This window comes from Gymnoscopelus microlampas (assembly GCF_963454915.1).
Source record: "Gymnoscopelus microlampas genome assembly, chromosome: 14".
NCBI lineage: Eukaryota > Metazoa > Chordata > Actinopteri > Myctophiformes > Myctophidae > Gymnoscopelus > Gymnoscopelus microlampas.
This window is the reverse complement of record NC_139951.1, coordinates 30,045,546-30,164,263: the sequence shown is the minus strand read 5'-3', so window position 1 is coordinate 30,164,263 and position 118,718 is coordinate 30,045,546. Positions and strand designations below refer to the sequence as shown.

General features: G+C 42.0%; 1 protein-coding gene across 3 annotated transcripts; it reads right to left on the bottom strand.

The window, feature by feature from the left end:
• Window positions 1-42,710: 42,710 nt before the first annotated feature.
• etv4 (ETS variant transcription factor 4) lies at window positions 42,711-83,500 on the bottom strand. Of its 3 annotated transcripts, none has more exons than XM_084077791.1 (13): window positions 83,441-83,500; window positions 82,298-82,397; window positions 81,567-81,657; window positions 81,254-81,301; window positions 75,092-75,145; window positions 58,373-58,502; window positions 57,268-57,450; window positions 56,521-56,957; window positions 51,602-51,670; window positions 50,337-50,384; window positions 47,579-47,751; window positions 44,719-44,820; window positions 42,711-43,234 (listed from the first exon to the last, which is right to left on the bottom strand). In XM_084077791.1, the coding sequence occupies exons 2-13, from the start codon at window positions 82,352-82,354 to the stop codon at window positions 43,007-43,009; spliced, it is 1,620 nt and encodes a 539-aa protein (XP_083933917.1). In that variant the 5' UTR covers window positions 82,355-82,397; window positions 83,441-83,500; the 3' UTR covers window positions 42,711-43,006. The 3 variants fall into 3 exon arrangements, with proteins under 3 accessions (XP_083933917.1, XP_083933918.1, XP_083933919.1); XM_084077792.1 differs by lacking the exon at window positions 83,441-83,500 and adding an exon at window positions 82,519-82,625; XM_084077793.1 differs by lacking the exons at window positions 82,298-82,397; window positions 83,441-83,500 and adding an exon at window positions 82,097-82,281.
• Window positions 83,501-118,718: the final 35,218 nt, after the last annotated feature.

Sequence of the window (118,718 nt, the reverse complement as noted above, 5' to 3'; positions counted from 1 at the left end):
CAAATGAACAACTCGAAAGCACTAAAAGACAAATCTGGGGTAGAACAGTAAAGTTACATGATGCAGCTTTAAATGCTGACATTTCTACTTAACTAACTGAAGGCTAACATACTAAAGAATGCTTCAACAGCACTAAGAGACATCTGTTGAGAGTGACTAAGTGATGGTGTAGTGGTCTAATGATCAGACTCAACACAGACATGCATGTTCAATTCAGTCCTCCTATGGTTCAATGCTTGAGTATTTCAACTTAACTTTATTAACTGATGGATAACATACGAAATAACTCTTCAACAATACAAGAGACATCTGCCTTGAGTGATTGAGAGATGGTGTAGTGGTCTGATAAGGCTCTCAGCACAGAGATCCCATGTTCAAATCCCAGGTCTCCTAGTTTAATGCTGGAGTACTAAAACATTTCTAAAAATTATGTTTTAGTAATGTGTTGTATGTATGTATTGTAATATGTCAAGTTCCTTTAATTCCTTTAAAAAAATACAAAACATTTTAAAGTAAAAAGCATTTGTGTCCACAGTAAGATGACTTATAAAAAGTGTGAATGGAGTTTCTAGGTGAAAGTGTTTTTTTGAGGTGCCAAAACCTGTCATCGACCTCCATTATACATTTCTGAACTTTTAAAGGAGTATATTTCTAAAACTATGAAACATTTCAAATATTCATGTTCAGGCCAACATATCCACAGTACGATGAACATTTTAATAATCTTTTTTGTAGTTTTTGAAATATTTAACTTTAAGCGCCCAATGCATTGTCAATGGCAATGGACATTTAAACAGATATTTTCCAGTAGGTGGTGGTAATGCAACAATTACGGATGCTAACTGCCATAAAACACCAAAGTAGAAGAAGAAGAAGAAGAAGAAGAAGAAGAAGAAGAATCTGGTTTATGTTGTACTTGTTCCCAAATTAGAGCCAGGGTGAGGATACTGTATATCAGCATGTAACCCTGTCAAAAACAAGAAAGTTAATGTGTTTGGGGCTGGGTTTTCACTCACAGTATTTGTACCATAACCAGCTGACCTGAATAACTTATACAGCCTACTGTGGTGGGTTGTGGTGAGTACTAGGCCTGTCACAATTATTACATAATCGTCGATTTCTTAAATATTTAACCAAAGAAAAGTATACTATATAGGCGTCAATACTGATGCGCGTAGATCTGATATTTTCGACAAGTGACACCGTTGTATGACAAAGTATGAATCAAGCTTCAACAAGTGGCGTCGTTAGGCGGGGGCTTCGGTGGCTATAGCCACCAATGTTTTATCCAAAGCCACCAATAAAAAAAAAATATATATATAATTATATATCTATAACCCTAACCTAACCCTACCCCTAACCCTAAAACCGAAATAAAGTAACAAAAAATGGGGAATAAAGTACCCGAATCCGCCGAAATCCGCGGAAAAAAAACGCAATCTGGTTTATATTGTTCCCAAATTAGAGCCAGGGTGAGGATAATGTATATCAGCATGTAACCCTGTTAAAAACAAGAAAGTTAATGTGTTTGGAGCTGGGTTTTCACTCAGTATTTGGCTAAAGTATGAAAGAACAGCAAGGTTCACCTTTAAATGTCCATTGCCATCGACAATGCATTGGGCGCTTAAAGTTAAATATCTCAAAAACTACAAAACATTTTAAAGTAAAAAGTTCAAGCATTTGTGTCCAAAGTAAGATGAATTATAAAAAGTGTGAATGGAGTTTCTAGGTGAAAGCGTTTTTTGTGTGTTTTTTTAGGAGCAAAACCTGTCATCCACCTCCATTATAAATTTCTGAACTTTTAAAGGAGTACATCTCTAAAACTATAAAACATTTCAAATATTCATGTTCAGGCAAACATGTCCACAGTAAGATGAACATTTTAAAGTATGAATGACGTTAATAGGCGTAAGTATGTAGTTGTAAGCCTGCCTTTAAATGTCCATTTGACGCATTAACAATGCATGGGACGCTTAAAGTTAAATATCTCCAAAACTACAAATCATTTCAAAGTAAAACATCGCAAGGATGCATGTCCACAGTAAGGTGGAATTTTTGAACTGTGAATGGAGTTTTTAGGTGAAAGTGTTTTTTTGAGGTCCCAAAATCGTCCATCCGCCTCCATTATAAATCTCTGAAGTTTTAAAGGAGTACAATTCTAAAACTATTAAACATTTCAAAGATTCCTTTTCAGGCAAACATGTCCACAGTAGGATGAACATTTTAAAGTATGAATGAGGTTACTAGGCGTAAGTATGTAGTTGTAAGCCTGCCTTTAAATGTCCATTTGACGCATTGACAATGCATGGGGCGCTTAAAGTTAAATATCTCCCAAACTATAAATGATAAAAAAAAAAAAAACTCAAGCATGCATGTCATGTCCACAGTAAGGTGGAATTTTTGAACTGTGAATGGAGTTTCTAGGTGAACGTGTTTTTTTGAGGTCCCTATAGCCTAACCCTAACCTTCCATCCGCCTCCATTCTAAATCTCTGAACTTTTAAAGGAGTACAATTCTAAAACTATGCAACATTTCAAAGATTCCTTTTCAGGCAAACATGTCCAGAGTAAGACGAACATTTTAAAGTATGAATGAGGTTACTAGGCGTAAGTATGTAGTTGTAAGCCTGCCTTTAAATGTCCATTGCCGCATCGACAATGAATGGGGCGCTTAAAGTTAAATATCTCCAAAACTACAAATGATTTCAAAAGAAAAAATCTCAAGCATGCATGTCCACAGTAAGGTGGAATTTTTGAACTGTGAATGGAGTTTCTAGGTGAAAGTGTTTTTTTGAGGTCCCAAATTCGTCCATCGACCTCCATTCTAAATCTCTGAACTTTTAAAGGAGTACAATTCTAAAACTATTAAACATTTCAAAGATTCCCTTTCAGGCAAACATGTCCACAGTAAGATGAACATTTTAAAGTTTGAATGGGGTTTCTATTCTATATATGACATTTTGAATCATTACAGTCAGTTCACCTTCTTTTGGGTCTTGAGTCGAACCAATTACTCCCGCGGAGACATCAAATTTCTCTTTTGGGCCTTGAGTCTTGGGACTCATGGCCCAAAAGAGAAATTTGATGTCTCCGCGGGAGTAATTGGTTCGACTCAAGACTCTTTTGGGTCTTGAGTCTTGGGAAAGAAAAAAAAGTGTGCCAGTTGGATTTGAACCAGGAATCTTCTGGTTGCAAGTCCTGTATCTAAACCACTGCACCACAGAGGTCCTTACATGTTCTGTTGACTTGCGTGGAATTTGTCTGAAAGATTATATAAAGGTAAAAGCCCCAGGTAAAAGTTAGAAAGATGTCCTTGCGAGATTTGAACTCAGGACCTTCAGTGTGTAAGGCCTGAATCTTAACCACTGCTCCATCATGGTACATACTTTCTATGGTGTCTTACACGCTGTTCAGTGAAAGATCAGATAAAGGTGCAAGAGTCAGGTATTTGTTGGAGACCTGTCCTGGTTGGATTTGAACCGGTAACCTTCTGGTTGCAGGTCCTGTATCTAAACCACTGCACCACAGAGGTTGTGACTTATTCTGTTAGCTTAGCCTTGAAAACTTTGTACCCTTTTCCCTTTAAATATCCATTGCCATTGACAATGCATTAGGCGCTTAAAGTTAAATATTTCAAAAACTACAAATCATTTCAAAGTAAAACATCTCAAGGATGCATGTCCACAGAAGGGGGAATTTTTGAACTGTGAATGGAGTTTCTAGGTGAAAGTGTTTTTTTGAGGTCCCAAAACCTTCCATCCGCCAACATTCAAAAACTCTGAACTTTTAAAGGAGTACAATTCTAAAAATATGCAACATTTCAAAGATTCCTTTTCAGGCAAACATGTCCAGAGTAAGATGAACATTTTAAAGTATGAATGAGGTTACTAGGCGTAAGTATGTAGTTGTAAGCCTGCCTTTAAATGTCCATTGCCGCATCGACAATGAATGAAACCAGGTTTCCTGGTGGAACTTTTAAAGGAGTACAATTCTAAAACTATGCAACATTTCAAAGATTCCTTTTCAGGCAAACATGTCCAGAGTAAGATGAACATTTTAAAGTATGAATGAGGTTACTAGGCGTAAGTAAGTACTTGGGGCAACGGATAAATTGACTGATATCCGTAGAATAACTTGTAGGAGTGTCCTGGTTCAAATCCAGTCACCACCTTAGTAACTGAAACCGAATCTGGCCAATTCGGTCTCTTCGGACAGACGCTCTACCAGTTTAGCTATGCTGTTGGCTGAGAGTTACAGGTTTCCTGGTGGAACTTTTAAAGGAGTACAATTCTAAAACTATGCAACATTTCAAAGATTCCTTTTCAGGCAAACATGTCCAGAGTAAGACGAACATTTTAAAGTATGAATGAGGTTACTAGGCGTAAGTATGTAGTTGTAAGCCTGCCTTTAAATGTCCATTGCCGCATCGACAATGAATGGGGCGCTTAAAGTTAAATATCTCCAAAACTACAAATGATTTCAAAAGAAAAAATCTCAAGCATGCATGTCCACAGTAAGGTGGAATTTTTGAACTGTGAATGGAGTTTCTAGGTGAACGTGTTTTTTTGAGGTCCCTATAGCCTAACCCTAACCTTCCATCCGCCTCCATTCTAAATCTCTGAACTTTTAAAGGAGTACAATTCTAAAACTATGCAACATTTCAAAGATTCCTTTTCAGGCAAACATGTCCAGAGTAAGACGAACATTTTAAAGTATGAATGAGGTTACTAGGCGTAAGTATGTAGTTGTAAGCCTGCCTTTAAATGTCCATTGCCGCATCGACAATGAATGGGGCGCTTAAAGTTAAATATCTCCAAAACTACAAATGATTTCAAAAGAAAAAATCTCAAGCATGCATGTCCAAAGTAAGGTGGAATTTTTTAACTGTGAATGGAGTTTCTAGGTGAACGTGTTTTTTTGAGGTCCCTATAGCCTAACCCTAACCTTCCATCCGCCTCCATTCTAAATCTCTGAACTTTTAAAGGAGTACAATTCTAAAACTATGCAACATTTCAAAGATTCCTTTTCAGGCAAACATGTCCAGAGTAAGACGAACATTTTAAAGTATGAATGAGGTTACTAGGCGTAAGTATGTAGTTGTAAGCCTGCCTTTAAATGTCCATTGCCGCATCGACAATGAATGGGGCGCTTAAAGTTAAATATCTCCAAAACTACAAATGATTTCAAAAGAAAAAATCTCAAGCATGCATGTCCACAGTAAGGTGGAATTTTTGAACTGTGAATGGAGTTTCTAGGTGAACGTGTTTTTTTGAGGTCCCTATACCCTAACCCTAACCTTCCATCCGCCTCCATTCTAAATCTCTGAACTTTTAAAGGAGTACAATTCTAAAACTATGCAACATTTCAAAGATTCCTTTTCAGGCAAACATGTCCAGAGTAAGACGAACATTTTAAAGTATGAATGAGGTTACTAGGCGTAAGTATGTAGTTGTAAGCCTGCCTTTAAATGTCCATTGCCGCATCGACAATGAATGGGGCGCTTAAAGTTAAATATCTCCAAAACTACAAATGATTTCAAAAGAAAAAATCTCAAGCATGCATGTCCACAGTAAGGTGGAATTTTTGAACTGTGAATGGAGTTTCTAGGTGAAAGTGTTTTTCTGAGGTCCCAAATTCGTCCATCGACCTCCATTCTAAATCTCTGAACTTTTAAAGGAGTACAATTCTAAAACTATGCAACATTTCAAAGATTCCTTTTCAGGCAAACATGTCCAGAGTAAGACGAACATTTTAAAGTATGAATGAGGTTACTAGGCGTAAGTATGTAGTTGTAAGCCTGCCTTTAAATGTCCATTGCCGCATCGACAATGAATGGGGCGCTTAAAGTTAAATATCTCCAAAACTACAAATGATTTCAAAAGAAAAAATCTCAAGCATGCATGTCCACAGTAAGGTGGAATTTTTGAACTGTGAATGGAGTTTCTAGGTGAACGTGTTTTTTTGAGGTCCCTATAGCCTAACCCTAACCTTCCATCCGCCTCCATTCTAAATCTCTGAACTTTTAAAGGAGTACAATTCTAAAACTATGCAACATTTCAAAGATTCCTTTTCAGGCAAACATGTCCAGAGTAAGACGAACATTTTAAAGTATGAATGAGGTTACTAGGCGTAAGTATGTAGTTGTAAGCCTGCCTTTAAATGTCCATTGCCGCATCGACAATGAATGGGGCGCTTAAAGTTAAATATCTCCAAAACTACAAATGATTTCAAAAGAAAAAATCTTAAGCATGCATGTCCACAGTAAGGTGGAATTTTTGAACTGTGAATGGAGTTTCTAGGTGAACGTGTTTTTTTGAGGTCCCAAATTCGTCCATCGACCTCCATTCTAAATCTCTGAACTTTTAAAGGAGTACAATTCTAAAACTATGCAACATTTCAAAGATTCCTTTTCAGGCAAACATGTCCAGAGTAAGACGAACATTTTAAAGTATGAATGAGGTTACTAGGCGTAAGTATGTAGTTGTAAGCCTGCCTTTAAATGTCCATTGCCGCATCGACAATGAATGGGGCGCTTAAAGTTAAATATCTCCAAAACTACAAATGATTTCAAAAGAAAAAATCTCAAGCATGCATGTCCACAGTAAGGTGGAATTTTTGAACTGTGAATGGAGTTTCTAGGTGAAAGTGTTTTTTTGAGGTCCCAAATTCGTCCATCGACCTCCATTCTAAATCTCTGAACTTTTAAAGGAGTACAATTCTAAAACTATGCAACATTTCAAAGATTCCTTTTCAGGCAAACATGTCCAGAGTAAGACGAACATTTTAAAGTATGAATGAGGTTACTAGGCGTAAGTATGTAGTTGTAAGCCTGCCTTTAAATGTCCATTGCCGCATCGACAATGAATGGGGCGCTTAAAGTTAAATATCTCCAAAACTACAAATGATTTCAAAAGAAAAAATCTCAAGCATGCATGTCCACAGTAAGGTGGAATTTTTGAACTGTGAATGGAGTTTCTAGGTGAACGTGTTTTTTTGAGGTCCCTATAGCCTAACCCTAACCTTCCATCCGCCTCCATTCTAAATCTCTGAACTTTTAAAGGAGTACAATTCTAAAACTATGCAACATTTCAAAGATTCCTTTTCAGGCAAACATGTCCAGAGTAAGACGAACATTTTAAAGTATGAATGAGGTTACTAGGCGTAAGTATGTAGTTGTAAGCCTGCCTTTAAATGTCCATTGCCTCATCGACAATGAATGGGGCGCTTAAAGTTAAATATCTCCAAAACTACAAATGATTTCAAAAGAAAAAATCTCAAGCATGCATGTCCACAGTAAGGTGGAATTTTTGAACTGTGAATGGAGTTTCTAGGTGAACGTGTTTTTTTGAGGTCCCTATAGCCTAACCCTAACCTTCCATCCGCCTCCATTCTAAATCTCTGAACTTTTAAAGGAGTACAATTCTAAAACTATGCAACATTTCAAAGATTCCTTTTCAGGCAAACATGTCCAGAGTAAGACGAACATTTTAAAGTATGAATGAGGTTACTAGGCGTAAGTATGTAGTTGTAAGCCTGCCTTTAAATGTCCATTGCCTCATCGACAATGAATGGGGCGCTTAAAGTTAAATATCTCCAAAACTACAAATGATTTCAAAAGAAAAAATCTCAAGCATGCATGTCCACAGTAAGGTGGAATTTTTGAACTGTGAATGGAGTTTCTAGGTGAACGTGTTTTTTTGAGGTCCCTATAGCCTAACCCTAACCTTCCATCCGCCTCCATTCTAAATCTCTGAACTTTTAAAGGAGTACAATTCTAAAACTATGCAACATTTCAAAGATTCCTTTTCAGGCAAACATGTCCAGAGTAAGACGAACATTTTAAAGTATGAATGAGGTTACTAGGCGTAAGTATGTAGTTGTAAGCCTGCCTTTAAATGTCCATTGCCGCATCGACAATGAATGGGGCGCTTAAAGTTAAATATCTCCAAAACTACAAATGATTTCAAAAGAAAAAATCTCAAGCATGCATGTCCACAGTAAGGTGGAATTTTTGAACTGTGAATGGAGTTTCTAGGTGAACGTGTTTTTTTGAGGTCCCTATAGCCTAACCCTAACCTTCCATCCGCCTCCATTCTAAATCTCTGAACTTTTAAAGGAGTACAATTCTAAAACTATGCAACATTTCAAAGATTCCTTTTCAGGCAAACATGTCCAGAGTAAGACGAACATTTTAAAGTATGAATGAGGTTACTAGGCGTAAGTATGTAGTTGTAAGCCTGCCTTTAAATGTCCATTGCCGCATCGACAATGAATGGGGCGCTTAAAGTTAAATATCTCCAAAACTACAAATGATTTCAAAAGAAAAAATCTTAAGCATGCATGTCCACAGTAAGGTGGAATTTTTGAACTGTGAATGGAGTTTCTAGGTGAACGTGTTTTTTTGAGGTCCCAAATTCGTCCATCGACCTCCATTCTAAATCTCTGAACTTTTAAAGGAGTACAATTCTAAAACTATGCAACATTTCAAAGATTCCTTTTCAGGCAAACATGTCCAGAGTAAGACGAACATTTTAAAGTATGAATGAGGTTACTAGGCGTAAGTATGTAGTTGTAAGCCTGCCTTTAAATGTCCATTGCCGCATCGACAATGAATGGGGCGCTTAAAGTTAAATATCTCCAAAACTACAAATGATTTCAAAAGAAAAAATCTCAAGCATGCATGTCCACAGTAAGGTGGAATTTTTGAACTGTGAATGGAGTTTCTAGGTGAAAGTGTTTTTTTGAGGTCCCAAATTCGTCCATCGACCTCCATTCTAAATCTCTGAACTTTTAAAGGAGTACAATTCTAAAACTATGCAACATTTCAAAGATTCCTTTTCAGGCAAACATGTCCAGAGTAAGACGAACATTTTAAAGTATGAATGAGGTTACTAGGCGTAAGTATGTAGTTGTAAGCCTGCCTTTAAATGTCCATTGCCGCATCGACAATGAATGGGGCGCTTAAAGTTAAATATCTCCAAAACTACAAATGATTTCAAAAGAAAAAATCTCAAGCATGCATGTCCACAGTAAGGTGGATTTTTTGAACTGTGAATGGAGTTTCTAGGTGAACGTGTTTTTTTGAGGTCCCTATAGCCTAACCCTAACCTTCCATCCGCCTCCATTCTAAATCTCTGAACTTTTAAAGGAGTACAATTCTAAAACTATGCAACATTTCAAAGATTCCTTTTCAGGCAAACATGTCCAGAGTAAGACGAACATTTTAAAGTATGAATGAGGTTACTAGGCGTAAGTATGTAGTTGTAAGCCTGCCTTTAAATGTCCATTGCCGCATCGACAATGAATGGGGCGCTTAAAGTTAAATATCTCCAAAACTACAAATGATTTCAAAAGAAAAAATCTCAAGCATGCATGTCCACAGTAAGGTGGAATTTTTGAACTGTGAATGGAGTTTCTAGGTGAACGTGTTTTTTTGAGGTCCCTATAGCCTAACCCTAACCTTCCATCCGCCTCCATTCTAAATCTCTGAACTTTTAAAGGAGTACAATTCTAAAACTATGCAACATTTCAAAGATTCCTTTTCAGGCAAACATGTCCAGAGTAAGACGAACATTTTAAAGTATGAATGAGGTTACTAGGCGTAAGTATGTAGTTGTAAGCCTGCCTTTAAATGTCCATTGCCGCATCGACAATGAATGGGGCGCTTAAAGTTAAATATCTCCAAAACTACAAATGATTTCAAAAGAAAAAATCTTAAGCATGCATGTCCACAGTAAGGTGGAATTTTTGAACTGTGAATGGAGTTTCTAGGTGAACGTGTTTTTTTGAGGTCCCAAATTCGTCCATCGACCTCCATTCTAAATCTCTGAACTTTTAAAGGAGTACAATTCTAAAACTATGCAACATTTCAAAGATTCCTTTTCAGGCAAACATGTCCAGAGTAAGACGAACATTTTAAAGTATGAATGAGGTTACTAGGCGTAAGTATGTAGTTGTAAGCCTGCCTTTAAATGTCCATTGCCGCATCGACAATGAATGGGGCGCTTAAAGTTAAATATCTCCAAAACTACAAATGATTTCAAAAGAAAAAATCTCAAGCATGCATGTCCACAGTAAGGTGGAATTTTTGAACTGTGAATGGAGTTTCTAGGTGAAAGTGTTTTTTTGAGGTCCCAAATTCGTCCATCGACCTCCATTCTAAATCTCTGAACTTTTAAAGGAGTACAATTCTAAAACTATGCAACATTTCAAAGATTCCTTTTCAGGCAAACATGTCCAGAGTAAGACGAACATTTTAAAGTATGAATGAGGTTACTAGGCGTAAGTATGTAGTTGTAAGCCTGCCTTTAAATGTCCATTGCCTCATCGACAATGAATGGGGCGCTTAAAGTTAAATATCTCCAAAACTACAAATGATTTCAAAAGAAAAAATCTCAAGCATGCATGTCCACAGTAAGGTGGAATTTTTGAACTGTGAATGGAGTTTCTAGGTGAACGTGTTTTTTTGAGGTCCCTATAGCCTAACCCTAACCTTCCATCCGCCTCCATTCTAAATCTCTGAACTTTTAAAGGAGTACAATTCTAAAACTATGCAACATTTCAAAGATTCCTTTTCAGGCAAACATGTCCAGAGTAAGACGAACATTTTAAAGTATGAATGAGGTTACTAGGCGTAAGTATGTAGTTGTAAGCCTGCCTTTAAATGTCCATTGCCGCATCGACAATGAATGGGGCGCTTAAAGTTAAATATCTCCAAAACTACAAATGATTTCAAAAGAAAACATCTCAAGCATGCATGTCCACAGTAAGGTGGAATTTTTGAACTGTGAATGGAGTTTCTAGGTGAACGTGTTTTTTTGAGGTCCCTATAGCCTAACCCTAACCTTCCATCCGCCTCCATTCTAAATCTCTGAACTTTTAAAGGAGTACAATTCTAAAACTATGCAACATTTCAAAGATTCCTTTTCAGGCAAACATGTCCAGAGTAAGACGAACATTTTAAAGTATGAATGAGGTTACTAGGCGTAAGTATGTAGTTGTAAGCCTGCCTTTAAATGTCCATTGCCGCATCGACAATGAATGGGGCGCTTAAAGTTAAATATCTCCAAAACTACAAATGATTTCAAAAGAAAAAATCTCAAGCATGCATGTCCACAGTAAGGTGGAATTTTTGAACTGTGAATGGAGTTTCTAGGTGAACGTGTTTTTTTGAGGTCCCTATAGCCTAACCCTAACCTTCCATCCGCCTCCATTCTAAATCTCTGAACTTTTAAAGGAGTACAATTCTAAAACTATGCAACATTTCAAAGATTCCTTTTCAGGCAAACATGTCCAGAGTAAGACGAACATTTTAAAGTATGAATGAGGTTACTAGGCGTAAGTATGTAGTTGTAAGCCTGCCTTTAAATGTCCATTGCCGCATCGACAATGAATGGGGCGCTTAAAGTTAAATATCTCCAAAACTACAAATGATTTCAAAAGAAAAAATCTCAAGCATGCATGTCCACAGTAAGGTGGAATTTTTGAACTGTGAATGGAGTTTCTAGGTGAAAGTGTTTTTTTGAGGTCCCAAATTCGTCCATCGACCTCCATTCTAAATCTCTGAACTTTTAAAGGAGTACAATTCTAAAACTATTAAACATTTCAAAGATTCCCTTTCAGGCAAACATGTTCACAGTAAGATGAACATTTTAAAGTTTGAATGGGGTTTCTATTCTATATATGACATTTTGAATCATTACAGTCAGTTCACCTTCTTTTGTTTTGGGTCTTGAGTCGAACCAATTACTCCCGCGGAGACATCAAATTTCTCTTTTGGGCCTTGAGTCTTGGGACTCATGGCCCAAAAGAGAAATTTGATGTCTCCGCGGGAGTAATTGGTTCGACTCAAGACTCTTTTGGGTCTTGAGTCTTGGGAAAGAAAAAAAAGTGTGCCAGTTGGATTTGAACCAGGAATCTTCTGGTTGCAAGTCCTGTATCTAAACCACTGCACCACAGAGGTCCTTACATGTTCTGTTGACTTGCGTGGAATTTGTCTGAAAGATTATATAAAGGTAAAAGCCCCAGGTAAAAGTTAGAAAGATGTCCTTGCGAGATTTGAACTCAGGACCTTCAGTGTGTAAGGCCTGAATCTTAACCACTGCTCCATCATGGTACATACTTTCTATGGTGTCTTACACGCTGTTCAGTGAAAGATCAGATAAAGGTGCAAGAGTCAGGTATTTGTTGGAGACCTGTCCTGGTTGGATTTGAACCGGTAACCTTCTGGTTGCAGGTCCTGTATCTAAACCACTGCACCACAGAGGTTCTGACTTATTCTGTTATCTTAGCCTTGAAAACTTTGTACCCTTTTCCCTTTAAATATCCATTGCCATTGACAATGCATTAGGCGCTTAAAGTTAAATATTTCAAAAACTACAAATCATTTCAAAGTAAAACATCTCAAGGATGCATGTCCACAGAAGGGGGAATTTTTGAACTGTGAATGGAGTTTCTAGGTGAAAGTGTTTTTTTGAGATCCCAAAACCTTCCATCCGCCAACATTCAAAAACTCTGAACTTTTAAAGGAGTACAATTCAAAAAATATGCAACATTTCAAAGATTCCTTTTCAGGCAAACATGTCCAGAGTAAGATGAACATTTTAAAGTATGAATGAGGTTACTAGGCGTAAGTATGTAGTTGTAAGCCTGCCTTAAATGTCCATTGCCGCATCGACAATGAATGAAACCAGGTTTCCTGGTGGAACTTTTAAAGGAGTACAATTCTAAAACTATGCAACATTTCAAAGATTCCTTTTCAGGCAAACATGTCCAGAGTAAGATGAACATTTTAAAGTATGAATGAGGTTACTAGGCGTAAGTATGTACTTGGAGCAACGGATAAATTGACTGATATCCGTAGAATAACTTGTAGGAGTGTCCTGGTTCAAATCCAGTCACCACCTTAGTAACTGAAACCGAATCTGGCCAATTCGGTCTCTTCGGACAGACGCTCTACCAGTTTAGCTATGCTGTTGGCTGAGAGTTACAGGTTTCCTGGTGGAACTTTTAAAGGAGTACAATTCTAAAACTATGCAACATTTCAAAGATTCCTTTTCAGGCAAACATGTCCAGAGTAAGACGAACATTTTAAAGTATGAATGAGGTTACTAGGCGTAAGTATGTAGTTGTAAGCCTGCCTTTAAATGTCCATTGCCGCATCGACAATGAATGGGGCGCTTAAAGTTAAATATCTCCAAAACTACAAATGATTTCAAAAGAAAAAATCTCAAGCATGCATGTCCACAGTAAGGTGGAATTTTTGAACTGTGAATGGAGTTTCTAGGTGAACGTGTTTTTTTGAGGTCCCAAATTCGTCCATCGACCTCCATTCTAAATCTCTGAACTTTTAAAGGAGTACAATTCTAAAACTATGCAACATTTCAAAGATTCCTTTTCAGGCAAACATGTCCAGAGTAAGACGAACATTTTAAAGTATGAATGAGGTTACTAGGCGTAAGTATGTAGTTGTAAGCCTGCCTTTAAATGTCCATTGCCGCATCGACAATGAATGGGGCGCTTAAAGTTAAATATCTCCAAAACTACAAATGATTTCAAAAGAAAAAATCTCAAGCATGCATGTCCACAGTAAGGTGGATTTTTTGAACTGTGAATGGAGTTTCTAGGTGAACGTGTTTTTTTGAGGTCCCTATAGCCTAACCCTAACCTTCCATCCGCCTCCATTCTAAATCTCTGAACTTTTAAAGGAGTACAATTCTAAAACTATGCAACATTTCAAAGATTCCTTTTCAGGCAAACATGTCCAGAGTAAGACGAACATTTTAAAGTATGAATGAGGTTACTAGGCGTAAGTATGTAGTTGTAAGCCTGCCTTTAAATGTCCATTGCCGCATCGACAATGAATGGGGCGCTTAAAGTTAAATATCTCCAAAACTACAAATGATTTCAAAAGAAAAAATCTCAAGCATGCATGTCCACAGTAAGGTGGAATTTTTGAACTGTGAATGGAGTTTCTAGGTGAAAGTGTTTTTTTGAGGTCCCAAATTCGTCCATCGACCTCCATTCTAAATCTCTGAACTTTTAAAGGAGTACAATTCTAAAACTATGCAACATTTCAAAGATTCCTTTTCAGGCAAACATGTCCAGAGTAAGACGAACATTTTAAAGTATGAATGAGGTTACTAGGCGTAAGTATGTAGTTGTAAGCCTGCCTTTAAATGTCCATTGCCGCATCGACAATGAATGGGGCGCTTAAAGTTAAATATCTCCAAAACTACAAATGATTTCAAAAGAAAAAATCTCAAGCATGCATGTCCACAGTAAGGTGGAATTTTTGAACTGTGAATGGAGTTTCTAGGTGAACGTGTTTTTTTGAGGTCCCTATACCCTAACCCTAACCTTCCATCCGCCTCCATTCTAAATCTCTGAACTTTTAAAGGAGTACAATTCTAAAACTATGCAACATTTCAAAGATTCCTTTTCAGGCAAACATGTCCAGAGTAAGACGAACATTTTAAAGTATGAATGAGGTTACTAGGCGTAAGTATGTAGTTGTAAGCCTGCCTTTAAATGTCCATTGCCGCATCGACAATGAATGGGGCGCTTAAAGTTAAATATCTCCAAAACTACAAATGATTTCAAAAGAAAAAATCTCAAGCATGCATGTCCACAGTAAGGTGGAATTTTTGAACTGTGAATGGAGTTTCTAGGTGAAAGTGTTTTTTTGAGGTCCCAAATTCGTCCATCGACCTCCATTCTAAATCTCTGAACTTTTAAAGGAGTACAATTCTAAAACTATGCAACATTTCAAAGATTCCTTTTCAGGCAAACATGTCCAGAGTAAGACGAACATTTTAAAGTATGAATGAGGTTACTAGGCGTAAGTATGTAGTTGTAAGCCTGCCTTTAAATGTCCATTGCCTCATCGACAATGAATGGGGCGCTTAAAGTTAAATATCTCCAAAACTACAAATGATTTCAAAAGAAAAAATCTCAAGCATGCATGTCCACAGTAAGGTGGAATTTTTGAACTGTGAATGGAGTTTCTAGGTGAACGTGTTTTTTTGAGGTCCCTATAGCCTAACCCTAACCTTCCATCCGCCTCCATTCTAAATCTCTGAACTTTTAAAGGAGTACAATTCTAAAACTATGCAACATTTCAAAGATTCCTTTTCAGGCAAACATGTCCAGAGTAAGACGAACATTTTAAAGTATGAATGAGGTTACTAGGCGTAAGTATGTAGTTGTAAGCCTGCCTTTAAATGTCCATTGCCTCATCGACAATGAATGGGGCGCTTAAAGTTAAATATCTCCAAAACTACAAATGATTTCAAAAGAAAAAATCTCAAGCATGCATGTCCACAGTAAGGTGGAATTTTTGAACTGTGAATGGAGTTTCTAGGTGAACGTGTTTTTTTGAGGTCCCTATAGCCTAACCCTAACCTTCCATCCGCCTCCATTCTAAATCTCTGAACTTTTAAAGGAGTACAATTCTAAAACTATGCAACATTTCAAAGATTCCTTTTCAGGCAAACATGTCCAGAGTAAGACGAACATTTTAAAGTATGAATGAGGTTACTAGGCGTAAGTATGTAGTTGTAAGCCTGCCTTTAAATGTCCATTGCCGCATCGACAATGAATGGGGCGCTTAAAGTTAAATATCTCCAAAACTACAAATGATTTCAAAAGAAAAAATCTCAAGCATGCATGTCCACAGTAAGGTGGAATTTTTGAACTGTGAATGGAGTTTCTAGGTGAACGTGTTTTTTTGAGGTCCCTATAGCCTAACCCTAACCTTCCATCCGCCTCCATTCTAAATCTCTGAACTTTTAAAGGAGTACAATTCTAAAACTATGCAACATTTCAAAGATTCCTTTTCAGGCAAACATGTCCAGAGTAAGACGAACATTTTAAAGTATGAATGAGGTTACTAGGCGTAAGTATGTAGTTGTAAGCCTGCCTTTAAATGTCCATTGCCGCATCGACAATGAATGGGGCGCTTAAAGTTAAATATCTCCAAAACTACAAATGATTTCAAAAGAAAAAATCTTAAGCATGCATGTCCACAGTAAGGTGGAATTTTTGAACTGTGAATGGAGTTTCTAGGTGAACGTGTTTTTTTGAGGTCCCAAATTCGTCCATCGACCTCCATTCTAAATCTCTGAACTTTTAAAGGAGTACAATTCTAAAACTATGCAACATTTCAAAGATTCCTTTTCAGGCAAACATGTCCAGAGTAAGACGAACATTTTAAAGTATGAATGAGGTTACTAGGCGTAAGTATGTAGTTGTAAGCCTGCCTTTAAATGTCCATTGCCGCATCGACAATGAATGGGGCGCTTAAAGTTAAATATCTCCAAAACTACAAATGATTTCAAAAGAAAAAATCTCAAGCATGCATGTCCACAGTAAGGTGGAATTTTTGAACTGTGAATGGAGTTTCTAGGTGAAAGTGTTTTTTTGAGGTCCCAAATTCGTCCATCGACCTCCATTCTAAATCTCTGAACTTTTAAAGGAGTACAATTCTAAAACTATGCAACATTTCAAAGATTCCTTTTCAGGCAAACATGTCCAGAGTAAGACGAACATTTTAAAGTATGAATGAGGTTACTAGGCGTAAGTATGTAGTTGTAAGCCTGCCTTTAAATGTCCATTGCCGCATCGACAATGAATGGGGCGCTTAAAGTTAAATATCTCCAAAACTACAAATGATTTCAAAAGAAAAAATCTCAAGCATGCATGTCCACAGTAAGGTGGATTTTTTGAACTGTGAATGGAGTTTCTAGGTGAACGTGTTTTTTTGAGGTCCCTATAGCCTAACCCTAACCTTCCATCCGCCTCCATTCTAAATCTCTGAACTTTTAAAGGAGTACAATTCTAAAACTATGCAACATTTCAAAGATTCCTTTTCAGGCAAACATGTCCAGAGTAAGACGAACATTTTAAAGTATGAATGAGGTTACTAGGCGTAAGTATGTAGTTGTAAGCCTGCCTTTAAATGTCCATTGCCGCATCGACAATGAATGGGGCGCTTAAAGTTAAATATCTCCAAAACTACAAATGATTTCAAAAGAAAAAATCTCAAGCATGCATGTCCACAGTAAGGTGGAATTTTTGAACTGTGAATGGAGTTTCTAGGTGAACGTGTTTTTTTGAGGTCCCTATAGCCTAACCCTAACCTTCCATCCGCCTCCATTCTAAATCTCTGAACTTTTAAAGGAGTACAATTCTAAAACTATGCAACATTTCAAAGATTCCTTTTCAGGCAAACATGTCCAGAGTAAGACGAACATTTTAAAGTATGAATGAGGTTACTAGGCGTAAGTATGTAGTTGTAAGCCTGCCTTTAAATGTCCATTGCCGCATCGACAATGAATGGGGCGCTTAAAGTTAAATATCTCCAAAACTACAAATGATTTCAAAAGAAAAAATCTCAAGCATGCATGTCCACAGTAAGGTGGAATTTTTGAACTGTGAATGGAGTTTCTAGGTGAACGTGTTTTTTTGAGGTCCCTATAGCCTAACCCTAACCTTCCATCCGCCTCCATTCTAAATCTCTGAACTTTTAAAGGAGTACAATTCTAAAACTATGCAACATTTCAAAGATTCCTTTTCAGGCAAACATGTCCAGAGTAAGACGAACATTTTAAAGTATGAATGAGGTTACTAGGCGTAAGTATGTAGTTGTAAGCCTGCCTTTAAATGTCCATTGCCGCATCGACAATGAATGGGGCGCTTAAAGTTAAATATCTCCAAAACTACAAATGATTTCAAAAGAAAAAATCTCAAGCATGCATGTCCACAGTAAGGTGGAATTTTTGAACTGTGAATGGAGTTTCTAGGTGAACGTGTTTTTTTGAGGTCCCTATAGCCTAACCCTAACCTTCCATCCGCCTCCATTCTAAATCTCTGAACTTTTAAAGGAGTACAATTCTAAAACTATGCAACATTTCAAAGATTCCTTTTCAGGCAAACATGTCCAGAGTAAGACGAACATTTTAAAGTATGAATGAGGTTACTAGGCGTAAGTATGTAGTTGTAAGCCTGCCTTTAAATGTCCATTGCCGCATCGACAATGAATGGGGCGCTTAAAGTTAAATATCTCCAAAACTACAAATGATTTCAAAAGAAAAAATCTCAAGCATGCATGTCCACAGTAAGGTGGAATTTTTGAACTGTGAATGGAGTTTCTAGGTGAACGTGTTTTTTTGAGGTCCCTATAGCCTAACCCTAACCTTCCATCCGCCTCCATTCTAAATCTCTGAACTTTTAAAGGAGTACAATTCTAAAACTATGCAACATTTCAAAGATTCCTTTTCAGGCAAACATGTCCAGAGTAAGACGAACATTTTAAAGTATGAATGAGGTTACTAGGCGTAAGTATGTAGTTGTAAGCCTGCCTTTAAATGTCCATTGCCGCATCGACAATGAATGGGGCGCTTAAAGTTAAATATCTCCAAAACTACAAATGATTTCAAAAGAAAAAATCTCAAGCATGCATGTCCACAGTAAGGTGGAATTTTTGAACTGTGAATGGAGTTTCTAGGTGAAAGTGTTTTTTTGAGGTCCGAAATTCGTCCATCGACCTCCATTCTAAATCTCTGAACTTTTAAAGGAGTACAATTCTAAAACTATGCAACATTTCAAAGATTCCTTTTCAGGCAAACATGTCCAGAGTAAGACGAACATTTTAAAGTATGAATGAGGTTACTAGGCGTAAGTATGTAGTTGTAAGCCTGCCTTTAAATGTCCATTGCCGCATCGACAATGAATGGGGCGCTTAAAGTTAAATATCTCCAAAACTACAAATGATTTCAAAAGAAAAAATCTCAAGCATGCATGTCCACAGTAAGGTGGATTTTTTGAACTGTGAATGGAGTTTCTAGGTGAACGTGTTTTTTTGAGGTCCCTATAGCCTAACCCTAACCTTCCATCCGCCTCCATTCTAAATCTCTGAACTTTTAAAGGAGTACAATTCTAAAACTATGCAACATTTCAAAGATTCCTTTTCAGGCAAACATGTCCAGAGTAAGACGAACATTTTAAAGTATGAATGAGGTTACTAGGCGTAAGTATGTAGTTGTAAGCCTGCCTTTAAATGTCCATTGCCGCATCGACAATGAATGGGGCGCTTAAAGTTAAATATCTCCAAAACTACAAATGATTTCAAAAGAAAAAATCTCAAGCATGCATGTCCACAGTAAGGTGGAATTTTTGAACTGTGAATGGAGTTTCTAGGTGAACGTGTTTTTTTGAGGTCCCTATAGCCTAACCCTAACCTTCCATCCGCCTCCATTCTAAATCTCTGAACTTTTAAAGGAGTACAATTCTAAAACTATGCAACATTTCAAAGATTCCTTTTCAGGCAAACATGTCCAGAGTAAGACGAACATTTTAAAGTATGAATGAGGTTACTAGGCGTAAGTATGTAGTTGTAAGCCTGCCTTTAAATGTCCATTGCCGCATCGACAATGAATGGGGCGCTTAAAGTTAAATATCTCCAAAACTACAAATGATTTCAAAAGAAAAAATCTCAAGCATGCATGTCCACAGTAAGGTGGAATTTTTGAACTGTGAATGGAGTTTCTAGGTGAACGTGTTTTTTTTAGGTCCCTATACCCTAACCCTAACCTTCCATCCGCCTCCATTCTAAATCTCTGAACTTTTAAAGGAGTACAATTCTAAAACTATGCAACATTTCAAAGATTCCTTTTCAGGCAAACATGTCCAGAGTAAGACGAACATTTTAAAGTATGAATGAGGTTACTAGGCGTAAGTATGTAGTTGTAAGCCTGCCTTTAAATGTCCATTGCCGCATCGACAATGAATGGGGCGCTTAAAGTTAAATATCTCCAAAACTACAAATGATTTCAAAAGAAAAAATCTCAAGCATGCATGTCCACAGTAAGGTGGAATTTTTGAACTGTGAATGGAGTTTCTAGGTGAAAGTGTTTTTTTGAGGTCCCAAATTCGTCCATCGACCTCCATTCTAAATCTCTGAACTTTTAAAGGAGTACAATTCTAAAACTATTAAACATTTCAAAGATTCCCTTTCAGGCAAACATGTTCACAGTAAGATGAACATTTTAAAGTTTGAATGGGGTTTCTATTCTATATATGACATTTTTAATCATTACAGTCAGTTCACCTTCTTTTGGGTCTTGAGTCGAACCAATTACTCCCGCGGAGACATCAAATTTCTCTTTTGGGCCTTGAGTCTTGGGACTCATGGCCCAAAAGAGAAATTTGATGTCTCCGCGGGAGTAATTGGTTCGACTCAAGACTCTTTTGGGTCTTGAGTCTTGGGAAAGAAAAAAAAGTGTGCCAGTTGGATTTGAACCAGGAATCTTCTGGTTGCAAGTCCTGTATCTAAACCACTGCACCACAGAGGTCCTTACATGTTCTGTTGACTTGCGTGGAATTTGTCTGAAAGATTATATAAAGGTAAAAGCCCCAGGTAAAAGTTAGAAAGATGTCCTTGCGAGATTTGAACTCAGGACCTTCAGTGTGTAAGGCCTGAATCTTAACCACTGCTCCATCATGGTACATACTTTCTATGGTGTCTTAGACGCTGTTCAGTGAAAGATCAGAAAAAGGTGCAAGAGTCAGGTATTTGTTGGAGACCTGTCCTGGTTGGATTTGAACCGGTAACCTTCTGGTTGCAGGTCCTGTATCTAAACCACTGCACCACAGAGGTTCTGACTTATTCTGTTATCTTAGCCTTGAAAACTTTGTACCCTTTTCCCTTTAAATATCCATTGCCATTGACAATGCATTAGGCGCTTAAAGTTAAATATTTCAAAAACTACAAATCATTTCAAAGTAAAACATCTCAAGGATGCAAGTCCACAGAAGGGGGAATTTTTGAACTGTGAATGGAGTTTCTAGGTGAAAGTGTTTTTTTGAGGTCCCAAAACCTTCCATCCGCCAACATTCAAAAACTCTGAACTTTTAAAGGAGTACAATTCTAAAAATATGCAACATTTCAAAGATTCCTTTTCAGGCAAACATGTCCAGAGTAAGATGAACATTTTAAAGTATGAATGAGGTTACTAGGCGTAAGTATGTAGTTGTAAGCCTGCCTTTAAATGTCCATTGCCGCATCGACAATGAATGAAACCAGGTTTCCTGGTGGAACTTTTAAAGGAGTACAATTCTAAAACTATGCAACATTTCAAAGATTCCTTTTCAGGCAAACATGTCCAGAGTAAGACGAACATTTTAAAGTATGAATGAGGTTACTAGGCGTAAGTATGTAGTTGTAAGCCTGCCTTTAAATGTCCATTGCCGCATCGACAATGAATGGGGCGCTTAAAGTTAAATATCTCCAAAACTACAAATGATTTCAAAAGAAAAAATCTCAAGCATGCATGTCCACAGTAAGGTGGAATTTTTGAACTGTGAATGGAGTTTCTAGGTGAAAGTGTTTTTTTGAGGTCCCAAATTCGTCCATCGACCTCCATTCTAAATCTCTGAACTTTTAAAGGAGTACAATTCTAAAACTATGCAACATTTCAAAGATTCCTTTTCAGGCAAACATGTCCAGAGTAAGACGAACATTTTAAAGTATGAATGAGGTTACTAGGCGTAAGTATGTAGTTGTAAGCCTGCCTTTAAATGTCCATTGCCGCATCGACAATGAATGGGGCGCTTAAAGTTAAATATCTCCAAAACTACAAATGATTTCAAAAGAAAACATCTCAAGCATGCATGTCCACAGTAAGGTGGAATTTTTGAACTGTGAATGGAGTTTCTAGGTGAACGTGTTTTTTTGAGGTCCCTATAGCCTAACCCTAACCTTCCATCCGCCTCCATTCTAAATCTCTGAACTTTTAAAGGAGTACAATTCTAAAACTATGCAACATTTCAAAGATTCCTTTTCAGGCAAACATGTCCAGAGTAAGACGAACATTTTAAAGTATGAATGAGGTTACTAGGCGTAAGTATGTAGTTGTAAGCCTGCCTTTAAATGTCCATTGCCGCATCGACAATGAATGGGGCGCTTAAAGTTAAATATCTCCAAAACTACAAATGATTTCAAAAGAAAAAATCTCAAGCATGCATGTCCACAGTAAGGTGGAATTTTTGAACTGTGAATGGAGTTTCTAGGTGAACGTGTTTTTTTGAGGTCCCTATACCCTAACCCTAACCTTCCATCCGCCTCCATTCTAAATCTCTGAACTTTTAAAGGAGTACAATTCTAAAACTATGCAACATTTCAAAGATTCCTTTTCAGGCAAACATGTCCAGAGTAAGACGAACATTTTAAAGTATGAATGAGGTTACTAGGCGTAAGTATGTAGTTGTAAGCCTGCCTTTAAATGTCCATTGCCGCATCGACAATGAATGGGGCGCTTAAAGTTAAATATCTCCAAAACTACAAATGATTTCAAAAGAAAAAATCTCAAGCATGCATGTCCACAGTAAGGTGGAATTTTTTAACTGTGAATGGAGTTTCTAGGTGAAAGTGTTTTTTTGAGGTCCCAAATTCGTCCATCGACCTCCATTCTAAATCTCTGAACTTTTAAAGGAGTACAATTCTAAAACTATTAAACATTTCAAAGATTCCCTTTCAGGCAAACATGTTCACAGTAAGATGAACATTTTAAAGTTTGAATGGGGTTTCTATTCTATATATGACATTTTTAATCATTACAGTCAGTTCACCTTCTTTTGGGTCTTGAGTCGAACCAATTACTCCCGCGGAGACATCAAATTTCTCTTTTGGGCCTTGAGTCTTGGGACTCATGGCCCAAAAGAGAAATTTGATGTCTCCGCGGGAGTAATTGGTTCGACTCAAGACTCTTTTGGGTCTTGAGTCTTGGGAAAGAAAAAAAAGTGTGCCAGTTGGATTTGAACCAGGAATCTTCTGGTTGCAAGTCCTGTATCTAAACCACTGCACCACAGAGGTCCTTACATGTTCTGTTGACTTGCGTGGAATTTGTCTGAAAGATTATATAAAGGTAAAAGCCCCAGGTAAAAGTTAGAAAGATGTCCTTGCGAGATTTGAACTCAGGACCTTCAGTGTGTAAGGCCTGAATCTTAACCACTGCTCCATCATGGTACATACTTTCTATGGTGTCTTAGACGCTGTTCAGTGAAAGATCAGATAAAGGTGCAAGAGTCAGGTATTTGTTGGAGACCTGTCCTGGTTGGATTTGAACCGGTAACCTTCTGGTTGCAGGTCCTGTATCTAAACCACTGCACCACAGAGGTTCTGACTTATTCTGTTATCTTAGCCTTGAAAACTTTGTACCCTTTTCCCTTTAAATATCCATTGCCATTGACAATGCATTAGGCGCTTAAAGTTAAATATTTCAAAAACTACAAATCATTTCAAAGTAAAACATCTCAAGGATGCATGTCCACAGAAGGGGGAATTTTTGAACTGTGAATGGAGTTTCTAGGTGAAAGTGTTTTTTTGAGGTCCCAAAACCTTCCATCCGCCAACATTCAAAAACTCTGAACTTTTAAAGGAGTACAATTCTAAAAATATGCAACATTTCAAAGATTCCTTTTCAGGCAAACATGTCCAGAGTAAGATGAACATTTTAAAGTATGAATGAGGTTACTAGGCGTAAGTATGTAGTTGTAAGCCTGCCTTTAAATGTCCATTGCCGCATCGACAATGAATGAAACCAGGTTTCCTGGTGGAACTTTTAAAGGAGTACAATTCTAAAACTATGCAACATTTCAAAGATTCCTTTTCAGGCAAACATGTCCAGAGTAAGATGAACATTTTAAAGTATGAATGAGGTTACTAGGCGTAAGTATGTACTTGGGGCAACGGATAAATTGACTGATATCCGTAGAATAACTTGTAGGAGTGTCCTGGTTCAAATCCAGTCACCACCTTAGTAACTGAAACCGAATCTGGCCAATTCGGTCTCTTCGGACAGACGCTCTACCAGTTTAGCTATGCTGTTGGCTGAGAGTTACAGGTTTCCTGGTGGAACTTTTAAAGCAGTACAATTCTAAAACTATGCAACATTTCAAAGATTCCTTTTCAGGCAAACATGTCCAGAGTAAGACGAACATTTTAAAGTATGAATGAGGTTACTAGGCGTAAGTATGTAGTTGTAAGCCTGCCTTTAAATGTCCATTGCCGCATCGACAATGAATGGGGCGCTTAAAGTTAAATATCTCCAAAACTACAAATGATTTCAAAAGAAAAAATCTCAAGCATGCATGTCCACAGTAAGGTGGAATTTTTGAACTGTGAATGGAGTTTCTAGGTGAACGTGTTTTTTTGAGGTCCCTATAGCCTAACCCTAACCTTCCATCCGCCTCCATTCTAAATCTCTGAACTTTTAAAGGAGTACAATTCTAAAACTATGCAACATTTCAAAGATTCCTTTTCAGGCAAACATGTCCAGAGTAAGACGAACATTTTAAAGTATGAATGAGGTTACTAGGCGTAAGTATGTAGTTGTAAGCCTGCCTTTAAATGTCCATTGCCGCATCGACAATGAATGGGGCGCTTAAAGTTAAATATCTCCAAAACTACAAATGATTTCAAAAGAAAAAATCTCAAGCATGCATGTCCACAGTAAGGTGGAATTTTTGAACTGTGAATGGAGTTTCTAGGTGAACGTGTTTTTTTGAGGTCCCTATACCCTAACCCTAACCTTCCATCCGCCTCCATTCTAAATCTCTGAACTTTTAAAGGAGTACAATTCTAAAACTATGCAACATTTCAAAGATTCCTTTTCAGGCAAACATGTCCAGAGTAAGACGAACATTTTAAAGTATGAATGAGGTTACTAGGCGTAAGTATGTAGTTGTAAGCCTGCCTTTAAATGTCCATTGCCGCATCGACAATGAATGGGGCGCTTAAAGTTAAATATCTCCAAAACTACAAATGATTTCAAAAGAAAAAATCTCAAGCATGCATGTCCACAGTAAGGTGGAATTTTTGAACTGTGAATGGAGTTTCTAGGTGAACGTGTTTTTTTGAGGTCCCTATACCCTAACCCTAACCTTCCATCCGCCTCCATTCTAAATCTCTGAACTTTTAAAGGAGTACAATTCTAAAACTATGCAACATTTCAAAGATTCCTTTTCAGGCAAACATGTCCAGAGTAAGACGAACATTTTAAAGTATGAATGAGGTTACTAGGCGTAAGTATGTAGTTGTAAGCCTGCCTTTAAATGTCCATTGCCGCATCGACAATGAATGGGGCGCTTAAAGTTAAATATCTCCAAAACTACAAATGATTTCAAAAGAAAAAATCTCAAGCATGTGTGACGGTGGCCAGGTTGTCACATGTAACTTGCCACTTCTTTTTAGAATGCTGACACTCTTTACTTTGTCTCAATAATAAATAAATAACAATACACATTAAACTCACAACAATAAAATATCAGTTGCACGGTAAAGTGCGGGGTGCGTAATTACTGTGAGAATAATACTGTTTGTTAGGTACTGCAAGACTACGCCACCTTTTTATTTAAGAGGTAGGGTCCTCTGTAACACTCTTTCTTAGGCTATTCACAGGTTCGAGTTTACCCAGGTAAGTACAATACTTTTAAATGAGAACAACACTTCAACACATATCCCTTGGAGAAAGCTGGACGGAAACAGGTTTGTATAAAAAGGTAATCTATTTTATTAAGCTAATACAGTGGCGTCTATAAGCCATAAAATATTGAAAAGCATAAACAAAATATAACACTAATTCTAAAACCTCAACCTCCTAATGCGCCCACTAACTAACTAAAATACAGGAATACAGACAATCACCAAACACTAAAAACAGACAGGGCTTGTGCAAACTATAGCAAATAAATAATGAATTTAGCGTTAAAGTGCCAACTATTACTGAAGCAGTAAAGTGCCAAGTGCCAATTCAATTGCTATATGTCATATACTCATCACGGTTCAATGCAAAAGGTGGGAATGTCCTTATATGGGGTTTAACTGGAGCGGGGGTTTAGGCCAGGAATCACTGTCTCTTCTTGTCTTCGTGCGTATTGCCTGCAATCATAGAAACTAGAACCAGTTCATCTGTTCAGGTATATTTCACATATGAGGTTTAGGACCGTGGGTTTATAAAGGTAACGTTGCATAGAAGGACACTTACTCGCCCGCCAGACTGTACGTCTGGCTTTGAGGGTGTGAAGCGCGCAACGTTATCGCCACTGGACCTCTCCTCCGTTCCTTGGTTCGTCTGTCTGTCCTCCCCGTCTCTGCTGCTACTGCGCCGTCTGCTCACCGTCCGCTGCTGGTGGCTTGGTACGTGCCGCGATCACTGTATTCCCCACCTCTGCTCCGTGGTATGTCTGCTCCTCCTGTGCACAACCGTCCCTTCTGGCTGTCACTTCCACACTGCCCTGTATGCCTGTCTCTCTGCTGTCCAAGTGGCTCGCGCTCACTTTTGAATAAGGTGGGCCACACCCTACTCCGCCCTCATTCGCTCTGCCACCAGCGTGACCTGGGGACATTGGCCGTCCGCTGTCACAAGGCCAATGTCACACAGCCTATAGGGGAGTCCAATGTCAAGTGGCTCGGGGACCGGGGGGAAATACATTGTCAACCATAAAACATGCAGTGCAGAAATATAGTTAAGAGAATGATGTTTTTAAGTGCGTAATACAGGTTTTTCATCATCAATAAAAAATGTTACAATTTGGTTTCACCCCCCTGCTTTGACCCTGTCACATCCCCCCCCACTTTTCCGTTGCCAGTCCCTGCAACTGTCCCTAATCATGTCCATACCTCTGGGGTGGCTGGCCTATATTTGCTCTTCCCGAGCGCCGTGGCTCATCTGGTGCTCTCGGGACGGAGAGAAACCCATAATACTGCGGCGTTGTTGCTTCTACCTGCTCGGGCTGCACTACAGCTGGGGGGTCCTCGTGGGGCGACCTGGGGGCTACACACACTTTCAACGCATTTCTATGTATGGTCTTTTCTCGCCCCCCCTTCTCGGGTCTGACTCGGTACACCAACCCCGTAGCTCCCACCTGTTCCATCACTGCGTAAGGCTCGGGGTCCCACCACGTACTCAATTTCCCCTGGCCATCTCTCTTCCTATTTCGAATCCACACTCTCTCTCCTGGTAATAGGGGTGTAATACCGGCCCTACGGTCATAAACCTGCTTTCTCCTCTTGGCCGTTTCTCCCATCCTCTCCCCTGCGGTCCTATAAGCTGTCGCCATTCTCTGTTGGTGGTCCTGTACCCAGCCACCCACTCCCATGCGCTCTTGCGCTGACTGCACTCCTAACTGGACATCTATAGGGCGCCTCAAATGTCGGCCAAACATTAAGTAGGCGGGGGCATAACCCGTAGCACTATGGATCGTGTTGTTATAAGCATGAACTAACTCGGGTAAGTGCTCATTCCATCTTCCTTGTTTATCAGTGTCTAGTGATCGCAACATGTTCAGTAATGTCTGATTAAATCGTTCCACTCCACCGTTCCCAGCCGGGTGGTACGGAGTGGTGCGACTTTTTGCAATACCATAAGTCTGACATAAATGGTGCATTAACTCGGACTCGAAGTTGGGGCCTCGATCTGAGTGGAACCGGGCCGGACAGCCGAACGGCTGGATAATATGCGTCCATAACGCACGGACAGTGGTGTGCGCAGTCTGGTCTCGGGTGGCAATAGCCCAACTATAACGGGTGAATAAGTCAGTAGCTACCAGAATGTTTTGCCACGCATCAGCAGGCCTACCTAATGTGAGGAAATCAATGGCTATTACTTCTAGTGGATATGAGACTTCAAAGGGTTGTAAGGGGGCCCGAGGCTCTGACCTGTTCCTCTGCAGGCTGCAGGCGACACAACCCTGTTGTAACTGACGCACCGCTCCCTCCATGCCTGGCCAATAGAACCGACGTCGCAGCTGGGCCAAGGTCCTCTCCAACCCAGCATGCGCCGCGGCCGTGTGGATTCCTCTCCATACCTCCTCTCTGCGTGAACCTGGACAAATGATCTGTGAGTATTGTTCTTTGGTATAAGGATCGGTCACCTTCCTATATAACACATGATTTCGTATAATCAGTTTGTTCCACTGGCGTAACAGTTGCCGCGCTCCCCGAGTCCAATTCTTCCTCTCCACCATATTAGGGGCTCTCCCCCGTTCCACGCACCTCTTCACCACCTGCACATCTGGATCCCGATCCTGCGTCTCTCTCCACTCATCCTCCCGGGCTGCTGGCGTCGATTGTACAGCCGCCACATCTACAGGCTGCACTGGGAACCGCGATAGGGCATCAGCGTTGGCGTTGTTTTTGCCCGGTCGATACTTGATGTCGAAAGTAAACGACGCAAGTTGAGCAGCCCACCGTTGTTCCACAGCTCCCAATCTAGCCGTTTGGAGATGCGCAACAGGGTTATTGTCCGTGAATATTGTGAATCGAGCGCCAGTGAGATAATCTTTAAACTTCTCGGTCACGGCCCATTTAAGGGCCAAAAGCTCCAATTTGAACGAGCTATAATTTGCGTCATTCTGCTCGGTCGGGTGGAGACTGCGGCTTGCATAAGCTATTACACGTTCGTGACCGTCTTGGACCTGGGCTAGAACCGCTCCCAACCCACGGCCACTCGCATCAGTGTAAACCACAAAAGGCTGTGTATAATCCGCATACGCTAACACCGGGGCTTGTGTGAGGGCACTCTTTAACGCATCAAACGCCCGCTGGCACTCCGAAGTCCACTCGACTTTACACTGGTGGGATTTTACGTCATTTGGGATTCCTATCAATAAGTTGTTTAAGGGTCGTGCTATAGCAGCAAAAGAGGACACGAAACGCCTATAGTAACCCGCTAGACCTAGAAACGCGCGGACCTCGCGGACCGTTGAGGGTGGTGTCCAGTCCCGCACTGCCACCACTTTCTCCGGATCGGGCCGCACTCCCTCTTTGTCCACGACATGGCCCAGAAATTGCACTTCCCTCCGCAGAAGTTTGCATTTGTCTAACCGCAGCTTCAGTCCATGTCTCCACAGGCGTTGGAAGACGAGCTCGAGGTGCTGTAGATGAGAGGAGAAGTCAGGTGAATATACTATAATGTCATCAAGATATACCAGCAAGGATTCTGTCACCTGACCACTCAGACACTGCTGCATCAGCCTCTGGAACGTCGCGGGCGCATTACAAAGCCCGAACGGCATGCGTTGAAACTCGAACAGGCCCAGCGGGGTCGTAAAGGCGGTCTTCTCCCGGTCCCGGGGATCCATTCCTACTTGCCAATACCCGCTGGCCAGGTCTAACGTGGAGAACCATTGCGCCTTCGTCAGGCTGGTGAGCGTCTCTTCTATCCTGGGTAGGGGGAAGGCGTCCTTGTGCGTCACGGCGTTAAGTTTCCTGTAGTCGACGCAGAACCTCCAGCTGCCATCTTTCTTCTTGACCAGTACGATAGGTGCCGCCCACGGACTGCAACTCTCCTTGATGACTCCCTTCTCCAGCATCTCATTCAGGAGGGTCTTCATCTCCCGGTACATGGAGGGCGGCAACGGCCGGTGTCGCTCTCGTATGGGTGCCGCGTCTCCGGTCGGTATCTGGTGTTGCACGACGTCCGTCCGTCCGAAATCCTCGTCATGGATGGCGAACACCTTCTTCCACCGACACAACATCTCGTGTAACTCTCTCTTCTGCGCCTCCGGCAGGTCATCACGCTCCGTCAACACTTCCATCTCTTCGGGCAGGGTCTTCAGTGGTCCATCATCTTCCACACTGATTACGGCCACTTCCACCTCTCCGTCGGTCCCCAGGGACAGGCTCAGGTCCCTGCCGCCTCGGACATCCGCTTCTTCCACCGGGTACAGCCTCCCCAGCTTCTGGTGGCGGTCCAGGACCAGACTATATGCGTGTGGGTTGCACACTCGTATGGGAACACGTCCGTGGCGCACCGTGACGAGGGCACGGGCCACTCCCAAATCTTTTCCATCCGGCAAGGCTTCCATCAAGGCCTCGTAGTCCGCTCCATTTGGTCCTCTCCAAGCGTGGCCCCAGATCATCACTTCACTCTGCGCGGGGATTCGAATCTTCCGCCGGCCGACCGGCCACACATAACCGATGGACCCATCTTCGTTCGTCACTGCCTCCACCCTCCTACAGGTGGCGAATGCGTCCTTCCACAGCGTCCTTCCCTGCTGACATGGAAACACAGGCCTCCCAGGCCATTTAAAGAGGGCATGCCATACAGCGTTCACGACATTCATCCCAATAATCAGCGGTTGAGTACAATGTTCATCTTTCACGATTACAACTCCTCTCCCTGGGATCTTCATTCCCTCCAGCTCTAGGTCCAATATGGCATAGCCAGTGTACGGTAAGTCAAGACCATTAGCGGCGCGTAATTTAAAAACAAGGGGCCCATTTCCCAACGTTAGGTGTGAGAATTTTTCCTCAAATAAGCTTTGCTGCATTAATGTGACTTGTGACCCAGTATCCAGTAACCCCCTTAAGTGGACTCCTCCCATAGTGATCCCAATAGTCGGACAGTCCCCAATAAACACTTCATTAGCCCTTGATCTGGCGAGTGCGCGCTGCACCCCTGTCTCCCGGACCTCGGCGACAGGGCGTACTAGTTTAAATGATTGGGGTCAGATTTACAAAAGCGAGCAATGTGCCCAGACTGCCTACAGCTCCTACAGATCGGCCTACCTCCCTCATCCCACTCGTTGCGTTGGTACGGCTCCCGGCGTCGTTCAGATGGAGGCGAACCGCGAGGTCGTGTATCGGTGGTGTTGGGTCGAAGGAGCGGTCTGATCTCTTTCATGAGCTCCTGCGTAAACCCCTGCATTTGCGATTTGACGTCTTCCATAATCTCCTGTTTCAGTTTCTCTCTCCATTCAGATTCCTGTGAGGGTGTTGGGATAGAGACAGGTTTAACAGCATGGCACAAGATTTCAGCAGTCCCTTCTCTTCTATGTTCAGTGTCTAGTAGGAAGGCCTCATTTTTTAGGGCGGCGAAGTCTTCTGTGGGGTTTCGACGGGCATATATTCTTAAGGCTTGACCCAGAGGGCCTTCAGACAGTCCTACAAGTAACTGCTCTCGCAGAATGGCATCGGAGGGAGCGGTGTCTGGGTCGAGCCGCCGCAGCCCGCAGAACAACTCTCTAAGCCTCAAAATATAAGCCTGCACACTTTCGCCTGCGCGTTGCGCACAGCCATAGAACAAGGCACGAGCTTGGGAAGCAGAAACAGATGTTTTATACAACGTGTCTAAACATTTAAAGACTTTGGCCACTGTATTGCGATCTTCCTTGTCAATTACACTAATTTGTCGCTTAGCTTCCTCAGTAAGGGTCTGTACTACAAAAGCAACTTTTTTCTCCTCTGTTAAATCCTGAGTGCCCAATAATCCTTTAATCTGTTCTCTCCATTCCCTGTATTTCTCCTCACCTTCTATGCCCGAAAACTTAGGTAGCCACGGTGCCCCTGGATACACTGGCATCATCATCATTACTTTCTTGATTCAACCAAACAAAACAAAACAAAAAGCAGCAAAACAGCAAAATTTCAATACAGTTTCTCTTAGGGATTTTGTGTTGTTCTCTACCCAGTCCTGCCGCGCTACGCCAAATATGTGACGGTGGCCAGGTTGTCACATGTAACTTGCCACTTCTTTTTAGAATGCTGACACTCTTTACTTTGTCTCAATAATAAATAAATAACAATACACATTAAACTCACAACAATAAAATATCAGTTGCACGGTAAAGTGCGGGGTGCGTAATTACTGTGAGAATAATACTGTTTGTTAGGTACTGCAAGACTACGCCACCTTTTTATTTAAGAGGTAGGGTCCTCTGTAACACTCTTTCTTAGGCTATTCACAGGTTCGAGTTTACCCAGGTAAGTACAATACTTTTAAATGAGAACAACACTTCAACACATATCCCTTGGAGAAAGCTGGACGGAAACAGGTTTGTATAAAAAGGTAATCTATTTTATTAAGCTAATACAGTGGCGTCTATAAGCCATAAAATATTGAAAAGCATAAACAAAATATAACACTAATTCTAAAACCTCAACCTCCTAATGCGCCCACTAACTAACTAAAATACAGGAATACAGACAATCACCAAACACTAAAAACAGACAGGGCTTGTGCAAACTATAGCAAATAAATAATGAATTTAGCGTTAAAGTGCCAACTATTACTGAAGCAGTAAAGTGCCAAGTGCCAATTCAATTGCTATATGTCATATACTCATCACGGTTCAATGCAAAAGGTGGGAATGTCCTTATATGGGGTTTAACTGGAGCGGGGGTTTAGGCCAGGAATCACTGTCTCTTCTTGTCTTCGTGCGTATTGCCTGCAATCATAGAAACTAGAACCAGTTCATCTGTTCAGGTATATTTCACATATGAGGTTTAGGACCGTGGGTTTATAAAGGTAACGTTGCATAGAAGGACACTTACTCGCCCGCCAGACTGTACGTCTGGCTTTGAGGGTGTGAAGCGCGCAACGTTATCGCCACTGGACCTCTCCTCCGTTCCTTGGTTCGTCTGTCTGTCCTCCCCGTCTCTGCTGCTACTGCGCCGTCTGCTCACCGTCCGCTGCTGGTGGCTTGGTACGTGCCGCGATCACTGTATTCCCCACCTCTGCTCCGTGGTATGTCTGCTCCTCCTGTGCACAACCGTCCCTTCTGGCTGTCACTTCCACACTGCCCTGTATGCCTGTCTCTCTGCTGTCCAAGTGGCTCGCGCTCACTTTTGAATAAGGTGGGCCACACCCTACTCCGCCCTCATTCGCTCTGCCACCAGCGTGACCTGGGGACATTGGCCGTCCGCTGTCACAAGGCCAATGTCACACAGCCTATAGGGGAGTCCAATGTCAAGTGGCTCGGGGACCGGGGGGAAATACATTGTCAACCATAAAACATGCAGTGCAGAAATATAGTTAAGAGAATGATGTTTTTAAGTGCGTAATACAGGTTTTTCATCATCAATAAAAAATGTTACAATTTGGTTTCACCCCCCTGCTTTGACCCTGTCACACATGCATGTCCACAGTAAGGTGGAATATTTGAACTGTGAATGGAGTTTCTAGGTGAACGTGTTTTTTTGAGGTCCCTATAGCCTAACCCTAACCTTCCATCCGCCTCCATTCTAAATCTCTGAACTTTTAAAGGAGTACAATTCTAAAACTATGCAACATTTCAAAGATTCCTTTTCAGGCAAACATGTCCAGAGTAAGACGAACATTTTAAAGTATGAATGAGGTTACTAGGCGTAAGTATGTAGTTGTAAGCCTGCCTTTAAATGTCCATTGCCGCATCGACAATGAATGGGGCGCTTAAAGTTAAATATCTCCAAAACTACAAATGATTTCAAAAGAAAAAATCTCAAGCATGCATGTCCACAGTAAGGTGGAATTTTTGAACTGTGAATGGAGTTTCTAGGTGAAAGTGTTTTTTTGAGGTCCCAAATTCGTCCATCGACCTCCATTCTAAATCTCTGAACTTTTAAAGGAGTACAATTCTAAAACTATTAAACATTTCAAAGATTCCCTTTCAGGCAAACATGTTCACAGTAAGATGAACATTTTAAAGTTTGAATGGGGTTTCTATTCTATATATGACATTTTGAATCATTACAGTCAGTTCACCTTCTTTTGGGTCTTGAGTCGAACCAATTACTCCCGCGGAGACATCAAATTTCTCTTTTGGGCCTTGAGTCTTGGGACTCAAGGCCCAAAAGAGAAATTTGATGTCTCCGCGGGAGTAATTGGTTCGACTCAAGACTCTTTTGGGTCTTGAGTCTTGGGAAAGAAAAAAAAGTGTGCCAGTTGGATTTGAACCAGGAATCTTCTGGTTGCAAGTCCTGTATCTAAACCACTGCACCACAGAGGTCCTTACATGTTCTGTTGACTTGCGTGGAATTTGTCTGAAAGATTATATAAAGGTAAAAGCCCCAGGTAAAAGTTAGAAAGATGTCCTTGCGAGATTTGAACTCAGGACCTTCAGTTTGTAAGGCCTGAATCTTAACCACTGCTCCATCATGGTACATACTTTCTATGGTGTCTTACACGCTGTTCAGTGAAAGATCAGATAAAGGTGCAAGAGTCAGGTATTTGTTGGAGACCTGTCCTGGTTGAATTTGAACCGGTAACCTTCTGGTTGCAGGTCCTGTATCTAAACCACTGCACCACAGAGGTTCTGACTTGTTCTGTTAACTTAGCCTTGAAAACTTTGTACCCTTTTCCCTTTAAATATCCATTGCCATTGACAATGCATTAGGCGCTTAAAGTTAAATATTTCAAAAACTACAAATCATTTCAAAGTAAAACATCTCAAGGATGCATGTCCACAGAAGGGGGAATTTTTGAACTGTGAATGGAGTTTCTAGGTGAAAGTGTTTTTTTGAGGTCCCAAAACCTTCCATCCGCCAACATTCAAAAACTCTGAACTTTTAAAGGAGTACAATTCTAAAAATATGCAACATTTCAAAGATTCCTTTTCAGGCAAACATGTCCAGAGTAAGATGAACATTTTAAAGTATGAATGAGGTTACTAGGCGTAAGTATGTACTTGGGGAAACGGATAAATTGACTGATATCCGTAGAATAACTTGTAGGAGTGTCCTGGTTCAAATCCAGTCACCACCTTAGTAACTGAAACCGAATCTGGCCAATTCGGTCTCTTCGGACAGACGCTCTACCAGTTTAGCTATGCTGTTGGCTGAGAGTTACAGGTTTCCTGGTGGAACTTTTAAAGGAGTACAATTCTAAAACTATGCAACATTTCAAAGATTCCTTTTCAGGCAAACATGTCCAGAGTAAGATGAACATTTTAAAGTATGAATGAGGTTACTAGGCGTAAGTATGTAGTTGTAAGCCTGTCTTTAAATGTCCATTGCCGCATCGACAATGAATGGGGCGCTTAAAGTTAAATATCTCCAAAACTACAAATGATTTCAAAAGAAAAAATCTCAAGCATGCATGGTCAGGGGATCTTAGAATAATCTCACATTCTATTCCAATTCACTTTTTAAACAATTATTTTACTGATTTTCCTTTCAGACCCCAAATTAGATATTGCTCAATTTTTTAAATATTCACTTCGAATTTGAAGCTCAGATTATACTAAGATCCCCCGGGCCCTGTGAAGGTATCTTAGTATAATCTGAGATTCAATTCGAATTCACTTCTCAAGTCTATCTTACTGATTTTCATTTCAGAACCTAAATAAAACATTGCTTGTTTCTGTCTGCTTCTGTGATGTATGTCCTGTAATGTACTTTGTGTAATGTATTGTGTATGTCCTGCCTGTATCTTGAACATTGACGTCATGGACACAAAGCAAATTTTGGTGAAAGCTGACAATAAAGTTGTATCGTATCGTATCGTATCGTATCGTATTGCTTCATTTTTTCAATTTTCTATCCCACCAAAAAATCAGGAAAATGCTCAATTTTTCTGATATTCTGCTTAGTATTTTGGCTTCTTTTGATTTGGGACTGACACTGAGAAAAGCTCAAAATAGTTTTTTTTCCAAATCTTTCATCCCAGAATAAAAATCAAAGAATGTCTTTGCCATTTTTCCAATTTTCTAGCCTACCCAAAAAAATCAGGAAAATGTTTCGTTTCGGTAAAATGTATTTTACCGAAACGAAAGTTAAATCCAAAAGAATCACTAAGTGTGGAGGCCAAAATCGTCCCCCCAAAAACCTGTTAGGAGTACGTTTCAGGCAATTTAGAATTGATTGGTAATTTTCGTTTCGGTAAAATTTATTTTACCGAAACAATTTAGAGTTGATTGGTAATTTTCGTTTCGGTAAAATTTATTTTACCGAAACGAAAGTTAAATCCGAAAAAATCACTAAGTGTGGAGGCCAAAATCGTCCCCCCAAAAACCTGTAAGGAGTACGTTTCAGGCAATTTAGAGTTGATTGGTAAATTTATTTTACCAAAACGAAAGTTAAATCCGAAAAAATCACTAAGTGTGGAGGCCAAAATCGTCGCCCCAAAAACCTGTTAGGAGTACGTTTCAGGCAATTTAGAGTTGATTGGTAATTTTCGTTTCGGTAAAATTTATTTTACCGAAACGAAAGTTAAATCCGCAAAAATCACTAAGTGAGGAGGCCAAAAAAAAAATCGTACCCCCAAAAACCTGTTAGGAGTACGTTTCAGGCAATTTAGAGTTGATTGGTAGTACTTTGTAGTGACTTTTTTTTTCACCATTGGGTCACTACCGAAACGAAAGTTTGTCACTACCGAAACGAAAGTTAAATCCGAAAAAATCACTAAGTGTGGAGGCCAAAATCGTCCCCCCAAAAACCTGTTAGGAGTACGTTTCAGGCAATTTAGAGTTAGGTAGTACTTTGTAGTGATGATTTTTTTGGTCCCTAACATTCATCGAGCTCTGGCTATAAACACATTATAAACACATATCGATGACATAATGTATCAAAGGCGCCGCTACCTTCACACAGGGTGTGATTTTTTTTTCTACTTTTGAATTGGGATCCTGAAAAGTAACATTCGTATTTAATTTGAAATGCATTTAGTTATACTTATATTAACCTTATGAATTTAATTACAAATACATTGGACATAAAAAGACAATAGAATTGTAATACTAGTCATCAAGCTACTAATATAGACTGAAAAAAACTTTTATTACATTTTTATTAACTTAACCCCATATGGGTAACCGGTGAGCCTCAGGGCTCAATACTAGTGTATTTTCTGTTTTGTGTTGTGTTATTATGAGGAAAGTTTTGACTGAAAATAGCCGATCGAAAAGCTCACAACGTGTCGCAGTGAGCTTGTCGATCGGCTATTTTCTGCTAAAGCTATACCCACAATACGGATACTGGGGTGGTTAACAGAGCTTAAAGGGCACGACCACTTTGGTAGAGGTTTGGGTTGTGTAGTTACCTTGCCATGATGCATCTCCAAAAGGTGGGCAAGAAATCTAAAATAATTGCTCCATTGATAATAAAAAAATATGCTCCTCAATGAATTACATTGTAGGCTGAAACAGCTCTCAAAGTCACTCTTTTAGCACAAACGAACACAAATAAAGTTGATTCAGACTATATAGAACATCACCAAACCCAGTACCGTTTGTTTTTTAAATAAAAATGCTAACATCCTGTTGATTTTGCTATTTTTATTAAAAAGAACTCGGACTGGATCCGCGGATCTGGATCTTCAAATAGTAAAATCAACAGGAAGTTGACATTTTTATAAAAAAAAAAAAAAACAGTACTGGGTTTGGTGATGTTCTATATTGACTGAATCAGCTTTGTTTGTGTTCGTTTACGTGCTAAAAGAGTGACTTTGAGAGCCGTTTCACCGTACAATGTCAATGAGGAGCATATTTTGAATGATCAATTTCTATTCAATTATTATACAGCAATTATTTTAGATTTCTTGTTCACCTTTGGAGTTACATCATGACAAGGTAACTACCCAAACCTCTACCACAGTGATCTTGTTCTTTAACAAGCAAAATCCAAAAGGCTGGAGTGCTCCCAGTGAGCTTCACGGTGAGAGAGAGAACAAGAATGAAGTCCAACCACCTCTTTTATAGAGGACAATCCAGATGGGCCAGATCTCCACTGATGACACACTCCGCCCTCCAATCATTCTGACAAACATGACACATGGTTAGTAACCATGACAACCACACCAGTCACAAGAATTAAATATAAAAATAGATAGCTGTGCTGTGAACAATTTAGGCTGACAAGAACAAAGTATTTTTTTAACGACAGGACAGTATGGCATTTTGTTTATATAGTATTGTATGACTTCATTTTTTATGACACAGAACGAGTTTAGTATGACTTTTCTCATATACTATTGTGTCAATGTAGGAACTGAATTAATAACAAGCTAAAGTCCTTTTTGCATTAACTCCTCCAAGGAACAGGCCATATGGTGTAGTTGGCAGGGCTTTATTGAAGAAAAGGTGAAATTAAAAACAAACAATTAGACAAATAATCATACATTGATGATGACAATGAAGTGCACATTAGCATTCACACTGATTTACATGTCAACCTTAAAGTCACATCAGACAATGAGCATGAAACTGTCACTTTTACAAACTGTAATAAAAGTTATCCTTGCCTGAGCGTACATCTGTGCTGTGTACTCCTTTAAAAGTTCCGAGATTTATAATGGAGGTCGATGGAAGAATTTGGGACATCAAAAAAACACTTTCACCTAGAAACTTCATTCACAGTTCAAAAATTCCAACTTACTGTGGACATGCATGCTTGAGATTTTTTCTTTGAAATCATTTGTAGTTTGGGAGATATTTAACTTTAAGCACCCCATGCATTGTGGATGCGGCAAAGGGAAACGAGTACAGGCTACTAATCCTACATACTTACTGCTAGTAACCCCATTCATACTTTAAAATGTTCATCTTACTGTGGACATGTTTGCCTGAAAAGGAATCTTTGAAATGTTTAATAGTTTTAGAATTGTACTCCTTTAAAAGTTCAGAGATTTATAATGGAGGTCGATGGAAGAATTTGGGACCTCAAAAAAACACAAAAAAACACTTTCACCTAGAAACTCCATTCACAGTTCAAAAATTTCACCTTACTGTGGACACGCATGCTTGAGATTTTTTCTTTGAAATCATTTGTAGTTTGGGAGATATTTAACTTTAAGCGCCCCATGCATTGTGGATGCGGCAAAGGGAAACGAGTACAGGCTACTAATCCTACATACTTACTGCTAGTAACCCCATTCATACTTTAAAATGTTCATCTTACTGTGGACATGTTTGCCTGAAATGGAATCTTTGAAATGTTTAATAGTTTTAGAATTGTACTCCTTTAAAAGTTCAGAGATTTATAATGGAGGTCGATGGAAGAATTTGGGACATCAAAAAAACACAAAAAACGCTTTCACCTAGAAACTCCATTCACAGTTCAAAAATTCCACCTTACTGTGGACATGCATGCTTGAGATTTTTTCTTTGAAATCATTTGTAGTTTGGGAGATATTTAACTTTATGCGCCCCATGCATTGTGGATGTGGCAAAGGGAAACGAGTACAGGCTACTAATCCGACATACTTACTGCTAGTAACCCCATTCATACTTTAAAATGTTCATCTTACTGTGGACATGTTTGCCTGAAAAGGAATCTTTGAAATGTTTAATAATTTTAGAATTGTACTCCTTTAAAAGTTCAGAGATTTATAATGGAGGTCGATGGAAGAATTTGGGACCTCAAAAAAACACTTTCACCTAGAAACTCCATTCACCGTTCAAAAATTCCACCTTACTGTGGACATGCATCCTTGAGATGTTTTACTTTGAAATGATTTGTAGTTTTGGAGATATTTAACTTTAAGCGTCCCATGCATTGTTAATGCGTCAAATGGACATTTAAAGGCAGGCTTACAACTACATACTTACGCCTATTAACCTCATTCATACTTTAAAATGTTCATCTTACTGTGGACATGTTTGCCTGAACATGAATATTTGAAATGTTTTATAGTTTTAGAGATGTACTCCTTTAAAAGTTCAGAAATGTATGTTTATCTTTCAAATGATTTATGTTACAGCACTAGACCCCAGGGAGACAGATTGCTCACATGCTGATTTTCCATTCCCAGGATTCGATCACATGACCTTGTTGTTCCGAGTCAAGAGCTCTTCCGACGGAGCTATTCAGACATAAGAAACGTTGTACATTGACATTCCATGAACGTGACGGTCATTCCCCCCAAATAATTAAAGGCACTTGGAAGTGGTTTGAAATGAGTTGAAATTCTAATCAGATTTCTGAACACTCGTACGCTGAAGCTTGATTCATACTTTGTCATACAACGGTGTGACTTGTCGAAAATATCAGATCTACACACATCAGTATTGACGCGTATATAGTATACTTTTATTTGGTTAAATATTTAACATATTGTGACAGGGCTAGTACTCACCACAACCCACCACAGTAGGCTGTATAAGTTATTCAGGTCAGCTGGTTATGGTACAAATACTGAGTGAAAACCCAGCTCCAAACACATTAACTTTCTTGTTTTTAACAGGGTTACATGCTGATATACATTATCCTCACCTTGGCTCTAATTTGGGGACAACATAAACCAGATTCTTTTTCTTCTTCTTCTACTTTGGTGTTTTATGGCAGTTAGCATCCGTAGTTGTTGCATTACCACCACCTACTGGAATATATCTGTTTGTACGTTTTCCTAGCCTGGTTCCTGACCATAGACCCCGCCCACTCTCTGAGTGAGCTCCTCTTGGTCTGGCATTATAATGTCAGCCTATGGCTTTTCGCGATCGAAGAGATACCTGACAAATCAGAGTCGGAGGTGGGAGTGGTCTAACGACAAGCAAATCAGTGAATATCTGCTAAAACAAGCTGTACGATAACGTCAGATGTAGGCGGATCCGTGAATCTCTTGTGATTGGTTTAGGGAAATTCGAATCCCCTCCCTCTGGTAATCGCGGACCCTGCAGCCAATGTCAGACTGAAGCTCCACGCAGCTTCTGTCTGATAATCAGGCTAACGTTTTCCCCATTAAATATCCATTGCCATCGACAATGTATTGGGCGCTTAGAGTTAAAAAAAACTACAAATTATTGAAACCCCATTCAAACTTTAAAATGTTCATCTTACTGTGGACATGTTTGCCTGAACATGAATATTTGAAATGTTTTATAGTTTTAGAAATATACTCCTTTAAAAGTTCAGAAATGTATAATGGAGGTCGATGACCGGTTTTGGCACCTCAAAAAAGCATTTTTCATACGTTAACCTATAAACTTGATTCACAATTTAAAAATAAAGAGATTTTTACTCTGAAATAATTTGTAGTTTTTTAAATATTTAACTTTAAGCACCCAATGCATTGTCAATGGCAATGGACATTTAAAGGGAATGTTTTGACGCATTCACTTTTTATATTTCAAATATATATATAGGCAAGTTAATAGTTAATACCAATGGTAGTTAATAGCAATCATATTCATATCTTTTCATTATTGATTACCATTTCTTAATTCATTTTCAGTAATCCCATCAGCGTCTTTTTGTGACCTGTAGGTCTGACTTGGATGTCGTATCGATGTTGTGGGTGCATTTCGCCTTTCCGACATGTTGCCTTTCCGACGTTGACGAACCCTATACCTAACCCTAACCCTAACCGCACGCGGAAGCCACTAGTCGGAGTGGCGAGATGTCGGAATGGAAGGAGAACCCCCGATGTTGTATGTCTTTTTGACTGTCTGTATCCGTAATGACATTGCATGGACGTCTTTTTGAAGGTCTGTATCGATGCTGTATGGACGTCTTTTTCCGGCGTTGGTTGGTGGTTACAGAGGTCGACTTTGACGTTGTATTGACGTTGTATGGAGAGATTTTTGATTGGAAATTTTTGTTTCTAGATTACTTTTCCCAACCTGTAGCCCAAGTAACTCAAACTCATGAACACAAATGATATCGTCTTCTTTATGTGATTCCAAAAATAAGTTGGGCATATAGGCTACAGGTGGTGACAAACCAGCCCTGAATAATTAAATCAACACCAACGCAACAACAGTTATACAACAAATTATAAAGAACACTTATTAGTTGATTATTTATCTTATCTGTTGACATTGAATAATCATACACTGATTGAGCTGGCAGTGTGCCCAGTATTAACAGAAATAAGTATGATTCAAAAGGTGAACGCTTTGCTAACTGAGCTACCCAGGCACAATATACTGGTTGCTGGTTTAGAAAGCTACATGGATTCAGTGACATCTTTTATAAGACCACCTTGAACTGAGCAAGTGGTGTCAGTCATAGTCATATGCTAGCCATAGCTTTGTGCAGCTAGTCATAGCTAAATGCACTGTGCATGTTTTTTAAATAAAATCAGTTCTACTGGTTGCTGTGGAATCAGAGAATGGTAATTGCCTGATTTTACCTCAGTTCATCTTTTAGTTTGGCTTCAGTTCAGTTCAAACGTGGTTCCTAATGTAAGATCATGCCCAACTAGTTGATAGGGTGTTTTTTTTTTGGTTACACCAATTGATATTTTTGCTATCATTCCTCCAAATATTCTATCAATATTGAATAAAACCATAACTAGATCCTCAAAAGAATAAAGTATGCAAGTAACTTGTATGCTTATTTTCAAATGTTGATACCATGATATATCATGGTCGGTATCATGGTCAGTATCATGTCAGTACTGCATCACATCTGTCCCAATATGCACAGGGACACAGTGTTGCCAAGATCCGCTTATAAGCAACTTTGGGCTTGTTTTTCAACTACCAAAAATTGGTTGCGTTTTGGGCTGTTTCTGGAGTGTAGTTGCTTATTTGGGCTTCCTTCCTGATTTTGTATAAACATGGTATGCATAGCAAATGCCCCCCCCCCCCCCCCCCCAAGCGTGTCTATTTTCGAATAGGCTATGTAGATAGGGTTCAAGTGGTAAAACAGATTTTTATGCTATATTAACTCTGTGTTGTGTGTTGCTGGGGATCATGTGTGTGATCATGCAGCCTAGTCGCTTCTTTTGGGCTTGTTTTTGTAGACCTGGCCGCTTGTTTCTCTTGAAAAAACACTGGACACACATGCATCTCACATACATGGGGAGCACTTAAAATTGCGATTTACTCACACACGTTGCAATAGTATTTTCAGATTTCAATGTATGACACATCATTTGAAAGATTATATTCTGTACCTTCATAATATGTAAAAAACTGAAAAATTAACAGGGCCTACAAGGCCTACATGCACCTGCACCAAGCACTGTGTTCGGTCACATGTAACAGAAGAAAGAGCAGCTTGGAGTCTTCTTAGAGTAGTAATATGGGTCTTTATTAAGCAATCTCTTTAACCACAATCATGTTTATGGATTGAATAGGCCTCAGAAGTGAGAGGAATGCAGCTCTTACAAACTCAAAAAAAAAAAAAAAAAAAAAAAAGAAGATCCCTATCGAGATTAATTTAAACAAAAAACAAAACAAAAAAGAAAACACCGTAGCCTTATATACACGTGGATGGGGTGGGCATGTGCAAGAGATGGGGGATTGGGGCATGTATGATGATGGGTAGGGACAAGAGTAAGGTTTCTGAAGGCAGGAGGGTGGGGTTGCCATTAGTACATGTATCCTTTGGAGTAGGGCTGGGGCCCCATGTTTTGGGAGCCTTGCTCCGGGGGATAGGAGACAGCCTCATCCAGGTGTGACAGAGGCACTGTGTCCTCCTCGTTGACGTAGCGCTCAAACTCAGCCTTCAGGCTGGGCCGTTGATTGTCAGGGAAGGCCAGGGAAATGAGGGCCTCAGGCTCGCACACAAACTTGTAAACGTAGCGCTCCCCTGCCACCTGGGGACACAGACAAAGGGTTGAGTTAATAAAAAAAAGGTTAAACACAGTGGTAGTGGCAGACCATTCTGCTCCGTTCTATTTTGTATTTAGTTGTTTAGTTGTGAGAGTTGAGTGTAGCTAAGGGAAAGGTTAGGAATCTGCCCAATACTTGAACAAGGGACAACTGGCAATCACAGCGACTATTGGCCGATCACAGCCCGTCTTTTCTGATGTGGTGTAGGCTATCTATGACGTATGACTTCAAATTTGGGCAAGGTTTCAGCCCGATCCGACCCCATTGACTTCTATTCATATAAAACATGCGGAAAAAGGCCCGGACCCCACCTACGCTCAATGTAGCCTGACACGTCGTGATCCCGACGGCCTTTGCTGAAGATTAGATATTAAAATTGGCTTACGGGAGGACCGGCCAGCGGGCGGGGGGGACCTCTGACATCACACTCATGTCACCATGATATAACCATATAAGGAGTACCCAATGTAACTATGCCTAAATATGCCCGAACACCCGAACGTCTAGTATATCTCTGCTGTCGGGCAGAAACCACGTCCACTTTTCAGGAAATTAAAAACAAAAACATGTTTTTAGAACAACACAATACTGCCTCATCAAAGTTGGTTATGGTGACTTTATACATTGTCAGATACTTGAATGTGTCATTATATCATCATCACTTTACCCAAATACAGCTCAAGTGGAGTTAGGAGGTTTTTGACCATTAATGTGGAGATTAACTTACCGTAGTCATTCTAATCAATGGTGGACAAAACAACTATCTCCACAAGTTTGAACGACAGTTTGAGGATCCAATGGAGTTAGGTTTAGTCAGATGCGCTTTAGTCAGATGCTTTAGTCAGATGCTTTAATCAGATGCGCTTTTCAAGTTTTCATTGGTGCAATATTTGTAAAACCCACACACAGACGTAAAGGATGTTCAATAGCACAGATTTATTAAAAGACATTAAAAAGTTGAAAAATGGAGATAGCTGGTTTGTGCCCGACAGCGACGATATAAAAAAATATGAAAGCACAATAATGAAATACAATGTTATTACCTCTTTTCAAGAAAACATTTCCACAGATTATACCCTTTTATTTTTAAGGCAGAGGAACCATTGATCATCGTTCTTTGTCTTGTTATCCAGACTAACATCAAATGTCAAATCAGTAACTGATTTAGTTTGTACCCGTTCTGTGTTCTGCGTTTTTTCACCTAATTCATTTTGCAACATATGTCTTCTGCCTTGCTATTTTGTTTTGTGAAATGTCGTGTTTTCTGTTTCACTAATTTGCTTTGTGACATGCATTTCCAATTTGTTTTGTTTCGTAAAATGCTATTGTGTTGTGCACCGATAGTAAGGAAATTTGTACAGAACCTTATAACCCAGTGTGATAATTAAAGCAATAAAAAAAGCAAAGGAAACTAGAACATTTCCATTAGAGCTGTAAATGTGTCCCTCAAGCTAATGTGAACAAATACCTTCTGCATGATTCCCTTCTCATAGTAGTACCGCAGAGAGCGGCTGAGTTTGTCGTAGTTCATGGCCGGACGGTTCTTCTGCATGCCCCACAGCCTGGCAACCTGAGGAGACACAATAAAGCCTAGTTAACTTCAGACCAAAGAATCGTGATGAGCCGAAATCACTTTGTTTAAGCCCCATACTTCGTCGTACGACCGCAACGCATGCCGAAAATAGCCAATCTATGAGCTACAAGTTTGCAGATCATCTATTTTCGGTGCATGACACTGTCATACGACGCAGCAATCAAGCATTTAGAACACTGGAGAAATATTGCAGCGGTCTGAATTTTACCTACGGCAGGAGGAAGAGAAAGGAGGGAGAAAACCTCAGAGGGAGAATAGCAGAGCAGGAGAATAAAGGGAGTGCGAGAACGAGGGAGGGAGAAGAAAAGAGGTGGTTACGCATCTGGGATGGTTCAGCTCTGGTGGCTGGGGCCTGGGTTCCTTCATGGGTGACTGAATGGACAATCGGGTACACTTTAGAAGGCTTCAAAGAACACGGTCTTCTTTTTCTAAAAGATGTTTCAACATAAGTTTTTTTTTCCGCTGAAACAATTGTAAGTGGAGCTCCTTTGGCGGAACAATGATTGTCCCATTGAACCACAGCAACGATAACCCAACGCTGCGAGTCACAACTCTGCCCTTTAACCACTAGGGGTCCTCAGCGATAAGTCAAAGGCCTCAGTTCTTCCTCCATCTGTGTCGGCATGCCCAAAGCAGGGCGAGTCCCCAACATGTGGATTCACTTCCTTTTTATGTAACCCATTACCACTTGAATGCAACCAGAGTCCCACAGTGTGTGCAGTGAAATAAGAGTCAGCGGCTGCTTGTCATGGGCAGACTATGAAATACCGTCCCCAAACCCAGGTTGAACTTAGGGCCGGCAGCAGCAGCCCACTAACCTCTCGCTATAGTCTCTCATCCCAAGTGAGGGAAGGTGGGTGAATCCCATTATTATTTAGGAGATGTCAATCCTTCTGTTGACAAACGTCTTGGGATATTGCGAGTAGGTGGGTGTGTGCAGGGGTGTGGGCGTGTAAAGCGCTGGAGGAGGTTGCAAAGATTTGGGCAGGGAGAGCACAGGAGCAGAAGGAGACACTCAGAGGAGAGACATAAAGAGAGGAGAGGAGGCTTATGACTCAGTAGGAGACGGGTCATATCCCACGGTGGCTGGCCAGCCAGAGGCTCCGTTTGATCTCTGAGCACTCAGCCCTAATTGCCTCTTGTAAAAACTCCTGGACCCATTCATTTTTAATGTACAGTAAAAAAGATAATGGAAATGACAGTAGGCCTGCCTATCTAGCATACTGGGCCCCATCTAAATGGACCATCCGGCTGATACGGCCAATCAAGCCGCAGACTTAAACATTGCGAAAAAATGTCCAGACCTGAAGAAATGTGAGGAGGTGAGAGGGAGAGAGAGAGAAAGAGAAGGGGAGGGGGTGCATGATTCGGCGATAGAGCTTGTCCTTCATTTTGTATCAATCTATTGTTTCATGTGCTGAATAATGAATGGGAGACTAATGGAGCAGGGATCAGAGTACAGAGCATTGTGAGGACAGAGGCCAGATCTCACTTCTAATCATTGTGATCTGTGCTTTGTTTTAAAACCCGTCTACTAACATGAATTCATCACAACTCAGATCCCAACGCCCTCCTCATCACTTCCCTATCAACATTGCTTAGGTGCAAAGAAAAGCGGTGACGAGGAATCGACCTCAAAGGATCATAGAATAACATGCGGAAGTATATCATTATGTATAATGGACCAGGTAGAGTTACGAGATTTAGTGACAGGTTCTTGTTTATACTTTTAATTGGTTAAATATTTGTAAAACCAGCAGACACACATACATGATGGCCACTAGCATTGATTTAGCTATATGGAGATACAAGGTTTCCATAGATAAAACTATTATGCTAAACTCAGATACAAAGGATTATTTACATTTTCCTGTATATTTAGGTTCCTGAAAAAAAACAGTAGGCTAATAGTAAAGCACTAGTAAAGCAATTGTAAACGTGCACGTTTATAGCAATTTCCGATCATTTTTGTCTAATAAACACAATGTTGTCTATTGCTGCTCCAGCCATCCTTGTGTGCACACTCAACGCGCAATTTACTTTGTCGTACAATGGTGTCGCGCTGACTCGCGCACAGAAAATAGCTGATCTATGCAATCTCACAATGCATAACGGATGCAAAATGTTAATTAAGCATTACACACCATGGGTATGTTCATAATTGTCATAGGATGCAACCTAGGACTGGTCTGTTTAATGTAATGCAAACCACTGCCTGTTGCAGTGGTGAATTCCTTTTCAGTTTCTTTGTTGTCCCATGCTAAATCTCTGTATTGAAATGTATTGATAGTATATCTTCACCGGGCGCATTCATGTGCTTGCATGTATACAGTACCGTCCCACCCCTGACAAATACGACTACCCCAAAAGCCATCAGGGTGTCATTTGAACACTGCTATGTTCTTATCTCCATCCTGGAATTTCCTTTGGGATCAATATAGTACCTATTTATTCATCTACCTACTGTATTGTGTTATTGATGTTGTATTTTTCACGTGCTCATGTTTTACAGCACTTTCATTCAAGAGCACCAAAGAAAAACTAAATAAAGAGTTAATTGCCAAAAAGAATCTTAAAAACCTCTACTCAATAGACACAAAAAAAACAAGGACATTGTAGAAACCAAGAAAAAGGTTAGCCTCCATAAATTAAGTTGTGTGTTGTATCTGACGCTGGAAACCCCTCATTATACATTTATTTTTAAGAAATCAGATCTGTGACTAAAGATACATACCTCCTCGGGTTCGATGAGTTTGAACTCCATGCCACGGCCGGTCCAGGCGATGAAGTGCGAGTTGCCGGGGTCGTCCAGCAGTGCCACCAGGAACTGCCAGAGCTGCAGGGATCCACGGCGCTGGTAGGGCGTGCCCTCACGAAACACGCCACCTCCTTCCTGCTTCACTTCACCTGAAATAATAATAATAATATTATATTATAATAATACTAAGCGACACTCTCACTCCTGAGGATCACCGGGGACCGCTTGATGTTACCAGTCTGAGGTATGCACTCTACAAATTAATGTTTCAAATGTTTTCAGAACTTGCCTGAAGCGAGTCCCCGGTTCGAGTCCTGAGCCGCGCGGACCATTTGCTGCATGTCAGTAAGCGACTCTCTCACCTGGTTTCCTGTCTTATCTCCACTGTACTATCAATAAAAAAAAGCCCTAAAAAAAATACTTGAAATGTTTTTGTTTTTTATAAATCTGCTATTTAAAAAAATGTTTTGATATAGTTTGAATATTTTTTTAAAAGGTGTGGCTCAGGAGACTAGCTGTCTATAAGACAGTGTGAATATGTGTGTCTGTGTTTCCGGAGGCAATCTCGCAAACCGCTGGACCGGTTTTGTTTTCACATAATTAGGTTTTAAACTTTTCAAAATATTTAACTTTCATTTCATGAATGGAAGTCAAGGGGCTCTGAATGGAATGAAACCATGCCCACATTTGGAGCCATACATCATAGATATGTCTTAGACATCGAGATCCACATGATTCGATTTTTTTCCCCTGCCTATATCTACGCCTACATGTCCAAAACTGAGACACCAGGGTTAAAGTGATTCAATCAAATCCTTATTGACAGCCTATGGAATGATTTGACAACTTTAATCCATTAAGACCAGGAAAGCATCTGTGTCATTTTTAGATTTCTTTGGCTATAAAGCAAATTGCAGATATACAAGCTCATAGCGCGGCACCAAGTGCCGCGCTATGAGCTTGTAGATCTGCTATTTTTAGAAAAATCTTGAAATTTTAATAAATCTTTGAATATATATATATATATATATATATATATATATATATATATATATATATATATATATTTTAAGCGAACATTTGTAACTCAAATCTTTGCTTCTGGGGGTCCCTGGAACAACATATTTTGAGATGGGGGTCGGAGGACAAATACATATAATTTTGGGTGGTCCTTGACATGAAAATGTTTTTCAGAAACCTGTTGGGATTTAGAAGACATTTGTAAAATCCCCAGAAGCAAAGATTTGAGTTACAAATGTTCGCTTTAAAAATGTATATATACTCAAACTAAAGATTTGTACAAATGTTCACGATAAAAAGAAAAACAGATCTACAAGCTTGAGTGCCGCGCTATGAGCTTGTATATCTGCTATTTTTTGAATAGCCAAAGAAATTTTAAAATGACACAGATGCGTTCCCGGTCTTAATAGGTTACGGTCATTGGCAGCAGTATACCCACCAGCCACCATCGGTGATGTATACAAAAGCAGGTGCAGGGAAAAGGCGTCCTGCATCATGAGGGACTGTACCCACCCTGCACCTCCTCCCATTAGGCAGGAGGCCACGCACTGTACCCACCCCGCACCTCCTCCCATCAGGCAGGAGGCCACGCAGCAACAAGGCTGAGGCTCTTCCATGATGCTGTGATACTGATTCTGCATCTCACTCATCAATTGCTGCCATTTAGTATTAGTATCATTATGCAGTTTCATACTAGGGCATTGCTGCACTTTGGGTCCACTTGGCCACCTAGTTTTTCATTTAGATTTATATTTGCATAGTTTATTTTTCTTAAGTTTTATTCCATATTATCTGCACCAGGACCTGAGTGCCTCATTTTGTTCCCTTTCATGTAAAACATGCTCTGGAATGACAATAAAAAATATCCTCATCCTTAGACGTTTTACCAATTGGGATTTATACTGTACACCAACAAACCGAAATGTAAGAAAAGTTATGTGTGAGACAAAAAACAGGGGCTGGGCAATATGCTAATTGTCACCGATATGTGTTTGGCTATAGAGTTAGTTATTTACCGGTTACTGGATCCTCGGTACACAAGTGTGGGAACATGAGGACCTCGGCTATGTTACTGGTGCACTTCAGTTGTTCAACCAGTGCTAAAGCCTTCAGGCTCTCCACTCAATCTCCTTTAGCGTCAATCTCGAAAGAACGCATGGGAAACTGGCTGTCACCGTTCCCACCCTGACATAGGAGCCCTGCACGTTGTACCACAGAGAAACCAGACCCAACTAGCTGAGCTCCTACCTGATGTAGTTCACCTGTTACGTACGGACCCTCCAGTGCTTATTGTGTAGGGATGCTAGCTGATACACAGGGAGCTCCAATACCGATTCCAGATGGAGATAGGGATTTGATGCCGAGCACAGAGCCAACTATGCCTGCTTTGTGTGGCTTGTGTTTCTCTATTAGAGATAGATACTCTAAAGTGCTGTCACCCATAACTATTTCGTCCAACTGACACCTTCCCAAGTGGATTGTGGTGTGTCAAGGTAATAGAGTGTGTGTGTGTGTGTGTGTGTGTGTGTGTGTGTGTGTGTGTGTGTGTGTGTGTGTGTGTGTGTGTGTGTGTGTGTGTGTGTGTGTGTGTGTGTGTGTGTGTGTGTGTGTGTGTGTGTGTGTGTGTGGGTCATACTGCTATATGTTGGTTTGACCAAAGCCTTTGTGTATTAGTGCAAGCATGCATGTACAGGAATTATTAATCATGACTCACCCTCAAATTTCTCTGGAACCACTCGGGAATCGTTTTCAAACAGATAGCCTGCAAAGATAAGGGCGGGCGGGGGGGCGTGTGAGTGTTTCAAGTGGCCTTGCTCTTACAATTACAGTCAAATTGGCCATTTGGGATCCACGCCAGGCTTAATGAATAACATCTCAACAAAATACAAGGGTGTATTCACCCATGAATAACATTAAGGCAGTAAGTGTGTCCTCCTGATCCACTCCACCAAAAGTAGAGTGGAGGAGGGCTTCTTGAGAGTGAGAGCATTTCACCCTCTGCAAATATCTGTGACGGACGGTCACAGGATGGTCCTGTTCGATTCCAGGACCTGTAAACTTCTGAGCAACACTCCTATTAATTCCCCTCATCAGATTTAGTTTAGGCCTTATTCATTTAGCGTAAATAGCAGATCTACAAGCTGATGATGCATCACGTTGTGAGCTTGTAGATTGGCTATTTTCACCCATATATATTTGGTGTAGATTAGAAGGAACAAAGGAGAACTATTGTAGACCCCTGGAGGACTCCGGTCAACTAAGTATTTAGGGTTTTAAGTGGTTAAAAGGTCTTCCACTGTCCTGACTGGCTGAACGTGGGGCAAAATAGCTACAAACGGTGTTACAAACAATGGGAGTGAATGGGAGGATTGTTTTCCCTTTTCTCACTAGGAAAAATACTTTAGCTTTTTCCAGGAGTAATATTTATCCAGGGATTCTTGAGGCGGGGGGTGAGGCCAGGGCCCCTGCCAATGGAAACACAGGCACACCGCCGGTTAGCCAATGGAAACACGGACACTCCAGGCCGGTTAGCCAATGACCGCAAGGCTCCAGCCAGGCCAGGCTCCGTTATGATAAAGGATGGGCGGGGAGGGAGATCTGGTACGTGCAATCGAAAGACTCCCATCACATCGACATCATCTTTAACTCTTAAATGACTCTCGTTTAACAAGCCTTTTACACTTGAGCCTGTACGTAACAATGGACAAGATGAAAGCACATTTACCTCACACACCCAGAGTTTCTATTGGACCCGAGAGTTAATCAATTCATAAAAATGTTCCATATAGAACATTCTATAAATCTAAAATGGTTCTAAAAGAGAACCATGTGAGATCTTCATAAATGTCTACATAAAATGTCCACTAAGAATCTTTTTGGGAGCCATATACTGTATGCATGGAGCAAACTAATAACTCTTTCTGATAAAAGTGTACAGTGGATAGAAGGCATGCAGATTAGATTAACATTATGCCTTACCTTCATTGCTGTGCTGGGGGTTGGAGTAGCCCTCATTGTGGTGGTACATAGAGGGACAGCCAGGCACATCTGAAACCCATTAGCACACATCAGTGGACTGGTGCTTACAACTTTGTTTCCATTTACCAAGGAACTCAAAAAGTGGACCTGTAACCCTTTGTGGACAGAATTGTTCGTGTTGCCCCCACTGCAACATGGACAACAATCTCTCTCTCTCTCTCTGTCTGTCTCTCTCTCTCATTCTCTCTATCCGCAAGTACAATACCGCCAATGACAGTGTGTCTAGAAGCACAATATGGACAATGATAGTGAGTGTCTACTATGGACAATAGTTGAACTTTGTATTTAAATGTTTAGTTACATTTTTATTCTTAAATACTTTCTTTGCTTAAAATATTATAGGTTGAAATGTCTCAATTTCTCTTCATTTTGATTAGTTTTAGTTTGTTGCACCTGTAATAACGCTAAAAGGAATTTAGTTCAACTGAATTCATGTTTTACTAAAAAGAAGGAGAAAAAAAAGCACTCAGAATGAGATTGTATAACTGTAGCCAACCCTAAGTGGATAAAACACTTTCACCCCAAAGCAGGGCTTCTCTACAGAGATTTGTCCCTCTCCTAACATAATCACAAATCATCCATTTGGTATTACAGTATGTGAATATTTCAGAGGGCTCATCCCTATAGCGCTCCTGCAAGGACAAAACTCTGCATTTATCATCGTATCACTTGTCTTGTCTCTGCTGGTATTTTTAGGCCAAGCACCTGCGCCCGGCCAGAAGGAAAAAAAGCTGTACAGTATACAATGTCTGTGCTTTGTCCGGGCACATCATTGACTGTCTCAAATAGCTGCATTCGCCAAAATAGATTTTATATTTCCCTCTTAACCTCCCAGCAAATTCTTAGCAAGCTGGAACACTTGTGTAGCGCCCTCGTAACATGTTGTGAGGAGTCGGTACGTGCTGAGGAGAGCTTTCAGGGTGCTGTCTGTCTGTACTTGACTGTATGAGTTAGAGACAGCAAAAGTGTGTAAAAACTGACCCAAATGGACCCTCTGAGTTAAATGAACACTGATTTTACACTCTCAATGTGAAATGAACAATGAGTCTTTAGCTGTGTAGTGTCTAAAAAGGTGCCTCTGGCTGGGGGCCTGTGACTCACTCCTGGGGAATGCAGTTGCAGCGCTGTGGCCACGATAAGACGCCACTGGGGGAAAATTAAGCCCTCCATTTCGGGGAGGCAGGAGCAGCAGCGCTCGATCACACTGTAACTAATCTGCCTGCCAGCGACAGCAGACCTCACCCACCGGGGGAGCGAGTGACGGGGGGTGGGGTGGTGGGTGTCTGGTGTGAGAGCGCCAGGGTCAATTGTGCGCAGTGTCGTGGTCATTTTGTGTCTTTCATCTCACACAATGGCAGTGATTAGGTGACGGGATGCCAATTTGTATGTGAAATTGGTTCTCAGATCTACACAGACTCAGGGATTTAACGCTCAGCCTCTACGGTGTATACCTCTGTTTGAGATTTAATTTCCCTTAGCATGTCTTCTTTTTTATGTTATAGGTCAGGCATTGATGACATCAGAGATGTAACATCAAACAGCAACTTAGAGCGAAGCACCACAGTGTTGCTAATGTCAACTATATCTGTGGGAAATGACAGAGGTCTTATACGCCCCTCTTGATCAATGGGGAACCAGTGAATAGCTTCAAGTAACTCGGTGACAGAAGACCTGACCTGGAGAATGCACACAGAGAGTCTGTGGCAAAGAAAGCCAGACAACATCTGTACCACCTCAGACAGTTAACGACATTCATGGTGTCACAGAACGTCCTGAAGTCCTTCTACTCTGCTACCACCCAGAGCATCTTGACTTTAGCCATCACTGTATGGTAAAGAAATAGCATTCCCAGGATCTGCGAGTCCTACAGCAGGTGGTTTGTTGCAGTTGTGTTATCACAGTCTTGCGGACCTTGTCACACTAGCATTTTGCTGCTTGTAACTGTAGGAGTAGCGATAAATAAAATATCTTGATTATTGGCATATTTAGGAATTTAACCGACCATATTACATTTACTGCTACAGTAGAGCATGTTTTTGTAATTTGGGTTAACTGTGATGTGGGCTGTGAAGTGAAGGTTCAGATTCAATGGACATCCTATAAATCACCCAAACGCATTTTCTTTATGAAGCCACGTAGTAAGAACAGTTGTGGGGAAAGTGCCTAGCTCAAGGGAGAGAACATTACTTGTTCACTCTACAGGACACATGCTTTTCATCACTGACATTAAGGCCTGAGTGATGGGCTATAGGAGGCATTGAATCTTTTGAACAGCAGCCTAAAAGAGCGTTTACATTAGCAGAGAAATTAGGCGAGCGATAAACGGCACTATAATCTATTTCTTTGTTCCCCTGCAACGGTTATTATTTGTGATCAGGAAACTGCAGCTGGCTATCGTCGTACGAAGTGAAAGTGCTGTCACACACACATAACCATTTCGTCTAGCAGACACCTTCTCAAGTGGTGCCGATCTACAAGCTCACACCGGGTCGCATCCGTGATGCGTTGTGAGCATGTAAATCAGTTATTTTCGGCGTGTGACACATTCGTACGATGGACTATAAATTAAGCATTTCACAGACACACCTCTCTGGCGGCCATGGCCTCCCAGCAACACACACACTTTTATCCACAGACAAACATCCTTTTGTTGGTCTTTCTCTAGTCCCTCCTCAAGGCTCCTGAAAGCACAAAGCTCAACTTTGTCAGGGCTATCCGTCTTCCACTCCCTATCAAAAGGTATGGGTACAAAAAAAAAAACATTAACAAAAAAGTAAAGAAAAAAAAATCTAAATGGAATTTAGGTCGACGATCCTCGGGTGTTCATTATGCATAAAGTATGCCAGTTTCAGAGCATGGAAGCACCCATTCCTGTGCTTATATAGAGGGCAGCAGTTTTTACAGTCTCACAGAGTCAATTCAACACTCTGGATTTTACCGTGTATATCAGCCAGAACACGGTAAATGAAGCTCTTAGACAATGCTCTGTGGCTACACACATGTACAGGTAAATTGTTACACTGTCAAGAGTTACATTAATACTCAGGATTTTTACAGCATAGTTAGTTGTCATGCTACCTAACAGTGAAGGCTGCTTGCTTACCCCCCCCCCCCACCACCCTCAATCCCTTCAACCTAAGCCCCCCTCTCCCCTCCAGGCCAGCCAGTGAGCATCTCAGGTTGCTGCGGCCACGCTCATTTTTCCATTATGAGTTCATCTGCCTGCAGAAAAAGGAAGCCAACAGTGCAACCTGAAACCCTGGAGCACTCCGCCGGGGACGCTAGTCTTTCCTATGCCCTCCATTTTCTCAATGAAATTCCTCTGCCTCTCTCTCTCTCCCTCCCTCTCTCATTCTCTCTCTCTCTCAGAGACCAGGCGAGAGAGAACTGTAGTGAAGGAGAGAGGAAAAAAAAGTTCTTCTTTTTTTTGCTTTGCAAAGTGTCATAGAGTTGAAAGGAGGAGTTTGCGAGGAGGAGGAGGAGGGGGTGGAAGTCTAGGAGCCGATACAGTAAAAAGGGAGCGTGTTTTGGCTTTTTGGACATTTTGTTCTAAGGTTGGCTGCACACACGCCAGGGGAGGATTTGTCTTCAAAGAGACTCTTGTGGAGGCGAAAGCAAAAAAAACCCCAAAAAACTGCTGCACCGCGCAAACACCGTGAGGCTTAACGCTTCCGACGGGCCAGACGCATTTTCAGCTTGACACGCTTGCAAACAACTAGAGAAAATGACATGACGCGTTTGTTTAACCACATTAACCCTGTCGAACCTGTTGTGAGGTCTTTTTTTAAAGTACACTTTTGCAAAAATAACAGAACTACAAGCTCACAATTTTGTGTGAGCTTTTAGATCGGCTATTTTTACTATTTGTCTTTTGATTAAGTATATATCGGGTGATTAAAGTCCTTGAGCCAGCTTGATAATGATGGTTGTTATCCCTGTTATATATCCCCTTTTTTCAGTACATTTATGAGTTAACCCAACCCTGAGGCCGATTCTACAAATGCCTTCTTTTTTTTTTACATTTTTTTTTAATCCCACGATTTGTATAACCCTTTTTTCACCCGGTTCCAATTTCCCGTGCCAAGGCCCCCCAAAATGATATATATGTGGCCGTGGTCCCCCATCTGAAAATGTTTTGTGCCAGGGACTCCCAGAAGATTTGTGTTAAAATCATTCAACATTCATTCAACACTTTCAAGAAGCAGACGTACAAGCTTGAGCTTGTATCTGCTACTTTTGAGAACCACCGTTCTAAACCAATGTTCTAAATCGTAAAAAAAATCTGAAAAACTTATGTTGCTACTGTACATATATATATATATATATATATATATATATATATATATATATATATATATAGCTAAAATGACACAGATGCTTGGGTTAAAAAATACCGGATTTGACTTTGTCACTTGCACCCCCCCAGCCCCCCCCACTCCTCTCCCTACCTGCCTGTCTCCTTTTGATCACTTCGCCTTTTGTAATAACTGCTTGGTGGTGTAACTATAAGACATTAGCCGTACACATTAATGCAAGCTTCTCTTGACTACTTTCACATTTATTGATTGTCGAGGTGCATTTCGTTTTTATACCTTTTGTTTTTGAGCAACACGATTTAATATTAAGTAAATGTTAAGGGAGGTACATGGTCTGTTCCAATTCACCCGTTTGCCAGAGAAGCTTGCAACCGAAAATACACAAGCAAGACAGACCTTAGACAAACAAAAATAAACTGCAAAAAGCACCAAAGATATGGCAGTTGGCTCGACAGGTTTCCTAATTAGAATGGCAGTTTTTTAACCCATATAGTTAAGGAAGAATCTCTATGCAGTGGAGCGTGTTCTCTGACTGTCACTCACCAGGGTCATATGTGTAGTCCGTGGGCTCCTGTTTGACCATCATGTGGGCCGGTGGGAACCTGTGTTGGTGGGGGTGTGGATGAGGGTGTTGGTGTTGGTGGGGGTGAGGGTGGGTCTGGGGGTGAGGGCCAGGGCCCGGGCCCCCCGCCGCCATGTGGGCGGCCCGTTCGTACAGGGGGTCCAGGTACTCCTGCTTAAAGCTCTGCTGCAGGTAGGGCAGGCAAGGGTCGGAGTGCTGTCGATGGTACACACCACCTCCTCCCCCTCCTCCTCCTCCACCACCACCACCTCCCGGTCCTCCGCCCCCTCCTCCTCCACCACCACCCCCGGCATGGGGGCCCGCGGCCGGGGCAGGCTGCATGCGCTGGAAGGCCTGCTGCCCCTGTGGTGGGAACTGGGTGCACATGGGGTCTGATGAAGGGCCCTGGTACCTGGAACTGAGAGACCAGATTATTAACTAAGGTTTGGCTTCCTAAATATATATATATATATTTTTTTTTTTTGTTGAGTATTGTCAATATGTCTATATATATATATTATCTATACACATCATTGCAATAATAGTTGTAACTCTGGCTTGTCAGAGGGGACCTTGAATCAGGCTTTGATTCGGGCATTGATTACTTGATGTGGGTTGTCACTAAATCTATAACAAATCATATGTTCATATGTCGTTGTGCGTGTCTGAGCACAGAGGTTTTGTGCATTTGATACGAAGCCCTGTCATGAATGCCATCAGTGTGTCACCTGGGGTTGATGGGGTAGCTGTGGCTAGGCAGTGGCTGGGTGGAGGCAGCAGGGTTCATGTAGCCAGCGTCGGGCCGTCCGGCCACAGCAGGTTTGGGGGAGTAATGCTGCTGCATGGGTGACATGGGCGTTCCCGGGCAGGAGCTCTTTCCTCCCCCTGCAGCCCTTTTCTGCTCATAGGCACTGGAAAACGAAAACACGCACGCAAACACACACACAATAACCACATTAACCCTGGCATTCCTGTTTTGGGCATGTCATTATAACCGAAAATCTCCCTGAAAAAGATTTTCAGTGATTTTCAGCAGATCGGCCATTTTCTTTGCGCTCCATTACATATGGCGAAGTATAAAATATGTCTTTTAAGTAGTTAACACAAACACACACATGATTCACATGTTCGGAGACGGTTGTACGTGGAAGAGGCACAGGGTTTCATGAGTCAATACGACAAAGCAGGCTAATGGGAGCTGTGTAGTGAGGCTTGTGGTGGTCAATAGCATGTGGTCACTCTCTTTGCTGTGTTGACTTATGCATGAGAGCTGACCAGGGTTTGGTTTCCTGAACATAGTGCTACCACGTCCTTGTTCTGTTTTTATGTAGCTGGACAGACTGCACAAACCCTCACAGAAAAGAGCCATAATATAGCCTTTTATTAACCCATTCAATCCGGGAACGCATAGCTGTGTCATTTTAGATTTTTAGCTATAACCATTATTTTATACTTTGGGCTATTACTTTGGGCTATATAAATAGCAGATCTACAAGCTCATAGCGTGGCACTGAGTGCTGCGCTACGGAAAATCTTTGAATATATATATATTTTTAAAGCGAACATTTTTAACTCAAATCTTTGCTTCTGGGGATTCTACAAATGTCTTCTAAATCCTAAGAAGCTCATAGATCGGCGCTATGAGCTTGTATATCTGCTACTTTTGAATAGCCAAATGAATCTAAAAATGACACAGATGCGTTCCTGGATTGAATGTGTTAAACACTGACGACGCATCTATACTTGTGTTTATAATGGCTTGAAAACATGCTCAAATACATCCCATGCTGTGCTGTAGTTACAACGTGACCTCTGCGTGGGGTGTTTTTTTACCTGGCGTAAAGGCACTGCTCTCCGCTGGGGTAACTGAAGCTCTGCTTGTGGCTACAGGACTGGCTGGGGTCGGAGCCTGGGCTCTGGGGCTCTTTCTTGATGGTGACCGGTGGGCTATGGAACGCCACCGCTATACAGGGGAGACAGAGAGGAGAAACAGACGGGTTGGCAATTACATGATGATTGAAATTCTTTATTAGGAATAACCCCTTGAGATGTAGCATTTTGTTTTCGAGGGGGTCCTAGAACAGTACATAAAAACATTGGCTGTACAGCAGTGGCTCTCACAGTGCGGTCCAGGGACCCCCAGGGGTCCTTGACGGGGCTCCAGGGGGTCCAGTAAAATGATTTAATATAACATCGAAATCTGTTTAACCACTTTAACCCTGTATACATCGGATACATTTGAAATAGCAATTTTTTAAAAACATTTCAACAAGACAAATCGTAAGTAAAATGTTTTAGAAACACTGTCATACAGAAGATAGACACCCCCCCTCTCTCCTGATACGACTGCCGTCAAAGGCTGGGAGGCAAAAGCAAATACTTCTGTCCACACAGGAATCCGGCTGACATGCCAGCCAGAGTGCTTAAGAGACAGTCAATTGAAACCATCAGGAGGCAGACAGACAAATGTAAACACACTGGTGTGCGTTGGCACATACGCACACACACCGACAATCTAGCACACACATAAAAAAAGCTCTCTCTCGCTCTCTCTCCCAGACAGGCTCTCTCTCGCTCTCTCTCTCACACACACGCACGCACGCACGAGCTCCCTTTCTCTCACACACTCACACATACTAACAAACTGCACACGTATTGACGCACACTCACACACATACACGACGGCATTCCAGCAGTCGTTTGGAAGTGCAGCGTGTCCTCGCCCACTTCTTTGCTCTCTGCCAGACACAACAGCAGCCATAACTACCTCCAGTCAAAGTCAAGCTCAAACCTAAACAACTGTACGGGCCAGCAAAGCGTCCTCTCTGCTGATGAAAGGCAATGTCACACCTCTGTGAGAAATGCACATACACTGTATATATGTGACTCAGCATTCTTTCCTATCGGGGCCCAGATGTTAGCAGCAGGGTTTATTTGATTATCTAAAAAAAAAGTAAAAGAATGAAACAAGGAGGAGAGTGTGTGCTTAAAATAGAAGTATGTGTTTTGTCGCTACGTGAAAGACAAATACAGTGCCGTATTCTCTTTCCTTAATCACTTAAGCCCTGTGTTATACTTCTGCCATTTGAAAATAGCCGACTGACATGTTCACATGCACCGTGACGCCTTGTGAGCTTGTAGAACTGCTAATTATTTTTTTTGAAAGGTTTAGACGATTGTTACTCTCAAAAACAATTTCTTTTTTTTTTTTTGCCCAGATTGGACGATTGTTGAAAACTTACGCCAAAATAGTGGGGGAGAAATTTTGAAAAAAGAAAAAGTAGTTACATTACATCACAGGAGAGTTGGGCGGATGCAAATAAATGGACCAAATGCACACAAGGATTATTGCTATTGGTCAAGCTCACAACAATCTGTGAACCCATCGGCAAAAGAAAAGGAAAAAAAGCGCTGAATATGTCTTGAGAGCTCACAACAGAAAAAGTTGACCAGGGTTAACTTTTTTGAACAGGGTCCCACAGTGGTCTATACAATGTCCCTTCCTTTCTTCCCTCCACTAAATCTCTTCGCTGAAAAAAGCTCACAACCCGTCGCAATGCAACGCATTGTAGATCTGCCATTTCCACTGAACGTTCGCCTATTATGATATTCCCAGGAAAGGGAGGCTAGGGTTAATGTGGTTGAACCACAATTTGACGTTTCCAAGCTGGTTTTCTGATGCAATATATCATAATTTTCTTTGTTACTCCAATTTCTTCCAGCTTCCCGGCAAGACGGAGATCTGTCCATCAAGCCTGGACTACAGGAGGGGACCTTTTGACTCAAGGGCCACAGAAACCACCCAGTGTGGAGCTTCAAACTGTGCCGAGGGCCCGCGTGTTTATTATGCGAGGGGAGGTTTTCACCCAGAGAACTGTACAGGATGTTTTTCTGGTCTCGACACGGTAAACAGCAGCAGCTGTGCACTTCCAGCTGGGGAGGCCTGTGTTTATGCCTGTGTGTGTGTGTGTGTGTGTGTGTGTGTGTGTGTGTGTGTGTGTGTGTGTGTGTGTGTGTGTGTGTGTGTGTGTGTGTGTGTGTGTGTGTGTGTGTTAGCCATCTCAGTGTGTGTGTCTATGTCAGTGTGCATGCATGTGGATGCATGTGTGCACTTTTTTTATGCGTTCTTAATTTTCGTGTGTGTGTGTGTGTGTGTGTGTGTGTGTGTGTGTGTGTGTGTGTGTGTGTGTGTGTGTGTGTGTGTGTGTGTGTGTGTGTGTGTGTGTGTGTGTGTGTGTGTGTGTGTGTGTGTGTGTGTGTGTGGCGTACGTACGTGTGCATGTCTGCAGTGGGTGTGGACCTGCTGGAACAGGCCACACTGAAAGCTGAGCCCAGGTAATTACATACTGTAGCCCATTCACAAAAAAGGGAGGAGAGGAAAGAAATGCAGCGAGCGGCTGGCTGACTACATAGCCTGAGCCGATCTGTCCCACAAAAACCAGAGAGCAAAAATCACATGGAAACAGAGTCAACAGACAATGGGGGAGATTAGATTGAAACGATCCTACACATTAAAATCCTCAGTGTTAATCCAACTCTGAGAGTTACAATGGATAATTAACACTGAGGATTTTACAGTGTGCTTCAGTTTGGTGGGACAGTTTTCACTTTTCAGCCCATGTACCTCCATTTAAAAATTGAGGAGAGATCCATTTAAAACTTTCTGTGTTTGAAGTACAACTTTCAAGATGTAAGAGCAAAAAAACAAATAGTTGACTTTGTCCCCAGAATAGGCAACATTGGAGGTCAGTTCATTGAGTTCTACAAACTACTTCCATGAACAAGGCTAAAAAGGCGCAGAACAAACGCCCAGAGGTGCTTAGGACATCATGGTGGGTAAAATGCAGTGTTTGGTAATCTGTATGTGCTGTGCGTGCTCCCACAAAGTATTTATTTTTTACTTTGTTGTGGTTACAGTAATTCTGTGGGCCATGTCCTATAACTATGTAGAAGAAGATACTGCCAATATGAGTTTTTCCTCCAATTTTGTCATTGATGAGCACAGAGCATCTCAAAAGTGTATTTGAAAAAGTTCACTTTAACTTGAAGTGCTCAAACAGGGCTTTACAAGACAGAGTGTTCTGAAAACGGACACGTGGCCTTAAGGTCCGTACTCCGTACACACCGGGATATTTTGTGCGATTAATTTGCATTCATTTACAGACGTTTAGGTTATGTGTGTGTATATGCACACAGAGCGAGATTATAACGGGCGATTAAGTGATGTAACTATTTTTTAATAGCGTGAATAAAATCATCAACCTGTATGAATGAGGCATCACCAAAATATAAGGGAATAAATGGGATTGACAGTCTTGGGTTGAGGCCTGGTCACGGGCACATGCCCCCAGTCGCAAACAGTTGGCTGCAGAATTCTACCAAAAAGAGTCATCAGACAGATTGAAAATGAGATATGAAAGCATACAGAATTAACAAGTACATTTAAAGGCCTCCAAGATTTGTTTGAGCATGAGGTACACCCGTTGAGGTACAACACATCTGAACCATCTCACAGACACATATTACTAACAATGTCACACCTCTTTTACAACAGAATATACATTGTATATCCAACTCAGCATTCTTTCCTATCGGTAGCCAGATGTTAGCAGTCAGTTCAGTTGTATGTTTGTTTGCCTCGGAGTTAAAAGGGGGGAAAGCTTCACATCCACGTCAACATGCTAACCCTTCTGGCCTGGGACATCGACTCACTCTCCCATGACTGGCAGGCAGGTGAGGAAGTTTTGGCTTTAGCAGAGGATCAACGGGATTAGAGGGCATTTAGGCAGATTTCCCCGACAGACACAACGGGATTCCAGAAGCTCCTCTAAGTCTCCGCCGGCTCGTCTGCTCCCATAACAGAGGGCGGCACATGACCGCCACTCTGATAAAAGCCCAGCGCGTGTTTGTCTACCGGCGCATTCCCCTTTCTCTGGTGTGGCCGTGAACTGCAAACAAGTGGTGGTGTGTGTGTACACAAGTCCACTCACAATGCAGCCAAGCGAAGCCGCTAATGCGATTGGCAGGGATACGGCCTTTGATGTGGCCCAGTTGCTTTATGAGGACGCCTCGAGAACATGCTGCATTTGAAAACACTGCAGCCTATGAATGACATTGAATGTACACACAGGTGTGTGTGTTTGTGTGTGTGTGCGTGTTCATCTTCAATATTTAATAACCATGGTAAACAAGTGATTGGGACAGCACTGAGTGAGTGAGTGAGTGAGTGTGTGCGTCTGTGTGTACAAGTGCATGTGTGTGCCTGTGTCATTGGTGTTCCAGCCTGTTGCCTGGCATGCTTTTTCAATTAGCCACTTGGCTGATTAACGAATCCCTAGACACAGAATACTCTAATTAATGGAGCCAGGGATCAAAGCATCATGCAGAGATTGGTATAACTCAACATAATCGCTCCACTGAAAACACGCAGAGAGACCCCCGGTTCATGCCTATTCACATAATGATCTCTTAGAAAAAAGGTTTAAGGTACAGAGAATTAGTTTAAAGGAACGTTCTGATTTCCCGGAGCTGTTTTAAATCAAAACAAACCCCCCCGAGGCTCTAACAAGTATTTCAAACTCTCTCGAGTATAGCAGTAAATCTCCCTGCTCCAGATGATGTCAAATTTGCTGCAAAGGTTTATAAGGAAGTGGCAGTCTTGTAAATAGAACCGGAGCAGAGTTATGTTCACGCCGTTCAACGCTCTCTTCCTGGTTTTATTTGGGGCAATATGACCCCGGGCTCTCACGGCTCTGGTTCCCTCCTTTAACAGCTCTGTTCAAGTGTTACATCACCCCTTCTCAAAGATCCTCATGTTTCATAGAGTTTCTACAGAACAGGGGAGTGAGGTGGGTAGGGTGTGGTAAAGCGGGTGGGGGTTGGAGAACATCGATGGACACAGAGCATGATGGCCCTGATAGAAGTTTAGACCTTCAAAGACGTATACATACGGTACACCCTCCAGAGTTATATGGGTATGTGTAGGGCTAGCCAATATGTCCATATTATATAGTCGATATAGTGATATGACACTAAATATCGTCTGGGATTTTGGATACGTAATATTGTGAAGTGTCACTTCCTGGTTTTAATCACTTAAGCCCCATTTATCCTTTTTTTCTCCTTTCAAAAACTGCAAAAATAGCTGCATCGAGTGAAAAAAATTATTATACTGTCACAATACAATATTATCGTTACTTGATAGAGGTATTTGTTCAAATAATATTGAAATATTAGATTGTGTCTATAACGCCTAGCCCTAGGTGTGTGTGTGTGTGTGTGTGTGTGTGTGTGTGTGTGTGTGTGTGTGTGTGTGTGTGTGTGTGTGTGTGTGTGTGTGTGTGTGTGTATTTATGTGTGCGCGTATGTGCAGGCTGTGGACACGCATGCTTTCAAATGGAACATTGGGCGGATTCTCCACACATCCTAAACTATAAGATACGGTCGGGGGTGGCTGGGGGGGCTTGTTTTATCTCCTCCTTCCTGATTTCCAGGCTTTCTTCAGCTGTCTGCCATTCACTCCCCATTCTGAGCACCATCTATAGAGACAACACCCCCCTAACAGCTAAAGGTCGGTTGGAAGAGGGCCTTTTTTACATAATGTAAATGGTGGGTGGGTGGGGTTAGAGGAGAGAGGAGGGGGCAGGGTGAAAGGTGATGGTCATGGTTGAGTGCTTTAGGAAGTAGAGGGATCATTACATACAAGGGGTGGTGGAGTTGGGGGTGGGGGTGCTATTCAGTAGATACCCACCACAAACAAATCCCAGGAGCAAGAGATGGCACCCTGAGAACCCTCATCACTCAGTCTAAAACCACCCAACCTCTTGGTCACACAATGGCCTCCTCCAGCTGGGACATATGGAGGCAGCAGGACCTGGAAGGAACAGCACTATAGTATTCTTACGGGGGTTGTCGTCTGTAGCTGTAAGCACCACGGGCTACAATACTATAGACTGACACAGAAGATTTACCGCGTAATGGAAAGAAGCAAATAAGAACCATGAAGGCTCGCGATCAATGAAATCACGAGAAAACGGCATTTAAAGACTGATAATGTTTTCTCCTCAGTAATAGTTTCTAGCCCAATTCCATGTAAAACTTTAAAAGATTTTTTTCCCCCAGAACAACTACTTTATCTCCATTAAGTAAATTCAATAAATGCATTCAAATCCAATACCCATTCATGGGCATGTCTGAACGTAAAGAATAACAGGTTCAAATGCAAGTCCTGTTCCGAGGACCCGAAGGAAGTTTGGTTAGATTTACTTAGGAAATCTTGTTTAGAGGTGGTGGTGGAATATGTGTAGTGTAGTCACCGTGAGAGTGCGTGAAACATGTTACACGCCACCTGTGCACAAGCCATCTCAAGGCAGCGGCGTTGGGGACCGTCCCATGAACTCCCGTCTTATTTTAGAACCAATGTTTCCTACCATTAAAGGGCCTGGTGTGGGGAAATCCAGCCTGAAGTCTGGAGTGGATCTGGAGAGTCTTACCATGGATGTTTATCTGCAGCAGAGCCAAGTCTTAAGTCTCTGGAAGTCTGCAGCACACGACAGCCTGGCTCACACTTAACTCATCACTTTAGCGGTTCAGAACCCAGCTCAGCTCCCTGTGTCAAACAGGGTGAGTGCTAAGCTAGCTAAATGCGAGTACAACACGCGAATGTCGAGTAACTACTTATCATGTAAAATCATAGTTCACCTGTCAATGTCACACAGACTCAGACCTCTCAGTTTTTATAGGAGTGGTGTGGGGATTATCTCTCGGATTTAGGGGAAATGGTGCGTACCTCGAATTTAGTACATAATGTGCACAGCATACTGCCCCACGTGCAATCTGTCCAGGAATTCAGAAAGTGTGCTTGGGTAGACATGGCTCCCTGCTAGTCAACTGATCCCTTATGGAGGGCGGCAGATCGATTAACCAACAAGGACCCCAATTATGTCACAAAGCCTTTAAAGGTTAAAAAGGAAGGTATTGATTCAGCGCGGCGACAAATAGCATTACTCGCTCTCGACACGCGACTCCACTGTTGTGGCGATTGAGGGAGGCAGAAGAAGAGTAGAGCAACGGCGTAACTTGAAAATATTTGCCTGTCAACTCAGGTTACATAATGTGACATGCTTAGATTTAACCTACAGTATACTTTGTAGGGAATCTTAAAGCAAGGCTGTATGCTCGATCTGACACTCTACATTGTGCTTTCAGTGCAGAGGGTGCTGTTTCTATCAATAATATGAATGTTTTTGCAATTAAATGTTGTTCAACTTACTCTTGAGACACTTTTTTTTATGCTAAGAGCAAAACTTTAAATATGCGTAACTCACACTCAAAGAAAGTCCAAAATGTATAGTGGAAAATCCTGAGAGCTGAGGTAGACAGTGAATGACACAGAGTCTGGGTAGAAAGACAGAGAAAGGAAGGAAGGTAGATAACAGAGAGAGGAGACAGAGAGATGAAGCAACACAGACATAAATGAAGAGAGAGTAAAAAGGGAAGTGAGGTGTTACGATATGTATTAGCGAGCGTTTTCGACCATTTCGATCCAGCCATTCCACTGGTGCATGGAAACATGTGCAGGACATGTGTGTGTGTGTGTGTGTGTGTGTGTGTGTGTGTGTGTGTGTGTGTGTGTGTGTGTGTGTGTGTGTGTGTGTGTGTGTGTGTGTGTGTGTGTGTGTGTGTGTGTGTGTGTGTGTGTGTGTGTGTGTCTGTCTGTGTGGGCACACACGCTTCTCAGGTCACTGCAGATTCAGGAAGACAGGGAGACAGAGAGGAAGAGAGAGCGGGAGAGAGAAAGAACATGCTAAATGGGAGAAAGAGAGAGAAAGCGAGAGACAGCCAAGATGAGCCTGGTCAGAGAGGAGACAGAGAAAGACGGAGTGAGAGAGAGAAAGAGAGGAAGTGAGAGAGAGCCAAGCCGAGTCTGGTAAGAGAGAGTCAGACTGAGACGGAGAGTGTGTGTGAGACAACAAATCAGAAACACAGAAGGAAAAAGAAATGGAGTGAGAGCGCTGAGCTGAACCTGGCCCACAATCGACAACTCGTCCTCATCTCTGGGAGTCGACGGGCCCCTGAGTGGCTTCAGTATCTGCCTGCTCTCAGGGCGACCAGCAGCGCTGCATCCATTAGTGTCTGCCCTGATCTGATTTACAGGTCGCCCTCTCTCATCTGATAATGGTTCAGCTTCCTTGAATATTTAAAGCATTGTTGTCAGATACCTGCCAAACGAGCCAAGCCAGATTGATGGAAAGTACAGTGGAATCAACGGGGAGGAGTGACCCCTTTTGATTTGCGTTAATGCAACAAACAAACAAAACTAAGAGTGCCGATGGTCTGGCCGTTGTGGAGGAGGTTGTGCGAATAATGACATGTTCTAATTTAGACATTTGTATTTGTTGCGTCAGCTTTCAGAATGTGGATCACGAGAAGAAACTGCCGCGACGGCTTTCGCAAACATCAAAGTTTCGCTTCTCCTTTTCCAAGTATCTGAAAATATCTCAAATTAGGTCACGATGTCCTTTAGGCTAGTGGGAATGTTCTTGTCAGTTCCAAGTACCGTGACCCCAGGTTCCTCAGCGCTGAGTGGGTCTGTTTGATTGTGTGCATGTGTGCGTGATACGTCCGGTGGTCAAGAAGCAAAGTCAGCTCATTGAATGATCTCTGGCCCAGCTGGCTTTGAATCTTCTCAATGAACCAAGCAAATATCGACCTGCACAAGTATCATCGCACATCAGTCATACACAAACAATATAGAATGAACTGCTGTTAATTGTAATTGCAAAGTCCTGCTCTGTGCTGTGCACACGGGGAACATATTCAACAGTGGTAGTACACAGTAAAGACCGAAGTCTTAATTTTACAATTCATTTAGAATGTCCAATTAGAATGATTTTTTTACTCTCTCATAAATTAACCACTTTGAACCTGGTGTCTCTACTTTGGACATGTTTTACAGGCAAAAACAAAAAAAACATTTCAAATTGTTTCTAAATTATCACTTTTTAGACAAAATTTAAAAACCTTCCAAAATAGCAACAATAGCTGATCTAGAAGCTCACAACACGTCCCATCGCAGCACATCAAGTATATATGGCTTAAGTGGTTAACACTTCAGATTGTACTACAATGTATCAAACTTCACGTAGCCCATCGCAGCAGATCACAACATGTATCTATCAACCCCTTCAGTCTTTCACGTGTGTTCCCTTCACTTGTCCATTACGGTTCCAATCGCGCTGCGTTGGCTCTTTATAAATTGGCCATTGACTGTTCATAAATCTCATCTCTGCCATTGCAGTTTAGCGTAGCCCCCCCGCCCCGATACAATACATCCCCGTTGTAGGACACGTGCAGCGTGAGGGACGCTCCGCGGGCAGGCGATGGGGGGTATGTAATTAATCTGGCACAATATTGACTCCTCGCTCACCATCCCTCACCCCCAATATAGCTGTCCCCTCTTAATGTTTAATGTAGCAATCGATCCCCCCCCCAGCACTGTTACTGAAATGATATAATGAGCTCCTACTGTCCGCCATCATATTGTGCAAGCGAGGCAGAGATTGTGTGTGTGTGTGTGTGTGTGTGTGTGTGTGTGTGTGTGTGTGTGTGTGTGTGTGTGTGTGTGTGTGTGTGTGTGTGTGTGGTGTGTGCATGTGAGAGCACATGAGTGCAGTGCCTCTCCATGCAAGTGTGCATATCCCTTTGTGTATGAGCAAGCACATGTGCACATCTGCGTGTACACATATGCCTGTGTGTGTGTGTGTGTGTGTGTGTGTGTGTGTGTGTGTGTGTGTGTGTGTGTGTGTGTGTGTGTGTGTGTGTGTGTGTGTGTGTGTGTGTGTGTGTGTGTGTGTGTGTGTGTGTGTGTGTGTGTGTGTGTGTGTGTGTGTGTGTGTGTGTGTAGCATACGTGTTTAGAGTGTGTGAGAGTCCGGGGCAGGAATCCGTCTTATCTAAATGAGATAACACATGCAACATCGAGTTTCCGTCAGGCTCCAGAAAGGCCTGGACACCTTGCTCTTAATTATCGGAGCCCACGCCACGTCCACACAATTCCCTCTGCGCTTCTTCATCACTCCTCGCAATCTCTCCCTCTATTTTCCCCCCTCCTCCTCCACCCCCCCCCCCCCTCTCTCTCTCCATGTCTTGATCTGGATCTTGATCGTAACGGCCCCCGCGTGGCACGTTTGACCCACTCTTGCCCCCTTATCTCCCCCTGGTCCTGATTTATCCGTGCTTTATCTTTATCCGTCCATCTATCAAAGCCTCCCTCTCTCTGCCTGGATCGATAGCTCCATACGATGGCTCTCACTCACTCCACACACCTCCCTGTCTCTCTGTGTCAGCAAGTTACAGCAGGTCCATTCTCGCTACGTCGCATGTCCTGTGGGCTTTTGTGTTCGGACACGCATGTGTAGACATGGATGTGATTGTGTATGGGTCCATTTTTAAACTCATAGAGCTAAGTTAACGCTGCAGATTTCGCTGTAGTGCAGTGATTCTCAAACATTTTTCATTTTGATATGCATAAGGCCATGGACCCCCATTTGATACAATTATGTGTTTATCTCTTGGACCACAATCTACACCCTAAAATCCTCTGTGTTAATTTAACTATGGAACAAATGGAACCATAATGGGCTGCTTAAGGGTCCATTTGTACACTCTCAGAGGTCTATTTAGCTCTTATCAATCATTTAGCTGGACCCCACGTTGAGAACCAGTGGTGTTGTGGTTGTGGATTATATTGTATTTTATTTTTCTATGTGTGTGTGTGTACACGCACACTTGTGCGTGTCTTCATGTGTCTAGATACTGTACGTGCATGACCGTGACACGCTTGTGCACGTTGCGTGTCCAGAATGTGACAGACGGGGTAAAATACATCACAATGTGTTTATGCGTACTTAACACGTTTCCTGGCGTCTGGCTGCTTGTTGCTCTTAACGCGCGACTACCATTATTTTTAGCATCTCTCCCGCTCCTTTACGGCATCTGTTCTACGCCTTGCTCTGCGCTCGCTTTCGAGAGACGAAAACACACTCCAGCTGTAGAGAACGTTAAAACACAGCCATCCTTTCGGGGGGTGGGGGGGTGGGGGGTATGGGGGGGCTTCTCTGGCGCATGCATGTACATGTACAGGAACAGGCACACATGCGCTCTCTTTTCCTGTTTCCCTTTTCTCTCCCCATGCACGTATACGCACAGGCAAACATTCTCACTCTTTTTCTGCATCCCTCTTTCACAGACACACACACACACACACACACACACACACACACACACACACAACTCCCCTTCTCTCTGTCTTGTAATAAAACACACAGTGCCGTCCATTCACAGAGCGGTGCTGCTGTAACACCGGGCTAGGCCTGCCTGGCTCAAATCCCCGCAGCCACTGGCTTTGACAGCACTGCACTGAATCAACACGGCAGAGTACTGCTTTTCTCTTCCCCACTGGAGGCTGTTACACGCCTATTAGCCTGCGCGTTTGACCGTCGCTGAGCCAGTTTCATCGGGTTCGGTCGGCAGCCCATGGAGATACAGTATTGTATATAAACAGGGGTAAAAAGGGTAGAATTTAAGTTTTTTCTTTTTTTACAGTTTGTTGTTGTTCTACAATTTGTTCTGGGGAGAAAACATTTAGTACAACTACTAATAACACTTTTTCAGGGTCAGTTGGAAATGAATGGTAGTTGCGTGTCCATTAAAACTTTAACACTTTAACTTTAAAACACAGAAAAATCAATACATGATAGTATGAATACTAAAGCTGTAGAGTGTAGAGTGACAGGGGAACATACTAGCTGAGCATTCTCTCCTGGAGTAACAGCCCCCCAAAACCCCCCCACTCCCCGCTTTTCATGAATGGAGGTTCACTCCCCTTAACTCAATCTGCTGCCTCAGCCAGTCTCTCACAACCAGCCCATTCATAAAACCCTGGGGCTCAAGTGTGTGTGCGTGTGCGTGTGCGTGTGCGTGTGTGTGTGTGCACATAAAGTATGTGTAGAAAGCATGTATGTAGTATGGGGAGAGTGTCGAAAGTATGTGTGTGCGTACCGTGTGGTGGGTAGAAAGCATGTGCAGAAAGTTTCTTTGTACATACATATGTGCATTTGAGTATGTTTGCATGTGTGTGCAAGTGTTCTAATGTGCATGCCTGGATGGATGAGTGCCTGTCAAGGCCAATTAAACAACCTCTCATATTTAGGAACACACACACACACACACACACACACACACACACACGTTTGTATTACTACACTTGTGGGGACATCAACATTTTAGGACGGTGATTTTATGAAGGCCATTAATTGTTGCCATTTTGAACCCTAATGCCGAAAATAGCAGATCTACAAGCTCACAACGGGTCGCTGCGACATTTCGCCCTCACGAGTATAGTACTACAAGTGCACACACACACACACACACACACACACACACACACACACACAAGAGTGATGGCCTCCCCAGAGCTAGCAGAATCTGCGTGTATCAAGCAGTCACCTGGCTGTTTTTGCCGACTTTGTTGCGTAGCAGCTGTATTTTGGAAAGCCGAGAGAACACAGGGACGCATGCTTCTCTTTTCAGCGAAGAGAGGAAGAGAGAGAGGGAGGGGTTTACCCATTCACTCTCTCCTCTGCACTCCAAATGGGGACTGATTGGGCCAGCTCTGATCTGAAGCGAGCAATGGGAGGAAAATCAACCCAAATGACCAGACAGACCGAGAGGAAGAGAGAGAGAGAGAGAGAGAGAGAGAGGGTGGGGGGGTGGGGGGGTGGGAGAGAAAGGATGTGAATCCATGACGAGGCAGAAACGCACACAGCCAGAGAGACAGACAGACTGCTGGGAAACATACAGAACTGGACAGAACTGGCTTACTGTAGCTTCTCCTCTTTTAGCCGTTTCTTTCTTTCTTTTTACTCTTTCACGGCTTCCCTTTTTTTGGCCAAAATCACAGTAATTGTCCTCTTTTCTCTAACTCTCCTCAATGTTTCTTTACTCTCTCTCTCTCTCTCTCTCGCTCGCTCTCTCTCTCTCTCTCTCTCTCAGCCCTTTCCAGTCTCAATTCTGTCGTCTCTTTAATCTCGCTCATACTTGTTTTTCACTGCCCCCCACCCCACCAAAAGGAAAAAAAGAAAAGAAACGTAACAGCATTCTATAGCCACGACTTCCTATATAATTACTACAAGACACAAATCTAAACAATCGGCCCACACAGCTCAGAAATCACTGGATTAGTTCACATCTTGGAACACTCAATGTGTAGAGTGGGGGGGGGGAGAGACAGAGAGAGAGAGAGAGAGAGAGAGAGAGAGAGAGAGAGAGAGAGAGAGAGAGAGAGAGAAGGGGGGAAGGGTGTCCAGATTTTTAAATTGGGCTTTAGTTTGTACAGGCACAGGAAGGGAGGGAGGGGTTTAGAGTATCCACTTGGAGAGAGGAGGAGGAATGAAGGGAGAGAGAGTGGGGGGCAGGGGGAGGTCTGTAGTACTGTAGGGCTTTTTTTTATGAATGGGGATTGAAGGAGAGCAAAGGAGGAGGTGGGGGGAGCAGGAGGGAGGTTGAGGCACACTTCCTCTTCTACACCGAGGAGAAAATTTATGAATGGGTCACATCTCTGCGAGTGTAAACAACATACTTGGACAAAGAGGGCCGTCCTCTTCGGGGCGACTGACTCGCACTGAGCTCTTTAACTCAGGCGGACGACGTGGACAATGCTGCTACATGTGTGTTTTAATCTCTTTGAACCTGGTGTCCCCATCTTTGCCAATTCATCATATGTGATTTAAATATTCTAAAAAACATATATCTAAACGTATCAATATAATAATCTTTCAAAATGTCAAACATGTGCAAAAATTGTGATTCTACAAGCTCACAACATGTCACAATGCAAACACAATGTAGATTGCCCATTTTCTCTATTCACTGTATGCCTAAGTATAGGTCTTAAGTGGTTAGGTGGGATTTTATTTTTCACAAATTATTAGAAGTACGTGAATGTTTTTGCTCTCTGTTGATGCCTTCCCGTGGTTATTTGTCCGTGGGCAGAAAACAGAAAATAGATTCTATACGACAACCCTCGTGTCTAGCCCCCCCCACCCCCCCGACGCTGCTGTCAGTCCGCAGATATCAAATACACCAGTAAACTTTTTCTTTGTGACTTCAGTTTTTGTCTTTGCTGGCCCAATCGTGCACGCTGAGGGGAAAGTTATAATATGCCGTTATCAACAATGGCTCAATTACAGTTTAGACTCACACACAGATACACATACGTGTGCCAGTCAAGTACATAAAAGTCATGTGTTTGCATAACCTTCCCTCAATGGCAGCGCACGGACAGAGCAACGCTTGTTAGCCATTAAGTGAGGGGAGAATGGACGAGATCAGATAGATTTAGCAGATGTTGCAGGTATTGCACAATCCCTGCTCTCACCCCCCCACCATGCCTCCACCCCCCCCCCCCCCCCCCCCCCCTTCTTCTTTGTCTTCTTTCTTGATCTAGCATTCCGTTACGTCCCACCGTTTTCTCACCTCGCCGTCTGTGTCACAGCTCTCTCTGCATTTTGTTTTTATGTCTGATTTATACTCCAACTAGCCGATGTACAAGTACACAATGCATTGCATCGCGATGCGTTGTGGGCTTTTAGATCTGCCATTTTCAGTGCACGAAACCAGCGCACAACCAATTGTAATAAATCAGGCATTACCGTGTCCCCCCCTCTGTTGACTCCACCACGCCCATGCAGGTAACTACCTGACTCAGTAAACAACAATGTTTAATTTTACCACGGCGCCTTTTCAATTCAAGCCTTCAATTATATTTCGGTCACCAGGGATTAGGAGCTTTGCTCTGTGCTTGTGTCTTTTTTTACCGTGACAGAGTTTCCAAAACAAATGACTCACCTGCATAGTTTGTCTTTTTGTTTTCTTTTTTTTGGTGGGGGGGGGGGGGGGGGGGTAGAGCAACACTATGTACCCAGGACCGTCAATGGAACCTTGGCATGGGAAAAACATTTAAGCCCTTTTTTCTATACAGCTAACACTGTCGGCTTTGACAGATCCGTCGCAGGGGCGTACCACAAATGCGCAGATGAATATATTTTTGGCAGCTTGTCAGCCTCGCTTTCCCATCAAGCCGAGCTGAATAGAGATGCACCAACTGCGCTCTGTGGGCCCATTGACTGTGAACAGCGGGGGCACTGTCTGTCAGCGCAGAACCGTCTCTGCTGCTTATAAGTGAGCTGCCCGTCAAACCCCTGGCCCCCTGACCCTGCGGATCATACCGTCGTCCGCGAGCGGGACCCTGACAGCTGATTGGATGACGGGGCCGCGGGGGTTAAGTAGACATGACCTCTGCGTGCCCCAGGGTTCATTTCCACTTCCTCCTGCCCATTGTTGGCCGACAGAAGGGGACAATGTTTCTACAGGGCATGTGTCACCGAGGGGTTCGCCAGTTGTGACTTAGGGACGGTTAAACCACACAATGTTTACACACAAAAGCTGTATGGGGCTTGGCATGGGAGGAAGTGGCATTGACTGAGGTTGACAGGTAGCTGTCACCTAAACCTTTGAGATTAGAATCTAAGGGTTATTTACGTTTATTTAAAATCAATCACGAATGACAATGTTGTTAAGCCCAAGTTTGCGAGCGTGTAGATCTGATATTTTTGCTGTTAAAAAAAAGTTTAATATTTGAGATTAGAAATGTGAAGTTGTTTTTTTTTATGTTTTTTGGAAAATATGCCCAAAATAGGGATGTCAAGTTGAAAGTGGTTAAGTATACTGACGTCAGCAGCGTTTCCAAGAACGGAGAATACCGTAGTTCTCTGAAGTGTTAGCAGTGTGCTGTACAGCGCCACATACACCCCCACACAGATCCTGAATTGCCATTGTTCAGACATGCAACGAAAAAGGGAAAACCATTCAAATAGCAGCCACTCCAGTCCGTGCGGCCCTGGAATTTGCTTTCCCATTTTACACCTTCCGACGAGCACAAAGGCCGATGTTTGTACCTGGCCCCTTGAATGATCTTATACTGGTTTCCTGTGCTGTACCCATTCAGCTTTTCAAAGCCATGCAAATGGGCGACGGTGGCTTACAATGCTGGCATCGAAATGCATTTCAGGACCACTGGGTCATTAGTGCCCCATGTCTCAGCAACGCTTTGTTCTCCAAAAAGGACATTACTGTAACATCACCACCAAGTTACAGTATCCTCACCCTAGCCTCTGGCAGTTCCACAACACAAACCTAACCCTATACCGCTGGTTTCACTCTCACTTCATCATAAGTACACCACATACACACACACATGCCACTCAGATACAAAAGACACAAAGGACACACAGACAAGCGCACATAATGGATTCACGGCAGAGGGACCTAATACAGTTTTTCTGACCATAATATCTCATAGTGTGGCGAGACCATCCTGTTATGTGGTGTGGGTCCGAATTGTGTGTGTTCACATCCAGCTTCACACAGGTGCAACCTATACTCGCTCAAAGACACACATGAACACGCACATTTCTGAGAGTTGTGTACTTACAGTTCTCGGAGTGGAAATCAGGAACAAACTGCTCGTCACTGTCAGGGACCTGAGCTGAAATTAGAGGAGAAAACAGAAGCTGTTAGGATAGGAGTTGTTGGGTGATAGAACAAACTCTCTCTCTCTCTCTCTCTCTCTCTTTCTTGGGCTTGAAACACGAGCCACAGCGAGGCCTAACCTCTGTGCAACCAAGTGACCTTCACCTCCTCCACCCAACTTTTACTGTGTGCCAGCACTTCTCTGTGATCAATACACCATAGTTAGGTTGAGAGGATCTCCCGAACATCCTCGGTGATGACTGCTAACCACTTAAGCCATGTTTTATAGTTTGTAGTCGTACTATGGTGTCAGGCGGAAAAACACAGCCACAAAAATAGCCAATCTACTCACATGTCGCTGTGTGTGTGCCATGTTGTGGGCTTGAATATCTCCTATATACAGTATATATTTATTCAAGTTTATTAGTTTGTTAGTTTTTTCCACTTTTAAAGTTTTTGCCTATAGGATGTCAGGTTGAAAGTGGTTAACCTGCTGGCTTGCTTTCATGACAATTTACATTTTGGCATCTCTCAACCGTGGCATTGGCCTTTGTATGAGATCTAAGCACATGAAAAATCATACGTATGCCATAAAATTGGGACGTAACCTTCGTTGGTCGTCAATATTTACAATTTCGGTATAAGAGTTTTTAAATGTCTGGTGGTCCCCATCGTGAGCGGAGCAGTAAATACTGGTTTGTGAGACCATTGTCGTTGAGCATCGTTCATGACCGATGATTCAAGTTGACGCATCACTATGAAAGCCACGGGTGATTTAAGACTTTAAGAGCAGCACTTACAGTGGAGCCAGAGTTACTGTCACTCACACAGACTACCTATTGAACCAAGCTGATGGCAGATCAATAGGGAGGCAAAGCTATCTTTTCACCATCCGCTTAATAATGGACCCCACGGCAGATAGTCACTACACTGTAAAATCCTCAGTGTTAATTTAACTAGAGTGTAAATTGACCTGTAAGTGTCACAGTTGATCTAACGCTGAGAGTCACAGGGTTATTTTAACACTAAGAATTTGACTGTGTACCATTCTACACCAAACCACCGGCATATCATAAAACTCACTTTAACCCTGGTCAGTTTGGCAAAAACTAAAAGGAACTGGCCTGCTGTATACTTAGTTGACCGGAGTCCCGCAGAGGTATATACTTGGACAGCTCATTTTTCACTCTACACCAAATGTCATTACTGAAAATAGCCGATCTGCTATTTTCACAGAATGTTGGCCTATTATGACATGCCCAGAAGAGGTACACTAAGGTTCATTTGGTTAGGTCTTTATCACAGAAACCTAGAGAGACTAAACACGCTGTTCAAGCTACACCAAATGTCATCACATAAAATAGCCGATCTGCTATTTTCACAGAATGTTCGCCTATTATGACTTGCCCAGAAGAGGTATGCTAAGGTTAATTTGGTTAATTATTTTTGATCACAGAAACTCAGGCAGACTAAACAGGCTGTTCAAGCTAAACAAGTGAGGATCTGTCAATGTGGTATGACGGAGTAGCTCTATGGATGTCACATCTCTCCCTCTCTTCCCATCCATCTGAGGTTGATTGGGGACATTTTCTGGGGCTAGAAAGCTCTCTGGAGTTTGTCATCTGCTTTGAGAGGTGCTCCGGAGTCACCCTGGAGGTCAAACTAGAAGTGTTTATGGAGAGGCAAGGAAACCAAAGAGACCAAAGAAAAGAGGGGAAGTGTGGATGAACCAAGAGGGCAAGTTGAGGTTAAAGCTACTTAGAACTTTTGTCACCCGGCCATTATCTCTTGTGAATTAATGACGTGTTTTCTGCGGCAGTACTTAATCATGTCGGAAAGACGTGATCGGCGTACTTTTCCTGCCAAGGAGTAAATGTAGCGAGCTACAGTTCATATATCACCCTGTATCCGTTACAATGCGTTATATAAGCGTTTGCTGTCCCACAATGTATATAGTCCTCAGAAACAATATACAGTGAGCTTACAGTAAATACTGATTTTCAAAAATAGATAAGTCAATACGTAGATATAGTATGTGTACCGTGTTATTTGGCACTGGGATACTGTTACCCAGTTGGTTTTCTGCAGGGATACAGTTTCAAGTATCAATGTTCCTGATTACGTGTTCTCTCATAATGAGGCTCATTTAGAGCCTAACTGAATTAGTGCAGTCAGTGATGCCAAGCCCAGGTGCAGTGGAGCTAGACAGACGCTATTGTGTGGCCCTAATTGTAGGAATACCAACCCATTCACAATTGTGCATTTGGAGCTTTGGATTTTGACTCGCACAAACAGGTCAGAAAAGCCCCCCATCATCCGACCGCCAAATGCCCAAATAGGGGTGAAAAGGTCAAATTCGCCCGCTGAGCCATGAGCACACTGGCATTCGATTCGTTGTCCTGGGCTTAATGGCCTAACCCCAAACCTAGAGCGGAGCCAGGGCCAGCAAACTTCTAATCTGGCATCGGTCCAAGTCCACAAGGCTTTCTGGGTTTTCTAAAGTGTTTCCATTGCTCGGGCCTCGCACTTACGTCATGGTGCAAGCTAACTGGTAGGGAAAAGTTGATGGCTATCATTAAATATCATGAACCCAATCTGGACCATGATGGCTAACAAAAATAAAATGGCACCACACTGTGGGCAATCATAAACCCCTCAGCATCTTTAGCTCACTACACAGGACCTTGTGACACCAACGACATTCTCTCTCAAATCTTAAGTATTGACCAAACGGAGCTTCCTGGTAAGAGTTGCAGTTACTTCTGTATTTCTCTAAAAGTGGTAGGTTCAGAGTCCACAGTAACCACATTCTGCCAAGTTCTGAGACTGTGACCTCACCCAAGCGAGCAAAAGAACGGAGCCCAGACAACCAATCATCAACCTCAGCAGCCTCTTCTCTCTCACACTAAGTCCACTTATGGGTTCCGCACCATGAAAACGCCAGCATGGAAACCATAACACAGAGATGGAGACCAACTGAGAGAGAGGCTGGTTAAGGACACCAAGAAAAAAAGAGGAAATAAGAAATTCAAATCCACTTTCTTGCTTGTAGTCCTGCCCCTGCTTCCTGTGCAGAGGAAACCGGATGATAGCGTTTTGGAGCATGTTCAGATAAATGACATTGATTTCTTGTATAATGCCACGTTCTGTGGCTTGCTATACGGTAATACTATTACCCCCGCTTTAACTTTTCAGCCTTTTGCCCCCGAGGAGAAGAATAAAGCTGTTTTATGAGACAGACCAGAGGCCAATATTTAGTCCAACAGATCAAACTATAAATCATTTCCCACTGGTTTCAACATGTCTAAAATGGAATACACTGGACATCGCTCAGAAAGAGAAGGAGAAAAAAATACTAAAAACATTAAGGATGTCTGAACGTCAGAGCAACTGGCTCACAGACAAGATCAAGACCCTGATTCTTAGGAAGTGTGCGTGTGGGTGTCTGCGTGTGTTCCTGTTGTGTACATGGCTTCAATGAGTGTGCGCGCGCTTTACTTTTGTGTGCATGTCTCCGTGGCCTCTACGCACATGCATGCTTGACTTTGCTTGTGCATGTGTATGTACATGTGATTGTACACTCGTCGTTGTGCGTCTGTGTGTGTGTGTGTGTGTGTGTGTGTGTGTGTGTGTGTGTGTGTGTGTGTGTTTGTGTGTGCACGCGTACGAGGTTCGCTTCCAGGAACACCTCGTCAGGGGCTTTGAAATGCAAGTCAGCACAAGAAGGAGAGTGCGTTTATACGAGTGTGGACGCATGTTGCCCTCGGTGCTTCCAAGCACCTTGAATGACTTTTTTTTTCTCAATGGGAGATCCTGGGCGGAGCCAGAGCTCTCAGTCATATAAAGCTAAAGGCCACTGTGGCAAGATGTGACAAGCTCCTGAACTCTCACCATTCAGAACTTTTCTCCCCTCCCTCCCCCTTTCTCTCTCTCTCCGTCTCTTCCGCTCTCTTTTAGTAAAAAAAAAAAAAAAGAAAACCCTCCAGCTACCCAGTTTTTACAATCTTGGTGAATCCCTCATAACCACAATCAGGCGTGATAAGGTCTTTAATTAATTCAACAGGAAAGGAGAGGTCTTAGCCGGGGAGGCTGAAAAACAAGCCGGTACTTAGGGTTAAATAACACTTTGATAAAGTTACACTACCAACTTCCACCCCTGATTCTGTCTCCGTCTCTCTCTCACGCTGATCCACCGCCGCCCAATTTGTAACGGAGGCACAATGCCTAATATCTCAACACTGTGCAGGCCTTTGTGGCCAAGTGCATGAATACAAATAAATGTCCATCAATGGATTGACACTTTGAAGCGTCTCCCATTGTTGCCTGTTTTATTGGCCATTGGCTTTATCTTTGTCTGCGAAACACTGGTGTGAAATGAACTTGCTGCTTTGACGCTGCATGAGAATTAGGTGAGGAACCTGAGGTGTGGGTCCGGGGTTGTTTGCCCGGCTCGCACCATAAACAGTAGTCCTGTCAGGGTGTAGGCCCTGGGCCCTGGCTAAAACGTCTTGCTCAACTCCAGCACACACACAGCCGCTTCCTCAAAGTGTCTCTCTGGGCATCTGCTATTGACTTCCCTACTTCCCTTTATACATGAGTCAAAGTCAATGCCAGGACACGCCGTTTGAAAGGCTGCAACGAGTTAAGGCGACATAAGCAATTTCTCGTGCTTAGGAATATGAAGAAATCCCCTTTGGCCACAACAACAGCACTTGAGGGCACCACCCATTCAACATGTACCGATTTCCTCACTGCATGAGAAGGGAAATATTTACACTCAACATGCAACATTTTTTTCCCACAGCCAAAACTAAATAAGATCAACAGAACATGGGTAACCATACTCTGTAAAATGTCAAAACTCAGTGGCATTGCCAGTTTAACCCCTACTTGGTCGTAGACGAATAGCGAAAATATCCCATCTACAAGCTCACAAGCCACACAACTCATCACTTGCTGTCATGATGCGTGGTGAGCTTGTAGATTGGCCACTTCCACTATTTTTGAAAATTGTAAAAAATGTAATAAAATTAAAAAAACGTTTAACTTTTTTATTTCATTCGTTTTAGATTTCTGGAAATGTTTCGAAAAATGTTGCCTACAATTACATGGCCAAAATAGGTACACCGGGTTGAAATTGGTTAATAAAAATGCATCAAATCAACCAGCTAACAAATAACCCTTTTAAAGCACTCATCCTTTCTTGTTACTGTTTGCAGCACACAAGACTATGTTCCTGATGCCGCTGTGCACGAGGTTTAGCAAACATTACCAAACAGGCCTAATGACTCATGCCACGGCGTTGTTGTCCCGTCCTGACATATAATTGCTCCATTAGAGCTCACGTCAACATTGCACTTATAAAGTCTACAGGCTGACAATTGCCTCCGACTGGCCTCCATTTCATCGCTATGTGCCTTGAGTGACACAAGCCAAATACGCTGTTTGTTTGCATTGGCTGCAGGCTTGGCATGCAGAGTACATGCCAACATGGCCAAAATAGGACATGCTCAAAAGCTAATACTCTTCTGGTCTGTGCTCACTCTAAATTTACATTTTTTTTTTACATTTGCTTTCTTTCTTTGTGCTGTTGTAAAGTTTATGAGCATGTGTGTTGCATCAGAGCGTTTTGGCTCCCCACGAGACTCTTTACTGCAAATTCAACCCTCCTAAACTGAAAAGGTCATCTTTATACCAGAAGGTTGCTACACTCAGGAGTGGACTAGCCTCCAGCATTCCTCTGAAATGCTGCACAGAAAACAAGACAACCCAAACATCTGTGGCAATTTCTAACACCACGTTAAAAATGCTGTGCACACACTAATAATGAGGAAATGGGAAATCAGGTTATAGCCCCGTTTTGACATAAGACACATTCACGGCCGGTTCCGCAGTGGAAAACATTATTGAAAGAACTGTGAGTGTGTAATACATAACATGTCATTATACGGTGAATAGAATAGTCAGATTTTTCATATCCTCTCTCACATTTTCTTAATTCATCACGTTGACATTTCCCAAGCCACACAAGTCAGCCTTATCATCCACAAATGCCACAAATGGAGCAATATTATTCAGTGAAGCATGCAAATTAAAGTAAACGCTGCCTGCAGGCAAGTCTCACCTTCTGTGAGCCATGTCTCTTGGAGTTGGCTTAAATCCTGAAAGAGGTCTGAAAAGACAAATAGGAAGAATAGGATTAATCCCTTGCAGCAGCACAACATCAAAGCTTCTCAAGAAAGTTACTCACTCACTACTAGACCAGTACTTAGTCACAATGTTGACAACTTAAAGTCTAGTTTGTCTCATATCATCTCCATAATATCCGAGTACTTAGAAGGGACATCTCCCATATATATCAAAGTAAGCCTGTGTCACATAATCGTAAAGGGGCTTGAGGCCATTGCAGCTCCCTCCGAGTTCTAACTGTACTTTACCTTCTGATTCCTGAGGGGGTAATTCTGTGTCCATGTATTTCCTTTTCGCTGCCATCAACAGTCTATTTAGGGGCCCATTTCCTTGTGACTTCTGCAGAATAACAAACATTTAACAGAAGTGAGAGGAAAAACAAAACTCCCAATAGGTCAAATACTGCAGATAATGCCAATATAGATCATGTCTACTGTAGTACTATCACACTAAAGTGATTCATAAATTAACAACAATACAACACATGTAAACAATAAATATTATTATTATAATGATTATTATTATTCCTTAAAAATATATAGTTTCGTTTTTTATATTTACTATGTCACAAGGATCTTACACACTTACATGTTAAGAGCCAAAACATATCTACATTTAAGCTACGGTGAACTTAAACAGCATGTAGGCTACATCCCAACATCGGAAAAACAAATGCGCTCTCGGCGCCTCAACTACATTGACCATTTGGCATACAAACTGATGGCTTCTCACACCAAAAGCAGAACATTGACAAAACACTGTAAAATGCAATAATTACTATGTTTAGTCACTGCAGCAGTCGGTGGCGATCTTGCGATAGCTCACAGCGAATTGAAAATTAGTTTCCATCGCGAATATTATGACTTGCTTGAAACAAAACTCAGTGGAGAAAAACGATCGAAAGAGAAAGCCAAAGGCAGCCATAAAGTCCTAAAAATTAGTGCAAAGAATTTAACGAAAAGAGTTCATCCATACGTACATTTGCTAAAGTGTAAGGCACTTGCTGATCCAAATATCCATCCATCTTATAATCCATGCGTTAACCGTTTGTGGTCATTTAGGCTGAGTTGCGATCCAGCCTGCAGGGAGAGAGACGGAGGGACGAGGTTAGTTGTGAATGGAGCTGCGTGGAGGCTGCATGCATAATGAGCCCCATTCACAAAAAAACAGCAAGGAGAAGCGACGGCAAGTGATTATTACCCAGCGGGGCTGCCTGCCGCTGCCCTCTTTACAGTATACTACAGATCTGCTGTGTTTTTCCTTCTAATGTCTCGTCAGGACATTCAGGACATGTTAGGTAGCCTAGTAGGTAGAGATAAACAATGTACAATCCTCAAGTTTTAAACCCAACTCCGAGCGTGTAAACAAATGTAACCGAGTGGTCCATTTGGTTACATTTGTAGCTAGTAGCTACACAGTACACTATCGGAGTTCCAAAATGATTTGTGTAGGTAGGCTTTAGTAGGCTATTTACCCTTCTTTCTTTTAAATGTAGCCTATTACATACAACGTTAAGTGTAGACGGAAATGTTATATTATGTGTTTGCATAGTATTGTATAGTTGTCTTGTCATTAAATGTTTCGATGAATTGAATACACAGGACTCCAATGGAAACAAGCCATAGTGCTTTCTTACTGGTTTAGCATTATTTTGAATAGAACTATACTTTCTGTGCTTTTTTTTGCCTAACTGTTAATAAAGTAGTCAATCAATCAATAGGGATTATGGGCTTAATACAATTAAATACACATTTATTTCCACACGCAGTAAAACCCCCAAGTGAAATGGCAGATATTTATTCAGTACTGATGTGACATTAGCAACTTCTGTTGACTTTCAGCCTACGTTTAGTTTAGCTTTGGGGGGGACAGGGAGCTCGGCACCGTGCGAGAGAAGGAAACTGGCATGGCGTGAAAAGAAACAGATGTGTGTGTGCGGCGTCTCACGCAGATTTGAAAAGTATTTAAACCAGCGACAATGACTACATTTATTTTGTTAAAATTAGTTGAATTCGACTACACTGTGAAGTCATTTTGAATACCAGTACTGCCGTGTCAATTCAAAGTGTTGATTTGGGTATAAATAGGAAGACTTGCTTTTCTCGCTCTCTGTCTGTCTTACTTTGATTGGTGGATTTCCTCTTTCAGGGGCTCGAGTTTCTCCGTCTTTGTCTTGATGAATGCCCCGACTTATGAATGAAATCTCGGTTTCCCCCTGTTGACCAATCAGCGACCCGAAAGTCACGGTACCTAGCAACAAGGGGCGGAGCTAGCGTCGCGACAGCCAATCCACATCAAGAATTCTGCGAGCTTTTATACTGGATTTTCCAGTTGTTTTTCATTCACAAAAAAGGAGAGAGGGAAAGTTTAGAGAGAGAGAAAAAACTTCCATTCATAAAAACCTGCCCTAACATGAATGTCCCGACTTGTTTTTCTCTACTCTTGCCCAGACACAGTCAAAGGACTTAGTTTGTTTACCTTCTTGCACGTCTCCCTAACCTATAATTTATTGCAAGTAAAGTTATTTCCTTGGTGATGGAAAGAAACCAGGCACAGAAGAGCTAAACGCCTCTATACCTATGCATCAAAAATGAACACCCAGATTAGTTCTGGGCTGTATATTTTTGTGGTTTTTATACCACATGAAAACCATAAGGAATTTGTTCTGCCCTGTGTTATGTGCACGAGGCCTCCAGAATAGTCTTATGATTTGTTTTTAAACTGAGCTCAACTAGAGCCAAACCTTTTTTTCTTTTAAAAAGTGGACAGCCCACACTCCTTGCTATTTTTTTTTTTGTATAAGCCAGGACTCGGAGCAGACTGTCAGGATTCAGTTCTAGGCCTACAGGCAGGGATCTTAACCACTTCACCATCTAAAGGAAAATATGTATTCAATTCCCACACTTCAGACTTGAATTTTGCCATAATTCTTTTACATGAAGTGATAGCCTCACACACAAAAAACACTGAATCGACCATACTATTAATTGTTAAGTTTTTGTGTGTACCATGTTTGAGATAGATATATTCAGATTCTATAATAATTACGTAGATAATATATAATGTATGTCTTTTAAACCCTTATTATGTTGCCTGTGTGTAGAGGCAGCTACACACAGACAATCGCACACACAGTAGCACTCCTCAACCACCTACTGTATCTCATTATTTAACACTTTGCATATTATGACCGTACTACACACACGTGTACTGTACTTAGGCATACTGCATATAGGCACTGTTGCACTGGTTGGGATGCATCTCCACTTAAAGGGGTTAAGTGCAATACTCAGTGGTATTCTGACAGTATTTACTAGAGGAGGGGAGAGCATGTCCAGTTTGCAAGCATGCTTTTTGAACTATGAGACGATATAACCTGCATACATTATTGAACGGGATAGGACTGAACAAACCGAATGATGTATTTGAAAGACAAACCTGTGAGGTCAGTTCAATCCCAATTACTTTTGTCGCCAAGAATGTCAGTGATGCAAAACACTAAAACACTGATTAAACGCCATCGCGCACATCTACCATATTTATTGAGTACTTCTTGAATCTTCACTATGATGAATTGAAATGGGGAAAGAAAACAGCTGATTGCCTGAGATCCATTAGGTATTACACTGATGCTGCAAACACACCGTAGCACTAAAACATATTGTTAAATGTACTGTAATAGATGTCCAGCACTGGGTCTAATAGGGCTTCGTCAGCAATGTGATAAGTATGGCCAGAGAGGCATTGTGAGCTTGGTGCGGTATGTGGAGTACTCTCAAAGTGCTTATTGATCACAGTGAGCCATGCTTGATGGACGGCTACAATGTTATTAGGAGCTTCAACTCAACTGTTCCATTCGTACAACAACAGAGAGGTGTGTGTGTGTGTGTGTGTGTGTGTGTGTGTGTGTGTGTGTGTGTGTGTGTGTGTGTGTGTGTGTGTGTGCATGCATGCGTCCGTGCGTGGGTGCGTGTGAGAGAGTAAAAACAGATGTGAGAATCCAGTGTTTGTAAGAGACAGAGATTCAAAGAGAACTAGAAAGAATGGATAAAAAGAGAGAGGGGGGGAGGAGGCATTTCAACCAAAATAAAGTAAAAAGAAGGAAGGAGAGAAATAAAGAGAGAGAAAGAAAGAAAGAAAGAAAGAACGAAAGAAAGAAAGAAATGGGAAAGAAATAAACTCAAAGAAAGGTGGGAGGAAAAGAGGGAAATGAAAGCACAAGGGAGACTGTTCTCCGTGGGGGATGGGGGCGTGGAAGCCTTCGTTGGCAACACCTCTCCCATCACTCTCCTCTTCCTCTCTCTGGAACAACTTCCTTTTCTCTCCTCCCACCTCCTCCCTCGCTCCCGATAAGGCTGATGGTGACTGATAAATGAATGGAGATCTTTGACAACCCAAGGACATCATGCAGGGACTTACTGGAAGCAACACTCCCCACGAAAAACATCCCATCATTGCCCACGTGCAAGACTTTATCAAAGTGAGAGTATTACTTTAATGACCAAATTATTATATCAATATAGATTTTTTGTAGTGCTGGGATGTGGTAAGATACTCAACTTAAAAACTGAATGTATATTGTGTGGCTGCTGACACAGTGTTAATTGTGGCTCCTTTAGTACACTGGGCTGCTTTTAAATACACCTGGACAGTGTCAAAATTGCGATACACCTATAGAGAAGAAGAAACAATGCGGTTTGAGCTTGTAGATTGGCTATTTTTATATATATATATATATGTATATATATATATATATATATATATATATATATATATATATATATATATATATATATATATATATATACATATTCTTTATATATAGTATATATTTAAAACATATATATATATATTTTTTTTCTTTTATGTTGACACAAAACATTTAGGATGTCATAGGCTTTTTACCTGCTGCTCACACCAGCAAGCATCCAGCCACTGATGCCAAAATTAAATTAATCTGATGTATAATAATTAAATATATATTTTAAAATCACGTGAGTCGTCTGACTCAACAATTGTCAATTATTATAAGACAAACTACTGCTTGTATTTATTTTTAAATAAATATAAATATAATTTCAGAATCATATTTATAAATGTATTTTTTACAATGCTGTTTTTGCTAGCTATTCACCAGTCTAATGACAGTTACGTTGATCTGGAATTTTGCCATACACCACTGGTTCTGAATTGATTTTGCACTTGAACATGAATTTAGCAATTTACCATGAAGTTATTATATATATATATTATATCAAATAAACAACATACAGAGTCACTGAGAGATGTCAAGGACAGCCTCACTCATACATTACAGTCACTGAGTGCTCGAAATCACACCAAAATGAAGGATGAAATGAGAAGATTTAAGGACAGACATATTTTTTAGAAATTAACAGTTTTGTTAGACTTAACCACATTAAACTTGGCATCCCTATTTTAACAACACAATTATTTGTCAATATCACCACAATGATTCTTTGTCTGTGACACAAATCACCTTTGAGGCCTTGTCCACATAGATATAGTATCAAATAATGTAAAACATAAAAAATAAGGCTACATAAGCTTAAAAAAAGCTGCCATTTAAGCTTGATTTAGGTGTGCTCCCCTCAAAACTACATGGCTAGTTGCCACCCTGTGGGTTTTGTATTTACAGCTGAGACAGCAGCTTGCCATGCTGGGCCAGAGTGGTCCATAGTGTGTGTCAGGCCTCACCCCTACTGGGAATGTAATGAACTCCCATACCAGAGCCATGCCATGCCTGGCCAACTACACCATGCCAAAACCAAACCATATGGGCTATACTCAAACCATGTGTGTCCACGCACACATCTTTCTCCCATGCCAACAGAACAATTTCATATTTTCCGTTATAAGTATCCTTATTCATGTTTATGGACTTAAAAACATTTCATTAAAAAATACACCAATAAACCATGTAATCTCCATGATACAATTACTGACAAGTGTGATCAGATATTCCCCATGACACACATTTAGTTTCAGGACTACTTTAAATAAAAAATCAACCCATTGGTTACTTCAAGGCCAAATTAAGTCAATGACTCAAATACAGACTAGCTTAAATTATATTTAAACTGATAGTGAGTTATGCTCTGTGTAGCTTTATTTAAAGTATAACGCAGTGCAGCTTTAAAGTTGGCATCAATCATAATGGTGTTGGGAGACATCCACTATACATGGAGGACACTAGTTCTCAGCGAGGCCACTGCATGGGCATCACTACGCCATTAAAATAAACAGGACATACTCCCAGGCTGCAGGCGGTGGCCAGGAGAGACAGGGAGGCTGGGTTGTTTGGAGTGGGGAACGAGCTTCCGAGGAAGAGCTGCCTGCTCTCACATGCCATGTCAACTGGAAGATGATTCCCAATGCAAACAGACATCGTGTGAAACCAGGGCCTGGGTGTATGTGTGCGCCTATTTATGCTGTGCGTGTCCTTGCAACTCACTTGTGCGTGTAGCCCGCAGTGACTAACCTTTTGTAGTTTAGTTTACAGGGTGACCAAAAATAATCTCCACGCATAAGGCTGCCGACTTTATCTCACATCCTCACCGTGCTGAACTGCCAAATGAGGGCCGAGGAGGGCTGCCCAGTGTCCTGCCTGCTCCAAAAAGTTCTTCCCAAGGTGCTCGGATTTGCAACTAGGGGACAATTTCCTCCATCCTCTTGGAAAGCAAACAATGCATTGCACACCTGAAAATAACCACAGACAAAACAGAGACACCTATGTTTATCGCAGGATTGTTTTTTTAATACGGAAAGAGCACTTCCTTGAGAGGTCACACACGCGAGTATTTGAACGTTCAACCTTCCTGGACTGCTCCTCATTGTTGAAGGAGCTATGACGACTGTATTATACAGTACCATGTGTGGCTCTTTGGAAAGCTTCCCCGAGCAGCACAGACAGGCACAAAAGATGATTTGCGAGTAACTTTCGTCGACATGATTGGTAGTAAGTCAGGGAGGCGGTGTGTGTGTGGGATGATTTACATCTCTGTCCTAGGGACTGGTGTGTTGGGTTGGGGATGGAAGAGTGGAGGGGTCGGACGGACTGTCACTGCATGCTTGTTTTAGACCACAGGGACACATAAATTGATTTCCCACTTCTGCAGCACCCCTGTGGAATTCCTGGCAGCAAGCTTCAGTTCAGTCAGCGCCCCCGACACTCTCTCCAAAGAGAGCCCTGCCCTGCTTGTCCTCAACAACGGATGAGCTTCGACAGGGGTGTCTGTTTGTGTGTGTGTGTGTGTGTGTGTGTGTGTGTGTGTGTGTGTGTGTGTGTGTGTGTGTTAGAGAGAGAGAGCTTGTCTGTGTGTAAAAGAAACAGAGAAAGGGGGTCTTTCTTTAGTTCTTTAGTTCGCAAATGAGAAAAGAATGTGTGTGTGCACCTTAATGTTTAATGTATATGTGCCTTTTTGTGCGTGCCATCACATACACACATGTCTAAACTCCTTGTTCCTCTCTGTCGCTGTGTGTGCTGTGGGGACGCCCAGGGGCCTGTTCTTCATTCCCCCAGGACACAGCACTGTTGCCGGGATGCCTGCTTGTGTATAGGCATAGTCAGGAAATGTCACTGCTGGCATCTGAGGAGGGCTAGTGCGCCAACCCAAGCGTGCCTCCTAGCCACCTGCGGCCCAGCCTCCTCCGCTGCAGACACTGGTCCGTTTGTTTGTTCACCAGCCAGTCCCACCATTCCCCACCAAAGTCTGCCTGTCTGGCCTGCCCCGGGCCTATGAAAGATCAATCAGGTGAGCACAATAGTGTTTATAGGGTTGTTTTTGACTGGGGAGCCCTGTGGAAAAGTAGCTAGCATGCAGCTGCACTGGCCGAGCTCAGCTGCCAGCTAACTCTAAAGCTCCCTGCTTTTGTATGGTGTGTGTGTGTGTGTGTGTGTGTGTGTGTGTGTGTGTGTGTGTGTGTGTGTGTGTGTGTGTGTGTGTGTGTGTGTGTGTGTGTCTCATGCATGCATGAGAGCAAAAAAGAAAACGCAACTGCAAAGAGCCACATCATATACATAGACTATACACGTGCACAAACACTCTCTCTCTCTCACACGCACGCACGCGCACACACACACACACACACGCACGCACGCACGCACGCACGCACGCACGCACGCGCACACAAACACAAGAGCGCTCGTGTACAGACAGACAGTGACAATAAAAATGTACATAATACATTTACTTGCAATGACTATTCACAAGACTTTGATTAGACCAATTATTATGCATATTGCTGCTTTTGACTCAGTGGGACTTTTAGCTTTCCTTGCCTTCAATAATCCCCTTTAAATTTGACTTTGATCTAGTTGTGGGTGGCTACTCAGAAATTCATCCACCTGTGTTAGAAAGAACAGATTGAGATTAAGGGTAGAAAACACAGACTCACAAACATAAGTTGACACAAACATTGACAGTAGCTTAAGTGCCTGTTTGATATTGGGATATTTTTTCCAATGGCACAGTTTCCCAAAATTCAACAGTTACTTGCCTCAGAATAGGAGTTTCTGATGGAAGTTCAATCAACTCCATCTGAGATGATGTTACTGTCTCGGAATGCTTCAAACATTTTCAGAAGTCTGTTTTTCAGACTCACTATTTAAGTGTAACATTTTTGCGTGTAACATTCAGTATCTTTTGTTAATTTTGTATCCACGCTAGCATGGAATGAGCTGAAATGCTGCTGTAGATTTGAAGCCTTGACGTACGTACTCAGCAAAACTCCACCACTGATATTAAAGCAGTAGGATACAGATAAATATGAGCTGTACAACACACAAACGAAAATGTAAAAATTATAATGTGATGGGAATTGAAGTAACTATCCTGTTCTACCCCGGATTTGAACCTGGGTCTCCTGCAAAGGTGCTAAAATTATTATTATTTTACTTTTTTACCACTGAGCAAATACCTGCCTGCTTTAAAAAAGATTTATTTTCGGAAATCGGGGGAGAGCGATGAGGAGTGACACATATCAAAAGCCGTCGGGATCAGGACCCGCGACGCGCTGTCAGGCTACATTGTAGCCTAGGATTGCGGTCCGAGCTGGGAAATTTAATTTTGACCATCGTTTTGACCTTTGTGTGAAAATTCAATTTGTGTCAAACCAGAAACAGGATTGTGTCAAAGGTCGTGTCTAGCCTAAATACAGTTCTAAATGTCTCAATAGAAGATCAGGGAGACCAATTGGACCTGATTTGACAAAATAACATTTCATTCACTAAAAAGACTTAATACATAATACAGCTTTAAAAAGCATAACACAGCTTTAACAAGCAAAGAGCCACATGTGGCCTTTGTTTCAACACCACTTAGCTAGTCTTAACCAAGCCACTTTCTTGAAACATTGCTTCAAATTGTTCATGCAACACTGAAACAAGCCAATCTCAGCCAAATGGTAGATTATTTCACTTAATAATTGCAGTAGTAAGACTAGAAAAAGTGCTCCTCGGAGCACAGGTCTCCGCCAGGTCACGTCGTTATTGTGGCCTCCCGGTGGCGCTATAATAGGCCAATGTGAAAAGGGTGGCATTTCTTCCTCTGCCTAGTGGGAATGTGCGTGCATTCATGATTTGAGGCATTTTGTTACAAAAATGTGTTTTGCTAAATTAGACCTGTTGGTGGCGCTATAACAGGCCAATGTGAAAAGGGTGGCATTTCTTCCTCGGCCTAGTGGGAATGTGTGTGCAAATTTTCACGGAAATCCCACGCTGCGTTCATGATTTGAGACATTTTGTTCAAAACGGACCAATCCTGCCAACTTTGGAAGCCAACCTTAGCCAATCAGGATGGAATATGAAATTTCGGACATATCCGTCTTGATCACATGACTATAGAGATACTGTGTACCGGTTTGCGTGATATTTGGATAAAATCCGTAGGAGTAATATCCAAAAATGTGTTTTGCACAAATCGGCCTCCTGGTGGCGCTATAACAGGCCCATGTGAAAAATTTGGGGCAGAGGTTCTGCTGTGGCATCGAGGGAGTGTGTGTGTGCAGTTTCACAGCGACCAGGGCAACGGTGGCGGAGATTAGCTGTTAACAGACAGAAGGACGGACACACACACACACACACACACGGACGGACGGACGGACGGAGGGTAAAACATACTCTCTCGCCATGCCTTCGGCCTGGCGGAGACAATAAAGAAGATAAAAACCTATAACCTTTAGCCCTATATACTTAGTTGACCAGGGTCCCCCTGGGCTCTATATTTATTTTGGTCACATACTTCTTTCCCTCTACACCAAATCTCTTTGGAGAGCTTGTAAATCGTAGATTGTTCACCTCACAACAGGGATGCTGGGGTTCATGTGGTATAACACGTTTTATGCACACGCGCACACTACACACATGCACAAGTACACTTTTAACCCAGCCTTCATTTATTTGCCAGTGGCATATGGGGGAGACCAAAGATTGTGGTGGTGGGGAGACATTGTTTTGTTCTAAAAGCAGAGTGGCTTTGAGGAGAAGACAGAGGGGAGCCTTGTTGATGTATCTCCCCTCCCTCTCTCTCTCTCTCTTTCTCTCTCTCCCCACACAGTGCTGGTTTTGTGTATACGCTCCTATTGTGGCCACAAGCCCTCTCTCACCCACACTGCCATTTATATCCCATTTTCCACTTCATTTCCATGCTAATTTGGGGGGACAAAACAAAATGCCATGTACGTCAGTTGTAGTGATGCAGCTGGATTGTCTGTCTGTACGAGGGGAACTCCAAAGGATGTCGAACCCCAGGGGCACGGCCTGCACGCCATCAAAGCTCTCTTCACTGAAATCAGAGGTTGTATACATAGATGGTAGGAATGTTTGGCATACTCGAGATGGGGATGTCGAAGATTAATTTAGCTTCGTGGATAACACATACAGCTAATTCAGACAACACACAAGTCATTTGACCTCATTTCAATACTTTTGTGAGCGGGTGTGTTTGTGTGTGTATGAGGAGGGGGGGGGTCATGGTTTTGTGTCGCACTGTTTTCACAAGGGATCTTGGGCAATTTGGTCAGTGTTCCTGTAATCATTTTGTGTCCTCACAAACTCTTATAGCGTAAACTCGAGGCATAAACAATGCCCCCAGACTTTTCCAGTAAAAAAGCCAGGTTTTGGGGGCTCTATGTAAGTGAGTGGGTGAGTGTTTACTTTGGAAGTTTTTTTTTCAGTTCTGGGAGACCTGATAGTGTAAAGTCACTCAACTTGACCGCAGATGTTCCAGAGAAGACGTGGCGATCACAGGAGCAATCCCGCTGCCTGGGCTTAGAATGTTTGTATGGTTCCTTGCTTGTTCATGAAGTGGCCCTTGAAAGTAATTTGAATGCCGGGGGATATTTTTTCCCAAAACGAAAAAACATGCATGGTGGTCAGTACTAGTTCTCTGTTAGTTTTTCATCTTTGGGGTTTTCATCCTGTGCTAACACATAACTCCTGTGGTGTTGAAAACAAAGTGCACCATCATGTTTGCTAAGAAACTGCAGCCGTTTTAATGTGCAGCAGTTTTCTCATATAGCTTTCCATTTGTCCATTAGTGAAAACACTGATAACTGATGGACACCCTCTTTTATTCTGGCAGAACATCGTGTCCGCTTCACAGAACACAGGTGTTGTTTTAATGCAAAATGTAAACCATCTAAGACATTGCCTGCATATATCAGATATGCAGTCTCATATGTACCTCTTTATGTACCTATCATCAGTAGGTCTCTCTCTCTCTCACACACACACACACACACACACACACACACACACACACACACACACACACACACACACACACACACACACACACACACACACACACACACACACACACACACACACACACACACACACACACACACACACACACACACACACACACACACACACACACACAATAAAAGCAAATCAAAACATAAAAGGTGACCTTTCCCACCTGTAAGAAGCAGCTTATGCTCGGCGTGTTGGAAATGCATTGGCATGCTGCTCTGGCTTTGAAGTGGGCAGCCAGAAGGGGAACTATGTGAGACTGGCACCCGTGCCATCCTGTACCATCTGGGCATTCACGGTATGTGCACGCCGCCCTTGGTGGTGGTGGTGCAGGTATGCGGGGCTGGCAGAACAGTAGCAATGTGGACGTGGTTTAAGGGGGCTATTAAGTTAAGCTAGGCACCCGGGGGTGGAAATGCCAGAGGGTTACTGCCATGCTGCTTTAATGAAAGGTGTCCTCTGAGACACCGCCGCTCTCTATGATATTAACACCACGTCTACGCTAGCATGTTTTGGGTAAATACTCCCATCTCAGTTTTGTAAGCGTTTAATGCACGCATATATACATAATCACAGGTGTTAACTGTGTTACTTCCATGCTGAAGCCTAATTTATACTCTGTAGTACGATTTTGAAGCTAACAAAGCGGCGCGACACTTGAAAATCTGTACTCTTCAGCAAGCGTACCTATACAAAGGAGTATAAACTAAGCTTAAGTCAGTGAGCAAATTAGTCCTCTTGAAATCTGCCAAAAACAGCAGAAAATGTGCGCAAAAGCAGAAATCTAATATGAAAAAGGGATCAACAATGTTCCATAATAGTTCTGCTCATCAGTTGCATTACTGACTATACAGTATATGTGTCACCACCTCATTCAATAGTTGAACCAAATAGATAATTGATCATGAAATTGCATTTCTTGTCTGCCTGAGTAATTGGTACCTTGTTATGAAACATGTGGTTTTGATAGGCTACTTTACTTGAATACTATACTTAGGATTATCAATACTTTACTTAAAGGACCACTTCACCCATTTTCAACCTATCTTCATATAATTGTTCCTCACAATTGCTCATTATAATATGGTAAAAAGAAAAACTAAATCAACTCAGTCTGTGTTTCAGAGGAGGGCTAGGGACAGTTCAGAAACCCATCATCAATGGGCAATCAAAGCTAATAGAAACTGCAGGATTTCTCTACCTGTAAAGTTAGCATGCTATTAGAAGCCATTGTTCTCGCATTCATACAAAAATAAAATAGGCCCTACATCAGTTGAAATCTTGTTTGACGATGTCACTGGTAGGCGGGTTTCTGAGCTGTCCGCAGCCCTCCTCTGAGACACAGAGTGAGTAGACAGAAATTAGACCATATTATAATGAGCATTAGTGAGGACCAACTATATGAAGATAGGTTGAAAATGGGTGAAGTGGTCCTTTAAGTATTTGATTTTTTCCCCATCACTACATACAGTATACAGTATTGCACTTTTATATGAAGGTGCTTGTTACTTTTAAAGGGGGAATTGTAATCAACTTGGGCCCAACCTGGGCATGCGTATCGCCAAGGACCCGAGGGACTGGGAGTGATGCACCAAGTGGGAAGTTGGTCGGATCCCAAAAATATAAATAATCCGCAAATTCCCATATATTGAGTACCCTAATCAATATCAGGCCAGTTTATGTCTTAAACGGGCCTGGACTCCATTTGGGCATGGCTGATTCTGACATATATGGGTATAAAAGGGACAATTCCCCTTTAAGCATAGCCAAGTCAGCTGTTGAATTGTCTTTCTTTTCTTAAATGTGATTGAGGGGGGTCTAAGAAAGTAAAACAAAGCAAATCAGTCAGCCAACCTTAAAATCAGACCTTTTTGTCAATTCAATCTCTATGCTGAAGTTTTTATGTGTTTCTATAAGGCTTTGTGTAGCATAGTGGTTCTACAATTCAGTGCATTTACTATGTGGTTTCAGAGATTCAAGACATTTTGTAAATGCATAGTACAAACAATATAGCAATGTGTTGATATTAAAAAGATAAACTCTTAACTTATTTTAAAAGTACTTTAACTCAAGTAAGAATGAGACTGAGCTACTTTCACTTGTACAAGTAGAGTAAATGGAGTATCTATACAGTGACTCAAGTAATGGGGTTGTGTACTTTGTCCCCAATAACGTATTATAAATGATCAGAACCACCATACAATATGTCATCACATTGCCATGTAGCCCTGCAAGTAAAGTAGCCAACCAGTTTTGGTGGCTATAACATCCCTGTTTGTTTATACTGTGGGTGTTTAACTCCTATATTCCATGCACTGACGCCCAAAATCTGATGTAAATCTCCCTTGTGCCGTTAAAATCGGGTGAATAATACCTACCTACAGTACTTTGGTCGTAATATAGTGGGGTGGGTATCGTGCGGACACCTTTCTCCACAGATGTTTCATATAGCCACGCTCTCGGGTTTCCTCAATGCGTCCATTGAGAGCGCAGTGCCGTACGGCATGACATAATAAAAACAATATTCCATTGAGAAAACCAGGGGCCCCTATGACGGGCACTACCAAGCGACCACTCCCTGCTAATGGCATGCCATGTTTATGCTACTCAGGTATAGTTGCACTGATGTCAGCCCTCTCCCCGGCCTTAACATCAGGGGATGAAGTCAGTGCTGCTTGGGCAAGTGAGATCATTTTTCCATTGACTGGAGAGTGGGGCAGTGTAAGGGACACCTCGTTTGGCAATCAGGGAGATGCTGCTTGCCTGACTACATGCCTGTCTATCAGCCCGCTTGTCCAGCTGTCTGTCTAACCATCTGTCAGCTTGTATTCTTTCCTTTTTCCTGCTGTTCACCTGTCTGTCTGTCGAACGGTCTACCGACCTTTCTCAATGGCTGTTTGTCTGTCCATATGCCTATACCTGCCTGTCTGTCCCTACACAACAGGGCATGGGGAATATGCGCACTGCCGCATTCACACGAACAGAGTTGCACGCACGCACGCACGCACGCTTCCCAGGAATGCACACACAAAAACAGCATGTGTGCACACCAGCACCACACACAAGGACCACACGTACAGCTAGCCATTAAGCACATGCACGCGTGCACACTCACGCACATACGCCTGCGTGCACACACACACACACACACACACACACACACACACACACACACACACACACACACACACACACCAATGTGCATGTATACACACACATTTCCCAAATCTCGTCTGTGTTACATCATATTGTCCAGGGGCAGTGTTAGTCATCCTCATGTGGTTTACTGGATCAACTCCCCATCTCTGCTACTCTGTGGGGGCAATAGCCCACATATACAAACACACACACACACACAAATCTCACATACACACTCAAATCAATCACACACACACACACACACACACACACACACACACACACACACACACACACACACACACACACACACACACACACACACACACACACACACACACACACACACACACACACACCACCACTACCCATCTCAGCATGACATCAGCTCGTCCTGGGTTACTCGGCCTCCCGAGTGTCCTGATGGCAGAGATAAGGCAGGAAAGTCACTGATTAGCCGGGAATCTCGTTACACAGGGAGCAACGGATCCCTCCCTCCCTCCCTCTCTCTCCTCCACCTCTCTTTTCCTCTCCTCCTCCACCACCTCCGCTGTGTGACACCAAAAAACACACAATTGGCTCTGGTGGCCGGAGTGAGCAGGTAAGTAAAAAACACACTTGTGTGTCACGTGTGACCTTGGACTGACAATTCAAATCCGGGCCGATTGCAGCAATACAATACAATACAATTCTGGAAACTGAACCGAGTAGTTAGTGGGAAATAAATATTTGTGAACACAGAATTGTATAATACTGTTTTCAATTCACATGGTGGCCATCTTGCTCTTATGGGTCTTATAAGATTATTTTCTAATTCTGTTTGGTAAGCGGGGAACATAAGCGGGGGCGGCCATAGCTGAGTGGTTAGTGAGCCCGCCTGGGGAGCCAGAGGCCCTGGTTGTCCCAGGTTCGGTTCCAGACCAGCAATCTATCGATGTGTGTCCCATGAGCAAGACTCTTAACCCCTAATTGCTCCCTGTGCATGGTAGAATGGCGCTCACTGCTCCTTGTAGTTATAGAATGGGTAAATGCAGAGGGCAAATATAAAGTGACAAAAAAAAACAAAAATATAATTACTTATTATGGAACATAGAACCCGGGGAACATAGAGCTGACCCCCATCTGCCTACTGATGCCAACAAAGGGAGCTGAAGGCACGTGTTAGTCTGTCACCACCTGGTACAGTATATAGGCTTTAGCTATTCTAGCATTAATGTTATAGATCCACGGTCTTGGCATACAACGTCTTACCCCAAGGCGCTAACGTCATTAACAGTCAAGCCACCCTGACAAATGTTAAGCACTGTAAAATTACTAACAATGGATATGCATGAGGGTTACAGTAGAGGTGATGCTGACTTCAGCTCTCTATGGCACTGGTGGTGTCCCAAAGTTTCCCGCTAATGTCGTGGGGCGTTGTTGTTCTGCTCCTGCGTTGCGTCCATTGTCTAGGAGACAAGAGGAGGGAGTGCATGCTTGAGGGAGCCCCCTTTAAGACTCAATCAGGCCTTTTGGAGGGGTCCGCTGACCCAGAAAATGGGTTTCCACAGCCAGAGGAAATGATAGCCAGTAATCACCTTACTGGCAACACTATAGAAGGAATGCTGAGGCGCGCGCGTGCGTGCGTGCGTGCGTGCGTGTGTGTGTGTGTGTGTGGAGGTGGGGTGGCGGGGTGTACACATAGTGGTAGTATAGATTTAACAGAATATAATGAGATTACGACAAAACAAAACTGAATGGAACAGACATAAATAAGAAAAACCTTCTGAGGGATTACAAACATCCTAGAAAATAGGTCTAGCCACTCTGGCTCGGTTTAAACAATTTGGTGGGATATCTCATCCAATTATTATTATTATTTGAATTGTTTTACTACTTGGCATTTACACCAAGGCCAAACTTGCCATGGCTCCCCATTTAAAAGATTAGTAGAGTCCTGTGTGATTCAAGATCTACTATATTGTAATGTGGAACACAAAATCATCTACGGCACAATGTAGAAAGACAGATTTCAACATATATTTAGCCTATGTGATTTGGACTAATGCCTTTCAAATGTATATCCGTCATCAGTTAACCAGAGGCATATAATTGATGCATTTGGTGATATCTTCAACCAAATTATTACCTTGTTATTTCCTAATTAAAACTTTACAAGTGTCTGGATGACCGGGTCTTTGGAGGGGCTGGATGACCGGGCCTGGTCGACGGGGTCTGGTCTTTGGGGAGATCAATATCCCAAAACCAGGCTCACTTGGTCACTCAGTCGTCCGTGTCGTCGTGGGGTGAGATCAAAAGCCAAGACGAACAATCTTAGTCATATCCATTTTAGGAATTAGGCTATGTACACAGAAAGCCATCTGGAGTGGGCAAATATTTTCTATCAATAGGACCTGTTTTTGATTGTATATTACCAGTTGTGATTGGTCTACTTTTGTGGGGACAGAGATACAGTGATAGCCTGGCATGGCCAGACTAATATCACTGCAATGGGCTTTTAATTGTTTTGTACTGGCAGATTAGTCTGGTTTCCAGGCTACGCTATACATACAGTACAGTACAAACATAGAGACAGAACCCTGTTCTAGACAGCTAGGCCCTTTTGGTGCAATGCTATCAAAATTATTCTCAATAGCTGATTTGACAAATTAAATACCCCTGAATATAATCCATTACTTTTATGTCAACGGTGATAAAACTGCAAGACTTATCCACATGAACCCCAGCATCCCTGTCTAATAGGCTAACATTCTGCAAAAATATAGGTGAACATTAGCAAACACTAGCAGATCTACAAGCTCACAGTGTTGTCGTGAGCTTGTAGAAGCCCCCGCATCATGACATATTTTTCAATAACTGCACGACTGAGTTGATCATTATATTTGTATATTTTTATTCACTATTTTAAATGTATACAAATAAATATTCATGTTTTTCTTTACTTTCTCAACTACATGTTTTTCTTTTCTTTCTCGCCTTTTCATATAATTATATTATTACTTTCTTTCAATAATAGCCTAGTTGGGGCCATGCATGTCGGGAACGATGCAAGTCGTTCCATTTACAGCCCGGCCAATCAGTTAAGCCAACAGGTCGGGTTAGCCAATCAGGGACTTATACTGGCTTGGCGGTATAAACGTGATGTGACTCTCCGCCAATCCGTGAAGCCGGCGGTTTGGGTTGGCCTGTTGGCCATTCAGTGAAGCCGATGCACACAATCTCTCAAACACACAGAGAATTTTTCGGTTCTCGGAAACCGTTGGTCCGTCCGTGTTTGTGCCCGTCGGCTCTGCACACGACAGAATTATATGAGACACACATGCCAAGTTTGGGACTGAGTGGTCGGACGGACGCTGTCCGAGTCATGCCAGGGACAAATTTTGTATGACACACACACATATTACAGTATGTGATTTGTGAAACAATGTGAGAAGATCCCCATCACACTAGCGCCGTTTCCTAAACAATTAACACAAGATGTAAAATTATAATGTTTTAGGTGAAGAGATCAAAGGTTGAAGCTTTAACCTTCGCCTTCATGAAATATCCATACACACACACACACACACACACACACACACACACACACACACACACACACACACACACACACACACACACACACACACACACACACACACACACACACACACACACACACAGAATAATAGCATAGATGTATAGAATCGTGTATTCATTTATTTCCCCACCTCTCTAAACCACTCATTCACCATGTACAACAGTGCTTTAGCCTTACACAAAACAGATCCACAGACGATGCCAAAGCCACAACATTACAAATTGCCCTCTCCCACCATAGGAACTCCTATGTGAGAATGCTGTTATAGTTTATAACTCAACTCAGCATTCAACACCTCCGACAAGCTCAGACAGACTCAACCCCAGACTGTGCAGCTGGATCCTGGATTTTCTGTGAGAGCGACGCCAGGTGGTGAGAATGTGCTCCAACACCTCTCTCCCTCAACGCAGGAGCCCCCCCGGGGCTGCGTTCTGAGTCCTCGCCTCTACTCCCTGTGACCTGCGCAGCTCCATCTTAGTGGTCAAGTTCGCTGTCGACATGACAGTGATAGGCCAGATCGCTGACGACAATGAGACAGCCAAGAAAGGGGATGAGAACCTGTCACAATTGTACCAAGAGAACACCCTGGCTCTCAAAGTCGCCAAGACCAAAGAGCTTATCGTGGAATAGCCGGACAGAGAGTACACCCCCATCTACCTCGACGGCACCACACTGGAAAGGGTCAGTGACCTCAAATTCCTCTGCGTCCACATCACTGTGAACTCACCTGGGATATACACACTGGCTATGTGGTGAGGAAGCCGTGAAACGTCATGCAAATTCCCACTAGCCCAAGGATGAAATGCCACCATACATTTTTCAAATCGTCTCATGGTGGCGCTATAACAGGCCGATTTGGCGTGAAAACTTGCATGCACACTCCCTAGAGGCCAAGGAAAAACCTCTGCCCTACATTTTTCACATCAGCCTTTTATAACAATTTCTTTTAATGTTTTGTCAGATGACTTTGTCATGTGATCGCTGATTGCTGATGATGAATGATAATGCACCTTTTTAAGAATATAACATTAGGAATAAGACGTTGAGTAAAAGATTTGCAAATAGTGCCTCATGAGCAGATGTTTAAGCGCTTAAGCAGTTTTCATGTTCAAATAATGTGCAAATATTCAAATAAGTATTGCTTTCTATTCAATAATACATGTTTTTTTTATTTAATGTAACACTTTACAGTAAGCTTGTCAATATTGTATCACTAAACAGTGATAACAGTGAAATAAATTCTTCCATTTCCACTGGCTCTCATGCACCTCCACGTACCCCCATTTGAGAAACAAAAATTCACCGAAAATAGCCTACAAGATCTCTCTCTCACACACACACACACACACACACACACACACACACACACACACACACACACACACACACACACACACACACACACACACACACACACACACACACACACACACACACACACACACACACACACACACACACACCTTGTAGATGGGCTATTTTAGCAGAACATTGGCCCCCAGAACAGGAACTTGATGGTTCAAGAGGGGATAATCAAATGGCTTAACCTGAGGGCTACATTAGGAAAATGCCAAGGGGCCAGGGACTAATTGATAAAATTGCGGTCGTAATGGTGACACTGTATTTTGACAAATCAAACAGTGCTAAATAATTGGCATGAGATGGTAAAACATTTTTTTTTTGGCATAAACCTTTCAGTGCTTGCTGCTGCTCATTGCTGCAAATGTAAATTGTAATTTGGGGTCAGTCAGGTGAGTCTGGTGACTTGCAACTCTGCGATATGGATATTATTAAAGGATCTACACCATGAATTTAAAAAAAAATAATAATATTTAATATCATATAGTTTATGTCCCTCAAACGTTTTTCAAAAGGTTTGAGCCTAAATCAAGCCTCAGATATACTCATCCCAACTAACTTCTCTCTGGCTTATAAAGCACTTTCACCTGCAATACCACATTGTCCTGTTTGGCACGGGGCGCTATTGAGCCAGTTTGTATGCATGTTATCTCCTGGTTCTGTGTGGGAAAAAAAAGAAGAAAAAAAAAAACTGAATAACGTGAGGTATTGTACCCTGACGTGACGTCACATCAGGGTGAAAATCAGTTTGGCCTGTTTTGAGACCAAATTACATATGTATCGTTTTGGGGAAAAAAAATATCGTTTTTGAATTTTTTTTTTTTTTTTTTTTTTTTTTTACAATCATAATAATCAGACATGCAAACGGCCCCGAAGTGAAAAGAGTGACAACATGTTTTTTTTTTTGGGTCAGGTGTCATACTATTTGGATTCAAAACGGCTATTGTAGCTGAAAAGCTACAAGTTTGCATGTCTGAATAATGCAAAAACAGAATTATTTTCTTTTTTTCTCCTCCATATATTTTCATAATAAAAAAAGTGCGTATCGTATCGTATCGAAATCGTATCGAAGTTGTGAGCCAAATATCGTATCGTATCGTTTCGTGAAATTAGTGTATCGGCACACCCCTAATAATCAAGTGATTGATATGGGGCTCAAAATTCTCTCGCAGGCTGGTAGTGGCCCCGGGCCTGAGTATTATTTTTGCCAACATGAAAACAAGCATATAGTCCATGATGAGCCGTGAACCAGATCTAAGTTTTCACTTGAATTTTTTCAACAGACAGACCGACCGACTGTCAGAGCGGCTTATATACAACCTGTGTGGCAACAGTAAAGAAAATACAAAAAATAAAAAGATAAAACAGAACAACAACATATTATTTTAGTAGTTCTTGGGCACAATGACAGTGTGAACACAATGATCTACAAAACCAAACGTTAAAGTCACACTGTCCCAAAAAAACACACATCAACAGGTTAATAATTTTTTCTAGCTATTTCTATAGGTCTACTCCTTGCGTGCATGTGCGAGTATGTGTGGTTACTGGTTGCGTCATGGTGGCTTACTGGCTTTTCTTAACTAAGTATTTTCCCACACATTCCTGTCATATGCTCATCATGTAAGGAAGTTATCCTGAGCCAAGAGCAGGTGTATCATATATCTCTTGTGTTTCATTCTCATGGAAGGTGTGGTCCAGATATGAGGATGAAACAAAGTACTTCACAGTACACACATCCCTGCACCACCCCTAACCACTTGAACCCTAGCGTCCCTATTTTGAGGTGAGCCTTCGGCAAAAAAAGCACATCTACAAGCATACAAAGTGTCGCAAGCTTATAGATCGGTTATTTTCAGGGAACAGATTTGGTGTAGAGGGAAAAAAGGAGTGGCCCTAGAATAGACCTAATGGCTAATGAACACTTCACGTCATGGTAAATTGGATTCATCAGCATGGGAACAAACTAACAACGTAATTCAGAGAGTGTTTTGTACACTCTCTGAGTAAATTAACACAGAGAGGCCTGGGCCGCAGCGTGGCGGTCCAGGCACCCAATGCCAGCCTGACAGCGTGTCGCGGGTTCAACTCCCGATACCGATGATCTTCGCTGCGTGTAACCCCCTCGTCTCTCTCCCCCATTTCCTGTTAGCCTAATCCCTAATGTAATCTATCAATAAAAGCCAAAACAATTATTAACACAGAATTTTACATCATAGAAGACAAGGAGTGGTGGAGGTGGCAGTCAAGGAGGCCTATATTGTACTATGTAAATCTCTCTTTAAATAGGACAAGTGGCGTTGTACACACACACACACACACACACACACACACACACACACACACACACACACACACGTTCCCTAGTTTAAAGAGCTCTAGCAATCAGCTAAGCTAAGATGTATATACAGAGATTCCTTTATGTTCTGTTTCCAGCTGTCTGACAGCAATTTGTTTTCTAAATAACAATCTGGCTAAGATTGAAGAGCATATACGGCTGACTAATTTATCATACAATGTCACTCTCTGATATTCAACAGTTGAATATTTGTTCATTTTGGGGAGTGACTGAGTGTTTAGCAAATACATTTGTAACCACTTATCGTACGACAATTAAAAATAATAGCCAGTTTACAAGCTCACAACGTTATGCAGCTATTTTGGGATTCTTTTTTTTTTAATGATTTGGAAATTACGGAAATTTGCACCTATGCTCAAAATAGGGATGCCAGGATTAACCACTTTAACCCTGGCATCAGAATTTTTAATGTGTACAATTTGGGACATTTCTCACAAATAGTATATCGACAAGCTCACAACTCACGCAACACAATGTGTTGTATATAAGCTTGTAGAGCAGCTATTTTTTTGACAAATACAAAGGCGTGTGGCTGCTACATGAAAGTAGCTGTTTCGCTGTACCGCAGTAGTTTTCCATAATCTTGGGGTAGGTTGGTACATTACTTGTGAGATGGACGCCCTTGCTCAGAGGCAACTCTGCAGCATTGGGACCCGTTTTGTCTTGGGGATTGAACCAGCAGTTCTCAGGCTACGAGGCGGGCCACCCTAACCAACCAGTAGCCCTGGAGCTAACAATGCCATACAGAGATGCAACGTGTAGCTGATACGGGCGGGGCTGCCTCAATGAAAACATTTTCCCTGTGCTATCCCCTTACACATGCCATTGCATAATCACAGGCACTTCTAAATAGGTCATTGAGGCACTTGTTATTTAAGATCTCTGCAAGACTTGTTTTGACAGCCGCACCAATTGATCAGGGCCAGTGTCCCATTTCACACTGGAATTGATTGTGCTTTTTGTGATAAAAGAGTGATTGATTGACTTCACTGGAAGATATTATAGCTGTGCGTGCGTGCGTGCGTGCGTGTGTGTGTATATATATATATATATTATACATACATACATACATACATACATACATACATACATACATACATACATACATATATAAAGAAGCTTCACTTAGGTCAGTGACCACATGATACAGCTGGCAATCTTATTTCCTATTGTTTAATCCCTGTCTGTACCTTTTCTGTCCAAATTTATATTTCTTTGAATTTCTGTCCCGTTTTGTAGCATTATTGTGTAAGCAATGAATAAGTAAAATACCTTGTATGTTCAAGGTCAATATAAGCGACCAACTTTCTGACTTCATTAGGCTATTATCCCTAATAGTAAAATACTACAATGAAATAACGATTTTGTGGTTATGTAAAGGCCAAATTATAGGCCAAGCCTTAAAGGTGACACCACAAAATGTCTAGAATGAATTGTACACTAATAATAAAGTCTCAAGATAAGGTTTCTCTGAGGAAACCTCAGGTGAACTTGGTGCTGGATACTTGGAGTCTGCTTGCAGTCTGGCTAACGTGACTGTGGAAAAGCTTGCTGTACCACAGGGTCGTATACGCCACGATACCACTGACTACTGTAAAAAAAAACACTTTTAAAAAAACTAAATAGTCTCCATAATGAAACACAACCGCTGGGCATGTACAGCCTCTTTGTTTTGATGACGTTCAGTTGGAGGCCTTTTTTACTGTAAATCACATGCCACATCCTCCAGCATGCATTAACGTAAGTGGTGTGATGATCCCAGCAGGTCACAAAGCACACACGCAGCGTCATGGAGGAAGCGATAGCTGGAGTACACAACACATGGATAAATCAACAATGCCACCAAATACATATCCCAGGCTATCTTTCTGACTGACTGACCAACCAACCGTATGGATGATAATAGAGAATGAACAGTGGTGGCAGATGGCAGAGGTGGAGGTTGACCAGAAAGGAGAAGATAAGGTTTATGGTGACGTGCCTGGGCAACGCGGTGTTGGTGATATAAAAGTCTGGTGCTGTGTTTGGTTAGGGTAAATATTTTAGTGGATGAGTAGAGCTGACTGGCCATTCATAGTCAGCATTTATGTTTGAGGTGCACTGAAGTGATGATGTTTGTGTACCATACGTCATATCGCTCTAAAAGAATTCATGCAGGAGACTTTCTATTATTTTTCAAAGCAACACAATGACCATTTATCTGTTACCAAGAACTGGCCTGTTCAAACTTAAAGGAATGAAGGCGCATGACACTATCATGCAAATGGTTAGATTTCTTGGTCACAGACACCACCATGTGGTCAGTTCAGGTACAGCACTATCTAAAATAAAGACTGAATTAAAAGCAAAACAGTCCCAAAGCATCAATGATCTATGAGGGGCTTTTCCTTTCTTACAAAAATTGGCCTGTTCATTTAACTCTGAGTGTTCTGGATTCTGCTGCTTCCCCAGGACCATGCCAGAAATGCAGATGGACAAAAACACATATGTTTGTCTCATCTGATCAGATGATCTGTCAGTGAGGGCATTTATACTTTAGGTTTAATAGCAGCCCTCAGTGAGGCGCTTTACACTTTAAGTTTAATGGCAGCTGTCAGTGAGGGCTTTTTACATTACATTACATTACAGTCATTTAGCAGACGCTTTTATCCAAAGCGACTTACAATAAGTGTATTCAACATAGGTAGGGAACGAAAACTACTAATCACCAGAAGTTTTAAGTACATTTCCTGCAAAAACAAGCAACCAAGAGTATACCTAGCGCTAAGGTAAAAGTGCAATATATCAGCTACCTACTTTCTTAAACAGATGAGACAAAAATGGCAAAATCAAATGAGCACGAGCTAAAACAAATAAGTGAGTCGACTAAACAAGATCCAATAAAACAATACAAAAATAAAACAAGAGTTCGTACAACTAGTTAACAACAAGTAGGCCAGGCAAAGAGGAAGGATAGTGTTTCCTGAAGAGGTGGGTTTTCAGCCTGCGGCGAAAGATGGGCAGTGACTCTGCTGTCCTGACATCAGTGGGAAGTTCATTCCACCACTGTGGGGCCAGAACAGAAAAAAGTCGTGACCGTGTCGATCGACCAGAAGGACCGTTGAGTGGCGAGGGAGTCAGTCGCCCCGAGGTGGCAGACCGGAGTGGCCGGGCAGGGGTGTGGGCATTGACCAAAACCCGGAGGTAAGAAGGAGCTGTTCCTTTCACTGCTCTATAGGCTAGCACCAGGGTTTTAAACTGAATGCGAGCTGCTACGGGGAGCCAGTGCAGAGAACGGAGAAGGATAGTTGTGTGGGAGAACTTGGGGCGGTTGAACACCAGACGAGCCGCAGCTTTCTGAACAAGCTCCAGAGGTCTGATGGCTGATGCCGGAGCACCAGCAAGGAGGGAGTTGCAGTAGTCCAGGCGGGAGATGACAAGAGCCTGGATGAGCACCTGGGCTGTTTTCTCCGTGAGAAAACAGCCCAGGTGCTCATCCAGGCTTTGCTACTCTTCCAAATACCATCACTGTACCATTCTGGAAAAAAAGATCACTTTTTCAGTTTTGAAAATGTTTTTTAAAAGTGCCTGTTTTATTTATAAATTCCTACATGGACTGGCTCCCCCTCCTCTAAGGGAACGTATCAGGTCAAATTCGGACCATCTTTGGACAAAATGTCCTCTCAAAGGTTGTCCGGACTGGAACCATCTCCCAGTTGCACTAAGGGAGAGCTCCACACTCACAACTTTCAAAGGACAATTGAAACAGTGGTTGAAAAGATAACCAGACTTGTAAGAGTAGGTTTACTCTAAATTAGGTTTTAATATATGCCTATTGTTGATGTAATTGACTGTTGTTAAACTATGTTGTTATATTGTGACGTCTGTATGTTTTCATGTTTTTGGGGACTACGGATGGAAAGTAGCATTCGCTATATTCGGCATGTTTACACTTTTACATCATGTGTATTGTGTATGTATTGCACCATAACTTAGTGTTCATTCATTTGCATTGTCTCGACCAAATAAACAAATCAAGTAAAGTAAGTAAGCAAGTAAATAAGCCCCAGCATGAAGGTGGCCTCTGACTGTTGAATCAGAAAATTGTAAATTTTAATTTCATTGATAGGTTCCATTTAACTTCAATCACAATCTTTCTCAAGTATGGTGACTTTCTCGACTGTTACAGATGTTCCAGACTGTGGTTATTGGTATATTTAGGTGTTTATGGATTTTCATCATATCTACCACATTTTATATCTTACCTGAGCTGTGTACCGTCTCTTCCATTTGTCTCTTCTGAACAGACGATCGATTTGCTTTTCCCATGTTGATGGACAGTAATGGAAGTGACACAGGGGGCTGGGTTAGATGATCCCTATTGAGAAAATAATGTTTTGTTTTTAAATAGCCTCCACGAGTAACCAATGAAATAGCACTACAGAAAGTGAACCCTTGTTTGGTATTTTATTTTTCATTTTTGTTGTTCCAATAGATACTATTTGCTATCGCCCTTCGCCACAAAGGACTATTACCCAATCTCTCTGCTAGGCTATGTATGGACTGAAAAAAACAAAAAAGGTATTGCCTGCATCATCTGACCTGATTTATTGTTACTGTTGAAAATACATGGAAGTGCCCTGTGTGTGTGTGTGTGTGTGTGTGTGTGTGTGTGTGTGTGTGTGTGTGTGTGTGTGTGTGTGTGTGTGTGTGTGTGTGTGTGTGTGTGTGTGTGTGTGTCATATATCGAGCATTGTCCGACCAATCGACTTCAAACTTGGCGTGTGTCCACAGTGTATGGCGGTTGTCCAGGACCAAAAATCTCCAAATCTAATCTGAAGACTCATCTCTTCAGGGAGTGGACACCTTGACATAGTTTCCCACTTCCATAGAGTTAAATAAACTAGTACTCTATGATATTAATAATGATAATGAATTTTATTTGTTTAGCACCTTTCCAAACAAAGTTACAAAGTGCTGAACAGAGCAAGGTTAAAAACAACAAAGAAAAAAAATAATAATAGAAAAACAGTTTAATGGTGTCTCCAAGGGGGTAAGTATACTCCAGGCTTTACTGTACACCCTAATAAAAGTCAGTTAAACAAGACTTTACAAAACATTACAGGGGGCCATCAGTTTTCTGATAAAGTGGTTCTCAAAGGGGGGTCCGGGCGGGGACCCCCAGGGGTCATTAGATATTTAAAATTAGCCAATCTAAACGCTCACAGGACGTGTTGTGAGCTTGTAGATCTGCTTTTTTAAATCTGGGGGAAAAATGATGTAATCTTTTTGAATACATTTGAAACATTTTAACAACAAATATTGTATGGGGTCCCTGGCACAAATCTTTTCAGATAGCAGTCCATGGCCAAATATATCAATTTGGGGGTCCTTGACATGAAAAGGTTTGACTCTACCAATAAGTAGCGGTTGTGCAAAAACAGTCAACAGTAGGCTAAACAGTGGACACAGTAGGACACACAAATGCAGTGGTGTAAAGAAACTAGGTACATGCACTCAAGTACTGGACTTACGAACAATGTTGAGGTATTTTTGACTTTACTGGAGTATTTCCAATTTCCAGTACTTTCCAGTACTCCACTACATATCAGAGACAAATATTGTGCTTTTACTCCACTAGTTACAACTTACAAGTAGATTTTGATTATTATTACAAAACATACATTAGCCACTTCAGCCCTAAATACATTTCGGGAATTTGAAAATAGCCAATCTACAAGATCACAATGCCTCACAATGCTATGGATTGTGAGCTTGTATATCACTATTCTCAAAAGATTTTTTAAAAGAGTTTTAATACATTTTATTTGAAAACTTGTGAAATGGGACATTCTGCATAATGACTAGGCCTACTTTCTACTTCTGAAGTTCTGTTACGTTAACTTCATCTTTACCAATACTTTTGTACTTTTACTCAAGTACATTTTACCTTTACTTAACGTAACTATAGTATTTCTACATTGCAGTACTGATACCTTTACTTGAGCACAAAATGTGAGTACTTTTTACACCACTTCACAAGTGATTAGCCTGCTCACCTTTCCTCTGACCGAAATGTGTCATTATTAACTGTTTCCCCTCGTTGTTTCTCTTTTCTTTCTTTCTGTTTTCATGTTTACATTCAGCATGACTTTGTCCAGCATGACGACAGAACCGGAATTGACGTCATTTAGGAAAACAATGACGTCAGCACAATGGAGACAGGTCGAATTGTTGAAAAGTTGCTAAATGTTGGCTAAATGCAGTTGAAGGAGTAGGCAAAATGTGTGATTGCATTATTTAGACACTCTTGACTGCGTTGAGAGCCGCACCAGCCAGGTATCTGATTCTGATACAATCAATGCAGGTGTGGAGCTGTGGACTCAACCACTGTTTCCCAAACAGTGGGTCGGGACCCATTTGTGGGACCCATTGACGTGGGTCGCCAGTGAATCCCTTTATTTTTTTGTTTCCTAAATTTTGTCATTCATTATTATTTGAAACGATTTTTGAAAGATTTACACAAAAACGTCTCACTTCTCTTTTGGGTCTTGTGCTAAAACGTTTGGGAACCACTGGCCTACAACATTTCACTTGACTGGGGGCAGATTTGATTAAAAATTCGGTCTGTCAACCAATTTATTATGTTTATTGTTAGTTTAGTTATGACACAGCACAAATTAACATACAAATACTTACAAATGTAACATTGAAGACCAAAGAATATATTATTATTTGTATTATTATATCATCATTATTATTATTTGCATTTTTTTTCTTTCGCATAGCCTATTTTGATGTTGTTTTTGATAAAATATATATTCTGTTAGTCGTATTCAGAACACATTGTTTATGACCATGGCTATGTTGTTTATGAAATCATTTTATTGTTGTAATGGATTCTTTTTAAAATTGTAGGAATGGCTTTTTCATGGATAAACACTAGATGGCGTGGACGATCTGCATTGTAGATCTATCCCATTCCCTTCAGCTGCTGCTAGAGGTGCCAAGGATGACTTCCAGTAAAAACAAACATTTGAAACTGAAGGGAAATTTAAATTAGGGGGTTCGTTTTAGAACGGAAGGCATGTCGATACAGTTTCTGTCACCTTTATTTGACAGTGCAGTCCTGTTATAAGTTAATTATCTCACAGGACTTAGTAGGATATGACAAACTGTACAGCTCTTCCTGGTCACACGTCAATGACGTCAGACGCCATGGCTTGGGAAAACCTGTCATCACACAGCCAGAACAGGCACACCATTTTTTATTAGTGCGGCATTCATCTGATTTATTAATATATGAAACATAAATGTCAAGGCCTGTCGTAACGTTAATGATTCCACGATTCGGTTTTGGTGTTGCTATAAAAGATCCAATGTGCTCAGTCAGCAGTGATCCAACCATGGATAAAACGTAGCATAATATATAAAATACAAGACCACCGCATATGGTCACATACAGTATGTAATGCACCCAATAACAATGACCTTGACCCTTGACATGACCCCAGGAGTACAATGCTGTTGAAGTCATCTTGGTGGTGAACCGTTGTATGAAGTTTTATACAAATCGGACCGCAAAGACAAGAATAGTAATCCTTGGCCTTTGTATGTCCCTATATTGGGCAATCTTTCAAAAATGGGTAAAAGCTTCCCAAAATGTTTAAAAAAAAGAAAAAAAGAAATACATACAAAAATAGCAAGAATCACCTCAGACTGCAGAAACGTAAAACCCCTGAAGTTACATTCAAATCGGAACCCCAAAATGAAGGCACCAGATCCATGACAAGAAAAATGTCAACAGACAGATGGACTGATGAAGGGTATACAGTGCCATAATACGACCATTCAGTGACAGGCGTATAATAAGTGAAAGAAAATCTTTGGTGTGCCTGGTGTGCTGCTGTCCCAAGCAATCAGAGTAACTAGTGATACTGCTTTCATGGCTAGCTGCTGAGTGTCTTTTATTTCTGGGGTCCAGATTTGCCTCGTTCACCACTTTACAGAGCTGTATTTCAATTTTGACCACTTGTTTGACTGGTGGGGGGAAATCAAGTCTATCTGATTATGATGTCACTTTTCCAAGCCTATCATGGCCAATTAGTGTACAACACAGGGATGCATGGACACAGAGACGGCCACGAGAACACAGATACCCGCATGTGCACACACATGCACACGCACAAATGCACGCACGCACGCACGCACGCACGCACGCACGCACGCAGGCAGGCACACACACACACACACACACACACACACACACACACACACACACACACACACACACACACACACACACACACACACACACACACACACACACACACACACACACACACACACACACACACACACACCATAATTAAGAAATAAGCTTACATAAACAGAGTAATACAATATCTTAAAACCCATTTGGAGGGAGCATTGAAATAAACTCTTCGCTTATTGCATTTGTCAGCTCTCTCAAACTGATTGGTCTGTCTGTCTCTCTCTCTCTTTCAGACATAGCCCCCCCCCCTCCCCACCCCCCACCCCCCACCCCACCAGACTGATGAAATATAGTGCACAGGAAGATGAGTGAAATCTTGCCTGCTCTGAACACATGGACTGCTGCTGGAGGAGAGGTCTGGAAGGAGGTGTGTAGACAGGGGAGAGGAGAGGAAAAGAGAAGAGAGAGTCAGGTAATAATGGTGACCTTCTTGGAAAAGACCCCTGGACCAGGCAGGTTTCACCAAGGTCCTCTCTTTCCCTCTCAGAGTCTGGGGGTGTAGAATAACACGGCGTTTGGCCCCGTGTCTCGTTCGCATGACAGATTGACAGATATGCTATTTCTTTCTTTTTCTCTCAGACGAGGTCAATCTCCTGTGTCCCTTTTTTCTCTTATTGAGACAGTAGGAAGTATGAAAAACGATACAGAGAGGGGAAGTTCTGGGGGGATTCAATCTTAAACCAGCTGTAGTAGTGCACTTTTGGCTCCAGTGAGGGCACTGGTCCCCTGTTCCATCTGAGCTGCTGGCAGCAGATGTGATCTGTGAGGGATTTTCTTGCATTCAGTGGAGAAACTGTTTATTTATATCAGGCCCAATGCTTGGGATCAACGTTTTGGAGACAAGTATTTCCCATCTATGGAAAACATTTGCCCACGACTCAAGCTGTGGTTAACAGCGATTACAGTGATTGTGATACATGTAAATATATTGTAGATGTGTTAGTGAGGCAAGCTGGCCCAGCAATATGCTGTATATTATGTATATGTAACTGTCAAACACACACGAAAAGCATATTTCTCAAGTGCATATCGAAGACCTCCGATTGCAAAGGGCGGAGATGTGAAGTTAAAAGTATTTTGTTCTCAAGGGGAAATTTGTCATTCTGTGTTTGTATGAGCTGACGCATACATGACTTGGCCGCGTTTTGGAAAATGTGCTAACAATGCGACATTGTCCGCAGCAACAGGGCCCAGGGTCGCGTAAATGCACTCATCGGTTTGTGTTTGTGTATCTGTCCGGGGCCAAGGAATGCAGATTTATGAGCGCGTGCGGCCCGTGCAGATGTGAAGCCGGACAGCAAGTGTTTTGGCATCTCCCCCCAGTGTGTGAGTTCCCCTCTGAGGACCCTCCAACTCACACACACACACACACACACACACACACACACACACACACACACACACACACACACACACACACACACACACACACACACACACACACACACCACCGCTCTCACCCCACCCCTTCAAGCCCATCCAGGCCCTCTGTCTTACCCCCCACCCCTCCCAACAGCAGCAGAAGCAACAGCAGCAGCAGCAGCATCCCTGCTGGGCCTGGCCTGTTTATCTCTTCCGAAGCGGCCATGATTAATGAGGCCCTGAACACATCCTCTCCTTTCCCTTGGACCCGGGGAGCCCCACAGCTGAGTAAACAGGCCCAGCCAAGCCCCAGCACACTATTCCACCCCGATGGCCCAATCCTGGGCCAGAGGTATGGCGAATTTGGGAACCCCAACCTCCCCCTCTGCTACAGGTACAGGGGACGCAAGATAGCAAAATCAGTCGCAACCTTGGAGCTGGGAACTCAAAATGTTTGAATTTTGTAATCAATAAAATACAAGGGATAAATGATAAAGAAAAGGGAAAGAATCACACTTATTGTATGTCAAGTTAAGTCCAGTTTTGATTACCTCCAATGTCCCGCAGGGACGTTCATTCAGCTCCTCATTTAGCGCACATAACTGGTCCTCACACTGCACAAATTAGCACCCTCACGGTCAACAAGCCCCAGAGAGGCTACACTCAGCCTGGGCAGAAGGATCAGATCACTGCTGCCATTGAAAAGTAAAATGTTCTCTTTATAGAATAAAAAAATAAACACTTTTGACTATGTATAATGTATAATGTAATTAGCTCATAGGCTTTAGTAGTACTGCTGCAAACTTGTAAAGCTTTTTTGGGCGCCTAAAACAATACATCACCTATATTTGGTTTACTAAACATTACATTATGTATTCGTATTTTTGCATTTATGAGCAGGGAAAGTGAATCATCAGTTCAGTACAAGTATGAGTCATGTGTAACAGGAATGACCAGGGGTTTTGGTTCATTACACTTGTACAGTATGTACAAGTGTGTCATTGTACTGTGACCTTAATTAAACTAAAAGCAATGTCATTTTGAATATTGTCTCATTTAGACTGGCAGTATAATTACAATTAATTACCCCTATCCAGAATGATCAGTTTTCACACATAAAATTCTTCCAAAACATGCGTTGAAATAAATCATTGGAAATTTTGTCAGGCATGAAAAGAGTCTGCCTATTTGCAGATAAATCCAAAATGACTAATGGCAGATTCTTCCAGAGCTTTTCTGTTGGCAGCTGGTTTCGTGATTGATCTGTTGATCCCCATGCCCTGACAGGCTGGCTAATCAAAATAGATACCTAGACGAAAAAAGGCATTACTTGTGGGGAGAAAACAACTTGATTGCCAATAGCATATGGAATTTAAAATGGCTTTCTTCGGACGTAGTTGCTACCAGAAGTGCCGCTAATTTGTTGAACACAAAATACTTTCCACAGTCTCAAGACCATGTGTCAAATGTAGCCACGTTCAAAAAACACATTTAATAGGTTTTTTTTGTGTGCCTAGATGCATTTGTTTACACTGGTGTCCAGCAGAGCTCCTAGTTTATTTGTTTAGGTCAGACGTTGGGTGCCAAAAGTTTGTTTCTCATGCCAGGCCATGGTGTCTTGTGCTCCACACTCGGTAGGGGAGCTATCACAGCAAGCAACTCTTTGCCAGATTTAACGGCCCTCACTCCCACTGGCCCCTGCTTTTTCACAGGTGATGCAACTTCACTTTAGGGGCCATTTGTTCATAGGCATTTCCTCATTTGTGTTTGTTTGTCTTTCAAAGTGTTGAGCTTGACACCCCACCACCGTCGGAGTAGCTACTTGCGTATCATCAGTGTCTTTTTGAACTACCCTTAAACCCTATACTTTGTTGACCGGTGTCCTCCAGGGGCTTATACTTGCCCCCCCTCCTGTTTTCCCTCTATTTGCCTAAAATAGCTGATCTACAAGCTCACAATGCGTCACAATGCAATGCATTGTGAAGCTATTTGATCGGCTTGCAATGTTTGCCTATTATGACATGCCCAGAAAAGGGAATCGATAGGGGTCATATGGTTAAAATCTTTTATGTGAATGCACACTATGGTAAATCTCATGTCTATAATAAAGAGATGTATATGCGTATGACTCAATCATTTGCTTTACTCAAATGTCTCATTAATTCAGCCTTTGGCATATGTGGTAAAGGAATATTTCTATGGAAGGAGAGTTAGTATTACTATTGAGGCAACAGAGCATACTGTATGTGTAAATTGAAACAAAGAGTATGCTTTCGCAGAAGTACACTCTCTCCATGACATGTTAATATGATATAATATTAGTCTCTCAAGCCAGCCTATCTCTTCCACAATCTTAGAAAGCTCCAGAGACAGTCTGTAATTCTGTAATTCCACCCAGTAAAAGTTGAGAAGAGGAAGCTGTCATCATCCAAGGTTTTCTCTCTCTCTTTTTTTGTCTTTTTCTTTTTTTACAAATCCCACATAGATACAGGCACAAAATTCACACATAACTCACATATGTATTTCATTGGCAGAAGAATGTGGCATTTCAGTTGCATGGTCCTTCCTCGTCATCACCATCATCATTTAGCCACTGCCACTGTCTGACTTGTGTTCCTGCTTAACTGTTAAAAGCGCGTCTCTTCACACGATGCCTCGTAGATTCTTCAAAAACATCTTGGAGCAATGAGAGGTGGACGTGTACCCGTCTATTCTCATCCAGCTGCGTGGGCGTTCGGCGGTGTGTGTGTGTGTGTGTGTGCACGCGCGTGCCTGCTTGCTAGTGTTTACATCCTTACAAGTGTACGGGAATCCCCTCGTGGCCCTTGGCATGGTGCCTGTTGAGGGAACCCATGATAAGAGAAATGTGTGTGTGTGTGTGTGTGTGTGTGTGTGTGTGTGTGTGTGTGTGTGTGTGTGTGTGTGTGTGTGTGTGTGTGTGTGTGTGTGTGTGTGTGTGTGTGTGTGTGTTTTGTACATGTACGCGTGTAATGGATATGGTGGTCCCCGCCGGCACCAGGCCCTTCTTCCCAGGACCAACCGACTTCCCTGGCTGACTGGGGAGTGGGCGCCTCTCCTGTCTGTCTACCCATGTGTCTCTGGGCTCTGCCTGGATAGGTGTGGGATGAAGGATGGGGAGCCAGGCAGATGTGCAGCCATTAACTGGTGACATGGGTGAGAGCTGGGAGCTCTGGGAGCCAGGAGGAGGGAAATCTGTCGGCAGGAAAAGCCATGGATGAAAGTGTGTGTGATAAAACTGTACAGTGAAACCCTGAGTATTCATTTAACAAATGGACCTGTAAATAAAAACTCAGTATTTTACGGTGTGCCTGATAAGGACAGAATATCAAAGGATGCCATTTTTACACCCAAGTAAAACAATTAAAATCTCACATTCGTTCGTATAGTTTTCACATCTAAGGCATGGGTTAAGGCTTTCAGTCCAACAGTATTCTCAACACAAATTGGACTCATGCTGCAGGTATGAAATCAAGGTCCAGTATATACACAATGATCCTTTGTTGAAGTTCTTCGCCCAACAAAAACCTTGTCAAGACTCTTTGGGGTTCCTTTTTTAACTCTCAGAGCAGATACACTAACACTGAGGATTTGACCGTGTATGACTAACTTTTGAATCTAGAATGAAGCCCATCATTACATTAGATAAGAAAATTAACTAACTAACTATTTTGAAGTTTCCTGAACTGTTTTAGACATACCCTACATAATAGAGCACTATAATGCTTGAACTGGAGTCATTCTAGAGACACAGTAGCTATACGTTCCAGAAATGTATAGGTTAACTAACATCCAGCACATGTTCAAAGTACAGTAGGACACTGCACTGGCACAACGCAAAGTATTCTGTTCTGAGGTCTTCTCAGCCAGGGCTTTTGATTTGCTTTTGACGCTTGCCATGTCTCCTTTCCTAAGGTGCCTGGTAGAAACCCAAACCACTAGAAAGCAATTCTCAATTGGAATTCATTTAAAAAATAACGTTGACAATACAAATAAAAAAAACTGGTAAAAGTAGAAATATTGATTTAACTTCTTTACTCGTATTATATAAAGTATTTAAGTAAAAAGTAACCCTCTGCCAATTCCACTGGCAGTGCAAAGTTAACTGAACCTCACAATTTAAAGACAATACAACTTAAACCATTCTAACTTAAGAAAATAACATACTGAATCAACTTCAAACATTTCTCTTAAATAAGTCTATCGTGCATGATACTGTATGCAACAATGGAATCGTGGGATTTTCTTTTCAACGTGTTATTGTCCCATCCATTTAGATTAAAATTGTTCTTGATGTTGAAGGAACGCTGATGCAAAATAACAAAATAATCAATAAATCCCATCAAATGCATTAAAGCTAAAGTAACAAGACAGTTATGAAAATGTAAGGAACAGAATGTATAGACATTAGTGTTGTCAGAAAAATAAATGTTCACGTAAAGTACATAACAACTCTACTTACTGTAAGTATACAGTAACTTACAAAATATTTGTACATCCCACCTCTGTTTTTTCTGCATGTGTACTAAAAGCACTGCCATGATCTGCCAATGCAGTGTTTGTTGATGTGCAACCCAGGTGGCACGGAGAAGCAGATGGGATGAGGTTACATGTGAGTGTCCATTGAACAAAGTGATGAAAATGGTGTGCGATGGTGTATTTGGTGTGTGTCTGTGTGTATACGTGCGTGTGTGCGTGCGTGCGTGTATGTGAGGGTGAGGGGTTCGTGCGTGTTTGTGTGTGTGTGTGTGTGTGTGTGTGTGTGTGTGTGTGTGTTAATCATAGACATGTGTGCTTCATGTTTGTCTGAGCGCGCTTACACAGAATTGTGCATGCACATGCATGCAATTGTGCGTCATCGCGTGCGCCAGTGTGAGTGTGTGCGCGCTTATTTGTCTGCGTGTGGTTGTTTGTGTGCATGCATTAGTGTCTGGCAGCCTGTCGGGGCATTGTTCTGTGCGTGGGCAGGTATATGTGAGGTCCCCCTGATCATGACCTGTCTGTCTGTGGGCTGGCCCCCAAGGGCCCGGGACCGCTCATTGGAAAAGAGCTCTGACGCTCTTCCTCCTTGTCTTTCATTCTCTCTTGTCTGTCTGTCACTCTCTCTCTCTCTCTCTCTCTCAAGCCAGGAGAACACAAACAGAGGTGCTGCCTGCGTGAGGCACAAATCCCCACTTCCTCTGAAACTTCCAGGGCCGCTTTTTTCCTGTCCAAATTCCACAGCCATTAAACTTTCCTGGCAAGCGTTCAGAAAACAACCCAGAAAAAGAGAGGGAGGGGTTGAGGGGGGTCCCTCCTCTCCTCTCCTCTCCTCTCCTCTCCTCTCCTCATATCACGGACCTGTGGTCCTGCTGACTCTCTTAAATAAAGATCTGACTTCATACTTGTTTTCGCTGCTGATCGGGTTTCCTCCAAAGTGTCTACTAGTTTTCGCAAAGGGTCAAGATGAGGTGCCGGGGCGACAGCATGCAAATCCCCTCCACCCGGCGCTGCCCGTCCCCCGCCAACCCCCCGTCTCCAGACACGCATGTTTCCGTTGGCTAACAGAGCT

Bases quoted from the DNA above. Each gene is read 5' to 3' on its own strand.
- etv4 (XM_084077791.1), bottom strand. From the start codon at position 82,354: ATGGATTATAAGATGGATGGATATTTGGATCAGCAAGTGCCTTACACT. The intron at 81,658-82,297 runs GTACGTATGGAT...GTTATTCTGCAG, and splicing joins TGCCTTACACTTTAGCAAAT to AAGTCACAAGGAAATGGGCC. The intron at 75,146-81,253 runs GTGAGACTTGCC...CTCTAATTTCAG, and splicing joins AGAGACATGGCTCACAGAAG to CTCAGGTCCCTGACAGTGAC.